The sequence below is a fragment of the Thunnus thynnus genome, chromosome 11, assembly GCF_963924715.1.
Source record: "Thunnus thynnus chromosome 11, fThuThy2.1, whole genome shotgun sequence".
Taxonomy (NCBI): domain Eukaryota; kingdom Metazoa; phylum Chordata; class Actinopteri; order Scombriformes; family Scombridae; genus Thunnus; species Thunnus thynnus.
The window spans coordinates 5298274-5442452 of NC_089527.1; the positions used below are offsets into that span (position 1 = coordinate 5298274).

General features: G+C 40.2%; 4 protein-coding genes and 2 long non-coding RNA genes across 8 annotated transcripts; all 6 read right to left on the reverse strand.

The window, feature by feature from the left end:
* Window positions 1-23114: 23114 nt before the first annotated feature.
* Window positions 23115-32911, reverse strand: inhbb (inhibin subunit beta B). The gene is made up of 2 exons (XM_067602928.1): window positions 31509-32911; window positions 23115-25641 (listed from the first exon to the last, which is right to left on the reverse strand). The coding sequence occupies exons 1-2, from the start codon at window positions 31894-31896 to the stop codon at window positions 24818-24820; spliced, it is 1212 nt and encodes a 403-aa protein (XP_067459029.1). The 5' UTR covers window positions 31897-32911; the 3' UTR covers window positions 23115-24817.
* A 3540-nt stretch (window positions 32912-36451) lies between these two features.
* Window positions 36452-44450, reverse strand: klhdc3l (kelch domain containing 3-like). 3 transcript variants are annotated; one of them, XM_067602925.1, is made up of 8 exons: window positions 44298-44450; window positions 39909-40101; window positions 39734-39816; window positions 39497-39575; window positions 39033-39079; window positions 38295-38415; window positions 37924-38113; window positions 36452-37204 (listed from the first exon to the last, which is right to left on the reverse strand). In XM_067602925.1, exons 2-8 carry the CDS (start codon window positions 40075-40077, stop codon window positions 36565-36567), a joined length of 1329 nt encoding a protein of 442 aa, XP_067459026.1. In that variant the 5' UTR covers window positions 40078-40101; window positions 44298-44450; the 3' UTR covers window positions 36452-36564. The 3 variants fall into 3 exon arrangements, with proteins under 3 accessions (XP_067459026.1, XP_067459027.1, XP_067459028.1); XM_067602926.1 differs by lacking the exon at window positions 44298-44450 and adding an exon at window positions 43745-43924; XM_067602927.1 differs by lacking the exon at window positions 44298-44450 and adding an exon at window positions 41151-43710.
* Window positions 44451-48156: 3706 nt separating this feature from the next.
* slc10a2 (solute carrier family 10 member 2) lies at window positions 48157-52766 on the reverse strand. The gene is made up of 6 exons (XM_067602929.1): window positions 52293-52766; window positions 51506-51624; window positions 51187-51275; window positions 50881-51056; window positions 50605-50762; window positions 48157-49444 (listed from the first exon to the last, which is right to left on the reverse strand). Exons 1-6 carry the CDS (start codon window positions 52703-52705, stop codon window positions 49251-49253), a joined length of 1149 nt encoding a protein of 382 aa, XP_067459030.1. The 5' UTR covers window positions 52706-52766; the 3' UTR covers window positions 48157-49250.
* An 8306-nt stretch (window positions 52767-61072) lies between these two features.
* Window positions 61073-69024, reverse strand: gtpbp8 (GTP binding protein 8). Its single transcript, XM_067602930.1, has 8 exons — window positions 68853-69024; window positions 67769-67963; window positions 67470-67623; window positions 65491-65589; window positions 64806-64936; window positions 63684-63783; window positions 62300-62418; window positions 61073-61357 (listed from the first exon to the last, which is right to left on the reverse strand). The coding sequence occupies exons 2-8, from the start codon at window positions 67936-67938 to the stop codon at window positions 61267-61269; spliced, it is 864 nt and encodes a 287-aa protein (XP_067459031.1). The 5' UTR covers window positions 67939-67963; window positions 68853-69024; the 3' UTR covers window positions 61073-61266.
* Window positions 69025-84347: 15323 nt separating this feature from the next.
* LOC137192077 (uncharacterized) lies at window positions 84348-89997 on the reverse strand. Its single transcript, XR_010930501.1, has 2 exons — window positions 88535-89997; window positions 84348-87291 (listed from the first exon to the last, which is right to left on the reverse strand). It is a non-coding gene; the product is annotated as an uncharacterized lncRNA (long non-coding RNA).
* An 8891-nt stretch (window positions 89998-98888) lies between these two features.
* On the reverse strand, window positions 98889-103957 carry LOC137192078 (uncharacterized). The gene is made up of 3 exons (XR_010930502.1): window positions 102504-103957; window positions 101413-101476; window positions 98889-100180 (listed from the first exon to the last, which is right to left on the reverse strand). It is a non-coding gene; the product is annotated as an uncharacterized lncRNA (long non-coding RNA).
* Between the last annotated feature and the right edge of the window lie 40222 nt (window positions 103958-144179).

Consider the following 144179-nt stretch of genomic DNA (forward strand, 5'->3'; position numbering starts at 1 on the left):
TTGATTGAAAGCTGTGATTGACAGTTGGTTCACCTGCTGATCTCCCCGCCTCCAGGACTCACACTGAGACAGACTATTGACTCATTTTTCAGTATTGTTTGTATTGTTTCAGTATTATTTCAGTAATTTGACTTGATTACAACACCTGCCCTGTTAGCACAATTTAGCTAAAGTAGCTAACATTAGCCCAAGTGTGCAGCGCTTGGTGTTCCCAGGAAGCTAGTGTTAGCTTCAATCCAAGGTAGCGGGGTATGTTTCCAGACCGTGAAAGACAACACCCGTACTATGTTTTATTAGCTGCTAGCTAGCTACTGATAAGCTTACATTCATGATTCAGCAAGGTTTTATTAAGGGTTGGAGGCTGTGTGAACCTGCTGCATCACCGTGAGGAAACTCTCAGCTTTTTAAATGTCTTATTATTTTCATTTCTATCTGTGCTAAATACAGAAGATGCAGCATGTGGTTTGGAAGGCACAGTGACATAAGTGGGGTAACAAAAAGTAATGCAATGAATCCTTTTAAAGTTACTTTTGCTTTTGAGTAATGTGTTTTTTTAGATACTTTCCCAGATCTGCAGACAAACAACTTACCTTGTCATTTAGGTATCAGGACTTGTTAGATTAGACACCTTGCGGCACTAAAACAGGCTGTTTGGGAGTACCACTGTAACATTATTCTTCCTTAATTACAGCTTCACTGGACAGTTTTGGACATTCCTCAGTCAAGAGATGAAGAAAAGAGTCAGAGGGGATGACTTGCAAAATAGCTCATGATGGATTGAACTGAACAAACTCAGGCAGGCATCTTGGTCCAATGAACCATGGATAGCCTTTCCTCGTGGAACACTCAGATATCACTTAACAGCCCTCACATGCCATTCATGTGCACGCAGAACTTACAACCATCGATTAGTGGATTCAGGTGCACTAATTCAAGCGTAGAACAATGAGGGTACTTGTAGAATAATAGCCGCTGATCTTCAAAGTAGCTAAACAGTTTGATTCCTCAGTCTGTACTTTGCCTGTGTCACAACACAGGGAGGCGTCCTGGGCAAAGTGAAGACTCCCAGCTGGATCTGACGACCCGTAGAATCAACACAAAACCCATAAGAAGGGGATGAAAGAGGGTTATAATCCCTTCTATTGAATGTTCATTGACAACACATACAAGGGTCTAAAGTGTGTGTTAGATGTGGGTAATGAGGGTAGGTTATTATTTTGCCCCCGACCTGGGTAGTTCTACGCAAACATTGTCCACACACATCAGAGTCAGAGCTCTCAGTTTGGATCAGGATAGCAAAGGATGCAGCTGATACGGGTCTGAAAGAGATTTTCATGAAAGACTATGAAAGGGAAGATAGCACAGTTTCTTAATTAACAAATGCATGTTAAGAGGATTTTTTTTTTTTTTTGAGGTGGGGAGCGGTTTTACACTAATTGTTGAGCTCAATAGTTTTGATAAATGTCTGTCTTTTCTCTCCCGGGTTCACTTCCTCTGCCATGCCCAGCTGTCTCCTGTTTGCATTCCCTTTGAGTACGGGATTCCATATATCTTGTCATGTCTGTCAACTTAGACTTCAGCAGATGTGAAAAGAGAGCTTGCATAGAAAATACAAGTGCACCTAATTACATCTTCAGCATGGCAGATTTCTCCTTGACACTTAAGAAATGGGTCCAAAAATATGCCTAAATATTAGTCGTATTGTTTGAAGTAGCTTCTCATAGTTGGCTGCTCATCCACCCCTTTCAGGCTCTGATGTTTTTCATCAGAACTATCGCTGGCTCGACAGGCGGGGATCCCGCCTTTTATTTGAAGGCGGGGAAAACCTCAGCAAACACGATGCTGAGCCCTCAAGCTTGATTGATGACCTGCTCTTATTGATACAATCCCTCACATGTGGTTTGGCCATTGTAGCACATGTGGTTAACCAATAAAGAACAGATCTAGGTTAGATGCAAAGAGGACATGTAGATTACAGGCTTTGGTTCCTGTTCTAATTCAACTCACTACATTGTCATTGGCTGGTAAAATGACTTTCAAAGGATAGTTTTATTTTTCAACCTGTCATTATTGTATTTTAAATAGGTTTTCTATGTCATGGTCCCCGTTTAGATGCTTAGTGTACACAGGCAGTTGGAAGGACAGTTGGGGCAGATGGAAAACTTGATTTAAACACAAATGGGCTAGTACCTGAAATGAAACCAGTATTCTGCTGTAATGTGATGTCTTTCTCTTCAGTTGTAGTGAAAGCTGTTCTGGGTTGACCTTCTTACAGATACATAAACCAGTGAAATTCCATTAATTAGTTGAGTCTAGTCTTGGTTTTTCCTATTTGATGGCTAAAAACTTGCACCTAACTGATATCTTGACCTCGAAAGAGAAACTTTTGTATTGTTAAAGGCCACTTATATGTGTGCACTGCATTCCTCTGTTCACTATTAGGATCTAAATGAGACACAACTTTTCTTTTCTAAAGTCAAAAGGAGATATTTACCAAACCAGGGGTGCAAACATCAATATTAGTATTGCATCAGAGCATTAACTAAGACTACAAATGTAAATGAGCCCAGCCGCAGTTCATCTGCATAAAGTGCCGCATAAGAGCTGATGTCAGACTGTTTTGACATGTCTTATGCACGTCTGGAAACGAATGGAGCACAAGCCAAAGTGTTTTCTGCTGCTGAATTTGGAATACTTGAAAAGAGACACTTTTGGAACTATAAACATCTTCATATGTGAGGAAATGTGAGTTATATATCCTGATGTTATCCGCACAACAAAAAGATCAGTGATGGAATGAGTTATTTTTTGGTAAAACAGATAATATAATAGTCTTTTTAATAATATTGATAATGGCTGCCTCAATCATATCACACCGGACTGGACCTGCTGGGAGCCATTAAAAGAAACAGAAAGGTAAAGTCGAGTGAAAAATAACTCTTTTTGTCTTGTGTTGTGTTGCTGAGCAGAGAGCTCCGCTAAAGTCATTTGGTAATGGGTCTTTTAAACTGTGTCTCTCTCTCTCTCTCTCTCTCTCTCTCTCTCTCTCTCTCTCTCTCTCTCTCTCTCTCTCTCTCTCTCTCTCTCTCTCTCTCTCTCTCTCTCTCTCTCTGCTATAGTCTCTCTCCCATTGTGTGTCCACTAAACTAGTGCCGCAGATTTTATTCAGACGCACTTTCCTGCTGCAGTGGTCAGCCTGCGGTAATAATTCAAGTGCAGTGGATATTTGTATGACTTCTCATTCACTCCTTCTGTATTTTGCACCTCTAAACAGGAATGCCTTAATATATATATATATATATAAATATATATATATATATATATATATATATATATATAAAATACAGATTAAACACTCAATTTTTGCTTTTCCTCCATCAGACCTTGGTGTGGCTCTTTGGTAAAAAAGGAGTAATTTGGTTTAGCATCTGAAAAGGGGACACAAATTGTTGCCTCAGTTGTTTTACCAAGGAGCTAAATTAGATATTATACTTGGTTTCTCAGGAATAATATGAATGACCCGAAACTATTCCTGGAGTTTGACAGTTGCAAAAGATATCAGAGAATCAAATATGGTTGTCTGATTTTAGTGATTTTCTGTTAAATGCCACATCGACCTTGACTTGACTTGACTCAAGCATACTGCTATTAATTGTTTAAAGGTGATTAATTTACTGTGTCTGACCAATTAAAAACCTTCCATACACCCCTGTGTCCATTATGATGACAACACTAGACCTATATGGATTGCTGAATAAAATCTTAGACAATTCAGAGCAGGGCTTGATCCAAGAAATGCTGAATAATGAAAATGGGAAAATAAAGCTGCTGTTACTGAAACAGATTTTTTCCCGATGGGCAGCCTTGCATGGCAGCTCCACCGCCACTTGTATGTGACTGTGTGTGAACAGGTTATTTGTAAAGGGCTTTGTTTGCTAAAGTAGAGGAATGCTATATAAGAGCAGTCCATTTGCCATTTACCATAAATAAATAAAAGCTGAAAGGAAGCTTGATCTGCTGCTGCTTCTTGCTGCCAATTCATTCCAGTGCAAAAAGGCATAAATTGATCTCCCAGGACACGGATTTGGATGAAGACAAACTCAACACTCATGACTCAGCTTCTGTAGCGTGCGGTTGCTTCGCTTTGGTCTGTTCCCAACTCTTCATTATTATTTTCTCTCTTCTGTAAATTTGTAATAGTTGTCTGGATGATTGATGGAAGATTGAAAACAAGATTGTTGTTAGAGGCCTGAAGGTGAAACGGTTGGTGAATAATTCTTCCCATTAAAAATGCATCATACATTTCTTTAATTTCCCCTTGGGATTAACAAGAACACAAAGTAATATAAGCTACACTATGTATTGCCAAACACTCTGGGAAAAAAATGATTTGGACAGATATATGTTTAGACCCTAATTCAGAGTAAGTAGCAGCAACTATGGATGTTGAGTTTTTGCACAGTGAATTGGGTGTTTTTTTTTGCTACCTAGCATTTGCTAGGTAGCAAGTGGGATAATTAATTTACTCTGACAGGGGAAACCCCCTCTGTTTGTTCACAGAAGGAGGTAGTTAGGATAAATCTACTGTCTGTAATATACTGTTTATATATGTGTTGCTTTTTTGTTGATGATGTCTTGATTATCTGCCAAACACTCAGGTTCTGAGCCAGGTGCTTGCTTCTTGTGGTTGTCAGGACAAGGAGAGGATCAGCTGTGTGTGTGTGTGTGTGTGTGTGTGTGTGCATATGCGCATGTGTGCATGTGTTTGAACTTGATGCATTACTGACAGGAGCGGGCCTTGGTGCAGCAGTGAGCCATTGTTTTCCTTGGCAGAGATTAGCGGCCCCCAGGGGCCCGTGCCACAAAGGGAGCTCTGTTACCCACTAGAGTGCTTTATTGTGCCCCAAATTACCCCTGTGGAGAGGGGAAAAAACAGCATGGCAAATATCGAGGATGCATAATGTCAATGAGCAAAATGACAGCTGTTTAGTCCAGAAATTCCGCGCTGCAGGCTTCACTAACGCTGCTTGTCTTCTCATGACGATCAGTGCTGAAGGAGACGTGTCGACTCTCCTCATTAAAAACATTTACAAGTTGTGCACAATTTGTTAACTTGTAAATCCAGCTAATGTAGTTGGAATGTTTTAAGAATGTGTTTGTTGTTTTAGATCTCCATCGGCGCGTATGAAAAGCATGACGTTTCTTCCTAGTTTTCCGCTTCAGTTCTCGTTTGAGCCTCTCGTTTTATCTCATCGGAATGAAGAAACCGCGTCGCTGTGTGTGTTTTTACCCCCTCTTAAAAGCTTGTTCTTTTTCATCTGTAACATGGTTACAACTTTACATCACCAAACTCCTCTAAGATGGCTCAAACCTCTCCAAAAGACGAATGGGGTCATGTCTACAAAGAGCAATAATCTTCTTTTCTCCACGGCCTACAAAAAGGCCTGTCAATTGGCTTCATTGTCGACATCCTAGGGGACTGGTTTTTAAAAGTGTCAAGATCAAAAGGCTTGACTGACAAAGCACGCTTTTTATTATTGCAGCGGCAACCCATAAGCTTTTAATGTTGGAAATTACAGTAATTAAGTACAAGCTCTACAAGCCTTGGATCTTGACAGAGGATTTGAGGAGTTAACCGCAAATCAAAAAAAAAAAAACAAGCCCATAAATGAGATAAAGAGGGTTATATGTAAATATGAGCCCTTTGTACGCAGTGCAGAGAGCTCGCCTGCAGTGTCTCTTATCGTTCCAAGCAGCGTGGGACTGATCACATTTAAAGAGATGCTGCCTTCGGTTTAGAATGAAAGTAAAGGAGGAAAGGGATGTTAGAAAAGAGAAAGGAAATGATAATGAACAAGCAAGAAGGAGAGACTTGATAAACAGAGTGACATTGAGAGAATTAAGAGTCATGCCTCTCAGCTAAATGGGAGAGAACTGAACTCTCTGAATGGTGATCTGCAATCACATCAAGGCTACATGTACAACATGCAACTTTTCACAGTGTTTGTTACCCCCAACTCTCTCCTTTTCACTCATCTTGAGGAGTTGTTGACCTTCAAGCAGCATCTTGTTAGGACTAAACAAACCGCCATCTACAAAGACACCAGTGGTGCTAAAGAAGCAGATTACACGTCGGATAATCCCAATTTTAGTGTTCACTGTATGTTTGCATACATACAAAACTTGAAAAGAAGGAATTTGGCATCTCATACAAGATCACACAGAGACACACACTGGGATTATGTGTGATTTAAAGTTGAGGTCATTGATTTTTGGCCAAAAGCAAAATATAAAAACAAGCTGAGAATACACAACCAACACATACAGTGTTCAAACTCAGCGATGTTCTCCAAACAGTCACCATTGGTTTCCTGCTGAAACTTAACACAATTTAACATGACAAATTGATTTGTTTGTCTGTCAAACATGTTAATTGCCTAAATTCTGTAGACACATACAGTAGTTTGTTTGTATAGCCGAATTTAAAGCCTGCAACACAGATTGCTATGCAAATATTTTTTGCAATGGCATCATATACAGTTTATGCAAATGAGTGTGTGATGCTATCTAGCAGCTTTATGAGCAGGATTTGGCTATTTTTCCTTGAAAAAAGTTGACACTTAGTTAAGTTACACACAAAGTCACATCTTTAACGTGTTTGCAAACAGCTGTATTTACACATTTAGTCATATGGGTCTTTTAGAAGTCGAGGACAAAAGACAGTTTTGTTGTTTAGTTTGGAGGACTTGTTAACCTGTGTGCAGACATTTTCTTCAAATTTAAAAGTAACAATTTCTGAAGAATGATTCTCTGTGACATCAGAATCAAAAATTGATTAATGCAGAATTTACTTTTATCTTTTATGTGACAAAAGTTGTGTCTTGCAGCTGTCAAGGAGAATATTAATTGTTAGTGACGCAGAGTGAGAAAGGCAGAGCGACAGCTCTGTCTCGGGTAGCTTGCAGAGCAGTGTTGGTAGTTGCCCTTTGAGTGGCCAGTGCAGTGAAAGGCTGGTGGGCAGGGGTGACTCTGCCCTCTCCTCATTGTTCCCAGAGCTTGGTATTCCTCTCATAGCATGCCCCGGGCTCTAGAGGATGTGCTTTTAAAGATCCCAGGCCCTCCCAATGGCCCCACTCACCTCCCCAACACACACTTTTTAACAAACACACCCCTTCAACCGAATTTGTTTAAATTTCACCTCAAAACTGAAGGTGATTTTATTCACAGTAATAATGTAGCAAGGAAAATAAGATCTTCAGAGATCTTCTCAGATTATTTGTATTTTAGTTGTAATCAAATCACACCCCACTTCGACCTTCTCTATATATCCCACTCTTCCCCTCTCTCTTTACCCTTCCTCTCTCAGGCCTCTCTCTCTGTCTCTCCTTTTTTTCTGAGTGTCCCGCTCAGCTGGCCAGCACCTTTTCAATCTTTGCCTAGGGAATTGTCCCCTGCATGTCAAGTGTAGCCATGGGTTTGGATGAGAGGTGCTTTTCAGGTCCCCGTCCCCCTCACCTTTGAATGGAGACAATAGAGCTGTTCTTTATGTCCAGATGACCACACACATGCACAAACTGCCAGGGAACTTTCCAGTGTCCTGCAGCAGCAAAGAGGCCGTACGCTAAACTCACATTTCAAGAAACGGGTATATTAACAAAGCCATGATTGCTGACTGTATTAACTACTGTTGTAGTCAAGACAACATCACTTGAGTACAAGTTAATTCCATGACAAGGTCTAAAGCAGGTACAAAGAGAGATGTAGCCAAGTCACAACCAAGCCAAAGCAGAATGGGTGCTATCTGTGGAGACTGTCCTCAGACAAGAAAAAACAAATATCTAAAATTACTTGTGTTTACCTCTCATCCTTTCCTGGGCGTGTAATTCATAACTTTTGTGTCTCAGAAGCAAAGGCATGGAAAGCTGCTCTTCATTTCTCATTTACTGTCAAGACTTATTGGTTTCTTTCTGGGGTGACAACAATCTTTTCCCAACCTCACACAAGTAGTTCTTTTAGCCATGACCATAAAGGTTTGCTTGCCTTTTGTTTGTTTGTTTTTAACCCAAACCGTAGTCTTTCCTGAACCTTAAGCAACTAGTTTTTGTGCTGAAACTTTACCAAATCTTAACCATAGTAGAGCCACATCAGAAGATGATCATATAGGCCTTTTGGAAGGAAAAGGACAAAAGACAATTTGTTGTTTAGTTAATCAGTGGCTATAGATATTTCTTTAAATTTGAAGAATGAGTAAAGATGTTCAATCCTAATCAGTTTTGTACTGTACGCTTCAACAATCAATACAAACAAATGGACTAATCAATGCGTAGGAGGATGAGGGTCATTGCATACACGTGTAGGAAACCCTTCCAAAACCTATTGACTAATGCCAAAATGTGTCATCATGTGGTACATGTCCACCAACAGATACAGAAGTTCCATTTGTGTGGGACATTGATGGGAGATTATGTCCCAGTTGCTGCTTCTACTGTTTGGATGGTTGGTTAGCAACACTTTATTATCTTATATTTTAAGCCATTAAACCATTTTTCCTTTTGTGTTGTTAGGGAGTTAAGTTTAGACCTGTAACCTTTTAACATCATGACATAAGGCTGGAGCCCTTCGTCACTTTCTCTGGTTGGCTTCTTCTTCTGATGACATCAGCCGTGCCACAGATTACAGGAGACTCCTTAAATGCTTTCACTTCCTCTGCGGCGGCCAGTCTTGCTCTGGTCTTGCTCTCCACATGACTTTGGCGCTGTGTGTCTGAGCTTATTCTGAGATTCAACCTTTGAGCTTGAGGTGTTTCTCAGCTGCACCATAACCACACGAATCAATTCAGCTGATTTAGATGAAGTAAGAGTGCAAAGGCTTCACTTCAGAGAGGCAGAGATGAGATCAATTAGCCTGCTGAAAGTGATAAACTGATGGTAGGAATCATTTTGAGTTAGCTTGATGGATCAAACATCAAACCAGAAGTGTTCTGATCATGTTGTAAATAAGCAGAGAATCTGTGCATGTTGTCTTGGGTTTTCCATTGAAAAAAATGGAGATGTGGACACTGATTCAGTTTTGGCATCAAGCAAACTTTGTGTTGTCTTTGTTCGCTTTAATAAGTTTTGAAAAAAAAGTACATTCCCAGTGACATGCACATATTTTTACATCGTAAAACAGGTTTCAAGGAACCAGAAATTATATAAATAACTTCACAAATTGCCATGAAAATGTTAAATTTATGTTTTGAAGTTATATGTTTTATATTATTTTAGTATTACAGTATAGCTCTAAACTATATATCACATCCAGTGTGACGTGCCGATGTAAAAGGACAACAGAATCCAGGCCCAGACATCGTCTTTGGCAGAAACTATGAGGAAGCTTCTGGCCAGCGAACTTAAAGCACACTCTTTAAGGACACAACACAAACTTGGCATTCACCACATTCTCCTTTAAAGCCACGGGTGTCAGGACATGTTACTCTCTGCTAACTTTTTACAAGATGTGGCAGTGTGCTTTTCTGAGGAGTGGACCTTGACAACCTTATCTAAAAAGGTCTCTTAAGTGCCTGGCTTTAGAGAGTGACTTACAGGAAGATTTAAAAACACACATTAAAACAAGCTGGAAGGGGATCAGAGAATGGAAAGGGGTCATTGTTGGCCTTACGACGACATTCCCATTCCCACCACCACGGGTTTGCATAAGCCCCTTAATGGTAATACGCCATACAGTCTGGCCCCCATGCTTGCCTCCTTGACTGACAAAGTCACTCATACCAGCGGATTAGCAGGCTGCACAGGGGCCCTCCACCTCTAAATGGCAGAGGTTGTAGGTGCCCGTGATAGACATGCTGCAGCATGTAGCGGTTAGCTCCAGCGCTCCGCCGCCCTCTCTGTCCCTTTCATGCCTCCTACCGTCCCCTCCTTCCATCCATTCTTTCCGTCCTGCCTCCTCCCCTACCCAGTTGCTACATCTGTGTTGAGTAGTATGAATCAGGTGGGAGGCCGATCCTCCCCCTGCAGCAACAAGAATGTCAAGATAATCTTCAGGTGGCTGGTACACACACCGGCTCGTTCCCAGGGCTGATTGCTGACCTCTCGGGCTAATACATGCAAGGCTAGAAAAACACAGCTCCCAAGGAAACATAATGCTACCCTTCAAAAACTCACAGGCTGTTTAGCGTACCCCACTGGGAAGGCACAAACAAGCCCTGCTGCTTACACGCATTCCACCTGCATATAAACACAGAACTCCCAGTGCTCCTCTGAATAAAAGCTAAGAGGGGAACTGGCATAATTATTCCTATAAAATATGGAGTACCACTTGTGCAGTGCATGCATACAGTATCATCAGAAACCATGTGTAGAGACTGAGTGTGGAGGGCCACACAGCAGATCACTTCCATTTTTATGCTGGATTACAGTAATTAACAACATATCAATTAAATGTGGGTTTAATTACATTGAAAGTAAGTCTTTGGCAGATTTGTTTGGTATATTTCAGGCATTTCTGTATCATTAAGTGCTCAGTCAGATATATCGGAGCTTTCAGAGAGTTGTAATTGCGACCTGGATGTTGACGTGAATGCTATTTACAAGTTTGAAACTCTGATATGACATAAACGCAGCAGCAGCAGCCTCCAGCGTACTGTCAATCTCATCCTACTCAGATGAGAGGAGGAGTCGATTCAAATGGTACAAAAAGTAGCCCAAATTATCACAACTCGCCCAAAACTATTTTTTTTACCAGCTAGATTAAATCAATAATAGCCCTGCAGCCACTGGAGGTGTTATATGTAGCTGTTATTGCAAGTTCTGGCTGAAAAGTTTCCATTCGGAGGGCGGGGATACGAGGTTAAACAGTCATATCATGGAACATGAGAGATTACGCTGACTGACAGAGTTTTTATTCTAAACTCTTGTAAACATAGTGTAGGTGTAATGACTCAGCTATTCTGTAATGATGTCATGATGTAAAAGACAGGCACCAAGAATTGCGTCATTCATTATTTCTGGTTTAAATCCTGTATTTTTATGTTAATACACACCATCTCATAGGGATGGTGCATAAAAATGTACCTCATATTAACAATTTATATTAGTATTAACTGTCTCGTCAGTGTGAAGAGTTTCATTCCCACTAAAAGAAACTGAAAGTGTGGATTGACCCTAATGATACAATGAGACTCTGTTTGTTACAGAAAAGTCATAAATACAGGATTTAGTAAATTAGAGAGCAAATAAAATTTTCTATTACAATTCACCATCATTAAAGTGGGTGTTTATCCCTTCTCCTTTTAGTATCCTTATTTTTAGCAGATGGGTTGCTAAACAAGAGTGCATTGTATGAATGAAAAGCTGCCTCATGCAACTCTTAATAATAATGTGAGTCTGAATTAATCCAATGTGAATGTTTTTCTTTATCCACAGGTTGAAGCATTTGGTCAACCACCCAACAGACCCCCAGGAGATGGTAGGCATCGCTGCCTTAATCAAAGATACTTCGTCAAGTTGCATTTCTGGCTGACAGGGTGACTTTAATCCTGGTCCTCCCTCCAACCTCAAGACCTGCTTTTCAAGGCTAATCAATTATCTGTAAGGTAAGAAAAGTTACTTTTTAAGGAGAAGAATTTAAATGTATTTTTTACTTTAGCCACACTGGCAATGGCATGTGCCCTCTCTGACCATCCAAAGTTTCCACCAGTCACGGAAAATTACCTCAGTGGGTTGTTATGGTGAGTGAAATCAGCTCACATGCAGAGACAATACACAGTCACTGCAATGAAAAACCATTGATGAACCCATTACAAGTATGCCCTACAGGTGTGATTAAGCCACAGCTGTCTGGATGAAGAACATCCAGTTAATGCTAAGTGGGGCACACCTGTGTCTTGTGTCAGGCGTGTGTCAGTCTTGTGTGTGTTTCATAGGATAACCTTATAAGGGCTGCTTACTGTGTGGCCTTGCCATTATGAGACACTAGAACCAGCCAACCTCCCGTATGTATGAGTTATGAAATGACTGTCTGTGAGTTGTCAGCATGGGTTTAATTGTTTCAAACCCCTCCCTTTCCCCTCTGGTTACTTTTTGCTCAAGTAAATAAGTAGTTTCCACATTGCAACCTCATCTGCTCTGTGTCTGTGTGGGTGTGTGTGTGTATAGCCAGACTAATGTCTGAGGCCTTGCCTCAGCCAGCTGCTCCCAGAGATGAGGTGGAGCACCTGTACACTGACTCACTCATTCACACACACAAGGACTTACACATATATACACAGATTCTAGATTGTCTGGCCTGGGGATTAAAACTGGCTGTCTTCTACGAATCATCTGAAACATTAGCGTCACACCATGGGTTTGTGGTATTCGTCAGAATAATGAAATCACTTCTACATTCAGAGAGACAATCTCAAGAACAGATCCCTTTTTCTTCTTTGGTATACCCGCCTTCTTTCAACCTGCCTCGTTGACCTTTTGCATCTATTGTGAAACGGTTTATGGGGTCGATCTTTACCCTAAAATGACAGGATGGTCTTTGATTATGGACTTGACTGCTCTGAGACTTGTCTTACTTGAGACTTGACTCACTGAACACTTGACTTGGGACTTGAAGTCTAAAGTTACAACCTGGTGGAGTCTTTAACAATAAAAAACCAATAAGACAGTGACAGACATATCTTGAATATAGGCCTATACATTTAAAGGACTTGGCCAACAGGTGCACAGTGCAAAAATCAGTACTGAAACATCTTTGAAAGGGAGATGTTCAAAAGTCAGGTCATCTTCATGGTCAGTATTCAGAGACTCAAAAGACTTTCATATTAACTTCATTTGCTTATGAAGGCTTGACTTGGCTTTGCCATCAAGGACTTAAGACTTGACCTGACCTGGATGATTTGAAACTCTAATGCCTTGAGACTTGACTTCAGTGAGTTGCAACTCAATTAACTTGAGACTTGGTTGACTTAAAGCTCTAATGACTTGGAACTTGTCTTGGTGACTTGTAACTCAGAAGATGTTAGACGTAACTTGGGTGGCTTGACACTAATTTCTTGACGCTAGACTTCACTGACTTGCAGTTGCGTAAGTTGCAGTAACTTAGATGACTCAAATTACTGGGGGCTTAAATTGACTTGGACTTGTCCTCAAGGACTTCAGATTTGACTTGGGACCTGTTCTGACAGACTTGAAACATAATTCCTCTAACTCATATGTGCCACACACACTGTGTGTATATCATGTTGATGATTAAATTACTTCAGACATGACTCAGATAACTTTCAGCTGAGATGACTTGAGACCCGCCTCGGATGACTTGTAGCTTTAATGATTCGTCACTTGATTTGGATGACTTGTCACTCAACTGACTTGAGACCTGGACTTTCCCTCAAGGACTTCAGCTTTAACTTTAACTTGAAAAGTCTCAAATGACTTCAGGTATGACCTGGATTACTTGTGACTTGATATGACATGCAACTTAAATGATTTGAGACTTGATGGAGGACTAAAAGCTCAAACTTGACATTTGACTTGGACAACTTGAAATTCACATTCATGACTTGAACCGGGCCTCAATGACTTAGGATTTTATTTGAGACTTGGTCTGACAGGCTTGAGACACTACTTGGACTTGTCTCAAATTACTTAAAACTTGTACTGGCCCCAAAAAACTTAAAAACTTCTCTGTGCTATACTGAAACCCTGTGATGGAAGATGGTGTCCATCCCTTTGGAAGATGTGGCCCAAAGTGTGTTTGTGCTTGGCTGGACATGTTTCTGCCTGACAGAGGTGAAATGTTAAAAGTAAACCCTTGTTACCAAGACTCCACATACCAAACAGGTGCACTATGTTATCTGCAGAGGAGAGGGTGTTAACTTACTGCTGCTGCTTAATATGTTGATGATACCCCTTTTGGGGATTTTGTGCTAAATCCCCACGGCTTTACTACCGCTTGGTTAGACTTAAACACAACCCTTCCCTGTTATTGCAAGGGATTCTCTACGAAGCCAACCCAGATAGAGCTACAGTTACCACTGATCCCGCTGGTGTTGGGAAAGCATGCAAAGCATCTAGGTCTGTCCCTGCGAGAGCCCTATTACTCATGGTCGATAATCCTGCTGGTCCTATACGGAACATTCAGATGAAACACACCCAGAAAACAGAAGGGAGGCATCAAGAGGGGACAAGACAGGAAAAGGAATGGAAAGGAAAGGACACTGGAGGACGTAAGGAAGGAGGGGAAAAGGGGGAGGCCAGACAGTGTGGATGGAACGGGTAAAGAAAGTAAGGACTGAGGAGATGAACTCTAATAAGTCGAAGCATATTGCCTTCTTTGTGTTTTGGTTCTGTGGTTTGTGAGTCAACACTCAAGAGAAAAATCTACTTGGCTTTGTTTTAACTTTGTGTTGAACAAATTGTGAAGAGGTGAGTGGGAGATGTGTGTTGTTACACTGAAAGATTAGAGACAGGCATGCAATATTGGTCAATCTGTGTTTCTCATCCATAGAAACACAGAAGGAGATAGGAACATAGACTGTATATAAAGATGGACGTAGCGAGGTGTGACATCACACATTCGTTTGCATTGGAGCCAGCTGCTTATGGTTGGCGCTATTCTTTTCCGTTGGAGCCAGAACCTTTCCAACAAGGAGTGCAGGGTGTTGCCTTTCATGCTCTGGAAACACTCCCTGCTACCTCGGACTGAAGCAAACGCTAGCTTACGGGGAACACCGAATGGTGCGCACTTGGGCTAACGTTAGCTACTTTAGCTAAATTGTGGGAAGTATCGTAATCAAATTAAATTAAACTTACCAAAATCTTGCGACAATAGTCTGACAGTAGCGAGTTAGCAAACTGTCAGTCAATGCCCAGACAACAAATATCAAAGCCTACTTCAAATCTTATTAACGGCGCAATAATTTCTGAAATGACGACCAGCACACTTATTACAGGGTCTGATCTAGTGATTGAGATGGTAATGACTCGTTGAAAAAAAATATTTAACACTTGGTATTTCTAAAGAGATGTTGATGCTTTTTGAATGGGAGTCAGTTGGAGACAGGAATTTTTTGCACTTTTAAGGTACTTCCTCATTGGCTTGAGCCTCAAGTCATGGTAGTCGCTGCTTGGACTTTTAAAAAAAAACATTTACGTGATTGCACTGCCTGTATAAACCTCTCCAAACTTATATAAGGTCTTCAAGATAAGGCCCAAAGGAGCATATTCCTATTAAAATAGAATGTTGACTCTGATCCACTTTACCCCTCGTACCACCTGACTCTAGACACCCAATCTAATCAGGTCACTACAGCCGGCTTGGTGCTGCAGGACCAGGCCACTCCATCCTTACCTCAGCTGATATGCATGTGGTCAAGAGAAGGAAGTGGCTGAGATAACTGAGGCGTTTCTCAGTCAGACAGGCATGAGGTAAGGCAGCAGGAATCTCTCACAGGGCATTACCTCAGTGTGCAGGCCTACAAATGGCTATTGCGGTGACTGTCTAAAAAAAAAAAAAAAGAAAAACAAAACACACACCCCGGAGGTGGTACCTATTTTAGGCACCGGGCCTGGATTCATCATCATGATGATTGTCTACTGTAGTGGGAGAAAACACTATGACTCATAATTCCACATTATTATCTTTGCATATATTTAAAGGCTGTGCCTGCTCTTGTTTAAACACAGCAGGTGCCAATTTGTTATGTGATTTTACACATAGTTTTCCTAGAAGCTGAAATAAGTAGCAGATTTGTTTGAGGAGATGTGTTGCAGACTGAGATTTTACATTTTAAGTTCCTTTTTTTCAGTCCCTGTCTTGTCCTCTTATATCCTCAAAAGCAATAATCTTTTTTTCTTCATAGGCAGTAACCTGTGTGGCTTCCTGGCACGGCAACAAGGAATGTTCAGAATGCACCTGAAAAAGTCAACAATAAAAGTATTTAGTAGACGTTAAATTGCACACAATGACTAGCTAGTACAACAGATGCCTTTGTTGTGTGTACTCTCAGCTCACTGCAGAGGTACAGCACGGATATTCCACCGTTGTAATCTGAGATAAAAGAGGGAGAGGAAAAAAAAAAAGAAGAAGTGTAGGGAGGGAGGAAAAAAAAGTTTTTAGAGGGTGGGTAACTTCTGATGCTATCTTCTCTTCTGCACCATCTGAGCCATCAAAGACAATCAAAGACTGTGTGTGGCACACTCACTCACCCTGATCCTGAGCCAAGGCGCCGCAAAATTAATTTCGATCCGAGTGATATCCATAAACCCCCGGCCATGTGTCCATGCCCAGAGAGAAACCCCCCCACCCCCCCCACTCCAAACCATTGACTTCGCTTTGCCTCTTATGCTTTTTGACTCTGTGCCCTCTTGCAGTGGCTCACTCACAAGGCGACTAAATGAATAGGAATGTTGATAAATCTATCTCTCTAATGCGCTCTGCCTGCAAAGCTATTTGAACTTATCCCATCTGATAGCAGGAAAAAGTAAACGTTTCTCTGTCACTGTTCATCGCCCAGAGATATCAGGCATTTGTTGTTTTCGTTTTTGTTTCTTCCTCACCTCTCGTTTTTATCTCCCTTGGCAGCTGGCGCCAGGCATGTGTTTGGAAGAGTGGAGCATTGTTTTCCCTTCGCACTGTCAGGGAAGCTGTTTAAACCTGAAGTCTTTCAGCGTTACGTATGTCGGTGGTGCGTTAACAAACACAAGCACTCACGTGCACACGCGTGAGAGAGCACATACTCACACACACACATGTTGAGAAAAGTGTTTTTTCTTTTTTATCTTCATGTTCTTCTTTGGAATTATGACTTTATACTCATAACATTTTTCTCAGACAATACAACTTTCCTCCCAAAATATGACCACTTGTTTCACAAAATTATATCTTAATTCTCAAAGTATTATTATTATTAGTAATAGTAGTTTTATTTCTCAAAATTAGGACTTTATATAACTTTTTTCTCAAAATATTACACCTTTTTATTCTCAAAATGACGACTTAATTCTCATGCAAAACAAACTCTTCCTGATAAATTGCCAGTTTATTCTCATGCAATATAACCTTCCTCTCAAAATATTACTGCTCTTTTCTCAAAATGAACTTTTTTCTCAAAACTTAAAGAATTTATTCTCAAAATTCTACTGCTTTACTCATGAAATCTCAGATTTTCTTTTCTTACCAGTGTCCCTAAGAGTCTATTGTGCTACTTTGATGAAACCAAAGTAGGAACACCTATTCTGTTCCAGATTGGACACGGTATCACCAATCAACAAGTGCATATCTCAACATTTGTTCCCATATGTGCCACACACACACACACACACTATGTGCATATATCTTTAAGATGCTGGCTAGACATAAGTAAGACTCACAAACACTCATACATTGCCAGATTAAAACAGAGTATCAGTTATTTTTCTATTATTGAAACATCTGTCAACAGCTCCTTTGTTGTATTTATTCCAGACCAAAAGGACTTTCCCATGAGGTCATACAAAGACATGCACAGTCTCTCACACAGCAGGGGATTTGGTACCCTGACAACATAGTAATTTCTGTGACCACTGCTCACTGACAATACAAGGTGAAATACACCAGAGATGACAAGAAAATAATTCAAATAAAGGCCAATTCGGGGGCTACACGCGGCAACGCAGTTTGTCCCATCATGTTTTCATTCACAAAAAAAAAAACCCTTTTATAGTGGTCACTACCACCACATCCCAGCTCTCTAACCGCCAAACATCTAAACAGCTCCCATTCTTCTTCTTCAGATATGCTGTCTCTCGAAACAAAGGTTCTTCTCTTCTTTTGATGCCAGAGTTTTTCTGAGTCTTCTTCACTTTGACTCAGGCCACCATCACTCCCCCCCCTCCTCCTCCTTCTCCTCCACTACCTCCTCCTCCTCCCTGCATATTTTGGTGTTGTGTTTTTGGTATGCTCATGAAAAGGCCCGCAAAGACGGGACAATAGGGCACCTGCCAGAATAATGAGCCCTCAGAGAGAAATGCAGCTGGGGCCGAGAGTCATACAGGAACGCTGATGATGGCCCCGCTTTAAAGTGGTCAGAGATGATCCTCAGCCACACCTTATATCCCCCTGGCTGGAATTTCCCCTCTGACACACACACACACACACAAAGCATGCTCACATATAAGCACACACACACACATTCAGAAAGTGCACACACCGGCCTTGCATGAGGAAGCTTAAGGCAACTATTTAGGGTTTTATAATTATTTCCCTTGTGTCATGTTTGCTTCAAAGGAGTATCGGTATTTGACTTTCTGTCTAAGTATGTGAGTCGGTTCATTCACACCCGCTGCCAATATTACTGTCAGGCTATCAGTTAGCTGACTATCACATGCACTAAGTCACTTGTATGTAGACAGAAACTATGCTCGTAGGAAACAAAAGCCAGACTGTTTACATACTGGTTCTACATTTAACTGCCATGAGCACACAGGGCATTAGTCACCAGGATTCCTTTCCCTTTTAAAGGTTGTAAAAAAAAAAATTCCCTCATCAGTCCTCCAAAATACCAACAGTGAGCTAAATTTAGCTGGTCATTAGGTCCAGGGGGGGGCAAAACAACAGCAAGATGTTCAAAGGCATGAATAATGTGGAGAAGGGGGTGGAGGACACGGGTGCACGGAGACTGAGGAGGGCGCTGATTATAGAACCACATGGCGAGTTCACGCCACGCATGTTAGGTGGTGCAGTTTCTTGGAGTGTTCGGCTAAGTTCACTCGGATTCATACACGCCAAATAACTACCGGGGAACTGATGTGATTTTGATAAACAATCACTAAAGTAATTTATCAAGAAAAAAACATTTTCTGGTTGTCAAATGTCAAGATTTGCTGCTTTTTTTCTCTGTTTATATCATTTTTATTTTCATATGTCTGTGTTTGAATTGGCGTCATTCAGACCAAACAAACTCTCTGAAAATGTCACCTTGACCTCTTGGAAATTATAATTTAATTTTTCACTATTTTCTGACATCTTGTAGACTAAATTATTCATCAACAAATAACTCAACAGATTATCAGACGATAAGATTTATAAATACTATGCTTGTTGTAGTTGTTGTAGCTAAACTTCATCTAAGCTAACTATCTAGACCCTGCAGTACAAGGTGTTCTAGAGATGAATTGACTCAAAGCCCACTTACTAGCTTTTTCCAGAGCTTTCAACCACATCTTGCAGTGACCCTCAGCCGAGGGCGTTACAAGATGCAGTTGAAAACCATGGAAGAAGCTAGTAAGTGAATCTTGAGTCAATTGTTTCTAATTTCTAATGAGTCAAGCTCAAAATCAAAGTCAAGGTGCTTTTTGTCAACCAGAGGTCCACATGGGTCCAAACAGTTCCCAGTAACAGAGACTCAGGACCTGAATCATATTCACTCTAAAAGGGTCAGGTAGGGTCAGAGTAAAATAAAAAAAATCAAATGAAGATGATTCTTCCAATTATTCCAGTTAGTGTTGCCAAGTTGTTTTTTAACAAGGTACAATTGAATTGCCGTGATCTCAGGTCAGTGTGTCAATATGTTTCACCGAGTGGATCCGAGCTGTGATCACATGGTGAACCGTGATTATCTCAAAAGTAAAATGTTTCTGAGACAACAGGGAGAGTCTGAACTGTGAAGTGCAGTGGCAGCTCTTGAACTGGTGGCCAGCGTTACTGTTCCCTTTTTATTTGGGTCAAACTAGGTCGACTGCATTTTTGGACAAATTATTCTCAGGTTTATTCAAACCAGTTCTTGGGTCCCTTTTAGATCTGGTCTTCTTTTTTTTCTTGCTAAATAATTAATACACATTGGGTGCTGGCAGGTTTTCTATTAATCTGTTAAAAATAATGGACCTGTGAATTCCTTTAGTGTGTAGACATTTCAATTAAACTAAAAAAAGTAAAGTACAATTTTGTTTTGACTGACCTGGTGGGATGACACAGTTGTCACAAGAAGTAACACCATGTGACTTTTGTGTGCAAGCTCCGATTTAATCCAAGTACAAACAAGCCAAAATGCACTTTTTAGATTATGGGTTAGAGCAGATAGAAAAAAAACTGTTGGAGACATTGCACCCTTACTCTCCAACACCCCCACCTCCCCCTCCCCCCACCTCTACCCCTCGGCTCTCTCACAGCTTGCGTTGCATTGCTCCACTCATGAACTGGAGGTGAACGGAGGTGATAGCCACTGTAGACAACACAAATGAGGGCTTTGTGGCCCCCTGTGTGTGCCTTCAGTACTCTGGTGGGAGTCAGGAGGTCAGGATGCTGGAAGGTGGGGTGAGGAGGTGAGGTTTAGGGGCTGACAGCGAGACGTAGTTTGAGGTGGGGGGGGGGGAGTTGGGTGACAAGGCTTCAGTTGTTTTGCTAAACTGGGGAGGAACAACCCTGACATTATGACATTGTGGACTCACAAAAATACACACACACATCATGCGCTGTGCCATGTTGACCCCCGCCACCTCCTTCGCTACAGCATTCAGAGGGGGAGAGAAAGTCAGAAAGAAAATAGAATTACTGATCTGGTAACAACATTTAGAGGCAGTGTTAGAGTTATTTTCTCAGTGCTGGCCATTTGTAAAACCAAAAGTCAGTGTTGGTGCTGATGTCAATCAACTTGAATGTGCCCCCAGTAATAATAAGTCAAACATGCACACGGCTTCCCAGTTCCTTTGAGTGAATTTGTACATACTGACAAGGATTCTTATGTTGAGAAGTCAGTAACAAAGCCACTGGTACAGCTCGGTAAACTGATTAGAGAAGTTGAAGTGCTGCAGGAAGTGAAATCCAACTAAAATTGATTGGTTTTTTTCTTTACAACCACACAGAAAAAAAAGAGAGAGAGAGAAAAAAAAATCATCCATACAAAATGCAGCCATTAAGAATGATTGGATTAATGAAGTTTTTTGCTCGTTAGTACTCACAAATATGCTTTCAAGTTGCAAAGCCTTTTTACTCCTCCAGTAATCCGCCTGTGAGAGAGAGCTTGCAGGGAACACAGTCCACGTTGCTCCAAAGGTCAAAATGTCACTTTGGGTTGTAGGGAGAAGTAAACAGGGGTGGAATAAGCCTCCTGTCTTAAGGGGCCCACACCATAAATCCTTAGAATAAGAGGGCCTCTACATGATCTCCAGAGGCTGAAACAAAGGGTCAGGCTTTAATCGCGGGTAATAGAAATCCTGTTGTGTTAGCTCAGTGAACTCAGTTGTTAGCAAAGCGCTGGGATCATAGGTTGAGGAAAAAAGGTCTTTGATGTGGTCAGATACTATTAAGAAAATGAAAAATAAATCTCCGTGGGTGGAGGTTGAAAGACGGAGAGAGCTGATGATCGGAAAACACATCATCAATAAGTGCAGCGCATTCCTCCAGGCCACAGATCTGAACGCAAGCGATGTGAAGCAGAGGAATGCTTGGCCCCGGGCGATGAATAGTCATAAATTCATTAGTTGAACACGGACCGGGCTGATTTGAAAGAATGAATGCTATTGCGGTGATAAACCAGTTGACCCTGTCAACTTGGCAGCTGTCATGACCTCAACCTGTGGCGGTATTAGATGAGGGAGGGCAGAGGGACAATATTTGTTTAAGCTGATAACTAGGGGTTGCAGAGGTTGTGTGTGTGCGCGCGTGCGTGTGTGTGTGTGCGTGCATGCATATTTGTGTTTAGCGTCTTGTTTATAGTGCATATGTGTGTGAGCATGACTTTGTGGAAAGAGCACATGTGAAAGAGCGTGATTATGTACACAAGTCTGCACAGGGGCACGCTAAGTGACGGATTCGTACGTACGCTCGAGTGATTATTGATACAGCGGTGAAGAGTATGGATGCACATGCGAATACACACATCTGTAATGGAATTTAGTGCGAGCGAGTGTGTGGCCCCCGAGTGCAGCCGTGAACAGCAGCCTGCTTAATGGCCTACAGCTCTCGCTCAGTGTCATTAACATTCCAGCTGTGGAGATTTTGGCATGCGTTGGGAAGCATGACAGCTACACATCTCTCCCCGCTCCCAGCACAGACTATCATTTGTCTAAAAAAAAAAAAAAAAAAGAAAAAGTGGAGGCTCCACCAAGGACATTAAGGAAAACCACAGTCGCTTCAGATGATCTCTGACGGATAATTTCTCTCCTTGTCTGCCTGCTTGTCAGTCACATGTTCGGTAATATTGATTTGTTTTCTCACTTTTTCTCCTCAGAGAGAGAGAGAGAGAGAGAGACGCTCTGCTGCTTCTGCTGCTGCTGCTTCTGCTGACTCATCCATCCAGCTACAGGTAAAGAGTTATTCACACCGATCCCTCCCTTACATGCTATTTGCCCAGCAGGCAAACAAATCTCATTGCGCTTTCGTCGGCAGAACCTAATAGATACATTTACAGCAATTATCCGGCTGATATTTTACAGGGACACGTGATATGTTTTGATGGAGCCTTGCACAAACATTAAATCTAGCCGTTGGTAGGTGTTGGCACAGGCAGACACTCAGGCGGGCAAGCCTTGTGCTGTTGCACAAAGTGTTGACGCACTGCTCTTCATATTATGGCAACTGTAAACCTACCTTGAGAAACAGAAACATTATGAGAGGTGTTGCAGGGGGAGGGGGGGGGCGGCTCTGATGTAACAGACTGCGTGGCTTCACAGACACACACGCGCCACAGGAACGCTACCTTGCCTAATACACAAACACGCACATGCTAATACGCAGTTATCTGTACTCACATACAAACAGCATTTAACAGACAGCGCTGCCAAAAAGGAATCAAGTAGGTATGTGAGGATCTGCATGCTGGCAGCCACTATGGATGCCATTGAGGCTGTTAATCATAGTTGTAATTACTGTTCTACAGCTCCAGCTTATGAGAGACGCTGAGTCCCGACAGACAACCGGAGAGAGAGAGAGATGTTTTATGTTTCAACCAGTATGGACGCAGACTGAAATGTGCGTGTTTTTCTTGTAGTACCCAGCTATTTCAGCCCTACCTTTATGTTTATGGAGGTATCAGCCCAAAGCACCTCGTGTCCAAAAAAGAAACTTCATATATAATCCCATTTTCATCAAGAAAAAAAAGGGAGCTGCAACAACATGACGCAGAAAAGAATTTTTACAGTTACAAAATATTTAAGAAAACATTTTATTTTACATAAACTGTACAGATGACATTTATTTGACTAAATGATTCTTAGACAGGAACTAAAAATAACTCTTATTAAATAGAAAACTGGAACAAAAATAGAATTAAAAGATGAAAAATGAAGTGTTGCGTATTGTACAAAACAGAGAATGAAAATAGAGCTAAGAAATGAAATCATACAGTATATCGTACCCTGATACAGTGGTAGGCCTTTTGCAAATGATCAAAAAACAGTATTGTACACAATAACTCAATGGCCTTGCCATCTTAGTACAATAGCTAAAAATCTTGGCCTCTTTGGTTCCATTAATTAGGTAAAATACATTTGAAACAAAATTCAATTTACTTCTATAAAAATAACTTTTCAATGGCAGTTTTTTGTTTCACTAATCCCGCAACTTTTCAGTGCAAACATCACAACAATCATTCGCTTTGGAAAGGAAGCGAAAGATTACATTTCAAGTATTGATAAAGAGTCGAGGACTGAAGAGAGAAAGAGGGAGAGAGAGAGAGAGAGAGAGAGAGGAAAAAAAAGAGAGAGAGAGAGAAAGAGAAAGATCGAAAGAGAATTCAGTCTAATAGAGCATGTCGAGTATGGGTATAGGTTACTATACATTGCATAGCTCATGTGGCACTTAATTAGCGATAGGACAGGACACTCAGTACCCCTTGGAAGGCATTTCTTTATACAAGTGCTATTCAGGGTGTGCATTTCAGTTTCTGCAAGTGCTGCACCGCACTGTGGCGACCCGCCGGGCCGAAACTAGAGTCTCCCGAGTCCGCAGGCCCACTTCTGCTGAGCCTTAGGGGGGGGAAGAGGGAGGGGGGGGTGGGGGGGCAGGAGGAAGCAGTTCTCTCTCTCTGTCACTCCCAGCGCACGAGTGAAGTGCACTTATGAGATCTATCTTCACCTGGTTGTCGTGGTAACGGGGCCTGCAGCACTCTTGACAGGCAGGGAGTTGAGGTCGAGGCCCGTAGTCAACAGCGAGAATGACGACAACGATAACAGCAGCTCTGTCGGAGGACTTTCTTTTGCCACTGCAGTGCCGAGTGTATAATCCTGCAAGGCATTAAGCGCTGCCGGTCTAATTCCACCAGAGAGGAGAGTCAGACTGTGTCTGTCGGCGTACTAGGGAAGTGCTGGTGTTCTGAATTGTATAAGCTGATGAATTGTCAGTGCTTTATAAAAACAAAAGTCTGTCATGTGCTTAAAGTACTTAAGAGGGTTGGAGGAGCGGGGTTGGGAGTGTGGGGGTGAAGCCAATAATATCATCGGCTGATCCTGTCACTTTCCTTAAGCGCTTTTTATCTTCATTCAAGAGGAGATTCGGGGCCATTATTTTTGACTAGAAATGGCAAACTAGAGCAAAGTATCATTTGGTGATAATCATTCCCTTCTCGTCCCAATCGCTGACCGGTTGTCCAGAATGGACAAAACTCGGACAGCGAGCATGTCACTCAGTCTGATAAATAAACACGCTCGCACAAACAAATGTGCAAACACACACATGCACACATGGACACAGCACTGATACTTGCGTTTGCTAGATTGTACCAGTGTGTGTGTTGCTTGCACATACAGTAGGTATAGATATATCGTATATGTGTACCGTACAATAACGTCCTGTTTGTACAAAAGGCCTTTCTGACTGTTTCAAGTTCATAGATAAAGTAAAGGTCAGTGTGGACTCAAGCACAGCCGCACTCCTCCACGATCATGTTGGGCACATCCCTCTTGACGATGTTGTACTCATCATCAAAGTAGAGCATGGACATAGTACTGAGCTTGGTGGGGATGCAGCAGGAGTTGACCGACCCCGGGCTCATCCCTCTCATGCGGTACTGGTTAACTACTGCTGTGTGGAAGGATGAAGCCGAGCCTGGCACACCTGCCATGTAGGCTGGGCAGCTGCCTTCACAGTAGTTGCCGTAATAGCCAGCCGGCGCAATGATCCAGTCGTTCCAGCCGATAAGGCGGAAGTCAATGTAAAACTGCTGCCGGCAGCACAGGCCCCCGCTGGTACCGTCGCACTCCAGCCCTCGCTTGCGAATGCGGTGCTTTCCGTCCACCTGCCGCGCACGCACCACCAGGAAGGGCCGGTGGGACGGGTCGCCCGGGTCCACCAGCACCGGCGCCACACCTGCTGTCTCACAGCCCTCACAATGGACCTCCAGGTCCTGTCGCCGGCTCCCTTTCCCGAACACGGCCCGGATCGCCTCAGAGAGGGGGAAAGTATGCCAGCCACTGCGTTTCAGATCCACCCGCTTCTCCACCAGGGCCCAGCGGCCTGTGCCCCCTCCACCACCACCTCCCGGGCCTCCTTCTGCACCGCCGGCAGCCCCGGCCTCCTGGTAGTGGATCTTGACCGTCACCTTCCTGCGGAGGCCTTTCTCAGGACCAGCTGGCAGCACACGGAAGTAGAGCCACAGGTTCGCCTGGGACACGAACAGGTTCTGGTTTCCCTCGTTGGAGATGAGGAAGTACAGACCGGACTTGGAGGATGTGTGCTCATCTGTTGGGGACACAGAAAAGACAGACGAATGGCATTACCCAATCAATGTATATATAGAAAAACATGTCATATAGCTCATTTGAATATGTAGCATGTTTCAAATATTAAAAAAAGGTTCATTATTGATCTTGGAAATGGTAGTTTGACAAAAAGCTCTTTGCACAAGGAAAGTTTCTTGCAACTTTCAGTCACATCTTATTGTCTTCTTCAGCAGGACTTCGTTCAGTTGTCATGGAGATGGTTCAGTTATTACATGCCTGAAGTACGATATATAACATCTGATGCCAGAGATCATCCTCGAGCAGCGACGGGGGGGTTACCACCTGACTACCTGTTATCATGTGACCAAATCCCATACTCACATTCACACGATAACAGAACCATCACCATGACAACTGAGCAAACTGCATCGGCTGTTGAAGGCAACGAGATGTAGCTAAAAGCTCGTGCTAAGGTCTGATTTTTTTTTTACATACAAGGTCAAAGGGAAACAAACACATACATGTAGAGAAAAATAATAACAGCAGCACCAACAACAACACATTAGATGAGAAATAAAAGAAATAAGAAGTGCCTCCCGTTGTAACAGTGCAGTATGTTAATGTTATTTTATTTATCTATTTTTTCTCCTTTCTTAACTCCAGCAAGAACCCACTCATACTTCAAAAATATTTTGAAACATTCAGTGTTTCATTGCTGTCTTTTTGTAGCTCTAAATATATATATGCTTCCCCCATCAAAATGATGATGTTGAATCTGATTATTATCTCAAGAGAACGGGCTAAAGACTGCTTTCCTCACACACACACACACACAGCATGTGCCCACAAACGGAAGCCTCCCAATAAGGGTGCAGCTCTCTGTCTTTAAAGAACTGTTTTCCCTTGTTTTCTCTGTGTACCCTCAATCACTGTGTCAGGTGACCTCTGTGGCTGCTCCTGATAGGCCAGCTGTGACAGGCCAGTTCTTGGATCAGGCCCCATTTGGCCTCATGTCCAGTTTTGCAGGTGACAGGGCCAAAAGAGAAAGAGAGAAAGAGGGAGGAGAACAGAGAGGAAGATGAAGGAAAAGGAGGAAGGATGCAAGTGGAAAAGGTGGGAGGGTGGTGTGGTGGACATGGCCAAGGCTCCCAGGGGGTTCATTGAGTTCGCTGTTAGTACCCCCCCACCCCCCACCCCACTGAACCCCACCCCTTCCCTCCTCCTTCCAGTACGAGCACCCTGAGAGTGACAGCACAAAGCCCCCTGTGAGGCACTGGGAGACAGCCGCGCTGCAGCCCGGCATTGAAACGCGTGGCTTTCCAGCAAAAAGCATGATGAGGCAAAAATAAAAGCCATTTACATGACACTGGCCACTTTCTAAAACAGCACAATGAAGAGATCCCGGGTGTCTGAAGGTGGCGATGGGCTCTCCCTGGCAGTATTTTTTTTTTTTTTTCCTTTTTTTTCCTCTAAGCCTAATGATGTCTTCCAAATTACCCTGAGGTAACTTGAAAGGTTTCTATTTCAGGAGATTTGGTACAATGTGCTCAAGCAGAGCAGCGGCCTTTGAAAGCGGCTAAATTACTTTGTTTGCCGACTGATTAGTGTGTGTCAGTGTCAACAGGTGGCCACCAAAGACGGGGTGGCCCCCCCCCCACCCCCCACCCCCTCTTTAAGGCGCCTCACGCCTCTTCCTCCTGTAAAACCGCGGCTTTACATTCACACACGGACCTGTTCAGACCAGCTCTCCCCTCCGTGGCACTTCACACACACACACATTTACATCCATCAATGCTCACACAGCAATACATCAAATATCAGCCTTCTCAATACTGAGGCCTGTGGGTAAAGCATCAAGTACACAATGAGTACATATGGGAATCTTAAGTGAACAACATAAAGTAATCTGCTGAACAGCGGTTTTTGCCTGCGACTGCTGTAAAAGGGCCCTCGGGGCTACAAGTAACTAACCTCACCTCATTCAGCGCCGAGCGTTCTTACTTGCCTCGACAGCTCCGAGCTTTAAAAAAAAAAAAAAAAAGGGGGGGCATCGCAGAGAGGACTGATACACAGATAGGAAGTAGAGCTGATTGTGAATATGAGTGTTCCGCCGTGTTCGCACGGCTTGTTTACGACTCGGTTGACCGGTTACTATTCCAGATTTCTGTATTCTCCTTCAGGGTAGCCCGATCATGTGCAATGTTAAAGCCTTTTCCTGCAGAGAGCTCGGGGGGTATGACTGAGGCCGGGCAGTGTAAGACATCGGTTAAATGTCACAGTAACACCAGTAAATCTATGATGGAATTGCAGGAATCATTTTCACAAGAGAAATACAGTGAAAGGCCTCACAAGTAGAGCTGCAACTAATGGTTAATTTCATCAAATCGCTTGGTTTTATCCAACCGACATTCCAGAAGATATTTAGTCTACTATCATGTAAGATAAAGAAAATTCTCACAATGGAGAAGCTGGAACTATAAGGAATATCTGGCATTTCTGATTAATCGGTCACTTCCGATTGATAGCTTTGTATGAACTTCACAGTAATGAACAGTAATCAGCACAAGAAGAAGTGATAAGAGTTTGATAACTGATGTGTAAAACTATGACTAAATGTATGAAAGATCTGCAGCCGCTGCACTAATCAGTGCAAACAGATTGCAAAAGTATTTGTCTTTGTTTCAAAACCAGGTTTGCAAAGACCTTCAGAGTTACAAACAGAAGAATGTCAGTCGATACAATGATAAAAAGAATATGAATACATATTTCAGTAAAAAGTATGAGATCGTGTCATATGAGTTTGTTCAAATTCACATTTTTCTGACTTCTCGTCCATGTCGGCATAAATTTTTTAAGTCCTAGATGATGACGATCATGTGATGTGACCTAAAGCTGTCTATTGACCTCATCTGTAAACTACAGTTTTAATAAGTAAAAAAACTTATTTTGAAGGGTGAAATAAATCTTCAACACTCTGCCCGGCTGCTACCTGGACACATTAATCATTCAGAGAGCAGAGCACTAAGCCTCGCTCCATATAGTTTATACAGTATGTGCTTTTCATGGTGCATACAAGTTTGATGCTATAGCTTCTTTAGTATTCAGAGCATATACCAACATGCCGAATGACATATTTCCACTGAGGTCCTTTTGAGTAACAAATTGTTCTTTTCATCCAGTGTTACAATTTGAAGCTGGCCCCGACACGCCTCGCCTGACCCTGGAGAGTAAAAAAAGTTGCTCGAAAGTATCAGCAGCTAGGGACACCTGGGTGGGCTTGTGTGGATAAAGAGCTGCTTCAGCGTGTCCTCACCTGCGCCACCAAGTCAGGGAAGAGGCCATGGAAGCAAAAGCAGGCAGGCAGGGCAGGCAGGCAGGCAGGCAGGCAGGCAGGCAGGCAAGCAGGCTGGCAGGAAGGCAGCTCCAGAGCTCATTACTCAAAGCCACTGTCGACAAGACCACACGCTGTGGGAAGGATAAGGGTGCGGCACGGAGCGCTTCGTGGCTCTGAGATGAGCAGAGGCATGTGCGCGAGTATAGCAGCCGTAACCCTGAGGCCTGCAGTCTCAGCACTCCAGGAATTCCACATAGGGTGAAGGAGGAGGTGAGGGAGGGAGGGAGATGGAGAGGATGGAGGGGTTGAGGTGCTGGACTTTTTGGCCAGAGGTTAAAGCCGCTGCAGCTCTACATTCTCTGTTGTTGTTAAAGCTTTACTACAGGCGCATTTTTAATAACGTCGCATGAATCATTTATCGGATCACAAGCTATACAGAGACAGCCAGGCCCATTGAGGACTGAAACACACACTTGTGAGTGAATGTGGAAAATGTCTGGATGGGATCCAGGAGCGCCATGACTGACAGCTCCTCATGAAAGACTTGTGTCCTGAAGTAAACCTGCCAACCTGATCCTCCGGAGGAACGGGACCGGAGTTAATGACCTCCCATAATGAAGTCTTAATTCTGTGTCTTGGACCACTCGCCGCGGGTTCACTGGGTCCGAACAGCTATAGCGAGCAATCAAGAAGCGCCAATCTAAACTTCTCCATCAACCCCCTCTCTCTCTCTCCTCCTCCTCACCCCCTCCTCCCCTCTTTCGATGCCTGTGTTCCTCGCTCCGCTCCCGTGGATACGGGACACCGAATCCCTCAGCGGAGGACCCACGGGACCATGTCAGGGGAGATTGGCATCATCTCCCTCACCTGCCCGGGGCCGCTTGGCAGACCTCTTACCTCTGCACCGCAACCGGAGATAAGAAGCCAGCTCACAAGCACACAGTTAACCCTGTGTGGAGGGGAAGGCAAACTGACCCCAAAAACTCCACACACACACACACACACACACACACCAGGGACATAAACACCTATCCACATCCTTTTTCTGGCTCACTGTTGGCTAAACATATGCCAACCTCAGCCCCCCAACCCGCCTTGTCCTAAACTGTGACAACAACAATTCAGGCTCCCTCATGCTTGGGGGACAAGCTCCCCTGGCTTCAGAGCTTTCTGGAGACCTTGCCTCTGAGCCATGCCCCGGCTGGCAGCATCCGATCTGGGGGTCGTGAGCCAGCTGGCCAGGAGGCAGACAGGGTCTAGGGAGCAGGGACCCAAGCCAGCTCCATGGTACAATGCCACACAAAGGCTCAAAGGTGTGAGGAAGAATAGAAGCAAAAAAAAAAAAAAAAACAGAAGTAGAAGAAGAAGAAGAAGCAAAGGAGCCCAGCGAACCTTTAGAATGACAAAAGCATTCTTTACAACACTGCAATATGGGCACACACACACACACACACACACACACACACACAATATCACCCCCCCACCACCACCACCCCTCCAGCACCATACCCCTCCACCCACACTCCCCCCAATCCAAGCCTGCACGGACTCAAATGTCTCATGCATTATTCTGAGCAATTTCTTTTGTTTTCTCCGCTTTTTTTTTTCTTCTCTCTTGGTAATGTTGACATGTCGGGTTCAGCAGGAACACATAGTGCTCTTATAATAATTGCCTGGCTTTTGTTGCCTTGTCATGAGGGCGCTCAGATCATTCCCATTGGAAGGCAGAAGCTAGCAGCCCATTCGGGGCTAATTGTACCATCAGGGCCAATAGGAAAAGGCAGAATCATGTGTGCGTGTGTTTAAAACACCCTATTTCGGTGTCTTTAATTGTATGTTTTCTTTTTGTTAAACTAACAGTTTGTGTCAAAGACGTGGTTCTCACAGTGCTAACTGACAATTATTGGATTCTGTCAAGCGCAGATGATTTTAGGTGTGTGTATGTGTGTAGGGGAGGGGGTGTGTGTGTGTGTGTGAGAGAGAGAAGGAGAGAGAGAGGAAATGGTGTTCTCTTTGGACTTCTGAGAATTAGTTAGATACACATTCTTAGAGGAAGGGATAAATGGCCAATTGAGGGACTTTGTTCGTATTTAAAAGAGGGCTTTATACATTGGAGTATTGAGTGTGAGCACAGCTTTAGTGATAAATTGGATTCAGAGGTTCTTTTTGTCCCCTAGACAACACACGGGGGTAATTTAAGGACTCTTTCTTTAGTTTCATTTCTTTTTGATTTTCACTGGGAGTAAAACAGGGGGGATTTAACACCAACCCTCTGGCTTCAGGCTGGAGTGAAATGTGATGTAATAAGATGATGAAAATGATGACACTGAATCCAATGAATTTATCTTTTTTTTTTTAAATAAATAAAACAACTGTTGTGTCTGACTCTTCTATTTTATCCCTGCTTGTTAGTCACATCAACAGCATAAGCTTAAAAAAAAAAAAAAATTTCATACATGAATGAGATTATCGACCGGTTACACGAAGTCAAAAGGTGGATGAGTTCATTCAGGGGTCGATTTAGATGCGTGCAATGAATTATTGATTATTACCTGATTCGGCGAAGCTGATAATCTCTGAGGTCTCTGCTTGAACCTCGTTGTTGAAGGCAGCCTGTCCGTCAAAGTTGGGGATCTCCACCCGGCCGTCCTCTCGCACTTTCCCGGCGTGCAGCCTCCTCAGCGCTGTCACCATCGCAGCCTTCGGGATGGGATGAGTGATGTTGGGTCTGTCTCTCATCTGCAGCCGGTTCAGTATGTGCCTCTTCACCGCCTCTAAGAAGTCTATGTTCACCCTCTCCGACTGATCCGGCGCCCTGAGGCCGCAGGACGCGCACGACTCCTGGGGCGAACTCTGAGTCTCTGTGCCGGTCACTGAGCTGCAGCGCACGGAGAGAACGCACGCAACTAAACAGGACAACGCCAGGCTGTATAAGCTCATTTTTTCTAAATTTAAGATTACAGTCCGAACACTACGGAAGAGAAGACTGAATATATTAAACACACACACTGAGGTTAATGCTACTTTTCATTTACAAATTTGCGAGTTCCGGGAGAACATCCAATTTGGCTCCAAAAGTGAGACGCCTCAAGATATCCAAAGAAATCTTTGTATTCCCCAAACATACAATAGTGCTGCTGCAATTGTGAGGCTAATTAACTCCAGTCATTATGCATTCAGCTTGTTATCCAGCAACGCGTCTCTTCTCTGCACAAAATAAAAGTTCATCTCTCTTCTTGATTGCGAGACGCGCTCGAGGGGGTTTGATGGTTGACGCGCTTCTTCTGTCATACCACGTTCACTTCAGACGTGTAATCTACCCAAAACAAACGAGGACAAAAACACACACTGCCTCGCCCATTAGTCTAAGAAAAAAGCCCAATCGGTGTCCAAATGCGTTCAGTCCACTCTTTTCCATTCAAAACATGCAGAAAAAACTCCACTTCTTCTACACAGCTGCAGTCCCAAAGGAAGAGTAAACAGCGCTCGGTTATCTCCGGGGGTCTTTTGTGTATGCGCCTGGGTACCGTGTCCGGTGCGCGCGGCTGTAGATGGCCAGCTCCGGTGCGTCCTGCAAGATGCTGCTCACTGAGACCCTTTTCTCCCTTTGCATTCACGACAACAGGGGCTCCCGCACACCCAAAGTTTTTATACAGGAGTCGAAACCACGTGGGGATTTCCACCAACTGGCGCAAGGGATTAGTGGAGTACTACATCTTCAGAACCACGACTCCACTATAGCTGATGGAACAGGGTTTTTTTTATTATGATAACACCCCGGGTACCCGCAGGTTGCATCATTTTTTTCCTCCCCTAAAGCTTGCGTTATTCGGTTTATACTGTGATACGTCACTCGTTCAATATTGAATTTCTCACGACTTGGAAGTTTAGTGTGGATACTGAGTGCAGGTCAGGCTGTTAAAGGTGGTTTATGTCGCTGTGATTCATGTTTAAAGTTAATAACTTCCAGTCAGATATTAAAGATCACATTTATATTCCCATATAAGTTATTATCTAGATTATTAAAACCCATACTGGATCCTTTCAGTGTCGTTCATTCAAAGTGTGATTTAAATTATAAAGAGAATATTTCGAATGAAGTCTATAAACATATAATATGAATTTAAAAAATATATATAAATGGTGCGTTTAAAAAAATCTGCATGAGCTCATAAAGAAAAGCTGGAACTTCAGTCAAGTTAATTCATAGTCGGTTATGATGCAGATTACAAGACGAACAGCGCCATCTACCAGCAGGAACAAGTCATTACACTCTGCAGCTGCTCCCAGAGATAGATAGATAGATAGATAGATAGATAGATAGATAGATAGATAGATAGATAGATAGATAGATAGATATCCTATTATCCTAATATGTAATAAGTAAAATAGCCACATATAGAATAATTAAAAGTAGGACTATAATCCTTAATTTCATTAGCATTCAATATACACTGTATAATGATAGCGCCCAGTAATATACTGTAAATTATTAATAGTGCAAGTCGATAATGTTACAGTATGCTGTAGGACAAGGTGTATTACTGTATTTAGATATTATTATTAACTATATGTACAGTATATGGGTTGAGGTATGTTATGTAATAATCTAGAATTACTAGGTAGCATAAAGGATATAAAGGTCAAGTAGTGTTGGCCTCAGGGAGCTTCTGCTGACACTAGAAGACTACAAAAACTACTAGATTACTGTGATTAAGAGAAGGGGGAAAAAATTGCATTTATAAGTGGTATACAAACATTTAATAAATGGTGTATAACACACTATAATGTAGTTCTAAGCAGATATTAATAGATTTATAGTATAGTTTATTAATAGACAGTATTTTCAGGCAGTTATGTAACTTATAACTTCTCCTTTAAAGACATAATTCATATTATTACAATTGTATTTGACTGTATTGTCATTCATTATGTGTCTATACAGCAACCTCCACTTCCTGGTTCCCTGAGGAGGAGTTCTAGTTGTTTATACTTTCATAAACACTTATATCTGCTAACAACTATCGTGTTATGAAGCATTTATTAAGTGTGCTTATAAATGCTAACCAGGAGGATTTAAAGTGATACCAAAATGTTTTATTACAATAAATTATGTTTATCTTTCCTAACTTTTCTTACGTCTTACAACAAAAACAAAGTCATACCTTATATGTTATAATATTACACCATATCACTACCTGCCGCACCTCACTAGCCTGTATTATACCTACAATACAGCAATATAAGAGTGAAAAATGAATGAATCCCAGTATAATATCAGAATAATGTGAATACTATGTACCAGTCACTTTATGTTTACTCTAAGTCCTGGCAGGAGTACTCGTGCTAGTCATCAGGACCAGGTCTGGTCAGGTCTGTCATGTGTGGGAGCAGTAATGTAGGTCAATAGGCCAGAAAATGAGGCGCAGCAGCCGCAGTGATGGATTAGAGCAGCCTGGCCTGCTGCATAATAGCTGATTAGTTTACTTTCCTACAGGTAGACACAGAGAGGAAATGAGGTTTACATTACATAATGAACACATAAAAGTAAAATCTAAACCTATAGTGAGTTAGTGTCATTCAGAAACTTTTTTAGTATTAATAACTTATTATTTTCCTTGTGAGCAGAAGTGTTCAAATTCACAGAACTTTATTTTACATTCTAGTTGAGGTCCCAAAGTTTCCAAAGATACCAAATATTCAAGACTGACTTTTAGGGGAAATGTGTATAAAATGATGTGCAGCTATAAATAATAAATAAATAAAATAAAATCTTGTTTTTTGTCTATCTGTCAACAACTACTAGATGCAAATTTGACAGCCATGCTGCCCAGAGGACGAAGACACTTTTCATCCAATCACAACAGGCCAAATTTCTATTCATCCAATCCTGTACTTTGTGTCTAGTATACAGGAAGTTAAACCAAGATGATGAACACAATGTCTTAATACCTATGCATACAGTATTTTAGCATTGTCCTTGTGAACATGTTAACATGCTCACCTTGGCATTTAGCTCGGAGCACGGCTGACTCAGTGTAATTATCGTTCTATAGTTAATAACAGATATATGATAATGTCAGACATATGTGGAATAAGATCGATTGACAGCTTTAAAGGGTAAGGGTGCTGTTGCTTGATAGTTTTTTTCTTAATGTCACCAAAACCCTTGAAAAGGTCGACACCTTAAAATGTTTTAGGTCGTCTCTCAAAGCTTTATGACTCCTCCACCCCCCCGTCTCTGGCACTCAGCCTCGAGCACATTAATTCCCACTAGAGATGGAAAGCTTTAAAAATGGGTCACATATATATAGTTTCATTAAAAAAAACTTTCTTTGACTTTTGACACTGCTTTTTTAAACATAACTCAGATGGGAATAATTTGCATTCATTGGGGACTATTTTTAGTTGTGGATTAATACTTCTGAGTATTTCCAGCAGCAGGACAGTGCATGTGGGACTGAGTCAAAATGAACTAGTGTGTGTATTCATTGTAATAAAGGAACATGTGTGTGGCTCATTGATATGTCTTATTCTTTACATAAGAGGAATCAAAAGATATGTTAAAACGGTTGAGTAAGAATCATATTTGATCTCCATAATTGTGAATTTATGATTAAATGAAATGCTACAAGCCTTACACTGTTCATTAAGCTTCCACTAGACCATGTGTGGTGTCGTGTTATTTATCCAACAACTGAGCCTCATTCCAGCAACATTCACAGGTTGAACAGAAAGACAACAAACTGTTGAGCTGTGGCGCCATCGTGTGGCATGTAGGCGACATTATCGTCCTCTATTTTCAGTTTGGATATCTGAGAGTAATAATAGTGAGTCAAAACCAGATCTAGTAGCTTGTTAAGCAAGAATTAAGAGTCAAACTGTTACAGTTTACAGGCAGTTATGATTGATCGGGTTTATATTGCTGATCTTGATTTTTTCCTTTTTTTAAGGTCGTGTGAGTGTGCGAGTGTAGTGAAATGCACTGTGCTCACACTACATATCAATGGCTGCACAGACAGAAACCCATAGATTCATTTTTCACAAATGCACTTTTAATAAATGCTAACTGTAATAACTGAATAACTGCTCTTGCTGGTTTTTTCCATTCAAGTTGTTTGAAGCTTATGGAGATGTTGTGTAGTGGTTGGAGAGAGGCTGCAAAATGGATTTCCCCCTTTTTTGATCACACCTTTTATGAGTGGTTACAACAAGTGTGAGCATACTTGTGCACATTTTTTTTATATGAGAATGAAATGCTATTTTAAACTCAACAAAATCCAACTCCAGAAATCCTGCAAGGACCCTTTCATGTCTATAAAACCTCCAAACACCAACAAAGAAGAGCTTTTTCAACAATATACTACTTTAATAACTGTACAAACTGTAAACTGGACAAAATAAATGTGTGAAAAACATATAAATACACACTAGAACTCCAAATAAAGGTAACAGTATCAAAAAAATATATATTTCTAGATATTTTCAGTCTCACAATGTCTGCAAAAATCAGTAAACGTGAGATGTATTGAAGGTGAAGTGATAATATAACACTGATGTTTTTTACATACTTCTCACATGGAGAAAAGTTTTGTTCTTAATAGACTGTTAAGAGTCAGTCAGGGTCATTTGCCACATAGAGATAGGTCGGTGTCTGGTGCACGGTTTCCCCCCCAGCACCAGCAGCAGATCAGGCAGATGTTGGGATATATCTCCATCCTCCTGGTCGAATAGTTCCTCCTCTGTGTAGCTCCACTGTTTCCTGAGAGCTTTGTTCTCAAACGTCAAACAGTTTCCGATCCGCTGTGCGTCTTTCCCCGTCGAGCTCTCTTTGCTGTTGTCCAGTTCTGAAACATCTCTTAGTGTTTTGCTACCGTAGCATTTGTCTGGGCTGAACGTCTCCAGCTCTATAGCGCCCTCTGACCCCAGGAAAGTGAGCGGCGCTGGGTAGCACTTGTTCTTGAAGGGCTTGGGCTTCCCCTCCTGCAGCCTGGGTTGGAGTCCCGGGCTGGAGCAAAGACCGCTAGTGTTGGACTTGTAGCTGGGACCCAGGCCGGCACAGCAGTGGTGAATCCTATCTGGAGGGTTGGAGCCCGGGAGCGTGGCCACCTGCCCCCAGCTCTGAGAGGTGAAGCTGTACCTCCACAGGCAGTTGTTCGGAGAGTTCTGGCTCTCGCCTCCCCCGAAAAGAAGCATGCAGTCCCTGTAGGCCACAGCTGAGTGGCCCATCAGTCTCGAGGGACCGGACCTGTGAAAAACATCCACAGGTGGAGTTAGCAGGAAGGAACCACGTCTATTGTGTGCATGGGTGTTTTATGTTTTCATGTATGTAACCTCCAGCTGTGATAGGGTGGAAATCCGCAAGCGTCACAGACAATGGCAACAAATACTGTATTGTATTGTATTGTATGATTCTGCATACATTAAAGGATTTGGTAGCAATTCTCTATGTTCTTCTCTGTACTACAAGTTCAGTACAAAGTCAAGAAGTCGTGATATGAAGTACAACAAGGAAGCAAAGCTCTGTAAATGGAACCATGGCGTCTGCTGTACAAGGAACTTCTCTCCTGAGACTTACAATCTTATCGCTGTTTTTACTCTTCGGAGCTGTTTCCAAACAACTTACGGTAACCGCTCTCCTCAGAGAGGAAAGAACATGACCCCCAGTGCTGTTGTGTTGTGTGACTGAGAGTGACATTGACATGTTTTTAATAGTTTTTGGACGACAACAGGGAGGAGTGAGATATATCAGAGTTTAACCTTTAACTACAGATGACAGTAGCTGTCCAGATAAACATCATGTCCTCATCTGGTCTGGTCAGACTGTTACTTTCTAAAAGCGACGAGACTAAACTGTCACATGATGTAAGGGGACATTATTTAAGCTTAAAACTAATAAGTGCAGTTAGGGATCCCAGATTAAGTTTGGGGCGAATGAAAGAGGATGCAGATGAAATCCTTCCTCACTTGGTTTTGAGTGAACTCCATGTGTGGCTGGTGGAGTTCCACCTCCAGAAGTCTCTCTGCTCCCGCAGGCCTTTCAAGCCCCCGAACAGGTACATGCAGCTCTGGTGGGCCATTGCGGAGTGGCTGTGTCTGGGACCTGGGCCTACTGAGCCCTCCTGACAACCACTCAGCAGGGACCAAGCCATGGTATCTGTCATGCATATAAATACACAAGAATCTACAATAAATACACATACTGTAGCTTACACTGTGTGCTCATTTTACCAACGTTTACAGGCAAAAAAAGGTGACTGAATGTGCAACAACAGTCATAATATGCTGCAACAGACCCATAGCCACATTCACACTTACCATAGCAATTTTAAACTCACCACAATCCAAACTCCAGAATTCCTGCGAGGATCCTTTCATGTCTACGAAACCTCCGTACACCAGCATAGAGGAGCCGATCACCACGGCGCTGTGTCCTTTTCTGTTGGTTGGCATTTGGGTCTACATGGATACACAAACACACATAAGAGCTGGCAAGCAACTAGAAACTACTCACTTCTGTTTTTCATATTAATTCACTGCCTTCACTTTTTAATGTCTCTTTATTTCTCTTGTTTAGGTTCTTTGGATCCTTCAGAATTCCAGATTTGACGTCTTTATTTTGGGAACTGTGTGTGTGTACAAAGGATACATCTGGACGGATCCTGCTGGGTTCAAGACAACTGGTTTCTCTTTGCATCTATCAATGTGACAATGTCTGCTTATAAAGCATCTACCAGTTTAGAGTTTAGATCTGTAAATCTCTTTTCATCCAATTTGCCCTGCAATGATTTTGTAAAATGTGTTTGTTTGTCATTTAAAGGTTTTTCTCTTACAAAAATGAGCCAGTCTGTGACATCTGTGCAGATAAACATTAAAGCAATAAAGAAATGAATGAATGTTTTGTCTTTAGAGGAAAAGTTGCTGTCAATCACTGTTGATGCTAACGAGGCTGCTGAAACAGAAGATTTCCTAAAGTCTTATAAGTCTGAATACTTGAACAGCTGAGACCTGAATGGTTCTATTATATCTCCTGTAATATCACATCAACTTATTCTGATATGAAAGGAACTCCTGACCTGAGGGGAGCTTGTCTTTCCCTTACACTGAATCCATTTCTTCTTTGCTGAAACACACACAACAAAAGACAAATTAATTTAAAGGTCAGTCTGGTTCTGCAGAAACACAAGAACCAACAAGTCGTGGTATTTTTAGAGCAGGAAGCATGTCAGTATGTCAGAGCTTCAGGATATTTTTAGCAAATAAACAGTAGAAACTCTTCCCTGACAAAGAATATTTATCAGCATCAATGAAACATGAAAATTGAACAGTTGACATGAACATATAAATTGGTACTTTTTGTTCCAACATTTAAAATGTGTTATTTCAGAAAAAAAAGTAAAGTCAACATGTGGAACTATAGTAGTGAATGTTTTCACACGGGGTTGCAGGAGAGAGAGTAGAATGGACATGCAGCAACAAGCCTGAACATCGGCTGCCAACGTTGGTTACGCCACGCACGGATCTGCACGGAGAAACTCACCGATGTCAAACACCCAGAGGGGACTTCTCCACATGGTGTACGCAGAATCCAGCATGCCTCCGAACACGTAGAGAAAGCCCTGCAAAGGTCAGAGTGCTTAAACATATTCTTAACACACTGACACAGCAGAGGTATGTGATATCAGCAGCGTAGAAGCATGCGATCATGCATGCATTTTTATTCCATTTCAAGTAATAAAGGGGGAAAAAATGACGAGTGATCTTGATGGGTTTGTACCTCATGAGCCACCATAGAATGCTCCTCTAGTTCTTCTGGTGCAGCATCACCAGCGCAGCTCAACTCTGTCCACTCGTTACACACTGAAATATCAGTTCATGAGACTTTATTCATAAAGAACAATATGCAACATATAAAATACTGTATCAATAATGCATTGCATGAGAGCTCTTACCCACGCTGTACCTCCAGAAGTCCTTCAGACAGCTGTTCTCTCTTCCTCCCAGGATGTAGACGTCTCCATCGTAGCTGCAGCAGGCGTGCTTGTAGCGGTCGCACGGGGACTGGCTGCTCTGGGGGAGCCGAGTCCACAGACAGGGACTACTCTGACTCATAACTGGCATCCTCCGCTCTCACTGGACCATTTTCTAAAAGAAGGAACACCGACGTGTTTAGAGAACATATCAAATATAGTAAGAAAAATACCCAGGGCCCTTTCACAACTGTACTTTGTCCTTTTCTGGGCATCAAAATGAGGACAAACTTCAAAACTACTTAGTTACAAAAATACTTGAGTAAATCCCCATTTAATTCGTGGTCACTCCTGTGTTGGACTGAACCCTTTTATCTAAAAGCTCAGTGTTTATAATGTAAGAAATAAAAATGTGCCAGCGTTATTTTGTAGTTATTTATTTATTCAGTCACTCAAGTAAGCAGAATTCACCGCTCTCACCGGGGAAAAGAAGAAACTTGTCACTGGCAAAAAGTCAGAACCTGCTGCTTCAAAAATGCTCACAATGCGTTTGAAACAGCTGTACTGTATTTTGAAACAGTCAAGGAAGTTCAGTAACTCTATATTCATGTAGAGTAATAAATATACAAATGTCAATTAGATGGTAAAGCTGCGCTTCCTTCAAAAAGCCTGGCTAGAATTAACGTCAACTTTCACTTGAGGCTCAAGACAAGTGATGCGTCTTTGATGGATCATTTGTTCTGTCTGTCTGTTCTGTCCCGACCGTTCCCACATTAAAGAATCTCTGCATGTCGGTCTCTGCGTTTGGGTCCGTTCCTGCTAAACCCTCTAACAAAAAGAAAGCCGAGAATGTTTCTTAGTGCCAACAAACCAAACCCGCGCTGCAGTCAGCGTTTTTCCAGAGTATCACAGTGAAGTTGTGCTGCCTCGCCTGAACTATAATGCACCTCGACTGACAAAGATATTTATTAACGTATAAAAAGGAAAAAGAGCAGCGTTACCACACCAAAAACAATAACCTGAGTGTACTTTAAAAGTTGTAAACGGCTCTATCAGTAATATTCCAGCGGGGATGTGTGAAAAAAAAACAACACACTGAACAAGCAGAACAAGTTGGTTTGATAATCAGCAGCTGGAAACACATCATACCCAATACAGTCTGCATCCTGTTGTTGATGTTAGCATAAAGTCAGAGCTGGACCACAACTCTGCCTGCTACCTCACCAAGTACACCACCTCCACTTAACACCTGTCTGCTGCATCAGCACTTTATAAACAACATACTGAGACAATGACAGTCATGAGTACAGTACAGCACAGGACAGGTGAAAAGCTAGCTGTTATCCTTCCACACCTGATGATGATGATGATACCTGATATCCTCCTCATCGCTCCATCTGCTGCAGCCATTGTCAACAATGACAAGGTTGGCATCATATGGCGTCGTGTGTGTGTGTGTTAGTTGTTACGGCTGGGTCGCTGACTCACAGAGCACCTGACTGCTGCTATAGGCCACGTTGTCAGGAGGGAAACACGCTGCCATAGAAAGACTGTAAAGTGCGTCTCTGGGGAGAAACTCTCTTGTCATGTAATGCGCTTGTTGAGTTGGCCACAGTCAGAGTTATTGGAAGTTTTTATAGTTGACTAGATTATCAGAACTATTTTAAAGCACATTTTGGCTGATCCTTAGATTCTTGGACGGTGAATAATACCACATGAACTCATGATATCTTTATCTGTAAACTGCTCTACAGACTCTAAAACACTGATAAAATGAGTTTGACCTTGAGCCATAAAAACTCATTAATGAGGATTGTCTCTGCTGTCAGAAAAAAAAAAAAAAAGAAATCGTTCATTGAGAAAACTTATGAGTCACGTTGACGACCTTTCGCAATATTCATGAAGCTACATGTTAGTGGTGTGTTTGGTTATCAACACAGTAAGTTTCCACACTGCTGTATCTATGACTGAGGAGGTACATTGAGCTTTTCCACAGTGACACCAGTCATAAGTTCTCCTCTCTCGTGGCCTCTCTCTACTACATCTTATCAAAGTGTCACATGAGCAAACAGCTCTGCGGTCGTGACATTGTAGTAACACACCTCGCTCTGCCTTGTCCAAGTACCTGTTTGTCCGCTGCATAAAGAGAGATCTCAGCTTGTTTGTTGTTGGAGATAAAAAAATGTAATATTTAACTAACAGGACAATGACTGGAGGAATGTGGCCATTTAAAAAAAACCATCAATATACTGGATTAATTCACTGGATTAAATATTAGCAAGATAAGAAATGATTAAACAGACACCAGAGGATCAAATATAAAGCACCCCAGTTTCCAAACTTTAAAAATCAATAGCTTATCTTCAGAATATCTACACATCTAAAGATGCGTATCTGTCTGGGATGCTGTCAGTGACACAGGAAGGTTGGAGGAGATAACAGCAATATAACTTTCAGGCATTCAGGTAATTTCTTAAACATACACTCACCGAGCGCTTTATTAGGAACACCTGATGAAATCCAATACAACAGCTCTGCCATATATTCTACTTTAAGAACAGTTTTTGTTGACATTGTCAGAAAGGTGATAATTCTACTTTATGTTTATAACTGAGGTCGTAGCGGGTGGTGGTGGTGTACTGGAGTGCATTAACTTGTTTCTAATATTTTGTCCACCCCATTAACATACATGAGTCGGGCTAAATATTCAATCACTGTTTCCCAAAGCTGAAGGTCATATCCTCATGTCTCAATATTCACACTTGAGAAGCTGGAATCAGAGAATTCAGACATTTTTTCTTTAACAAAGACTCAAAATGAATCAATTAATTACCAAAACAGCTGGTGAATCATTTACTGAGAGGCACTGACTCTTGTGTTATAGTATATTACATTATAATCTAATACTTTTTCTCGTCTTTAAATAAATTTTGAAGTGTCAGCAAAAACATGTTCTATTAAGTGTGTATGTCTGTGTAAAAGCTGGCGAACCATCAAATACATTTGACTGTACAACGATATTACTGTAACAGAGTCATAGAGTTCAAATCTGCAGTCACTGGATGAGGAAGAAGTTATACAGCGGCCACTTTTTATCCTGATATGTCTCCTCATTATGTAAACTAAGTTCTCAGCGGACCTCTATCTACCATCGTACTCACTCCAGCTGCAACCATTAGTCAATTAATCGATCAGTTGCCAGCTATTCAATTAATCGCCAACTATGTTGATAATCGATTTATCGTTTTGAGTCATTTTTTACAGAAAAAGAGTCCAAATTCTCTGATTCCAGCTTGTCAAATGTAAATATTTTCATTTTTTTAATCCTCTGTGACAGTAAAGTGAATATCTTTGGGTTGTGGACAAAAGAAGACATTTGAGGACGAACAGTGATGGACATTTTTAACAATTTTCTGAGCAGGTTGAGGTTGTATTATTACCTGCTTATTCAGTGTTGCCCAAGACTGAACCTGTTATTGAATGATGTGAAAATGACGAAGAAAGTTTTGAAGCGTCATCAACTTTAACAAGATGTGTTATTATGTTATTAAGAGATTCTGACTGGATTTGGTGAGTCACAGAAAACAGATGTTGCAACATCTTTCTATCAGTGATGATTCAAACATCAATTCATCAAGTAGTTTGGGAAAAGTACTACAAGTATCTATCAGTCTCACTTCTGTAATGTTACAGTCATGTTTCCTTAACGGCAAACTTTCTTACTTTAACGTTAAGTTAACTGGCTCATTTTCGTTATTTTTGCAATAGTGACTAAGTTTAGAACAGCGTGTGACTTTCTTCAAAGTCTAATAACTTACCTGCCGTTAACAGGAGCTGATTTTGAAGTCGCTAAATTACTCCATCACGTTTATAAGCATCTTTTCCGTGTGGGAAAGTCTGAGCGAAGCATCTAACAACTAACGCTAAGCTAACGTAACGTTAGCCGTTGGTACGTTGCGTTACGTTACGTTAGTTGTGACTGGCATGACAACCACTTCGGGAGGAATGCGACCCGTTAATTCAGTCCATTGGGAACATCAACGACATACACTGTAAAATTTACCCCAAAAACACTGATGTCAGTAAGACCAAACTTTAAAGTCACATCTGTTAATGTCTTATTCTGACATATCAATGCAAGCAAGTTGGATAGAAGTAAGTATTAACGGTTAAGTTAAAGTAAAAAAAAGAGGAAACGTGATGAACTTTTCCCAGGCTTCTTTGCCGTTTGTAACGTTATTTGCTGCAAATAAGACATAAAACAACTTATGTGTCAGTGCCGATTAAGACATTAAAAAGCCTGTGTTTCAGTGCCGAATTGTTATTAAGCTTTTAGAGAAAAAAACTAGCCGTAAAGTATTTGCTACTTACGAGATCCTCACGGCTCCTCTTCGTCTGAATGTTGTCTCTCTGTGAACAGACTTTTGCTGCATTCAGGGTCACCTCGTAAACTGCGACTGCTAAATTAGGGTCGTGAAAATAACTTTTTCTGTCCTGAGGTGCTTTTTTTGTTTGACATAACTGCAGGAGTGAAAAGATACAAAATATCCTTACTAAAATATAGGTTTCAAACAGAAGTACTTAACAGTGATTTTTATATATCAGAAATGTTTAGGCTACAAAATGCACTCTACTCAAAATCTGATACAGTAAGCTAACAGAATTACTTGGCTACTAGTTGTAGCTGTAGTTATAACTATATAACTATAATTATAAGTAATTTAAATGGTAATTAGAGGGAACAAACTGCTAATTTGTCCACAAGGGTGTTTAAGGGTACAAATTACTAATTAATGTGCACAAAATATATATATATTTTCAGGGCACCGTTTCTGCTGAAAGTGCACTTAGCTTACCGATAATTAGCATCAGTGTTTGCTAACACATTAACCATATAAACTTGAACAGTTTGAAATCTTGTCATTACTGTTACCACAGCTTTATCTTACCAAGTATATTTAATTATGATTTATTTATTTAACAAACACAATGCAAAGTAATTAAGCTAATATTACTGTAAAGGCTGTTTCATTTATAGTTTGCAAAGCTAACCTGTTGCTGAAGCTAAAGGAGGACAAATATAGCCGTATGTAACCATGTTATTCATGTAGAATACAATATCTTATATATTGCAATAATTAATACACAGTAGCTTTATCAAGACTTGTTGCTAGTTATGTCTTAAATGTGTTTTACATTTAAGCCAATTCGCTACCCTGCTACTTTTGATTGCCAGCTGCTGAAACTTTTATTCCGTAAGCTAATTAAAATGTTTAACATCTATTTTTCTAAGTGTTCAAAACCTGCTACGTAAAAGAAATTAAAACAAATACAGAAATTAAGAAGAACATATATGTAAATTTACTTAACTATATAAATTATTCTTTATATTTAGCAGATACTCCACTCAGAATTATATATGGTTTTGTCAACACAAAAGCAACTTATCATAGGGGAAATTAATTAATTATAGCTTGGTAGTTTCAATGCAGAGTCAACATATCAAACACCAGATATACACAGTTATTGTAAAATATTTGTGCTAAAGGAACTGCAAACCCACTGACACAGCTGTTTCTTATTCAGGTTTGAAGTTGGGTGGAAGTGTACATGTTGAATTACATGAGGTCACCAAACTTGACAAACCAATACAGATGATCAAAGTACAACTTCTACCATCCAAACAGGTGAAACAAAATAATAAGAGGGTCAGAGAGATGTCAGGTTCTTGAGGGGGAGTCTAATTAGACACAATAAGTGAAAAACACCTGTGTGGGTGGAATATGAGTGAAGGGCTGTGATCTCTGTTCATAATGAGAGACAACTAGTGGTTCAATTTCTGACTCCCTTAAACCTCTGAAATATGTCCGCACAGTGTTTCACTGTTTGAAAAGGTAAAAGAGAAGTAAATATACAGGATGTCCAAGATATTTTTATTTATTTATTTATTTTTTCCCAAGTATTAAATGTTTTTTGTTTTTTGGGTTGTTTTTTTTTTTTTTGCAATCATGGTCACGTGCTAGCTTGTGAGAATTCCCAGCATGTTCAACAGTAAGTGAAGGCAGCTGTAGTATACACATCAGGAGGAGGGGCGGCTGTGAAAGGAAGGGTGTTGGTTTAGCAGGCTGAAGTGTATCTGAGGCATCAGCACTCACTGAAGTGTGAGTTATGTCACAGACAGCTGAAGAGATTTATTATCACATGACAGCATTGACTGTGGACGTGGTTTTGCTGTCAAAGTTTGGACTTTGAACAACAAATTAAATTAAATATAATTATTTTATGATTGGGAAGCATTATGTTTCTGACCTTGTAAAAGGGACAACGTGGTCTGTAAATGTTAACATTTGACCGCATTGCGTTGGAAGACATAAATCGACGTGTGCATGGTTGTCGTAAGGGTATAAGGGTCATCATCGTTTCAATAGTTAAAATATTCTCACAGTAAATATTTGGACAGTTACACATTTTTTTTTGTTCATCAGGCTCTGTGCTTCAGAACATTCAATTTGAAATAAATTAATTGTGTTGTGGCAGAAAGAGGTGGACGACAGAGGAATCAGATGGTCGAGACACAGGTGTCAGATGGGGAATCTCTTTTATTTGTCAACAGCTCACCAACAACATAGACAGAGAAAATCCCAACATTACAGTCTCATCCTGTTTTCCCAGACTCTTAGGCACCCTCAAATTCTAAAGAAGAATAGGACATTTATCAATTTCACTTAACTTTGGACTTTTACCAAATTTGAATAGGCGTCTCTGCACTATGTGTGTGTGTGTGTGTGTGTGTGGTATTCTGCCTCTTTCCCAATATTTCCAGATGTCTCCTGTTTTTGATTAGGTGGACTGACATGTTTGGCATCGGTACAGAACACCGCGACGTGGCACTCATTCCAGTTCACAGTTACCTGACTCTCATTCCCCTACAATTGATACCACATAAAAGTACCAAGTTCCAGCTTTAATTTGAGTAGGTTTACATCAGTATAGAAAGAACAGTGTGGGAGATGTAGTCCTTTTAATCTGTGTTTCCAAATTGCAAGGTTCACAAGTAATTGGACACTTGGCTATTAAATGTTTCTTGGGCAGCTGTTTGCCATTTCAACGTTAGTTTGTGCACAAAAGAGCTCACGCATGGCTCAGCGCTGATAGAGACTTGCCATTTAGATTGAGGTGGAGTTGTCTGTCAATATGAGGAGTAAAGAGGTGATCATGCGAGGCTTAAAAAAGTTATATGGACTAATGGAACAAAAATCCACCTCAGTCAGAATGATGGAAAGAGGACATTATAGGGGAAAAAAGGAACAACTCATGACCCAAAGCATAGCACCTCATCTGTCAAACATGGTGGTGCGTCTGTGATGCCTCAGGTATGTATGGCTGGCACATGTGGCATTTAAATATATATGAGGATTATGTGCTTACAGTCAGCCAAATGCATCAAAACTCATTGGATGACATTTTATCACTCAGGTGGACAACCGCTCTAAACATACGGCCAAAGAAACCAAAGAGATTTTCAGAGTGGTGGAAAAGGTGGAATATCCTCGACTAACCGAGTCAATCACCTGGTCTCAGTCCGATTGAGGTGTATTCCACTTGCTAAAGACCAGACTAAAGGCAGAAATGACAAGCAAGAGCTGAAGATGTCTGCAGTGAAGCCCTGGGAGAGAACCACCAGGGAAGATACCAAGCGTCTGCTGATGTCTACGGGTCCAAGACTTCAGGAAGTTATTGACTGCAAATGATTTTCCACAAAATATTATAGGCTTTTGAACCCCTAAACCTTGAGCACTGTGTGTTAAAAGGCCTATATCTCCCACACAGTTCTTTCTATATTGATGTAAATCTACTCAAATTAAAGCTGAGACTTGGCACTTTGATGTAGTATCCTTTATTTTGAAGCACAGAGCCTGAAGAACAAAAACTGTCCCAATACTTACAGTATGCGCTGTACATTCTTAAATTCACTTCCACATCAAATAAACATACAAAATAATATCTTATATTTTGATACCGGTACTCATATTCTTATCAAAACATTAATTATTACAATAAAATAGACAACAAAAATGTAAAAGGTTTTTTTTTTTGACAAAAATACAATATTTCAGAAGGCACATTTCTAAAACTGAATAGGAAAGCAGAGGTTTTGTAAAATATTTGAAAAGTCAAGGAAATGCAAGCTTTCAATAGACTGAAAGTAAATGAGTAGAATTGCAATCAGTTATTATACAATATGCATTTAATTTATTAAAATACAGTAAATAAGTTGAACATTGCATTCTGTAGTTGTCACATGTGCACAGTACAGTGGACCAATAAATTAGTTAAAGTGTGAATATGTATCATAAATATTCAGGGATTTTATCCCTTTTTCTTCAGTTTGGACAGATATGTAAAACCACAAACCCACACATTTCAAAATGCTAAGAATCAGCTGTGCTGAGTAAAACTGAGCGATTCATGAGCCTCAAAGACTCTTCTATTTATTTGCTATTATATATGAGGTATACAGTGAAATGAAGAACTGCAGGAGCAGAGAACACACAGCAGAAGTTTGTATCTTCTAACTCAGGGCCCAAATGCCAAAGCTGGTCCTTAAAAAACAACAACATGAGAATAGAGAATATGGATTAAAAAAAAAAAAATGTTTTACAATAAACACATTATACTCTGTGACCAGTGGCATTGATAACTCACAGCCTGTGAAACATCACTTCAGAGGTGCAAACAGTTTCTCTTGTCTGACACAACTTTGAGTGGACAGCTGTTATATTGACCATTTTTAACTTCATGTTTCATTACCGTTTGCTGTTTTTGACTGATGGGATAGATCCATGTCAAAGAGTTAGGATAATAATATTGCATCTCTTTGAAATTGGAAAATCAGTGACAAAAACTTCTAACATTTATATTCAGTTTTCCATTCATTCGTCTGTTGAGCACGAAAAACATCTGCATTTGGAAATACACATAAATAATATTCGGCATCCAGTTTGAATTCTTGATATAACATGTAGAGGGCACTTTAAGAAAATAAATGCATGGATCAAGTTGTAGTAAATAATTATATAAAACTAGGGGAGACATTTGGGAACCCCCTGCTCTTGCGAAACCTTCAGTAAGTTGGCAGTAGATCAGGACCTGTAGTGCACACCTCCGGCCTGCAGAGTGCAGTGCTGTCTTCATTGGTGCTGTGGCCCTTGATGTTCATACCATAGACTGTATATAAAGATTTATTATATATATATATATATTTATATACAGTCTATGGTTCATACTGATAGTCAAAAGTCTTTTATTTGCAGGGCTGTCACCTCACAGCTGGGTGTTGCTGTCAAAATGCTTATTCTTCCCTTCACTGTTGCCATTCTCATCAAATTCAAAGGCACTATTTTCCACTGCATAGTCCTTCTCTTTTGCAGGTGCAGCGTCACCATCTTCTAGCGATGGAGACTCACTGTCTTCCTCAGATGAACCACCACCACAATGCTTTTTATAGACTTGGTAAGCTGTGGAGTAAAAATCAGAATCAGAAACACTCATCAGTCATCTCTACATACATCTTTACAAACAGCATTAAAATCAACTGGGGTTTAATGCATAAACCTGTTCTCTACACAGTTTTCCTGTCATCTAGGGCTTGTTTGGTCTTGTTTTGGTCTCAGCTATTAAATTTCCCTCCACAAGGTCAATTTGTGTTTATTGGACTACATTTATACACTACAAAAATAGCAGTCAGCTGAGTCATTTTTAATGTGCAGTCAGACTGAAATTTGGGACTGACAACAACATTCGACAAAGTATGATTTATATGGCTTCTTATCACATATTTTACTGTCATTAACCTTGATCACTGTCCTTGGACTCATTGCAGCCGAGCAGCATCCCTCCTTATACATGCAAACAACTAATATTTTATGAATGAGAAGTTGGTCAAACCCTCCCTCTCAAGGTTGGATCAATTTGCAACTGGAAGTGAACACTGTTAATCTCGCTTCCTTCCTCATGAAGGAAGGGCTAAATGTATTGACTTAAGAAAGAAGGAAACCTGATCATGTCGGAGAACACCAAGACCTTGTGAAACGGCAAGACAGCAGCCTTTTCATACCAAGATATAACACCATATCTGATTCTCTAATTCAGAGAACTGAGCACCGACCAAAGTAATGTCCAGAAACATCCAACAAGTACTTAAAGAAGATCAAGATCCCACCATGCAGACCTAACTTTCCCCTATCTCTTGATCAGGCAGATTTTCCTTCTTGGATTGTATCTTAAGTATAATAGTACATATTTGCACAATGTTATTATCATAAATTGTGAATATAGAGGCTTGTGTGGGTTACAATTCTGACAAAGTGTTTTTGTGGAGGAAAGATTTTGTGAAGAACTGTGGAAAATGCACTTGCCCAGATTACGTCACAATATGAGAAGTAAGGATAGATTAAATAATAATAAAGGGTATTAAAGACATTATTAACAAAATAGCTTAACTTTGTAATCATACCAATAGATGTGGTTACTTTTTTACTGACATAATCAAAGTGTTCTGTCAAGGTCATTCTTGTCAATGTTTAATCAGAGGAATTTAATTTTTGACTAAATAACTACGTATTGTGACAAAGTTTCCGTCCTTAATTGCCTCCACGTCTACATGTTAAATGCTCACCTCCCACAGCCATGATTGCCACCACTAGCTGGAAGATACTGTAGATGAGGGGGAAGGCAAACATGACCTCCAGCTCAGCAGGGCTGAAGGACAGCTGGACGATGGTGCTGCACAACTGGGAGTTCTGGAAACCCGTCTCCAGTGCAATGGTTCGACACCTGAACGAAGCATGAAATGATGAACCACCACATAAGTAAGTAAATATTTTAGTATTTCTATTTATTGATATAGTAGTGGTTTCAAAAAGATTACATCACTACAATGCTGTAACCTTACCTGTGCCAAGGTTGGCCCACAAAGCGGGCCATGAAGAACCCCAGGCCGAAACCAATGAAGGGGTAGATAGTTCCAATAATCCAAAGGGAGGGGGCAATAGTCCAGGAGGACTGGTAGAGAATTCCTCCAACTACAGCTATGATGATAATGAGACCAAAGCCTGCAATGGACCCAACCTGTGTACAGCAGACACATTATGAAAACTCAGTCTGGGATTTTTCATTGGATAGAGGGCAATTTTTATCAGATTCACAGAATTTATTTGAAGACGGTTTAGAAGTCACTGTTTGAATAAAACGTTCCTACCTTGAGGATCTTTTTAGCCACGAGGGGCCACCTGCGTTTAACATAAATTCCCACAGTAATTGGGATAAGAAGGGACACAAGAGTGATACCTGGGGATACACAAAGTTCATATCATCACAATTCTGTCATTATAGGAATATAATAAACCTTCATAGTGCTTTTGGAACAAAACTACAACTTGACAACACAAGAAAACAATAGATGTGGAAGCCACTAAAATAAACCACTCATAAAAGAGACAGAATTCTAAAATAGGTATTAGATAGATAGATATTTTCAGCTCTGTCGATTAGTAATCAACCATGATTTGTCTACTTACCAATACTGTCATATGGGATCTGGATCGTGTCAGCGGAAGTCCAGGTGGCGGTGTAAATGAGTAGACAGAGAGGCATCATCCCCAAGGCCAGGATAGAGGAACAGGCTGTCATACTGATACTGAAAGGGGGAGAACATGAACAGTGTGTTGGTCAAACGAGCCCGAGGTGATTGTGATAGTTGAAAACTGCAACTCATGCTGTGTCAGTCTCTTTATCAACAGATATCCTATTGAGGTTTTGCTCATGGGGGCCCAATTTAGCCCAGTAATTTGCCCATATACAGAGTAGTAGCTTAGGTGTCCTGAAAATGATTCCTCACATGGCCCCCACTTGTACCCAATATTAGCAATTAGTAACCCACATATAAATATCAGTAACTCATGTTGGGTGTACAAAGACGCAATGGCTGTTTTCCAGTTATCAAATATATAAATTGGCTTTTGTTGCGCATAAAGTCAACAACATTGAAATTTGTGATGACTGAACATTCAGCTGTCACATTGGTTTTCTACTTTATGCTGGGAAGCGTAAGAAATGCTAATCTACTCTCTAGAAATGTGGTTATATGCTATGTAACTGTTGTGCTGACAAATAGAAAGTTTTCCTTTTTTAAAGTGAGATGAAAAGTCTGTTCCTCCTGCCAAACAGATAGTTCATTAACAAGAAAACCACCCGGTGTGTTGGGTGAACAGGTTAATTAGTTAGCGCATGAGCATTTAATCATTCAACCAACACATCATTAGCTAACATTATCGAGTGAGCCTCTCAGCCCAGCTGGTTTCCTACCTTAGGTCCATGTCTCCATCCAGCCAGTAGCAGATAATATTAGAGCCGGAGCCTCCAGGACAGCAGCCCATAATGATGATGACAACAGCCTGCACAGGCAGCACATCGAAGGCAAGTGATAAGGCAAAGGCTGTGAACGGCATGATGCCAAACTGGCAGAGGAAGCCGATGCTGATGCCCCAGGGTTTCTTGATGTGGCCCCAGAGCTTCGTTGCATCCACGGTGCAGCCCATGGAGAACATGACCATAGCCAGCATGACGGTGAGCACTGAGCTCAACACCAGGCCGAGTATTTCATTGAAATTACTGGGAGGAACAACACAGTCTGTACCTGAACAGATTGTGGCAATAGAATCGCAGGTCATAGGTACCGCAGTTGTTGCCTTGAAAGCGGACATTGTGAACAGTGTCATGTCAGAAGACTGGAAGAGAGTTTTGAGAGTTTTCCTCAGAGGCTTGTATTTCTTACAGGTAGATTCCACGAGACGACTCCAGTTTCTCCCGCTATGATATCCAAGAAGATAATGGTGAACCAACTGTCCTGCTCACTGGTCTTTATGTCTAAGCTGCTACAGCCCAATGCAACTGGGCGGGAGAATCAGGTGAAAGAAAAATAAAAAATTAACCAGTCTTTTATGTTTTATGGGGTCAGTGTTCAGAAGCACATGCATATAAAAAGAGAATCATTTTGAAATCTGATTGCGCCATGGCTCAACCTTTTATTGTCCCATTAAAACTTTATTGGAAAGCTAATCAGCATCATCATCCTAGGAGATGCTAGCAGTTTGAACACCTTTGATGCGCAAGGTATTCTTTGAACAACGCCTATAAAAATTACTCTCCTTGGCCTCTTTTTATTGTTTTTTTATAGACATGAAAAAGACATTAAACAGTGGATGTAATGATGACTTTTGGCATAGATCGAAAGAAACTATATATAGTAAGAAGTAAAACCAAGTTTTTACAATTGATGTAAATTAAGTTAAATCTGAAACACAAAATAAATTATTAAAGTTGACACAATAGCTGATAAAAGTCCATTTCCTTGGGAAAACCAAATAAAAGGAAGATTCCAAAGTATTCGCAACATGGTTGTAGAAAAGTATCAATCATGCAAAGATACACAAACATTTCCAAGGTGCTGAATATCCCTCAGAGTACAGGATGGCCAGTCAGTACACGGCTGTAAATCTACAAAAGCTGTCTGAGTGAGAGGACACGCTGACTGAGCTACAGGTGACACTACAACAAATGCTGCCCAGGTGCCCTGTCTACTTTTTAAAATTTTATTTTATTATATCTTTGGGTGTAAATTGATTGGACAAACGAAAACATACTTAAAACAGTGTTAATGTCCTGAATTCAGACTTCAGTTCAATCAAGAATAATAATAGGGAAAAACTCCGAATGCAAGGAGCTGATAAACGTTAGACCTTTCTACATCGCCACTCTGCTGTAATTTCTGCTAAAGATACATTTGCTAAATATTGACTTAAAGGGGACACCTATGCAATAAATGATTTTGTAATTGCTGTAAGTTAGATCAATTTGTAGAAATGTATTCCTACTCTGTCTTTTTGGCTTTTAACAGTCAAAAAATCTTAATCACATAATTCACTATAGTAAAACCATAAAACATAAAGGTCCTTGGGGGTATGAATACATTTTATATGCACGTGCCAGGTGTGGAAACAATAAAAAAGGTTAAAGTGTGATCAAAATGTCTTCATTCAGGTTTATTTATTATAATGTTCTACAGCTGATGTTTATTCTCTGCAGCTGTGAGGCCGAGGAGTGCACGATTCTTACAAATAACTGCAAAAATTTTGCTTGTATTCGATTGTGTAATTATTCTAAACATACTTAAATTTTATCATGTAATAAATCCCCACTATCCAACAAAAAATTACAAAATTGGGTTGCTCTTACCTTTCCAGGGTCCTACTTACTTTAGTGTTTACCTCTGTCTGAAAGAGTGATGCTTAACTATAAAGTTAAAAGACAACCAGCCGGCACCAGCTAAAGAATGTGTTAAGCCAATATGTAGCTGCATTTATGTAAGTAAATGAAGCTCATTAAGAAAAAACTCTCCACTCATCGGTCACGTGTTGTAGATTTTCAGACTTAAACACGTGCAGTAAAGCGATGGGGACACAATGAACGCTATGATGTAATCTGTACAATTTAATGCAGTCCAACGTAATATCCTGCAATCAGCACACGCTTTATGATATATAAAACGTTTCTGTTGAGACGCTGCCAGCTCAATAATGATTTTTAAACTTGTAGTGAATTGTATTTTTAGGCTAGTAAGTAAGTAAAATGGGCAGTGGACCTGCGACCTGAGTTTGAATAAATTCTAACAGGTGCAGAGTCATTGCAGGGGGGAAAATACACAGTGAAGCAAAATTTGAATAATCCTTTTCACAGCAGACATTTGACTCGCTAAGCACAGTTTAAATAATAACCTTTTTAACAGATCCTTGTCACTGCAGACATTTTGACTTGTCAGAGCAGGAAAGTCATGCAAAGGAGTCATCATTACTGTTCCACCTGTGCTTTTCTAACCCTAACCTGCTTTATCAAGTCAAAATGTCTCCTATGAAAAAGTTCTACAAATCTGATTCATTTCAGAACGAGAAAGAAACAATTGCTTTGATTCGGGTTAGCAAGATTAATTCAGGAAGCAAAACAGAACATGTAAAGTACAAGATAGAGTTTAAGAAAGAGAAGAAAAGAGAAGCTGATGATGCTCAATAAGCCAACATATCAGTCAAATCCAAAATATGAGGAAGTCTGTGTTGCTGTCAAGTTCATTGTGAACAGAGCAGTAAAACTTTGTGTCTTTTGTGCATTAAAAAAACGTTGGCAATATGGGTGAAGTTTAACTTGCATTTTTTATTTGAGAAACATTTGTGTAAAAACAGTTTTTTTTAGCCCCCAAGAGGAGGCCCAACGTTTCACACATTTTCAGTCTCCAAAAGGGGGGTGACAGAAAAGTTTTTCCACAAAAAAAGATTTAATTACATAGTTAAAATTCTTAAGGTGTCCCTCCTCTCAAAAATGTGTCTTTGCTCATTGTTTGCTTAACTTCAGTTGGATGTTTTACTTTCACTGTGCAGAATGATGCATGTGCAGAGTTTGACACTAAAATGCTGTTTTCATATTCATCTACTGAAAGTGGAAACTGTACCTACAAGCATGACTTGTGACATCATAATTAATTTGGCCACTCGTGGTCCAATGTGCAAGTTACACAAATGTGATGAAGACATTTGAAGCAGGAATTGACTTTTCAGTGAAGTAAGAGACATATCCAGTGGTTAAACTTTTTCTTATATTCATATTTTCATATTCATAGACTCTGGATTTTTGAATGAGAGAGAAAGAGGGAGCAGAGTATTTGTTATATAGTTCAAAAAATGTCTGGAGGGAAGCTTTGAAGTTACACGTATTTCTTCCCCCTCATTGAATAATCCAGAATATTTTTTTCAGATATTTCTAAAGTTAAACTACTGAACCGTGAAGCGCTCTACTATATTAAAAAATCCATTGTCAGTTTGTGATCTGGAGGTTTCAAGTTTCCATATAAGTTCCATACTGGAGATTTAACCTTAATCCTACTGACCGGGGTCCCTGCAGACCCCAGAGGTTTACTTTTCTCATATCTCACAGGTTCTTTATTCTATCATCATTCTTATCACTTCATATCATTGTTTTCTGTTTCTGTTTTAATAAGTGCTTTTTAAAAATACCAATGTATTGGGGTGCTGGGGGACCCCAGTCAAAAGCACCCAATTCTGCCTATGCAGTTTTAATAAATGGAACTAAACATTAAGTGGAAATTTGTGTTTGGTAGATTATTTCTTCTTTCTAAATCTTAAACCATTGGAAAGCCTGTTTATTTCCCTTTTTAAATGGTGCCACATTTGTAAGGAACATGCATTTGTGGGATGAGCAGAAGAGCTGAGTATGTGGGTTGCGCCCATGAAAAATATGCCAAATCTTCTCTGCCAATGCCAAACAGCAATATGCAAATTAACTCTAACTTTCGTAAAATAATAATAATATTTTTTTTTTCAGATGACATTAATTACATAACTAATAATGTTTTTAGAAGAAATAAGTCAACATTTTGCTATGATGGTTGTTTCTTACAGTAGTTTATTCGTCGAGTCTACAGTCGAAAGTCCTCGTATGTTAAATATGTTGGCAGGATGAAGGTCAAGGTGAACTGCGAACGTGAAACAGCCTTCTAGTGTCAAACTCTGCACGTACATCATTCTGCACACTGAAGTTCAAACATCTAAACTGAGGAACAATAAGCAAACATTTATGAGTAAAAGGGGACTTTGAGTTAGCACAATGCTTCAGTTCTGAAACAAAAGTTTCAGCACGTTTTGTCACTTACCGTAATCTTTACTGAACCTGGTTACCGCGGCAACAAGTTGCTGATCTAACCTTTGCATGTGGAGATCAGGAGGAATTATAGAACAAAGTCTCACAGCTGTTACGTCATTATGTCCATGTTATGCAAATTTTGGTGACTTTTCTTAACATTTTTACAAATTTTCCAAAATGTTCTAAATTAGTTTTTTATTCTTGAAAAATACATTTTTACAATTCCAAACATTTTCAAGGATCTTTATGACAAAGAAGAGGAGGAAATCTTATTTGTTTCTTGTAATTATACCAACATCTCCAAATGAAAGTTGGATTTATTTATTGATTTTGAAATGATACATAAGCCACATTTTTAAAGGTTTCCTGTCGGATTCACTCACCGTTCACATCTCATAAACCGTAAAGGTGTGTGCAGTGTCTTAATTCTCTCTGTATGTGTAAATCAGTGCCGTGGTATGAAAGAAGGGGATAGTGAAACACTTATGGTAGCTCTTCAGAGAGATTCTTATCAGTCTTTATCTGTCGACTTTTATCTCTTCTTCTCCATCTGACTCGTCCCTCGTTCCAGCTGCAGTAAATTTTAAGTATCTTTCTGCTCCTAATGCGTGAACAAGTGTGTGAAAGGTCTGTGACATGTCATGGCTGTTATCATAGGTGATCTGATTCCAGATAACGATCAATTCTTATAGGTCCATATTTCACAGTGTTCTTGCAACACTGTGAAATAAGGAAACAAAGATAAGACGCTTTTGGTAAATTGTCCCACTGGCTAGCTCGTCTTTTACATAACAAGAGGACTTGCGGGGAAAAGAGGAAAAAAAAAAAAAGAGGATACAAAGATATTTCCAGCATGTGACCTTGACCCCTTCCTAACAAGCTTCTATAAAAAAAGTTTATGACTGCATGTCTGCTGATCTGTCATGTGTCGCTCTGTGGACTGGATGGTTCTCCTCTACCTACAACTGACTGAATTACTTACTTACTAAAAAAAAAAAAAGCTTGTGTGACTTGTTCCTTTCTGGGTTTTTATTGTACAAACACTAATTTGAATTTTAAAAATCTGGACGATACCATGAATAAAGCAGAATGTAAAAGATAAATATCAATTACAACCGAATATCAGCCTATTACTAGTAAGTAGTAGTTGACAACTAGTGATAATTTCAGTGAGTAATAGTGAAAGGACATATGATTAAACAAACAGAATAAAATTCTTCTCGAGGCAAGTCAATAAAACATGGAAGGGTTCAATGATGAGGAATATTTTTATAGGCAGTTTACTCTAAATACCAACAGAGGAAAATAGAATATAAAGAAGCTTTTACAGAATTAGATTACATTAAATGGATTTTGCTAAAAAAAAAAATGCCAATAAGAAAAAGGTTTTAAGTTGAAAACCTTAAGGATAAAACTTAAATGGTGGTTACATGGTTACAATATACAAAAAATATTTATTAAAAAGTCATTACAACGAAATGTGAAATGCCAATATTCACCCAAAATACATAGTTTCAAGAACCAACCGATAAACAGACAAAGTTGGTGACTAGCAAGTGACCACAGTGGAACATTTAGCAGCTAAAGAGCCAGATATTTCCAGCAGGAGATGGTGGAGATCAAAACAGAGCTAAACAGAGTGAATGTTGGACTTAGAAACACAGCTCCAAATGAATGCAAGCTGTGTGTGTAAATATGTAACAGATTGCCAACAGGTTTGCCATATTAGCTTAGAATGTTATAACATGTCAATAGTCTTGTGGGCAAAATATCATTTATTGCAGGTTTAAAGGACCAATGTGTAAGATTTAGAGGGAACTATTGGCAGAAATTGTGTATAATATTCATAAGTATGTTTTCATTAGTCTATAATCAACTGAAAATAAAAAATTGTTGAGAATGAGCCCTTTATATCTACATAGGGAGCTGGTCCTCTCCCACAGAGCCCGCCATGTTTCTACAGTAGCCCAGAACGGACAAACCGAACACTGGCTCTAGACAGGACCTTTCACAAGTTTTGCGGCCACCATAAGTTCTCCTGCACGCTTGGAAGGGGAGGGGAGATGGGAACGGTATTCAACTGATTGCAATCTACAACCTCACCACTAGATGCCACTAAATCCTTCACACTGGTCCTTTGAAGTAAATCAAATAAATGCAAGAAGATGCTCACAGAGCAGTCGGTAAGTTGATCAGTAGACAACTCTATTAATCTCTAGTCAAGTCTGTAGTCTTGGCCCAAATATAAAACTATGTTTTTTTCTGTAAATTATGTTTGGAAAAGCATATTATATTAAGGCTTAAACAATTATGTATGATTCACAACAACAGATCTTATTTTTAATGCAGAGAGTGTTGCATTATGGGTTGTTTGTAGCCTTATTATTTCTAAGCTAACAGATTTCTTCAAGTCAGAGTGTCTATTAGAGTCAATCAGCCCTAAAACAAGTGTTTAGGAAGCCCAGTTCAACCTGGAGAGACAGCAGTCTCACATTTTGGCAGCAGCATGTTGTCGTGGCAACTCCGGTTGCCAGATATCCTCCACCACAGCTGCCGGCGAGATGACACAGTAGCAACCACTGCTCCGACAGATGCCAGACGTTTTGGAGGATGTCTTTCTAAAAAAAAAAGTCCGACCTGAGAGAGTGACTGTGACATGTAGTTGACACTTCTAGTGGTACCAGCAGCTGCCGGCGAGATGCAACCATCTGCCAAAGACCTGCAACGTGCTGATAGCTCCCGCTGTTTGTCACAGATGTCAGCCAACTGATTTGGAGGATGCTGCTCTCAAAAGATGACCCAAGTGAAGGGAAAGCCGCAGTTATCACAATTAAAAGCATACTGAGCTTTTAAAGGTGCAGTGTGTAGAATTTAATGGCATCCAGCGGAACGGACTTGTCAGAAATGGAATATAATATTTATATAATCACCTGAAAATAAGCATTGTTGTGTTTTTGTTACCTTAGCATGAGCCCTTTATGTCTACATAGGAAGCAGGTCCTCTTCCACCATGTTGCACCGCCATCGAGTTTTTCGTGGCCACCATAGGTTCTCCTACACGCTTGGAAGGGGAAGGTGAGGGGAGGGGTATTCAGTTGGTTGCAATCTACATTCTCGCTGCCACTAAATCCTACACACTGTGCCTTTAAGGGCATATTATAGTAGTCACAGGTCCAGCGTAAGCTACTGTACACCATAATATGTAAACTATCTGTGACAATAAGCTCCTGAGAAGCTTAATTATGACACAAAAAACTCTATATCACCTGTTGTCCATTAACACTCAGTGAGTCATTTGGGCAGGTTTATCAGTTACCCAGCCATCCTTAATTAGTCATCAGTAACTCTTGAACCGCCAGCAAGAGCAGAAGCAAGGCCTGAATATTTACTCACACCATAACACTGAATTCAGCCTTCTGCAAACTTTCCAATTAACTTTGTGATTATCCTTACGTTTAAAAAACACATCCTGTCACGGCTAGCAAGCATGAAAAACCACGGAGCCTCCAGGAGAGCTTGCATGGTCGGTACACTGAAGGCCAGTGACGAGGTAAAGGGTCTAAAGTCGACTAAAAATGGACACTGAAGAAAATGTAATGGAAGCATAAGACTGAAAATAAGACTAAGTGAGCTCTCTTGAATTTGAATAAACTACTGTAGCTTCTCCTTCTTAGGTAGAGATAATAAAAACGGTCAGTCTCAGGTTAAAAAAACTTTATTTTTTTATTAAATATTACTCCAGGTCCATCTTTTATTTATTATTCATTGGCCTCTTAAAACTGGACAACAACATCATCAACATGACGACTCATCTCAGGTCGAACAGCACTTTGAGCACAAAATTGTAGCTTCATTTCAAAATTGTTAGTTGTAATATGGTTTTCCCCATATATATATATATATATACATATAAATAAATAAATGAATACAGGCTATAAACACACCATTAGAAGGAAGCAGAGAATAACAGGGTTTAAGTCAGCTCTTAAATACAGTCAGAGTTGGGGCACATCTTAGATCCTCTGGTTCCATAAGTGTGACCCACTGTGGGTAAATGAAGAACTGCACCGATCCAACACCTTCGGGTGAGCTGAAAGGTAGATCATGACCCAGGCCTGATCACCTAGATTCAGCTCTAGTTCAACATTTCATGACATTTTCCATCAGTTGTCTTATTTTATTACCGGACCTCATCGATGCTCTTGTTGCTGAACAGACTTAAATCCCTGCAGTCAGCTTCTAAAACCTTGTGGAAAGATAAAAGTTAAACAATCAGTGTCCACAAACTTTTGGCCATGTAGTATAAATGTGTGCATCTGTCTGGAGTAATGCAATGCTTCACTGTAATTTTAAAGGACAACCAACCAAACTAACAACAGTATGTTTTACATTTTATTAAAAACAAGTCTCTGAAGTTCTTATGCAGCTGTATATGAGTTGAATGCTGAGAGTTCCTTCAAATCTTGAGAGCCGTCCTTTTCTCTGCTTTTCTAAAAAAAAAAAAACAGATTCCTTCTCAACAGACGGCGATATGAGTCTCAGTCCCGCTCAGTGAGGTTCAGCTGGTCTCTGATCAGCTCTGAGAGGTGTCTGTTAACATGATGCTTCCTGTTACGTGAGCAATGAAGCATCTCAGGAGGTAGATCCCCAAAAACTGGATGGAGCTGTTGCAGAAAAAAAAGAGAAAGAGTTGAGACAATTTTTCAAGACTGTATTTTATTAAAAAACAAACAAACAAACAAATTAAAAAAACAGAAAATGAGGAAATTAAAGCATCGTGGTAAGCTAGCTTCATGCTAGCCTGGCTGCAGGTCTGCAGTCGGACTCTTTCTCTTACACGAGGTAAAAGGTGAAGACATTTCCTGTGATTTCCTTTTTGGGAAAAATGAAACCTTAAATGTGCAACCAGGCACACGAGTCTCTGTGATGTCTGCAGTCTGGAGGTGGTGCAAACTACAGCATGAATTTGTTGAGACTGTATTCAGAATGTTGGTTATTTTTTGGAGATTTACGTTAGTTTATAGAGTAGCTGTATTGGATAGCTTCATATTGGAAAACAGTCATTATAATTTACTGTATGAGGAGGAAACTTTCATTGCTAGAAAGTGTGGACTATCAGAAAAACTTTTTAAATCTCGCAGAAAGCATTAAATACAAAGCTAAAGACAGATGGGATTGTGATCCCTGACACACCATGAAAGAAAAATAAACATTCATTTTGACAGTCATACAGTATAATTAGCTAAAACAGCTGGGTGTTGTAGTTTTTAACACACTATTCAGCTGCAGATTTATGCACATTTGGTGCTGCAGTGGGTTTATTTATAGCAGCCGGACAGTGTGTGTGGGATTAACTCACAAAAAACCATAGCGTGTGTGTTCATGCTAATGAAGGAACATGTCAGTGCAACAGTGTTTCTCACATGTTTTTATCAGTTTTAGGACAATGGAGCTCAACTGCACAGAGGAATAAGATATATCAGGCTTTGGATACACACACAATACTTAGTAGGATCAATTTATTGTTGATCTTTTCATGACAGTTATTAAAAAGAAATATAAAACATCACCAGACGTAACAAGCGACGAGGACGTGTGACTCTCACCTGACCAGAAACGGCTGGGGGAAGCAGCTTGTGGTCTGAGTTTTAACCACATCCTGAAGATTCAACAAGTTTGTCAGCAGTGCTCCGCGTCCACATTTATCGATCTTTGTCACCACCATCTGCACATCGAAATGATATAAAATACAACATTACAATTCTACCTTCATATTCAAACTTACACACATTCTTCTAAGGTACAGATCACAGAACTATCAGCAAATAACAACAGATTTGTCAGTAAAACATGCAAAATTAGAGCAGATTGTATTGTGAACCTCATTTTGCTCTCGTTTGTAAATCAACTAAGACTTATTCTGACATCTGCTGGCCAGTTAAGAGTACTGCAGCCTCTTCAACGGAGAATAATTAGGATATATTTGAACATTTGCTTTTAATTAAGTGTTTGAAACTTTACAACATCTGTCACAACAACATGTTTAATGTCTGTCTGAGGTTTGAAACTGACCGTTTCATTTCATTTCATTCAGCGGGAAGAGTTCATCTCTGTTAAAAGCTGTACTGTCACAGCCTTAATAGTGGTCAAAGTGTTTAATAACCTGAGAGCATGAATAATTGACTGCAGAGAGCGCTCAGAGAGAGTGGAGGTGCTTCATTATAACGTCCCTGCGGTGACATTTCAGAGGGGACAGCAGTTTTTAAATAGCTGAGTGGGAGCATTCAGCATTAATTCAGTGTGGATGTAATGATGAAGGTTTTATAAGAAGAATGAGTAAAATGTTTTTAAAAAAAGGAGGGAAAAGCTGTTAAGTGTTAAAGCTTTACACCTCCGACTAATACTAAAAATACTGACGTCTCCATCACGGATTCATTCTGCTGTTTCACTTCAAGTACGTTTGTTTCCTTGTTTATAACCTCGACATTCTGTTATATATTCTCTTGTTTTTAACCTGTTTTCTTTGCAGGTACTGTATGTTCTAACAGACTGTCACAATATGGGATGGTGTAGCCTATAATTTGCATGCTGCAACCTGCAAAACACACAACAATTTGCTATTCAGCAGTTTGTAAACCACAGCTGATGTGCGGCTCAAACTGAAGCACCGTTTATTTGGCCAAAATGGAAATTACAGGTTGGTGGTGCACTTTAAATTTAAATCTATGGTCCTGCTATGTGATCATAACCTGCTTGACCATAATTTGAAGTATGATAATAATCATAACTGTGACGACATGGACATAAGAAATATCAGCTGTATCTTTCTCCTCTAGAAGTATCCTCAGTGGTCTTTCTTTGGGACATGGACAACAGTTTTATTTGCTTTTACTCACATATTCTGCTGACTTAATTCTTCATTTGGAAATCTTTTTCCCACTTAAAAGACATGATGTTACTATTCGTGAAGAAAGCGTGCGAGTGTCTCACCACATATGGACGTCTGGTCTCCTCACACATCTCCAGAGCGATCATGTCAGTCGTCTGGAGACCAACACTGCCGTCCACCAACAGGAACGTCCTCACAAGACTGGGAGAAACAAAGATAAGAAGAACTTTAATCTCTGAAACAAACATTTTCCCTTTTCCAGCCACCTTCGGTAAAAGGGATTTATATTTATATTTTTCTACAGGCATATAACATTAATATTACAGGCCTGTACAGTAATTATACACCACTCTCTTGTATCTCTTGTGCACCATCTTGTGGCCACAATCCACAAGTACCAGAGGAAACTGGACCACATGGCACAAACAGACAGATGACTGATCTCACAAGTATATTTAGCTCTTCAGATAATTAAGGAATTGTTATTAACACATCATCTTGTAACAAGAACAAACTTAAGTATCATCTTATCATATCACATGTGGCCAGCCAACACAAAAAGACTCCAAAATTAGCTTAAAGATCCTCTCCAGACATGTTTTAAGATGTATATTAAGTACTTTGAATAATAAGTTGTCTGATATGGTTTTTCCACAAACACACACAGAGAAATAGAGAACAACCTCCTCGCAAACGTGATAATCTGATTACCTGTGCACTACTCTAACTTCTAAGATCTGAATTTTTAAAAAAGAGGAACAAAATGTCTTTGGTGTAAGAGGCTACTCCAGAACATGTCTGTGTCTTACAATAACGAGGCTGTTGAGATGTTCTTCTCAGGAAAGTCCACCTGAATAAAACATCATCGCCTGGCTGGTTTGAAATAATTGATGATTTGTAATGCTGCACCTTTCCTCTGAGAATTTTACTTGATCAGAAGAATGTGAAAGTGTCAAAGTTGATGTGTTACAGCCAGATATTATCAACAATATATCTTTTGACAGGATGATCTATGAATGAATCATCTTCTTGGCTCTATGACTAAAGGCCAATAATCAGGAACAGCATGTTTTTCGTGATATCTGTTCAAGAAGAATCCTCCTCCCAACCTCTAGAGAGTAGTTGAATTCTTACTCATATGAAAGGGAGGAAACGTCTTACGTGACACCGATCACATGTTTATGAGGAATATTGATCTACAGCAGATGGTGTGAATATCTCACTTTTTCCTGGTGTAAAGGTACGGCTCCACCATGTCCACAAAGTCTTTGGGTGCTCTGTGTCCATAACCGGGCATGTCCACGATGGTGAACGCTTTGCCCACTCTGAAGAAGTTCATCTTCTTTGTGTGACCCTGAAGAAGAGAGACGGAGAGATGTGATGCTTTTTATTGGTAATTCTGTTAACATATTGATTACTTAGCTGATCACTGCTACACTGGTGGTTTACAGGAAGCCCCTTCACCTAAATTATGATTACTGTATATTCCATACCGTGTCTGAATGTTCTGTCATTTGTATGATCAATGTTTGCAAAGAATAAAATTCTTGGGGAAACACTAAAGTAAAGTTTTGTCAAATTAAAATATGCATACATGCAGAAGGCAGTTTGTAAACAGGAGGTGCTGCTAACAGCATGATGACAGTCAATAATGAAAATGTGATGTTTAAATGTTATGATCTTGTCATAATTACCCACAACCTGAGCTAACATATCCAAATGTCTTGTTTTGTCCAACCAGCAAACCAAAACCCAAAGATTTCTTGCATTTGAGAAGCTGAAACCTGCACTTTTTTAGCATTTTTGCACAAAAAAAAGACTTAAATGATTATTCGATCATCAAAATAATTTCCAGCTGATCGACTGACTGTCGCAGCTCTAATATCGACGCATACATACGACACTCACTGGAGTTTTGGAGACTCTGACTTCGACCTCAGGCGTCAGGGAGAACAGAGCTTTGATGAGAGACGACTTCCCAACGTTGCTTCTGCCGATGAAACACACCTGTGAATACAAACCAGTACATACAGACACTATGAATACCTTTATTCTGCTGTATTGTATTGTGTCGGATTATAATTCATGATTAATTAAATATCTTGATATTAACTCACTGTGTTGTGAATATTTTCCTCGGAGGGGGCGGGGGGGTCTTTTAAGGTTTTCAACACATTCATTGAAAGAGCATTTTTTAAAGACACCTGCTCTGACTGTTACTGGCTGCCGTTACGCTTTTGCAGCTATGGAGTGGGCGACCGCCAAGTCCCACAGGACACAGCTCGGGCTCATCCATCTCTCAGACACGAGACAGATGGATGGGAGAGCTCTTGCTTGCCAGTAAGCTACGAATACATCATCCTCTGACGGAGCGGAGAGGGAGAGCGGTAACTAACTCGGCATGACAAAGAGACCCCGTTGTCCTATCAACACAATGTTCCATTCTGAGCCCTCTGGTGAACGCCGCTGTCTATACGCTTATAAATCTGCTCGTTTATTATCGAGTGTCATCTCGTATTTAATTATGGATGAGGCTGCGGGAGGGTAAAGAGACATTACGCTACGTTTTTCAGACTTGAGTGTCCCGTGTTTTGGGTCGAGGAAGGGCGATGTGAACAATATCTTGATCTTCAACATCCTCACTCACTCAAACAAACACCTTCTCTTTCTTTTACAGCACATATGAGCAGGCTAGAGCTGCAGATAACGGTTTTCATTATCGATTAATCTGCAGATTATCTTATCGATTGATCGTTTTGTCTGTAAAATGTCCAAAAACAGTGAAAGTGCCTGTTTCTTAGATTTCTTAGACCTCAAGGTGACATCTTTAAATGTCTGGTTTTGTCTCATCAACAGTCTAAAATCTAAAGATATTCAGTTTAACTATCACGTCAGAGGAAAAGTCAGTATAATCTGTCAGGTCAGCTGAACATGAGGCTCATTAAAAATCAGGTTCGCCAACGTTTGTTTGTAGTTTGTCGACGGCCGTCTTCGCTGCCGTCTGCTAAACATTTTAATGTCATACATGTAATTCTCTTTTATCATAAGTCTTTGGTTCTGACCTTATTCTGTTTATGCTGTTGTGTACTTACTTAACAGATCAATTGTTTTCTATAAATTAATCTTTTTCCATTCTGACGGCTCTCTGTCTCTCTTTCTTTCTTGCTTTCATATGTTGTGCTTATGTAAATGTTTTATCTGGTTGTTTGTAACAGATGTGATATTAATATCTGGCGGGAGACAACAGATGAAAATCAGCCTCTTAGTCTAACTATTGCTAATTAACACATATATATGTTCATCAATGAGCAAAATCCCCGACAAATAACCTAATAAATATAATTAAATGAAATTTATGACACAGAAAAGCTTCAAATCATCACTTTTGAGAAGCTGCAACCAGCAAATTTTTAGCATTTTTGCTTAAAAAAATGACTAAAACGATTATTTTATTATCAGAATAGTTGCTGTTTCACTTTCTGTCAGTTGACTGATCGTTACAAACACATCAAAGCAAACATTTCTGTTTGTTCATCTTTTAAAGTTCAAATTTAATAACAATCATACAAATCATCTGCCAGCGTATTACGCCACACATTAGATCAGTAATATGAAGACAGACCAATAGAAATCTTTTCTGTAGCTCACATTACAACAGTTAGTTTGTCATTATATAAACAGGCTTCCAATTAGAACTGTTTATTGGTTTCCTGTCCATCAAGTTAGCCAAAAAACGTTGACAGTGTGTTTCTAGGTGTGCAGAGTGGATGAAATTCAACAACAGAAACGTGACACATCCTCAAAGTTCTACCTTGAACTACAACATGTACTGTACGTTCATGAGGCATCAATTAATTAACAACAAGTGACCGAGGTCGTCCACTGACCTCTGGCTGTTTCATCGGAGGTATTTGCTCCATCCTCTCCGCAGAGACGTAGTAATCAATCTTATGAGACGATGAAGAGTAGAAGAGCTTTTCTGCTTTAATTATATCCTCCACGCTGGGATGAAAGAGCTGGAACTGTGTCCTGTCCACAGACCTGAACATTGGTTTCATTCAATTAAAAAATCAAAAAATCAAATAGAGGATATTAACAAACACATATTTTATGAACCTAATCTTAGAAACCCAGTGCAGGCAAGTTTCTAACTAAACACTAGAGCTCTGGAGACAAACTACAGTACCTGTCCAGGTAAGCATCCAGCTCACTGAAGGGGTAAATTAAGCTCTGGACTTTCTTCTGAGGAAGAGTTGTGGCTTTCTGGAGCGAGGCCAGTTTAGGGACGCTCTGCCGGGAAACAGAGCGAACCTGAGACCCAGGCCGAAGCCTCAGACGCAGCCGCAGACAAAACATCTTCCTCTGCAGATTTCACACCTGCCTGCAGAGCAGAAAAGGACACACAGTGTGATTATTACTTACTAGTTTCATATCTAACCAACACTGCAGCTTTCATTTGAGTTGATGCTCTGCAGTCACAGTCAGCACAGCTAAATGTTTATATTATTATCTGAATTTAATGTTTGTTCATGTTAGTTACTTTTCAGATGAAGATTTGACACAATGGATAATATAACAAGCTTTTAAAATACAACACATTGTTAAAGATGAAACCAGTGGTTTCCAACCTTTTTGTCTTTTGACGTCTTACAAAAAGCAGTGTGTAGTCGGGGTCACATTTCACATGTCTATGAGTTGTTAACAGCTCCACCAAATAGTGATTTTTCCCTCTAAACTTCTCACATGCTTTCATTTCAATAAATGTTCAAATGATCCAAAATTTCACCAAAAATCAAAGATTAGAGAAAAAGTCCAAAAACTGAAAACAGATTTGTGTATCAGAACTTTGTTTTTTCTTCTTTCCTCTCCCATTAATCATCTCACAACCCCTCAGATTTATCTGCTGACCCTTTGGAGGGGCCCGACCCCTAGGTTGGGAACCACTGGACTAAACTAGTTAACTGTATATAAAGTAGTGTAAACTAGCTCCACCTCCAGCAGCTACAACAGTAACATGCTGCTCTAACACTGATGCTTCACTATTAATAATCTAATGACGTCATATATAATAATATATCAGTCAGAGGGACCAAACCACTACTTTTACTGCAATACTTTAACTACATCAAGCTCATAATACTTATGTACTTTTACTGCAATACTGAATCTGAATACTTCTTCCACCACAAACATGATGTCAGGGTCATGTTGATGCGAGCTAGCAAAACATTAGCATTACATCTAAAATACGCTTAAAATTGACGACCTACCTTTCGAAACAGGAGTTCATTTTATAGCTTGCATAAACTCCAGTAATTTCGCTTATTAATATTAAAAGACTGAAACATGCTTTGGCGACAAATGAGCGTTTTCAACTGCTGTCAAGAAAACTATTTTCCACTTTCCTCCATGTTGCGTGCAGCGCTCAAATGAGTCCGACTGAAACAACAGTTTGCTTCAACAGTCCGCTTAAAAGAGTTATGTTTACAGTTACGCTATAAAGTATTCGGTTACTTATTTGACTTACTTTATTTGATAAAACAACTAAAACAAAGTAACCGTAATGACGTCTACACACTATATGTAAAAGGTTTAGGATCTTCGTCAATTTGGAATGAAAAATGATTTTAACACGTCTTCATAACGGTCGAGAAATGTTTTAAAAAGCTTATTAGTAGCAGTAGTAATAGGAGTGGTCGTTGTAGTAATATTTTTGTTTGTTTGTTTTTAAGAAAAATATAAATATGAAATAGTATTTTCACTTCCTGCTTTCACTTTTTGGAAATATTAGTGTGATGTTCGTCAGCCTTCTTGTGCTGTGTTATTACTTTGTTTTTAAACCAGGGCAGAGGGAGGACAGTGAATCTGAGATAGCAATATTAGAGGATATGGCAATTTTCTATATTTTACTTATTGTCAATAAATCTCATGTGTTGTGTGTGTATCTAAAGCCTGATATATCTTATTCCTGTGTGCCGTAGACCTCGGTTGTTGTACAACAACTGGGTGACATGTTCCCTTGTAAACAGAACAGCGTTCCTGCACATGTGCAGCGGTGTCTGCCTTACACAGAACTACTGTCCAGAGTCTGAAAACATGATCACTGTTAAATTAGTCTTAGGAGCCGTTTCTAAACAAACTAACGTGACCAAGCTCTTTGTCATAAAGAAACATATCACCCAGTGCAGCAGTGTGGCTCCCAGAGGAATAAGATATATCAGACTTTGCACATGACATTTGTTGACAATGAGAAAAATATAGAAATTTGTCAGCTAATCCTTTAATAACGCTACCACAGATTCATTAAATCCTGCCTCTGCCCAGATTTAAATTTAAAACATACAGACAGTAAAGGGAAACAAAGTTATAAAATAGGGAAATAGAGCACTTTTTGGAACTTTTGAACACTTTTGGCTAACTTTGTTCCAAACCCAAAATCCAGTCTGATCTGAAGCTGTCATATTATGAAAGTGTTTCTTTGTGACTTCAAACTGCAGTCAAAGACAATGAAACGAGTCTCTGCGGAGGCTAAAACGAGGGTGATTCTGTTACATCTCTAGCCCTGTGCTGCTCTAATATTGCATGGGTCATATGGAACGCAGCCTAATTTATGAGAAATGAATTCGCTTTTAGATACGGATGCATTCTTCTCACTGATGCATGGCTCGCGAAACGCACAGAAACATTCTTGTGTTCCTGCTCTTCGGTGGAAAACACCTCTTATTCACAGAGAAAGGTATAGTTCTAACTGTCACATACATCCTCCATCACCGTCTTGCTGGGGATTATTGAGGATTACAATACAGACGTTTATGCGGAGCACGCCAAAGAAATGTCTTCATAAATTTGGTTATAGGAGGTGGCAGTGATAAGAGCGACTCCAGGCCCCCGAACCTCCCCCCACCACCCCCACCACCACCACCTCCCTCTGCATTCTTTCACTCTGAGTCTCCCAGGAAATGGAGTCTCATCAATAGTCATGTTCAAATGGTGGTCAGGTTTCACAGGTTCATGAACGCAAAGTGGTTAGCCTCCTTCTCACAGTTTCCTCCAAGGACTTTCCTCCACATTCCTCCTTATATGGGAAGAAATCCGCTCTAATATTAATGCGGCTGTGATTAATAGTTTGAAAAGCACTTTCTGTTTGAAAGGTAGAATATTTGGCACACTTTTGGGGTCTCATTTTAAGCAATGCACATCAAAATGAATCACTGTTATCTGCTCCCTTATAGTGTGTCGACCCTTTTCTCTCCACATGGTGGCGATGCAGACCGCTGAAAGCATCACTCTCCACTTAGGGCTGACATGTTAAATATCTGCTTTCACCACCTTGTGCCAATCCTCCCCTCTGCTCAATTTGGATTTTATGACTTGATGTGATTCATAGTATGTTCACTGAACAAATTAATTCAGAGAAATCCAGTAACAGCCTTCATATTCTCCCTGTCCTTCTTCTAGAGGAGTCCTTTATTCTCATGTGCTGCACTGCAACACCTCTGCCTTTTTCATTCATCTCCTATTTAAGAGAATATCAATTTCATATGTGTCGAGAGCCTTATAAAAATAGGAAATTAAGTGATTGATTTATTCTCTCTGCCTCTGTCTGTTTTTCCTCGTTCTTTTATTACATGTGTGTCTTGCGCATCATGAAATGTTTGGAAGTTAATTGAATGAGCTTCAACTGATCTGGAGTTGTTCCTCACTCCTTTGGATTACTTAGCGAATTAAAGACTGTTAGCTGCATTAATTCACCATTTCATTATTTCACAGGGAGATGAGAGCAGAAGAAATCACCACCAGGGACAGCTGATGGGGTGTTTAATAGATGGACGTTCTTAACCGTCGGCCATTTATACGGCTTTTAGCACAATAGAACCTTTAAACCTCACAAAACCACACACCGCCTGGGTTTTTAAGAGGCACTTGCGTGGGAAACAAGACAGTGAGGGATATATAGCGGCAGAAAGGGGGCTGGATGGATGATGGAAGGAGCAGAGTGGAGGGGATAAGAGAGACCAATAGGGGAGGGGAATGAAGGGGAGGGAGGCCACGGGTGCTCTCATGACTCCATCACCCCATCTTTCACTGTGAGCCAGAGGATCAAATGCCAGACCAATCAATTGTCCACCAAGCTGACATCTATAGCGCAAGCCATGATGGCATTTACCTCCCCAGGGTGCATATCAATAAAATAAAAAAAAATAAAAAAGATATGAAAAATTAATTGTCCCCAAACATCCAGCCCACCCACACCATCAAGCCAGCCTCTAACCATCATCATATCATCATTTGTTCTTTAGCTCTTCATTCACTCTCTGTCCCTGTTTTCTCTCCAATTCCAGGTTTTTTTTTGCCTTTATCTGTTGCAGTTCTTTCATTGTGTATGATTGATGTCCAACAGGCAGGGTTTGCAGGGGTTGGAGGCACCATGAAGCAGCCACTTAGAAGCCTTGTGGTCTTTTTTTTTTTTTCTCGACATTATAGCAACGAGGAGGAAAAAAAGTCCAGCTGCAACTCTGAGTAGCCACCCACATATACACACCTTAATCTGACACTGAATTATCACAGAGCTTGACCTCCGTGACCTTTTTCAGACCCATTAAACCCCTTCATTTGCATGTTAACCACCGAGGCACAGCCCCAGACACCCCCACCTCGGTCTCCGATACCTCCTGCCGTGATGTGACAGTGGCTCAATGGGGCGTGCGCCGCCAGAATACCAAAGCCTCCCTCGTCCTTCGCTATTGTTTGTCCAGGAGGATGAGGTACAGAGGAGTTTATCAAGTCAAGAGGTCAAAGCATCAATAGCCTCATACAAACACAGACGGCTGTCAGAGACACTTGCTGCAAGGGCAAAAAGACGGCTAGAGATTAACGCGGGCTGTATTTGTGCTGTTTGTCCATCTGGCGAGGCTGAGAACTGTCGGGCCTAACACCTGTGGCAAACATCCTCAATCTAACAGCGGTCAGTGTGTGTCGAGGAAGCTGAGAAGTCAGCCTCTGGAAGCAAATATATCATTTAATCATGCCCCAGCTTGTTCCCTCCAGTGTTTGCACTCTCATTACTCTTTCTGTCTGTGTTAAGTAAACACAACAATCAGAGGAATGGCTCCCCTCGCTCTTTTGGAAAAAGAAGAAAGGCCCCGTTCCAAATTAGGTGTTTCACCCTGCTGTAACCCGAACATCAATAATATTCACACTCCCCAACCAGACTCGAGCTGAAACTGAAAAACTGAGCTTAGCCGTTCTCATCCTGCAACAGGAACTTAATAGGAACTGCAAAAAAAAAAAAAAGTATAAATCATGAGCTTCTGTGATATGAGCTGCTCAGTGTTCTATTTAAGATCCTACCAAGCCGCCGGCTGTGTCTTCCCTTGTTCTTTTGTGTCTCTGTCTAAGCATCTCCCATGAATACAGCATAAATATTTTGGCAGGTGGTGTTTGGAGGATATTAGAGCACAAGCACCGAGCGCTCAGGGATATCGATTTTGCTTTAGCGGCCAAGAGCCATGGCTCTGCTGGCATCGATACGTCGAGGAGAGGAGGTTGAATGAGGAGGGATGACCTTGAGCCGGGAAGCAATCTTGACAAATAAGCTCCAGGACGGAAATGCAAGGGGGGAGGGAGGGAGGGAGAGGGAGGGGGGGAAACAAAACACTGAGGATGTCAGGGTGCACCAACTCAGGGGTGACACTGTGAGATCTTCAGAAAGACAATAAGGGGAACAACACAGTCACAGCAACGTCTGTGAGGAGTTTTTCCCTCCTATTTTGCTAATACAGCAATACAGCACATGTGCAGAGCCAAACCAATATTGATGGCTCATTGACGTGTTTTTACACATGATACTTTGGCTCTGAACATGACAATGACAAGAAAAATATAGAAATTTTACAGCCTTATTCTTCTAAGATCTGCTCCAGACATATTTTAGAACATATAAAAATACTCTGCTTGTAATAAATTGTGTCTGACGTGTTTTTTTCATGGTAAAAATGTTCAGATACCTTGTTAAAAATCCATGAAATGATACCTACTGCTTCTCCCTGGCTGCAAAATTCAAAATCTATGAATATGCAAATATGTTTCACAGTTACAAAAGTTTAACTGCTGTACATTCGTGAAGTACATTTTCGGTGTTTGTGCACCGGAGGCTTCAAGCTTCCACATCACACTTGGATAAGTTACATAGTGGCCCTCGTTTGGCTCCAAACTACACGCCTACGTGCTTTAAACTCAGGATTCACGGTGAGTACAGATAAACTTTCCTCTTTCAGCAGATAAATATGAAAACAAAACTCTGCGCATACATCATTCTGCACAAACATCCACCTGAAGAATATAACAGGTTTTTGACTGGAGGGGGATTTTAATAGTTCATTGTGCAGCCTGGCATGTCGAATAAACCAATCGGTTGATCTAATATGCTTGTCTTTGTTGGGTTAGAGTATCAAAGAGACAGCTGCACATTAGTCTCCCAATGACTCCTGTGCATGTGTGCTTCCATGTTGCAGCCGTCCATGGAAACTTAAAAGGTAGATTATAGGATTTTTTCAAGCATAAATAAACTTTGAAAGAGTAAAGTCACTGTAATCACTCCTCGTATCCATATTGTGAAGAAATTGCCACATTCAGTTCACATTCCTGTTGGATTCATGCACATTCCTGCTATTTTTCTTTTTAAAGTTAGTGCCATATTTCTACTGTTTACCTGGAGATGAAAGATAAAATGATTGCTACCATGATAACTTTCCAGACTTGTAAAATCCTTCTCCATAATACCATAAACCGCTGTGCAGTGTTTTGGCATCTGATAAGTAGTCTTTGATGAGCCTATTAATCAACCTGGACTTCCTGTATTTATCTCACAGGTTTAACTCAGGACTGTTTTTGGCCTGAGCGCTCACTAAAAGATAGAGGGAATAAAATCAGAATCCTGAGGGTATTATGAGGCATCTGCAGTGTGAATTAGCCAATTCCAAACTTTATGGTCTTTTTTTAGTACAAAATTCCTTTCCGTCAACAGTGTTTCCTTACTGGATATGGTACATGCTGGTTGTCGCATGTCGGTTTGTTGCAGGAGGAAAACACCAACGATAACCCTGCACGCAACTGTCAAGACGGAGATACTCACTTGCTTTGTCAAACTCATACAGTATTAGATTCAGCTGAACGGCAGAATGCTGAATGTTTACACAGAGAAAGCTCTTTGGATGTTGTCCCCCACCTCATAGTCACGCTAGGAAAGGATGTCCTCATTCCCAGTATAGACAAGAGCAATGAACATACTCTATAGGTGGCTGTGGTTCATGAGCTAGAGCGGGTCATCCATTGATTGCATCCCCGTCTCCACCTGTATGGATGTCAAAGTGTCCTTGGGCGAGACAATTAACCCCACATTGCTCCTTCTCTTTAGCTCATGGCCTTGCATGTGTGTGAATGGGTGAATGAGAGTCACATTGCTATAGAAATGCAGTCCATTTATATGTAGCTATTGTATTTATATACACTGGAAAAGTCTGAACAAATCCTTTATCCTTTTCTTTTTTTCTGATAACTGCTGTCTTATAGTTGACCCCATGTTTAGATTCCTGGCGCATTTTTGCTAATCTCCTTATTTCACTGTTTGTTGATGCTACACTCTTTTACAGGTCCAGGGGAAATGGAGTCTAACTGATGTTTACATGCTCCAACAATAAATAACACCTGACACAACAAGCACAAACTCGATCTTTCTCTTACTGGGGTCATATGAAAATACATCAGAGTCCAATTAAAAACCACAGGATACCATTCCTTCAGAAGCAACGTAGCCGTAGCCTCTCTGCTGCTGTAAAGGAGATAGAGAACTGCTTGCTGAGAAATATGGCGTTGCCTCTAAGATGATAGGCCTAAATCCACAAAACCATCCGTCCATGTGGAAATGAAGTGTGAAAGCGCAGTGGTACTCCTACACGCCAACCCTCTGCTGGTTATCAGCGCAGTGCTGTATTGTGCAACTATGTGAGGTAGCCTTCAGATTTATTAGGTCATGTTTCAGGATTTAGACTGCTCCCCACCTCAACAAGACGATTAGCTCTGCCAGCACCTCACTTTCTCTGCTCTCTATCGCTTCTTCTCTATCTACTTTGTCCGTAACAGACACACACACACACACACACACACGTACACACACACACTCACAATCCTCAATCCTCTACCCGCCTCTTTGTGTCTCTGTCTGTCTCTCTTTCATTCCACAGAGATGATTTATTTTGTTTCTCCCCTCTCCTCCTCCAGTCCTCGGCCGCCCTCGGGGTCAGCGCCAAGCTCCATCACTCTGTCTGGATTCTTAATCCCCACACTGGAGACGCCCGTGCCAATACAGGAGAATAACAGATTAAAAAACACAGCCGAAGCCCCGAGTATCTCCCCTTTTCTTTCTCTGCTTCTCCCTCTGTCTCTGCCTTTCCCCCCCCCCCCCCCGTCTTCACAACAGATAAGTGGAAAAATAAACTTGGAAAGCTAAGCCAGAGTTGAGAGGCGAGTCATCGACCCAAGGATGACAGAGAAGCTTCCAGCACGGTGGTTAATGAAGGTGATGCAGCAAAGCAAGGAACTCTGCGGAGGCACTGAGTTATAACACTGGAGCCTTGGGAGGTGACACGACTGCAGGCGGGAAGGTTTCCACTTCGCCGCAATTGTCTAAGGAAGATACATGTTTGACCCCCAGACAAAAATATAAGTAGGAGAACTTAAAAATAATGAAACCTGAGACTCCATTTTCACATAACCAAAAATAATGGCTGTTTCACCTATAAAAGGTCACCGTTCGCTTTACTGTACCTCCAAAGTGAATGGAGGGAGGATGAGGTATTACGGTTAAAATCCCGGGGACGTTATTAATAAAGAATCTAAAAATAAGAACAATGATGGAGAAAAATCTGTAGACTCAAGGTCATATTCACAAAGAAATCCCAGAACAGGATGCCTGACCGCTGATCCAAGACCAGTTTTTACTGTGAACTCATGCTGGTATTTGCATGGCTACACAACCCAATCAATGACCTTAAACAAGAATCTTTAACAAAGCGGCCGCGGCCCCTTTCATTCAAGATGCAAGACTCCTGTCCCTGTTGTGTGAGAGATGGGAAGAAGGAGGGGAGGGGTGGGGCAGCTACAAGGAGATAATGGCTGTGTCAGTTTCACACTGCTTCCCTCATAAAAGCTGAGCCAGGAGGAAGCTGCCTGAGAGGGATGTGGAATGCACGTGCATGTGTTTGTGCATGTGAGTCAGCCAATGGGAGCGAGTGCATGTGTCTCCATTTGGTTTAGCCCCATGTAGTTTCTTAAACATTTGTTAGTCGCACCTGACACTGAGAATTGAGGCTTGACGTCCTATTTTTTTGTTCAACCACTAAAAAATATATGTATAATATATGATCATCATCATTGTAACATTACACAAACAAAATCAAATCAAATGTTGTAAGAAAACCACAAGTCTTTCATCTAAAACAGGCCTAAAAACCTTTTTATTTAGGATTTATGTTATGTTTCTAACACTGTAACACTTTGAGATTCACTGCAAATGAAAAGTGCAGTTCAAATTCAATGCATTTATTTATTTTATGTTAGCATTTTAACATTAGTGAGTTGTGGGAAAAAAGAGAGAGAATAGGATCGAACTTTATGCTAATATTAAACGTTAGCCGGCTAATGTGCCGTTAGATTCGCTTGTTGTTGTCATTGAAGTTTCAGGCTGTTTCATACTAAACTGGAAAAAATATATATATATTTTTTTAATTTTTAAGTTATTAAAGAGTTTAAGCTATTTTTTCGGCCACTTGGGGGCAGCAGAAACAAGTTGTGCACATAACACTGTCATATCATTAGCTTTCAAGTTGATATGTTGAATTTAGCAAACAGTTTCACATCCAGCAGTTACAAAGCAACATTATCATTCATTTGGAGTCGTGTTTCTGTCCACCTTGTGAATGTAAGTCCAATATTTACTCCTTTGTTCTCTACCAACTCTACCAAATATCTGGCTCTTCAGCTGCTCAATGCTCCACTATGTTCACCAGCTAGTCGCTAACTGTCTGTTTGCTGCTGCTAAAAAAATTAGATTATAGCCGCTTGAATGTATTTGTTTTGATGGCAGTGTAGGGAAAATTAACTAAAGTCAAACACTGACACTGAGAACACAAGAGAGGTTTATATTTTCAGTTTCAAAGGTTATATTACAATTACAATCTGTGACATACAGTATATAGTCTTGGACTAACATAAACATTAGCAACCAGCTAACATCACCTGCACTTCAGGTCAACTCCGTTAGCCATGTATTTAGCTAATTTAGCATAGTGTGTCTTTAAGACCTAACGTTATGCTAAAACAACAACATTACATCAACACTAGCTACTTAAAAACTACATTTTAAAACTAGCAACCAGCTAACATCACCTGCACTTAACCTCAACTTCGTAGCTAAATACTCCTAGATTTAGCTAATTTAGCATAGTGTGTCTTAACACACAACAACAACAACATCACATCAACACTAGCTACTGAAAAACTACATTTTAAAACCATTTAAAATGACTTTATCACATCTGTTTAAGCTATGCTTGTATCTTAAGTGCCTTCCTAAAAGATACAGACAAGTCATACTATGGCAAGTATATTGTTACAGTTGAACATCCTTTACAGGCCAGAGTTAACATTTAGCTAGTAGTTGTATTTGGTCACCCAGCTTCAAAAAACAACTGCTAACTTGTGAAAAATATGATTTGCCTCGGCTTCAATGTTTTCAGTATTGTCCCAGTCGGCTTTTCCACCTTAATGATAGCACCTGTCTGACCCAAATTCACTTATCTGTGAATTTCCAGTTTGAAAAGTATGAAAAAGTATGTAGCTTTAAAAAAGCTGTGTGTGTCTGTCTGTCTGTGTGCGTGCTCGTGCTTACAGGCTCATTGTTCACTCCTCCACACCTCTGTGACTCTTTGAGAGGACAGTAGGGTGCAGGGTGGGGTGGTGGTGGTGGTGGTAGAGGGGATGCAGTGTCATCCAAATCACCATCACCCTTCCTCCTCCTCCTCTTCCTTCTTTTACCACTCCCTCTGTCCCCGCTGGCCCTAAAGAAAGTCCTAAGGCCCTGACAACGGGACATCCCTCTCCCATGGCTTTTACCGCGGCCAGTATACACGCTGTTGGCTCATTGTGACTCACTGGACTCTGACAGCACAGCCTGCACTCACAATGTGTTTATTGGACACGGCTGCATGTGGCGCTTCACCCACCCACCCCCACACACACACCAAACACCACACACACACACACACACATGAATCCCCCGGGCCCCTAAGATCCGTCTGTGTGGTGCCATCGGCAGGTGGGGCCCCGGCTGGAGGGTGAGGTCATTTATATGTGGACGATGGGGAGATAGGAAGCACAGGGGGGAGGATACAGGCCAAACAGAGAGGCTAAAGATATTGTCTGTGTGGACACCGAGTAAAAGAAAGCAAGGAGAGTCTATGTTAGGACGAGAGGTGTGTTAATAGAAAGTGTGAGGACGTAAACAGAGGTCCGACGGGGGGCCGGGTAGTAAAATATTTTCCCAACTTTTCAGTAACTAAACTCATCATTCCAGACTGTATTTAAACTTTAAATTACAAGAGGTGGTTCTTTAATAGACATAAATCATCCACATGAAAGCAAATCATCAAAGTAACACTATTATTCATAGTATCATTAAATTAGCAAAATCTCCAATGCTTCTGAATTTCCTATTATGCCTTAATGGTAAGAAGGGGAGAGATATCTGTGAGGTTAAATACATAAAAGTCCACTACACATAAAATCACAGTTATATGAAGGCAGACGAGCCAAGACAGAATAATTACCTGTAGCTCTAAAAGTCTATTTGATGAGCTTGCAAGGTCTTGTTAATGGATTTTTAATATTTCTTTTGTCATCCTGGTTGTTGTTGGCATCCATCCACCATCCAACAAAACTGCACGCTGACCTGATGAAATCTCAAAGGTGTGTTCAGATGTTATTTATTTGAATTTGACTGCTGGAGTGTTTTGTGATGGTGTGTATTCACCCCAAACAGCCAAGGTACTGCGTGTTCATACTTGAGCTTTAGACTAGCTACCTAGACTTGTATTGTGTGTATGTTTGTGACTAATCAGCCTCTGTCATAAGTCATAAAGCCTCTGAATAAGCAAGCATATTCCCCTCAGTTTAAGACATTTTTAACTCATACAGACACTTTGTCTTAATTTGCACCACCAAGGGCAAGTTCGACTCCACTGACGTCTTTCCATGGACTTTGGTCTGAACACACTTTAACAATTAACACAATTTATTGTGATCAAGTTTTTATTTTTCAATTCCGGAGGGTAGATCAAATATAGCAAATAATAAGCCCCTGCATACATCTGTAGTACTGAACATAGATCATTAATAACATAAGCATGCTCCTCCAGTCCTTAAAGAGATATGCACACCGTACAGAATTTAAATGACTGACCAGCACATGCAACACTATAATCACCTCAATTACATCAGTATTTATATATTTTACTGCTATGCAAAGTACAGCTGAGGGTGAAGAGTGTCATCACTTTTGGTATTTCGTCATTTTTTTTTTACCTAATGATGGCTCTAGATGAAAAGTTATTTTGCAATTATTATCTTTAAAATCAGTGCAGTTCATCCTGAGGAGAATATTTGTACCAAATTTCACAGCACTCCATCTGTCGAAACATAAAAATGTCACCTACTGGTGGATGAAAAGTCAGAAAATACAAACTTCCGAGGCAATAGTTGCTGAGATCTTTGAATTTGGACCAAACTGACAGACTGTCATCTGTAGAATGGTGTGGCAAAAAAAAAAAAAAAAAAGAAAGAGGACAATAGAGACAGACAGACTGACAGGAGGGTAAATATAAACCTCGGTGAAGGACGTAACCTCACAAACCCACACAACAAACAACCCACAAAGACTTTCTTTTACAAGTGGTCTCACTCGTATATATCTCTTTTTGTATGGACGTGTATTTTGTGTGCGCCACCGTCCTCGGAGTGTGGAGTTTGCCGCCTACGAGTCTTTCTCTTTGAAATGACAACATGCTGGCCGCTGTCTTGTTAGGGGCGGCGATTGATTGAGCGCGTCTGGCAGGCCTGAGCCCCCTGCTCGGTTCATTTGTTATACATTTATAGTTCATAATCCATCTGCTCTCACCTCTTCACGTTCCATGTAATTTTTCATTCTCCTTTTGTATCAGGGGGGTCATTTTTCTATACGGCTGTGATAGATAGTTTAGTGTCGGCTGTCTATAATTGGCCCAGATAGTGGGAAGACTCACATGTGTTTATCATTAGAGCCTCTGTCTATGTGTAGATCTCCTCATCATCGCTCATAATGGCTGTCTGAACTTTAATTATGGCACTAAACTGATTCATTAAGCCATTCTTGAACCTGTTTGAAGGTTGCGCAATAGTATTTTCATTATGCATTTAATAAGGTCCGCTCAGGCCACAGTTTTTCCTTATTTTTATGTCAGAGTAAGATGCATCCTTCCCGCGTTTCGCCAGCAGGTGACAGTAGAGGACCGTGCATGAACGAGCCGTGGCTGAGTCATTCAGAGTTTACCATCTGTTGCTCTGCAAGGGTTCCCGGGAGATGCCAGACACGGGAGGTAGACCTAATGCTTGTTACTCAGGCTCATCCCAGTTTTTTTTTTTTTTTTTATTATTTCTTTATTATTTATCTCCACAGTTCTCAGCCCTATTTTTCCTGGTCACTTTTTAAATTACAGTTTTGTATGACAGAGCCAGAGGCAGGCTGAGGTTTACTTTCCAACCTTTGGGTTAAGTGAAAATGGGCTGGAAAAAAAAAAAAAAAACCCTCTTCACTGCATGTAATTGATTTTAATGATAGCTTAGCATGATTTAGACATAAAAAACTCATATCAACAGCTTTTGAGCTGCACATAAGCCAATGCTAAACCATCCCGCCTGTCACCTAGTTACTTTTAAGAAGCTACTGTAGCTAAAGCAGCAAAGATGAAACATACTTCTTGCAGGAGCACAAACTACAGGATGAGGTTAAACAATGCTGTTAATGGATTTCAAATGCAGCAGCTACGGGACTTTTCTGACCTTGTGGTTTTTTTCTGCCAAAAAATGGTTGTAAGTATCTGGGATTAATGTTGACCTATTTCCTGAAGAGGGATTTCTTCAGATTTACCAGCACAGCTACTTCACCTATATGTAATCAAATCCAAAGGAGAGTAAGTATTTAAAAAAAAAATCCCTACAAAAAACAACAATCCTTGGATATTGCAAATAATTTAAAAGCTGTGTTTTGGTACAAGGTTGTATGGATGAATTCACAATGCAGTAGTCAGCTTTTGTTAGTTTAATCCACATTTTTTACTATTAAAAAAGCACAAATGTCTGTGTATCCACTGCTATTATGCTATAAAACTAACCTGAAGGAAGCAGGAAACGTTAAAGCAAGGAAATTAATTAATTAAGATTGTTCTGTTATAAGAAAACTGTGTAATGAATTCTAACTTTTGAAATGTTATTATGCTTCTACGTATACACATCAACTGTTAAAAATACTAAAAATGTTGTATTTTTATACCTCACTTCTATACAACACAAATTCAGAATCTATGAAAAGATTCTCCAGGCTTTGTTGATTATGAAGATCAGGGTTGTATCTCTCCCGGGAGATAACATACTGTACATTTCTCCCAGGTGTATTACAGAAAGGTTGGTCTTGAACAAATTTTTCTTGTCATGTCACATGTTAGATGTAGTAGTTTTGTATACAGGCAAACCTCCAGCTCATCTGTATGCTACAGTGGAGAGTATTACAAGCAGATACTTTGATGATGATCAGACAAAGATGCTCCAAAAATAACAGCGTAATAGTGAGAGCTCTTTTCAGTGTCAAGCAAGAACTCATCCACAACCCCTCAGTGGGTGTTGTAATCTGTATGGATGAATGACCTCTCTCTATCTCTCTCTTTCTTTCTCTCTCTCTCTCACTCTCTCTGTGTGTGTGAGTGTGTGTGACAGAAAGCGACAGAGGAAAAAGAATCCTCAGAAGCAAAGCGAGGGAGGTGTATAATGAGAAAGAAGGAGCTGGTGGAAAAGGTCTGATCTCTCTTGCCGTGCCAGTGAGTGCACACTTTGGTGCTGCTGAGGCCCCGGTGGCTCGTTCCCCTTTCTTTGTCCTCATTGCTCCGGGGGACAGCGGTGCTCCGGGAGGTGATGAGGATCTTTTTTTTTGGTCATGTACACGACCAGCCATGTTGCAATAAATCTGCCCTGTGTAGCTGTAAGCATTATCTCCTGAGCACTGTACTGGCATACTGAGCTACAGCTCAGACCCGGGGGAGACTGTGCTGTGCAGACAGGAAGAAGGGACTGAGAGGTAGAGAAAGGGTAAACTGATGGATGACAGAAAAGTGTGTGCTCATAATTTTTCAAGTCTATCATAAAACAACAGTCAGGAGCCCAAATGAACACTGAGATAGCTTTTCTTCTTGCTGAATCATGCTCATATTTATACTGGTCATTAGTAGATCCCTTCATAATGCATTTACAAGGTAAGTGATGCACTCTGTCTGTGCAAAAATGTAGTTAAAAGTTTATCTGAAGCTAATATGAAGCTTCAGCGTCCAAGTAGATATCTGTCAACGTCACAGTCCCTCTTTTTGTTATTATACTTCCACTGCAGCTCAACAGGAAAACACTGTCAGAGGAAACACAAAGAGTGTTTTGTGGTGTAGTTACATGTTGCAATCATGTAATGAGATCCCCCAAATCTGCAAGATTTGATACTGTCGTGAGACCAAAACCTATACTCCCTGACCATATCTGGCAACCCAACCTATAGTTGGAGGCGCTGCACATTAGTTCTGAGTAGAGGGATAAACTGTTGTTAGTCAAGAAATAGTTCCAACACCTAACTGCCTAAAAAACCAGACATTTTCCAGTATACATTTCTTTATGGGTTAATAAAACGGATAAATAGAGTGGATGGGACAGCTTTAAAGGTGTTGGTAAATCTTTGCCGTGCTAGCAGTATGGCTCTAGGGATGGCAACGTCAGTCTGTGTACCACCACTTTGGTTCAGACCGAAATATCTCATAACTATTAGATGAACTGCAATGATGACATTCATGTTGCCCGAGGGATGAATCCTACTGACTTCGGCGATATCCTTACTTTTACACATTATAAGAGTTGACAGTTTTGGTTTTTAAGTAAGATGTCTCAGATGAGATTAAATTAGATTCAACTTTATTGTCTTTGCATGCAGTAGGTACCAGTAAAAACAAAATGCAGTTCAGCATCTAAACCAGACAGTGAAAATAGTAGCGAGGGCCTATAAGTGGATTTAATGAGGATAGAATAAACAGTATGTAAACGAGAAGTGTCCATTAAAATTATATATCTGGATAGAACATAAAAGTTATTCTCGTCCTTGGAAATAGTAGTTCGACAAGCAAATCTCCAATTACTAGCTCTTTTTTGGAGCTTTCCATCACATCTCATGGTCTCCCTCAGTGAATGGACTATGCCCACTTGACACGGAGATGGCTTAGTCATCATGACATGACCTAAGTATGGAATTTCGGTGGAAACAGATGGTCATATATAGGAGCGGATCATGATGCCCGTCTCTGGTAGAGGATGCTTCTTTTGCATCAGATGTGAACGGCCTCATTGACCTTTTTTTTTTTTTTTCCACGCCATCCACTGACTCAAGGTCAATGACAATGACCCTCAATATATCAGGTCACTACAAACACATGCGCTGCTCTGAATCAGTGTTTACAGGTAACCATAGCAACTATACTTGTGCTTCATGCTACATTACATGTTATTCTTATTATACCTTTCAACAACCTACCAAGAACATCTCTGGCTGGAAGAGCATTTCTTCTGGCTGCGCTGCATTCTCGTCTTCTGAGGGCGGACTGATGATGGAGAAATTACTATCTCTGCCTCTGCAATGAATATCTAAAAAAGAAGTCCTAGCTATTTCATTCCAACACTAAACTTGATATTTTTCTGTTAGTGTAGCTCCATAACATTACGTCAGCTATCATGCTTGAAAAAGAAAGAAATACACCATCAAAATATGCCTGGAAATGAAAAAAGTACTTTACATTGCTGTTTTTCTTTACTAGTGATTACTGTATTGGGGATGGATAAGCTGTAATGGATGATTTTTGCACTTAGCAGCTCTCACATGTTAATGTGTATAACTGTCTAAATTTTAGAGCTGAGTGTGGATGAATACAACATCAGTGCATCAGTAGGCAAGCTAACACCAACCATAATGTTCTTTGTCCATAAAGACCTCAGTTATGGGATTGAAATGGATTTTCCCTCTAGCTTTATTGAATAGAAAAGTGCTGCTTTCTTGTGCCCTGTCACTACTCTGTGGCGGACATATCCCAGGCGCACCCACAAAGCTAGTTTATTTGTTCTGCACTCATAAATAGACCAGCTTCATCTTCACCCACGACAGGGTGTAATTCCCTATGTTATTTCATTATGGCACATTTTTGCCCTCTTAGTAATACTTAATAGGTTTAGCAGATTGACAAGTGGGGAGGCCAAAAAAAAAAAAAAAAAAAAAGCGTGAAGGAAAAAGACAGATAGAAAAGGAGCCAAAGGTGGAGGGACCAACTGACAGAGACAGATGTGTAGAGAGTGAAAGAGAGAGGCTGGGGTTGGAGAAATGAAAGAGTGATTGGTTAAATGAAAGGGACTGTGCAGCGGTTCGCTCCAAGTTCTGCGGTTGCGGGTGTCTGTCCAGGCTTAGCAGCCTGCGGATGAGAATGGGCCACAACCACTAAGATGTGCTGCTAGCTTTGGCTGGCTCACTCTGCCCCTTTTGGCTCGGTGTTACCCTTCTCCTCTATAAAAGGAGAGTGCTGGCTAGCTTCAGTTTGGCCACACTCCTTATAGCCCAGAACAACCTCTGGCTCTTGGGACGGCTTACTCATCCCCATTTGGCACCATACATCTCACAAAAAGCCTCCATCCCCCAACCCTCACAATCCCAACAAGCTCCGGTGGAAAAATTGACACCGGCAACACTTTCTCATGCTTAAAAATCTCACTGCTCTAAAGCGTTGAACCTATATAAATCCGTTTGTAATTTTTTCTTTTTCCTCCTCAGTTCTCCATTGAAAAGCTACAGCCTGAGGCTCATTATGACATTTGTGTGGAAATTATGGTCACAAGAGATAAAACTGAATTAGAACAGTAATAAAGAGTGAAGGTTTTTTTTTTTTTCCAAGGACATGCACAGACATGCAATGCAGGCTGTTAAGAATTTAGATGTCATGATACAGGAGGCACTAGATAGCCTGCCGCTTGTGCTCATTCAGCTGGTACTCCTGCATGACCCACACTTCCAGAGGTCTTCTTGGGTTCACTCAGTTATAAGGAATTGAGACACAACCTGAGACCCTGAGCTGAACAGGCTTTGCAGGGTTCAACTACAATTTTGAATTGGTTCTTACTGGATCAGATCTGGTTTTCTGGGTCTCTTTCTCTTCAGGTCTCTTTTTTGGTTTTATGCCAGTTGGGTTCAGATAGGTTTTCCACAGGTCCAAAACTTTGGACGTCTTACTCAGACCACACTCCGGTCATTTAAAAAGATTGAAACTCTGCTGGAAAACCACTATAATCCTGTTTGCTCAGTGACATCATGACATTGCAGTGCATGGATTCAGGATTAGCACCTATTTTTCTTGGAGTGACAGCAGTGTGGTTGTTGAAAGAACATCAATAAGCAAATTTATGGTTAGTAAACTGATATCCCATAATCCACCCCTGCTCACTAGCCCCAGATTGTCTTTGGTGAATTACCCTTAGACAGACGGAGAGACCCCTTCGCCTGTAAACAATGGACGTTGGCAGTCAATAAACAGGAGGGCGTGGATACACAAAGCGCCACAAAGCCTCTGGTTCCATTGTAGCCATGTGTGACACCATGTGAACAAGAATCAAAATCCCTTCTGTCATTCATCTACTTACCAGCGGTCTGCTGTTGCCATGACTCCTCCGCCGCCAACAGTAGGACTTTCTCTTTTGTTCTTCACGACTGCCATTCCACTCTGGTCCAAGATTTTATGGCATGTTGTGATTAGTCATTAATTATTCTGCTAATGTGCCTGGTGAGTTTATTCTCCAAAGAACGAGCACAAGCAAAGGCCTGCAATCTTTAATCTAACCAGTTTGTATCATCACAGGTAAAAAAATTGCTCACAAGTGAATGATGTCTGATGTGTTGAAAATCGTTTACACAGCAGTTCTGGAACTTTTTGCCACAGCTCAAGGCTTTGCTGAGTCCCTGTTGGCTAACTGTTAGCCGTCGTGCTGTGAGGCACAGCCACTCATGAGTGAATGACAGTTTCTTGACAGCTTCATTAAGACCACAGATGGTAGGGGAAGTGGTGAGGAACTAGAACAAATGTAACGCTAGTGAAATGTGAGGGAGGCCGCAGGACCTTTTCACAGCTTGCACGGCTGGCTCATGTCCAAGCAGCCTGTCCGGGCAACCCGTCCCCTCTATCTGAAATCTGGCTTCAGCAGAGATCATGGAGCCCCTGCAGGTGAGATCCGATGTCATGTTGGTAACTTCTCTGAGGCTGGTGGGTGAATTCCAGCTGCTGCCCCCTACAGAATAGGAGGAGGTGTCAAGAATGAATGTGTGGTAATATAATTACTTACATCTGCACTTACATTGAGGAAAAATCCCATCAGCTTTATGCAGTAAAATAATCAGTCTTGTACAAGCTTTAAGACAGTTTGGCAAATTAATGGGAACATGGATCTGACCACAAGTGTTTATTAAGCTTACATGCTCCATCTGGTGTTTTTTTGACAGATGCTTTTAAAGAAACGGCTCCTTCGTTCAGTCATTATCTATTGATTCCCATGTTAGTCAAAGCTCCATCGAGGTTTTTATGAAAACTAACCACAGAAAAGTAACCGAATCGATAAATATAGAACAAAATGTCATGTGGGAACCCACAGGACGGGGCTGTCATTTGGCAACAAAATGACATGCTGCGTAAACCGTTGGAAAAATCCCGTTGTCATTAGATGAACCAGCTGCAGAATGATTTCTCAGTTAAATTTAAAGAGTTATTAAGGGGGGGGGGGGGGGGGGGGGGGTTACAATGGAACTGTGAGCAAACTGACATTAGGATAAGTGTGACAGAACTTTCCCTTAACTTATTCCTTTAAAACAGTGGAGGAAATGGTCGCTGAGGTATTTGGATGTCTCATTTTCTGTCTGGCCAAACCAGTCGATGCAAAGTATGAGGACATATCTGACCAACCGCTAACTGACCACTCCCCAAGTCCAGGAGGACGGGGGCTATCAAAGTGAGCAAATTATTGTGGTTTCAGTAATGCTCCTTCAGTCCTGTTTTCCTTTACTTGTCCTCTTTTTTTAAGTCAAATTTCAGTGATCAGACCTGCCTGTATGTATGAACCAACTGATGTCATTAGATCATCAGAGGAAATAAAGGTAAGAGGCATTTTTACATACATTCACCTCAAGTTTTGGAACTTGGACTATGTTTAATATAGACATCCGACATTATGATAGTGTATAAATCACAAAAAGTATGTTTGTCCCTTTTAAGAATGCTCAACTTTCATGCTAGCATCAATGGTATTTTTTCTTAGCATGATTTATAAATACTTAAAAGCATGCTTACTTCAGTCCATTTCATTAAATTGCAGTGATCAGACCTGCCTGTATGTACGCAAATACCCACAAATTATCATCATGAGAGGAAATAGAGGTAACTTTGCAAACAGAGCATTCAGAGCAGACATTTTTACATTAATTCACTATGTTTAATACAGACATCTGACATTATAATAGTTTTTTTAAAAGCATGCTTACATCAGTCCTGGGGTCAGCTTCATCTGTAGTGACATCCTCAGTTACAGCACCTGCTGCACTGATTTCTTCGCTGGTACATTCTTCCTCTGAAGTTTGTCCTGTTGATGTTATCCTGTTGTTGTTACTGATTTTCAAACCAGAAACCCCCCCTCCACCCCCCCATCCCTCAGCTACACCTTTGTGTGAGACGGCAGAGAAATGGTGATATGCATCTGGCTGCAGTGTACTGTGGACGAAGAAAAGAATAAAGAAGTTGAGCCAGATGAAAATAGAAAGTCCGACAAATAGAGTTTATTTTAGAAAAAAAAAAAAATCCTTGAGAAATATTAACTCAACAAAGACAGAGCTGTGCAGGTGGAGAGGCAGACAAGAGATTAACACATTCATTTAGCCTTACAAGAGGCAAGATAAAAGAAACCCTGAACACAAGTGAATGTAGTTCAGACATCACACATACTTTCGCAAGAGGAATGATTAATGTCTGCGGAGGAGAATGTGCCTGATTGGCCTTTTCAGACCCGTGCTTTTTCATACACACACACACACAAACAGACACGCACACGCACAAGGCCCAGGAGTAGGGGGTTATCAAACATAGGGAGGGGATGAATAAACTCATGTCTTGAAGCGGTCAAACTAAGAGAAAAGTCTCAGGGGGCCAGAAGATAGAGTTGCCAAAGGATCTGTCTAGACTGTTTCCCATCACCTACACAGCATATGGTAAAGGCTGATAACTGAGGCAGAAATGAATAAGACTGATGCATGTTAACAAGGGAAAATGACCAGATATGCTAATGAATGTGTCCAATAGCAGCAGGGTGAAGGAAGAGGACTGCAGAAAGGTGGGTGGGTTGCTATCAATAAGTTCTCAAAATCCTTGAGGGTGGAGTGTGAACGAGATTGTCCTGACATTTGATTTATCCCTCATTTCCTCAGCTACCGTTATCTCTTGAAAATAATTATCTTCCCCCGAGTCATGTGAGAAAAAAAACCAAAACAAACTGTGTAGATTAGTCCCCGGTGTTTCATTTGAATCACTCATTTCCATAACTATGTTTACTAGTCAATATATTTTTGTCCCTTATGTGTGGCAACGCTAGGGAAATGTGGTGAGCCTGTCATGAGCCGGGCCAAAGGCTTGTCCACTGAGCGTCTCATAAAACAAAGTTGACTGCAGTGAGTCTTACAGCTGGACAGACCCTGAATCAACACTACGTCCGCGCCATTAGCGGTTAAAATGGGCCGTGGTGCACATATCCAACTGTGCAGCTATCCACTCTCCGTTATATTTTAGCTCCACTCCCACATTTGGTTTTAGTTTTGCACAATTTAAAAAAAAAATACACCGTAACGACAAAGATAACAAATAATATACAGTGCAGAGAGAAGCCTCCACCTAAATAATGATAAAATTTCAGTTATAGAGAACACAACATTAACATACAGAAAATAATATGACTACATATAAGTGATGACAAACTAATAGTTATAATATATATATATAATAATAACAATAACAGTAGAAATAACAATAATAAAATCAAAATAAAAGCAGAAAATGTGAGTGTGTGTGTGTGATATTGGTTTATGGGGGAAAGCAGTTACAAAACAGCAGTTAAACGGTCTTTTAAACAGCTTTTGTGACATTTTATAGAGGAACAGTTCTTTGCCAGGTGGGAAAAAACCACTAAATCTTATCAGGAACTGACCTCTGATGATTGACGAGTTGAGTAAGAATGGACCAGTGAGGTCTTGAACTGCTCAGGAATATTCCCCCTTTACTTGAATGTGTCTTATAAATAAAAAAAACCACATACTTGTGTTGAGAAATATGGATGTCATAAATAGTAAGAATCTGGAGTTTTTGAAATAGAGGAGCAGATGAGATGTGTGACTCTGATCAGGTTGCAATCATAATAAAATGTTTCTTGAGAACTAAAGTTTTGTGGAAAGTAGGAAAAATGCTCATCCAAACTATATTAAAATATGAAAGATAAAGATAAATTAGACTGTAATAAAGAATAAGGAGACAGTTTGTGGTCACAAGACGACTAACCCTCCTTAAACCAATAGATTTATTTATTTTTCTGCTAAAACAGTCAGTTTGATTTCTCTAACTCAAACTCTCGTCAACAATAATTCCCAAGAATTTTGTAGTTGACACTTGAGGCATCAAGGAGTTTTTTGCCACTGAAAATGATAAAGTTAGATTTTTTTTATATTCAAAGATCTATTAAATCTGAACCATGTTAGCGAAGGCAGATAAACTAACATTAGCATCCTTAATCAGTGAGGATTGTGTCATCATTAGACATTAGACAAATCATTAATATAAATAAGGGATATTAATGGTCCAAGAGTGGATCCCTGTGGAACTCCACAGAGTAGTGTTGGGGTAGCAACCCTTCATACTAACAAACTGTCTTCTGTTGGAGACATTATTTTTAATTGTTTGCATGCAGTATCATGAGAAATATATTTATTTCCTATAAAATATGATGATTAACTGTATTAAAAGCTATTGAAACATCTATGAACATACTACAAGTAAATTCATTACTATCAAGTGCTGAGGTGGTCAATCAGGTGAAGCGAAACCATAAAAGTGGGTCGGAGCCTCCCATTATAAACAGGGTGAAGTAAAAGCGCTCTAAAAGCACTCAAGAGAACAAAGCGTTACTAATGCATGTTTCCTCGATTTCCGTGGGTTTCCACTCAATTTAATCTCACTTTCTTTTAGAACATATTTATTCGTACCTGCAGAGGCGGCTTAGTTTCTGCATTTTTGTTTTTATGCTATTAAAACTAGGCAGCCATTAATATTGAACAGATGCATTCCTTTGCCTAATGATAGGCTTATAAATGAATGAGTGAATGAAAATGAATAGTGGCAGATTCATGCCAAGGGATCAGAACTTAGTGTTATCCTACTAAAACACGAGACCTTTCACTTGTAACAGATGTTGAATTTCAACCACTTCCATGTTCATCACACACTTGCTGTGCTGTGACTTTGTATGCATTACAAAAAAATCTGCTGCATACACAGAAACGTGCAGCATCCTGGACGTCCTTGTGCATTTCCTGATGCATTTCCTCATTTCACAGTCGACCCACCACGCCATCCTTCGTACTCCTCGGACGCCGACTATCATCCGTCCTTCTCTTCCTCCTTCTCCTCCTCCTCCTCCTCCTCCTCCTCCCTTCCCTACCTTTAGGACCTGAGCTCATTGTTTTCGCCCTGCTGATTAACCTCTCCCCGCCCCAAGGAATGTCTCACATTGGGTTCTGGATGAATCCGGGCTGTGCCAGCACCAAAACATGCCCAGCTTTTTCTAATGAGTTCCAGCCGCTCAGGGCTCTGGGAGAGTCAGCCTGCTGTGATTGGCACCTGGTTAGGAGGACAGTGTGACTGTGAAATAGGATGAAAGCAGAGTTTAGTATAGGGCACACTGAGTCCATCCCATAGCAATCAAATGAGAGAGCCAGGTTGTGTTTGACTGACTGCAATTATGGCAAAAGGCAAAGTTTGATGTTAGAAATGTTTCGGTACTTAAAGCTCCTTGAGTGTTTGAAATGTTTACCAACCTGGCCAGTCTTTGGTATCATTGGTTAAAAGAATAAAAGGGGTGCAAGATAAAATTATCTGATAGAAACCAGCTTTCTTTACCTGACAGCAGAGTATAATTTAGGCAAATGGCTCAAATAAACAGGGAACACAAAAGGAGAAGCAATCCATGGATGTAGTTTTAGCCATGCTAGCTGCACAGCTCTAGGGTTGGGGTTATGGTCTGTCGGGCAGGCCACCACTCCAGACTGAAATATCTGTTTGGTTGTGTGGGCCTTTCCTGACTGTGGTCAAGTGACTGTTCCAGGAAAAAGAGGTGTAACAACAGCATGTCTGCTTTGTTTTGGGAAATGAAGCACAGGATCACCATCGATAGCCCTGTGCAGCAGCAGCACACACATGCATTCCCGGACTCTCGGGTTAGACATGTCTGCTCTGTGCCTGGTCACCCTGACAGGACCTCCCCAGCAGGAGCGATGCTTCACATAATGGGAAATCAATTCTATTTTTGTTGCCTGGGTAGGTGGGCTTAAGGAATAATTACTCAGTCAAGAAGCGGGAGACATGGGAGAGAGAGAGAGAGAGAGGCTATCCTCACAGCATACACCACTGTGGTCTTCCTGCTCCTGTGCTGATGTGAAACCAATACCATTATCCAGTTAAATCCGCCATGGAGTGCTCTTGCTCTGTAAGAAAAAAACAGCAGTGTGAGGCCGCGCCATCGATGTGTGGAGCTCCTTAATGAGATTCCTTGGGGTGCATTCTTGAATTGCTCGGATTTCATGATTCTTCTAGCATTGGCTTCTTTCCGTCTGGGTAGTGGGTCTACAGGGAGACAACAAATGATTACACACTTAAACACCCCGATGCTCTTGCCAGGACACTTCATTTGTATCAGTCAACCCCCCCCCCCCCCCCCCCCCCCCCCCCCAATCCCCCCTACACTGCATCCGCACCTAGACTAAGTTCCTAATAGGCGGATGAAAAAAACAAGAGGGAAAGTACAGCATTCATTGCAAAACTCCTGAAGGTAATCTCCTTTTTTTCGTTACTCCACCAGCAGGGCCAGATTTACCAATATTTTCAATTGAATCACCTGTCAGATGATGAGCCACCCCCCCCCCCCAACCCTCAGGAAAACAGGAAGACAAGGATCATGATAATAATCCAAGAAAAGACACCTTCATTCGATACAGAGGAAGAGGCAACTAACCTATAGATAAAGAAAATTACTTTCAGGAGAGGAAGACAATGCTGCACCCAGTGGTGGAAGAGGTCATCAGGTCCTTAAAGTTACTGGATTATAAGTCAAAGTCCTGAAAGTTTTACCTGTCTGATATGATTATATACTTGTATTCTTCCTCTTCTTCTTCTTCTTCTTCTTCATAGATTTTAACTATACTGCTTGGTAGTTTCAAATGTAAGGATGTGGTCTGTCTGTTCTGATCACATTGTAATTAAAATCAGTTCTTTGTACATTCACACCTTGCATTAACATGCATTTTACTTACAGTATCCAGATATCCAGATACAGATGCCATGTTAACCCCGGGCAGTAATGGGGTCAAGTAGATAGATACATAGATAATTACTCGTGACCCTGTTGACTTATGAGCTCACCCGATCACAGTAATGCCAAAAGCGAGACAGTTTTCCAACCGCCCTTCATCTCCTCCTCCAACGTTCGGTTCAAACCCTGAATCAAAACTCCACCTTTTCTTCAAACATCCTCCCTCCATCATTCTCCCACTCCTCCCCTTCCCTCACGCTGCTTGCATCGCAGCGGGCTGCGCATCTTTTGTGACTGTGTGAAAAACACAATGAAGGTTTTAAAATGACTGAACTTGGGGTTGAAATCTGGATGCATCTCTCCCCAACCCAATTAACACAGAGTCAATAGAGAGCAAATTAAAAAGCCCCCGGGTGGCGGACCTTGCCAGAAAATGCCAACAGAATCAAGACGGTCAAGGCCAGCACAAAGGCACGAACCCCTTTAGTTCTGTACAATCCTCCTGAGCCTCTCTGATTAGAGCAAGGGGAGATTATTTAGACCCTTTTCTTTCATGGTGAGGGTAAATGAGGGGAGAGGGTATCCATTCAAACAGGGCAAAGGGCTGGGAAAAATGGCCGACTTCGAGTTGGAAACCATTGAGGCTGCTCACTGAGGTGTGAACAGCCCACCTCCCAAAGACAACATCCACAGTGGGAAAAAAAAAAAAAATCTCAATGAAAATGGAAAACAACTCTGGTAGGCCGGGTTAAGACAAACATTGGGAAATACCAGCCTGTCCAATAAAACCGGGGCAGGATTTTACATATTTCACGTGATATGCACTGTTTTTACAAGCCATGAATACTTTTCCATGTTCGCCCTTGTCCATTCTCTACGGACTGTAGTCAGCATTGTATATTGTAACAGTAATTACAAATATGTTTATGGTTTGTTTTAGCCTATTTAAGCTCCAAGATGAGTGGGATTTCCCTCATGGAATGATTCAATGTGTGTCACACGGTTCAGAAAATCACATTGAAGTACTTAAAGGCGACTTTGTGTCCCGTTCTTGATTGAAAACGTGCATGACAGTGAATTGTCCTGATGTGGGTAATCCCATTCATCAGTTTCTCTCTGCTCATTATTGCTAAGAATTATTTTCAAATACAACATACCAGAGTCCTGACTACACTCAGGTTTCCAGACTTCCGTTTTAATGGATTTGTGACCTTTTATTTCAAAAGTTGCTGGTGTCAGTGGGATGAGTGAGTACCTCCCTATCCTCTTTTACTACCTTCTTAATTAGGTCCTTTCACTCATCTGACCACATATAATGCATGACTCCCCCCTCGTCCAATTTAGTCACAGCATGCCAGATCGTAGGTTAGAGATCCCCTACCCCTTCCGTAGGACCTTTAGTAGTCAATGTGCCCTCATTTTAGCCAGAGAGCCCTTTGGAGACACCTTTCACTGGGTAAAGCCCCCTCCTGGCAAGATGTGAAGCAGCGAGGGAGCTAAACTAATTACAGCTGGTCCTGTCTCCCTCTCTGTCTAAGCCAGGGGCTTATCCAGCACAATGGGGCCTTTAGCAGAGAGCCTATCCTCTTTTAGCTCCACGGTATGGAAGCACTGAGGCCTACAAAGGGACTTCCATTAGTGTAATTAGAGGCAAAATGAAGTGCAGTTTCGCTGTGTATCTGTACTAAGTTGTTTGGCATGTTTTTGCCTGCCTCTTTTTGTCTGATAGAGGGACCTCTGGATTCTTTTAGCTTTTGTCGAGCACTTTGGGTGATAATGAAACATACCCAAGGCTGTGGAGCCATATCTGATGAAGGCTCTTTTACTTGTTTGTTTATTTTCCTTTTGTATTGAGTCTGAAAGAAAATAAGGTAATCTTATTCCCATGGCAACCAGCCTCAGGGATAATTTGTGAGGGAAGATTATATCTTAAAAACGTCCTGTATCTTAACACCAGATTTTTTTTATTCTACAATCATAAAATTTAAACTGCTGGCTATTTCACATGAAGCCTCTTAGCACACAGGGCTTAGCTTGGATATAATTGTGTGTATTTTACTAGAACCGTCTGAGCTCAGACAAAACACTTGTATCAGAGTCAATATTTGCTGACTGATTGAGCCATAAATCCATCTTTTTTTTTTCCTAAAACAAAGAATTAATCAGCACATGAACTGGTTTTCCCTTTCGGAGCTGTGCAAAGTGGTATGAAAACCACCAAGCATTTAAAATATAAAATATTTTTTTTAATTTCTAGATTCAAGAATGGTAAATCCCATATTCAGATACAGTACAAGAAAGAGTCTACTTTCACTTTTCTTTTGTTTCAGAAAAATAAAAAGCTTCTTTTTTAAAAAAATAAATAAATAAATAAAAAGAGATGTCATAGCATATCATTGTAAATTTGCAGAGGGTCAAACAGTATTTGCAAATAAGGATCCCTAATGGTTATAGTGTGTGGCACATGTAGCACAGTAGACCTGTATCATCACGATCAACACTATGACAATAATTACAAGTGCCTCCAAGTGACTCAGACGTTAATTTTTCCCAGAAGTGTGAACAAACCAAATCTGTTTTTTTTTTCATATCAGATCTGGGCCACTTGCATATGTGGTCCTAGATCAGATTCTGTCGTCATCATTTGGTGTTGGCACCTCACAGCCCACTAAAAATAAACATGGAGGAGAGCAACAACAGCGACGAGGGTCAATGGAGAGACGAGGAAGTTTCAGATTTGTTGGACATTTATGGAGAAGCTTCTATTTAAGCCAAACTGGAAGGAACTTATCTTAACTGAATGCGAGCACAGACATGTCGTCCATGTTTATGACTTGACTGTCGCACAAATTACGTCATTGTTGTTATGCTTGTACTCATGCGGCTCGCATTTCAGTTAAACCTGCTCATGCGTGACAGTTTAGGACCTCATCGGTGTTCACACTGGAGCCGGGTACATGAAAACAAAAAGATCTGATCTGACTAAAAAATTGGAATTGGACATTAAAGCCTGTAATGTGAATGTAGCTGCTGATTGTGTGTGTGTGTGTGTGTGTGTGTGTGTGTGTGTGTGTGTGTGTGTGGTGGAAGGATTTCACATTTGCTGTGATCCAATGGCTGTGATTCAGTGTGCTGATTGAGAGCAGGTGTGTCTGGGTGTGTCTCCACTCTGTAGTCTACTTATGCCACATGTTAGTGGCATAAGAATTTGTTTCTTTGTATGCAGGTCAGGGTCCACACCAGGTGCCGTTTCTAAAGGCAAGTTGGGCTCATTTAAGGCTGAAGACTGCTGTGAACTCAGTCGGTGGTGGTGGGTCAGAGAGCACTGCTGACTGATATACAAAGTTGTCAACTGACTGTGAGGAAGCAAGCGACCTGCAACTGTTTCCCCTCCCTTTCTGCTATAGTTACATTGACTATTCCTCTCCTTTTTAAATACTTAATAAATAAAGCGTATTTTATATGAAATAATAAACTAAGCTTTTAAACCTCTTGTCAATACTGGTTGGTCAATTGAGAACTTGCAGACCTACAGTACTGCAAAGTATTGCAGTGGTTGATACACCCAAGCAGCAACCTCCAGGGCTGAAAAATGAAGCCAACGTGGAAGTGCCAAAAACCGCAGTTCCTCAAACGGCCACTTGAGGCTCCAAAAGTGAGTCAATCCCCATAGACCTCCATGTTAAAATGCCCAACTTTACAGCAGAAATAAACATATTTACAGCCTGGTACTATAGCTAATTTCCTCGTTCATGACAACTGAATGGGGGGTGAATTTTTATATAACTCACCTATTTAAATTTTATTAAAGCTTAAAGTTATGCTGTTACAGGCAAGTCGCTACCAGAGCAACAACGTTATTTCAGTATGTTTTCAGTTCATGAAAGTTAGGCCTAACTGTAGCGTTTTGGTCACCTAAAAAAAGTTCAGTGTTTGGTTTTTCTAAAAGACCCCCTAAGGAGTCGGATGTTCAGTTTTTCAGGAAAGTACATTTCGTTTTAATGGTTTTAAGCCTGTTTTTCGCTAGCTAGCATTAGCATTATCACAGTTAACTATAGATTGTAAATGCACCGTGTTAACCAGGCTAGCAGCTAGCGTTAGGGTCGACTCCACCCTCTTATCCAAATATGGTCACTTCTGGCTCCAAAAAACCAAGATGGCGACGGTCAAAATGCCAAACTCGAGGTTTCAAAACAGGAGACCACAAACCAGTGGGTGATGTCATGGTGGTTATGTCCATTATTTTTTACAATCTATGGGTACACCACATATTATTACAGCAAGAATACCACAGTTGCTGTAAAATTATTATTATTTGGCATTTTTCTCCATTATTTTACAATGAAGAAGGACTGGAAATGAGAAAGGGCAGCAGGAGGACATGTAACAAATAATGGGTCCATGGCTATGATTAAACCACAGACATTGTGTTTACATCATGAGCATCTCAGGCCAAGGACACTGTCTCAATGTTTTTTTTTTTTTGTTTTTAAATGACAACCTTTTGTCACTGTGTGAATCATCCTTTGCCAGTAAATCCGCACCAAGCTGGTTGTAGCACACACTAAGAGTTATTAGCAAATACTGCCCGGCACAGGTTTGTATCATAGCAACTGTCTAAAACTTCTACAATGAGCTCATCTCTCCCAACAGTAGGAAGGCAGGTGTTCAAAGCATTAGCCAAACTGGAGGAGTCTAACGTCCTTGGGGGGGGGGTTGGTGAAACCAAGTATCCTAAGATATCCCATCCCAGGAGGCCTGACCTGGGCTGAGTGATGGCTTCCCCTGCCCCCTCAGATCGTTGGCCTTGGCCTGGCAGAAGAAGAGTGGATGGATTGCGGCCATGGTGTTGGTGTTCATGGCCTGCAGGTGTGAAAAGGCAGTCTCCATAGAGGGATTTAGTGGCTTTGGGGGACGCTCCTTGTTGCTGGTATCATTTTACTGATGGGACGTGCTGCCGTCAAACATGTTTACATTCAGTCAAGACTCTGTGACTTGTTATTGCACTAAACAGCACTTAGCAGTCAGTTTAAAGGGGAGAAATGCAGTTCTCCAGCTGTGAGCGCTGTAGGTCTGTTTGAATAATTATTTAAAGGATTTCTCAGTGAAATAATATATGAAGGAAAAAGAATCAAAGCTTCAGACACTATATGCAAAAGTTATGCAGAGCACATTGACTTTACTTAAATTGAGTGCTGACTCTATTTGCTCTTCTGAAGTTGATTTATGCTGATTTACTTCTTGCCTTTCTCTGTGTTTTGACATCGCAGAACATTTCTGCCTGTACGACACATGAATTCTGGAAGAAGATTAATCGGCTACGGGGCCTCAGGCAAGCTTTTACCAGATGGGCCCCTGTTCAGCTCCTGTCCCTTCTGCTTTCTGTACAATGTGTACTGTTTTTCCATGCTGGAATAATACCTGAAACCAGGTTTACAAAACACATTAATGAACTTAGGTATAAACAACACTGAGCACACAAGTGAAATGATGAAGGTCTTAAAACTAGATTTTTCCACTAGGACCCTCTTTGACACAAGGCCTAAATATTATGTAATGAAGCAGGACCTACCTTTAGGCCCTTATTAAGTCAATAGTCAGGTCCCTATATGAGCAATGAAACAGGTTTTGTTTGCCATAATCATTCCTCCTGGTCATACTAACCATTAGAAGATCAAATATGCTCACAATATAAGTGACGGGAGACAAAATCCACATCGTTTTATACAAAAATGTATTTAAAAGTTCTTCTGATGCTACTTTGATGCTTCAACAGTCCAAATTAGACAAATCAAGTAGATATCTTCCACAGTTAGAGTTTTTAGTGTAAAATTCCCTCGTTGGGTTTCCCCAGACAGTGTTTCTCTATTGATGATATAAAGACGTAATTTGGCATTTAAAATACAGTAACTTTGAAAGATATCCACTTGATTTGACTATTTTAAGCCTCCGACATCGGGAAGGTGTGAATGGAAAGGGTTTCTGAAGCTATTCGACCATCCGAAAAACATGCCTGAGGGAGCGTACCAGTCCCTTCATCCCGCCTTGACTGTTCCCTAACATGTATTACAAGACAAAGGTATTAAGAAAGCCAGTCTCTTCGATAAGAATGTGTGTGTGTCCTTTTTATTACTGTAAATAAACTTTACATGGCGAAAAGCAACTGGACACAGACAAATGGCCAATACAGAACGAAACAACAGTGTCATCAACATCTTTTCATTGTAATTCTGTCTATGGTTTCATAGTAATTAGCATGGGGATCGGGGTCCATTTTGGGCTGTCACGGTGATGATGACAGCCCCTGTTGCCCCCTTCAGCTGTGCTGCGTCTCACGCTAACCCTGTCGGCTTCAGGGTCCATCGTCCATCTGCTAACGGGCCCTTCCTCCCTCACGGTCAACCACCTGGATATCCGTCAGCGCCAGGGTCTGGGGCTTCAAGAGGTGCAGGGTCTCCATGAAGTTAGTTCCCAGAGGGGTCTGATTCAGAATGTGGCTCGGGGACCTTTGTCGTCATCTCCTCCCTCCTAGTTATCTCACTCATCGCTTGTTTCCCCAGCACCAAACCTAGTTTCATCGTAATGGTAACGATGAGAGGAGAGTCCAGGCATCGACAAATGGGACCAGTAACAGGCGTCAAAGAATGTCTGGCGGACTGCATTCTTTTAACGAGGCTTGTATGACTGAAAGACTGAGAGAGATCGACTGGTATGTGTTGTTTGAGTGCCAGAGAGAGTAAGATGTATCACACAAGACCTTACAAGTTAAATATTTAGTGAGAAAGCCAATGAAAATATATGTATGATCAAACTAGGGTCACAAATTATAGGGGTTAAATGCAAAAAAATTGTTTTCCACTGAGAAAATGTTTCAGTTTAAAATGAGGAGGGAAATGTCCTCAACATTCAGGGAAAAGTTTGTTCTTTATGTAAATGACCAGGAAACATTTAGTTTATTCTGAATTGGAAAAATTGAGCAGCTTTTGACCAGATATATGCAGCTTAAAGCGGCAGAAAGTAGCACAAAGCATTTACAACCTGTAAAACTCACAGATCACTTAAAAATATAAAACCCTTTTTCTAAATTTTAGCAAAGATAGTTATGGTTCTCCTGTGGTCTCTGAGAAACAAAACAAAGGTTATTCGTGCATCAAACATACTATTAAAGGATAAGGCTGGTGTTGCATAGTGTTACCCAGAGCAACAGGGTGGCTAATTTACAGTATGTGTGTTTTGCTTTGGATACAAAAAGGGGGGGGGGGGTTCCAATAAGAAAATACAGAATATCACCAACCTTATCCTTTAACATTTTTACAAAACAAAAAAAGTGTCAGAGAGATAAAAGATAAACTATCTGTTTGGCGTCTTGTTTTGTTGCATAAAGCACCCAAAACCCCACCACTGCACCTAACAAGCTATCAGTTTTTCCTCCTGGTGTAAAAGAAACATAAATCAAAAGAGGAAGAAAGTAAAAGATGTGAAGACATGTCACAGTCATGCATGTAACTTTAGGAGTAGGGACAATATTTCTATGTCAGATTGGAAGTTCATAGTTTTTTACCGTAGCATTGTTGGTAGGTTTAGATAGATACATTTATTTGACAACAATAAAAGTACATACCAGACTGCAGTCACCCAGTCCTGACATACAATTAAATTAATTGAGGATAAAAAAATAGATCTAAAAGCTTATTTCCGCTGTGGTCTGCTTAGAGGAAAAGGGGTCACATCGCTGAAAGTGAGTTATACAAACAAGCAAAAACACATTCATGATTGACTTTTCATCAACCATTTTCTTACCAAAAGTTTAAAACCCTCTCAGTCTGCTGTTGCTACGGAGAACCTGGAGAACTCTTCCAGAGAACTGTAGCAGTGTATAAAAATGTATTTTAGCCTATAGAATAATATTGGTTGAACTACCAGGGGCTGTAATCTTTACAATTTTGTAAGTGAGACCAAATTTAGTTTTCTTCTTCTACTGTAAGAAAATTGAGATTTTGGAGATGTGCCAGCTCTGGATGTGTGCAGGGAGAAAGGTTGGATATGATATATATATATAAGATGAAGGTTTATCTTAGCTCACTCCCCCCTAATGCTCTTGTTTTTCTTTTTTTCATTTTAAATATCATCTCTGGCCATAATGCAGGTTACCAGAACAGTCACTGAGAAAAGGTTTTGGTTTCTGCACAAAAAGCATATTTCAATTTCAAAAGGCTGCCGCTACGTACATCACATTACACTGTGAAGCTGTAGACAGCTGCACTGATTAAAGTGCATCTACTGGTACTGATACTAAAGTGTATTTGTTTTATCAGATGTGTGTGAGATAGACAACCGGAAAAACATGGCTGATAACTGTATGTGGAACATTATAGCTGTCAACAAGCATCGGTCACAATGAAAATGTATCTGTACACTGCACCTCTAGAGAAGAAAAATACAAATAATATTCAGTATTCAAGGGTAATATATAAGCCATGATAAAGTAAGTAAAGCATCATTATAAAAAAATGATGAGTAACATGTTGTAGTATATGTAGTTGGCTTGCATCACGGCTGTATTTCCTGTTGGAAGAGAAGAAACTGTTGCAGCAGGAATGCAGAGAAGTGAAACTATGTTACATTTGTAATTCACACAACCTGGAAAAAAGGCAGAATATTGGCTCTGTTCGCTGTATGTTTATAATGTTAAACATGCAAAGATAGTTGAAAAACATGCTTCCCTTAAGGGAGGAAAGCTAGCTTACACATGCTCCTCGTGAATGCAGATACAGAAACGATAGGAAGGTGTAATTTACCGAGGGAGAAGATTGCAGCGCCGGGGCATCTGTTGATAATGTGCCCCAGTAAAACAACACAGCTTTATCTGGCAAACACTCAGTGAAAATTACCTGCCGTGATGTGGCCTGAAGGTGACTAGTCAAATTGTTCCTTTGTTGTGGCCTGCTCTCGCTGCGCTCTTTCTCACATCAGTTATTGAAATCTGTGTAGGGCCTCCAGACAATCACAGAGGATAAAAATGTAAGGCTACGTCTACAAATACAGCCACAAGTTCATTCAGAATTTCATTGTGACAGAGGATGACGCTCACAGAATTTTAATGAAGCAAGTCGTTCAAATTTATGTGCCTGTATCCTTCTTTCAAGACTTGTAGATGGCTTAGTAAACCTCCTTTTTCTGAATATTAGCAAAGGTAGTTATAGTTTTTCTTGATACTGTTAAGATTTGTGGCCCCTGCCGGCTTCGGAGCGATGCTGTAGCCATTACTACTCAGTGAGAAATGAATAATGAAGAGTGTTCAGTGGCTTTGAGGGCAGAGTCGAGTGGTAGAATTAATGTCAGGGTTGAATTAATAGACGACTGTGCTCTTTCAACCTTAATGTATGAGGATGAAGGTCTGCTAATTAATGGCAAAAAAAAAAAAGAAAAGAAAAGATGATAAAAAACCTCATATTGAGGCTGTGTTCATGAGATGAAAGTCATAAATGCTGCTTGTAAAAAAAAGAAAGGCAATCATAAGAAAGGAGTAAAGCTGTTATATTCCAATTTTCTTCTTCCTTCTACCTTTTTCAGCTTTTCTTAAAGAGAAACAAAGACCAAAGTTTTCTTAACTCCCTCCTCCTCCTCCTCCTCCTCTTCCTCTGCTTGTAAGGGTTACAGAGACAGTTTGAAAATGGTCTTTGATGCTCTAACAGCCACTGTAATTTTCGCTCTGCCCAGGAAGTGTGCTCCAACAGCCGCTTGACTGACATTAGTTTGCTATCCATCGCCATGGAAACAGCATTGCACTCTAGTCCTCTGGTTTATTTACAGACAGACAATCCTAAACACGAAGCCTGCTGGATCCAAGTCTGGTTTCACAGACGAGGACCGACACCTGTTAACGGTAATCTATGGCGATCAGTCAAAGACATAGACTGATGAAGCCTCTTTAAAGGGAAAGTCCGTCCTTTAACACTTTCATTTCTTATTTCTGCAGATTGTTTGCAAGTACAGATATGAAGGCAGATCAAGAAAGACCTTTAAACCGGCGACCGATGTGAGCGAGGACATGCTGCAAACCTCCACGACCCTTTACAGAACAGAAGATAATGGATGCTGTCGGTGTCCTCCTCTGGCAAAATCAGTTTTATTAATATAGCGCCAAATCACAACAGAAGATATCTCAGGGCAACATTTCCCCATGAGCGGCGCTTGGCGACAGCGGCGAGGAAAAAAACTCCCCTTTAAATGGGAAGAGACCTTGAGCTGAACCGGGCTCTAGGTGGGCGGCCATCTGCCTTGACCGGTTGGCTTGAGAGAGAAAGATGGAGGGAGGGAAGGAAGGAGGTGGAGAGGGGGGAGAGACACATACAGAGAAGCACAGCAACAACAATATAACAATAAAAATAATAGAAATATGACTAATAATAATAATAATAATAGCAGGCGTAGGTATCAGGGTTCCGCAGCATCAGTCCATGGAAACCTGTGACCATGGCAACCAGGTGGTGCGAGACCATGATCCATAGAAACCTATGAGATGAAAAAGCAAAAAAAAACCTTAAATTAATATAGGCAACCTTACATTTTGCATTGTTTAACAAATATTTGGTGAGAAATACATTGTAGAGGAAGCAAATAGAGCTGCAACGATTAGTTTATAGACAGAAAATTAATCGTCAACTATTTTGATAATCAAATAATCATCATTTTTAAATATTTGCTGGTTCCAACTTCTCAAATGTGATGATTTTATTGTTTACTTTGTCCTCTGTGATGACAAACTGATGGCAACTTGAGCTGTGGGTAATTAAAAGGGGATTATTTGCTATTTTCTAACATTTTATAGATAAAACAACTTTTCAATCAATTAATAATCATCAAGTTGCAGCCGTAGAACCGAAGATACAGACGTCAGCGCTAACAAAAGGCCCCAAATAAATCATATTGCAATGTGACTACAAGATTGCTTTGATTTTGAGTAATGGACATGACTCACTTCCTCTCAGCTTTCTCAACGGTTCTCAACAGGGGAGCCTGGTCACACAGCTGCTGGGCCAAAGTGATTCACCAGCCCGTGTTATTATGCTGAGTACATGAACTCCACTTTGTTCCTGAGGAGTTACAGCGTTGGTTTTATGACAAGCAATAGCTCATATTGTTATTTCAATGTCCTGTACTTTAATATGACATCAAGCCTTTCCAAATATTAAAAATAAATATGGTTAGGTTCCAGATAGGAGGATAATCATAATCAGCTTGCTTTAAATTATACTGTATGTGAATTGAAAAGCTAACTGGTAGTTTGTTAGCTTTGACGATTGATGTAATAAACCTCAATAAATTGTATGAATCAATCCAATCAATGGTTATGGATATTTCCCAACACTTATTTCAGACCTCTTTCAACCCCTATAATCTTTAAACATAATAAATGTCCATTAGCCGCAGTTCAAATTACAGCAACTTCAGATTAAAGTTCAGGATGTAGAGTGTGTGTGTGGAAATGAGTGTAATAAATAATAAAATGGGTTCTGATGTCCGAGTTCAAAGGGAATTCGAAGAGAGAAAAAAAAAAGTTTAATATAATATCTGAGCAGGATCTCTGCTTGTGTTAGTTTTACTCCTCCTCCTGCTCCTCAGGTGTCGCAAAACATAATTTTATTCATTTTATGACAATCAGTGGCTCATACTTTCACATCAACAGTCTTGTTGTTGCCTGTTCACAACACAGTATCCAGTGTACATCAAAGATTTAATTGAAAAATAACATTTAATATTTAATTGATGTTATTTAACAATTTGACAGCACCTGTGGGTGGTTACACTGAAAAGTCTTCTTAACAGAAATGAGGTGTTAAGTATAATGAGCGTCCTTGGAAGAAAAATGTCCAAAATTGCTTGAAATGAGCGGTACTCTGTTCTCTGTAGAACATGTCTCCTGTATTTATAAATGAATTTCTTTGATGGAAAAGGGCACCTTGATTATTTTTTTTTTCTCGTGTGCATGATGAGAGTGTGATTTAGATATGAGTAATGTAATTACTGATAAAACTAGTCAAGAAGTACGGGGCCTCGTGTCTATGTTAAAGTGCCTCAGCTTTTCCTTTGAACCTCCGCCAGAAGGACCTTTATAGTAAATGAAGTACATGCGTTTCTCTCTTTCTATTTAGGTGGGCACAGGCAGAAAATCTCTGTTTAGCTTTTCTCTCCATTCTGTTACCTCTCAAGTCAATGATTAAAATCTGGAATGCTCCAGATTTAATTAACTTACCGTTGTACTTTCTCTTCTTGTGCTTCCCGGCAAGGATATTAAAAATGACATTATTCTGAAGTATAAATGGATGCTAAGCATCACTAGAAATAATGTCTAATGGGCTTTGACAATAATGAAATTTCTACGCCACAGATGAAATAAATAAGTCTCGTTGCTTCACCAGGCTCCAGAAGTTCAGGAAAGATGGAAAGACAGCAGTTTAGCTCTATGTAATTTATCTCATAAAAAAATAAATATGAACTATAGTTTAATGTAGACAAAAAAATCACCAACACACAAGTGCAGGGAATAAACGATTTATTTAAGGGAAAACACTTTTCAGATCATTTTAAAAGATAACATTACAGACAGAAACTAATTTTGGTTGTGATCAATGACTCACATGTGTGGTTTATCAATACCAGCTGCTATTTTATACAAATGTGGAACCACTTCAGTATATTTGACTTTAAACGGAGGTTGCACATCGTCACTTTCAACCCCGTCAGTCGGGACGAAAGTATCACACAGGTGGGTCAAAAATAACAGTGTTATAAACTTCAGTTGTTTATATTATTCTTGTTTCTATTAAAAATGTCTGACAACGTCTTGTTAATATGTAATTGCAAACATATTATGTACTTTATCTTAATTTAAAATATTAAATTTCATTTTCAATTTCAATTTCATCATAGTTTTACAGCAGTATGAACAGAATAACTTTATGTTTAACAGAAAAATTGTAAAAATAACACATTTAATTTGCTATATAACTAACATAAATCTGCTCTGTGCCCTCAGTAGCCTTCATGCCTCGGACTAGTGCAGACAATAGAGACACTGCACTCACACTTTCCCAGGCGAAGATGAGCCGAATGTCTCCCCACATACAAGAAATTCCTCATCCTTGTCCTGGGAAACTGTAGAGCTCGCTGTAACACGCACAGTTTGACCGCATTAGCGGTGGGGCGAAAGAAGCAGCTGTTACAATCATCCCGGCAATGACTCCCGACAGTTAAACCTGACTTACTTCTATACTGAAAAACTCTGACATGCCAAACTTCAGGATGTGTTAAAGTACAAAATAATCTGTCAAATGATCATAACTATGACACATGAAACAATAAACACAACTACCTCTTGAGTGAATTTACTTACCCTGGTCGAAAACAGCTTTTCAGCTAAAACTCTACAATAGAGTGATGTATCCACGTGATTTTTCAAGGTTCTGTTAGGTGTTTTGTGCTGTTTGTGCTGATGCAGTTAGACATATCTAACTTGTATGGGCTCAGAGAAAATCACCTTGTTATTTTTATCCTGTGTTACTTTCATAATGGCTTTCCCTTACATTGGAAAAAGGGGGTAAAAGGGGGGGGTAAAACAGCAACACGTGAAGTATGAGTAATAAACAACTCATTTCCTATGCACATATACCTGCAACTTTGGCATTTGTGTCGGTCTGAATCTGAAACTGAGTGTTGTGGCAGATGCTACCAGATAAAACAGACAAAAATGAGTCAAATCCAAGGCTAGTACCTGCACAATCATCATAAAAGCATTTTTTACATATATTGATCCAATCACATCCAGTCTTCTGTTTTATAAGTATAATTAGGCAACAAAAAATGTATGATAGATCTAGACGTTGTATTTACAAGTTGGAAACTCCTAATGTCAGATAACGTTAGATTAATACCGGATTGGGTGGAAAACCTGCTTGTGGCACATCCTCTTAATGGCTTCTCCTTGATCTATAGTGGCTTGGACCATATTTCACTTGCACATTGCTTTGAGCTAAACCCCTGTCGGATCAATACATGTAATGTAAATGTAAGAGTGCAGCTAGGAGCTAAAACAACTGGCTCGCTCCTAGCCAGTGAAAAGATTGCCTAATATAATATGAAGTGTCAACTATTGACCGACAATCCTGTCACTTTTTATTCAAAATTCAAGTGAGAAAAAATATAATATTTAAACTGTAATAATCAGTCGGAATACAAAACTCACAGAAAGTGCCTTTTACACCAGCAGGGAGCATTGACTGTGTTGCTAGCTCCAACTGACACCAAATGTGTTAACTTCTCTCCAGAAATACTAAGTTAATGTTTTTTTTTTTTTTAATTATGGTCATTATGATCTCAATTGCTGAATTCAGGCCCTCTAATAAGTGTGCTGGTGATTATTTTAGAAATAAGATTTGAAGACTTATAGTAGCTTTGATGTTGGCGTTGATTGACAGCTGTGATTGACAGTTGGCTCACTTGCCGCTCTCCCCGGCTCCAGGTCTCACACTGAGTTGGACTTTCAGAGCTTCTGTTTAAAGAATTAACAGTGATTTTTCTCCAGACATGCAGTTACACTAACAAGACACTCACAGGATGCTGTCACGCAATATTTTGGTAAGTTTAACGTTACTTGATTACAATTCCTGCCCTTTTAGCACAACTTAGCTAAAGTAGCTAATGTTAGCCTAAGTGTGCAGCGCTCGGTGTTCCCAGTAACTTTGGTCCGAGGTAGTGGGGTATCTTTCCAGAGCGTGAAAGGCAACATCCCGCACACCTTATTTGGAAGCTCCTGGCTCCGAATGGAAAAGATGGCGCCACATGTAAGCTGCAACTCTTGGCGTCAAATGGGCTCCAATGCAAACCACCTCACACTGTGGAGGCACTGTGACTGAACAGAACATCAATTGTGTAACGTAATCTGTGAATGGAATACATAGGTTGTGCTCAGATTAATTGAAACAAAATACATATTAGTTGTAATTAATTTAAACCTTTTCTGGTAACAATCCTAGCCAACAGCACTCAATTATCAGCTATTGAAGCAGTGCCATTAAATACATTTTCACAAGCACTTGCACTAATTTGTTGCACTAAACACATGAATATAGTGTTCTTTCATAAAATAATTTTAACAACAGCCAATTCACCGGGATAGATAAAGTGGCTTTAGCTTGAGATGACTCAGAAAGTCACTATTTCAAGGAGTTCACCACATTAAAAGTGCATCTGAGTCCAGTGAAAACTTCATTTTTAGGTTTCTATGCTCCAGTTAGCATCATTCTGGCATTTTGAAAGAGGCTGCAGCTTAGACAGAGTTATTCCCGGTCACAACTCTGCATTAAAGAAACTCTTTAACACACACACACACACACACATGTGCAGAAACATAGATCATTGTGACTTCCTGACTATGGACTGTGAAAAGACATGAGGACAGGGTCTCAAGACGGGGTCAAGGGGAGGAGAGGTCGGCAACAGGACACAGATGAGCCATGGAGAGAGAGCGAGAGAGAGAGAGATTGCAGAGGGAGGAAGATGGATGAGAGGTTGGGTCTCGTCCGTTAATCATTCCAACACCATGTAGGCTTATGTGTGTTTGTGTGTCTTTGACTGTGCTTAGACAAAAAGTGAAGTCTGATTTTTTTTTTTTTGTATATTTTCTCAAACATCTGAGCCAAAAAGGGGCTGGTATTCAATCATCTTAGAATAACCAGTTTGTAGATGGTTTGGAATATGATTCAACTCACTATCCAACACAGCTATTATGCAAATAAAACTCTCATTCATAACCAAAGATTTAAACCTACAGTGGTAAAAACATGAGATCTGTGTCTTCATTTGTTTTTTGGATAACGACTAATGAGCACAGGCCTTTGCATTTACACCTGATATCAACAAGTATCATCATTAACTTGTTTCTGCGAGCATAGTCCCAGGTCAAGAAAAGTAATGCGTCCATATGGGCAAACGAAGGGGCCATGTAGTTCAATTTTCCTAATAATGTGGCCACACTGTACAGATTGGTGTATACCTGCTGAGATCTGATCACAGATTCAGATGTGGTCTGGCCAGTTCAATCACATTTTGATTGCCTTTTTTCAATGGGTTTTTTCCCCCTCGTGTCTGAATGCAACCCATTTTACATTTTATTTCACTGTTTTTATTCTATTTTGTGTATAAAGTTTTTATGTTTTTGTAACCTTAAAAAGTGCTATATACATAGATATAGAAGGATATTATTATTATGAAGAGCAGACGCCAACAAACATGGAGGACAACCAACAAACCAGAGCCTGGTCATAAATAAGCTTTGGGATTTTAGGTTGGGTTTGGGTTTTGGGTTTAGCCATATTGGGTCTTAAAGATGCAGATATGGGCCCTGGTTTTGGGGTTTCAGTTTAAGGCCTGTGCCAAAAATCAAGGCCTCACCTGGCTACATGTAAAACAAGATCTGGAGAAAGTAAATAAAATGTGTCTGGTGGACATGTAATAGTGACGTCCTGCACCCTCTTCATGTGAACAGCAGTTTGTTTACTACAGATCAATTGTCTCAAAGTGGCTTTGGTGAAATGTCAAGTGTGGAGAAGAGTGGACTTCATGTAAACTCAACATCAGCACCATTGCCGGGGATGTGTCTGTTTAAAGGAAGCATTAATATACTATATACTCTCTCTTATGTCTTTAAATGGATTTATATTTAGGTGAGATTTACTGTAGTAACCTGACACTGTGAAGAAAGCCAGATAATTAGGCTGTGCAGAAATATTCACTAATCCCGTCAAAGAGTTTACAGCAACAGGTCTCCTCTTGTTTTTTAAGATGAATCAGTACTTTGAAAGGAACCAACAGGTTGATAGCAGATTTGTTAGATAAAGAATAATTAACTCAGTTTACTGTAACCCAGACTTCTTTGCCTAAACCAACATTTTCTGCCTGACTATACAGTACAACAGTTGTTCCCAACCGTAGATATTTTCTATAGGGCACTGAAAAATTATATAATTCTACAGAAAAAGATCAATAATATAACTGTGCAGTAATGTCCTTGAAATCTTTGCATCTTTCTATCTTTCTGCATTGGTCTAATGTGTGTTATAATATCTAAACCCTTAACCTACATAGAGCCTAACCTTTACCTGCCATAACCCTCCTGTTGGCTGGATGGCAATACAACTGTCAATCAAAAGTAGCCACTTTTTCAGCCTGCGGGTGGCAGTAGAGCAGATTTTTTTTTAAAAGCTAAATCTGCAAACTTTCTAGTCCTACATGCGAGACTTATACATTTATTAGACATACTATACATTTAACATTAGTACAGTTTCAGGTAGATGGCACTGCAAGTCAATAAAACTTTCCTATAAGAACTGAGCCATTGATTATACACATAGTATGTAACAGTGCATGTATGTTGAACTTCTCCCCACCATATGTCCTCTGTAGAAACAGACACTGAATTGATGGACCCAGAGCATGCAGAGGTGGCTGCACAGCGTTGTGTTTGTCTCCCTGTGAACCAGTGCGTGACTCCACCTGGACATTGTCAGGACGGAGCCACTGGAACTTAACCTAGCTTCATTACACCCTCGTACTGTCCCTCAACTAGGGCTGCCAAGGCCCTCTGATCCCGCATCCAACGAGTCCCAGAGACCAAAGCACCATGTGTGGGGGGTGAACGAGCGGAGACCCTTGCCTCTACTTGCACCTGTGGCCTTCGGAGATTCCTAGGAGAGGCTATTACATGATCACGGCTGACAGAGCAGAACCCAGCCCTGCCTCTGGGTCCATTCATGATGTGAGGGTGAGTGAGTTTCAGTGTTCGTGCTGTCAGAAGGCCAGTTGTACCACATGTCTTTGGATGGGAGGCATGTACAGTGCAACCTTGTCTCCTTTATGTTCATATACTATTAAATAGTTTTCCCAATTACATTGTGTTGGCAAACAGAATTGTTGCTTGGATTGTGTTCAACATTTTACACTTATATATTAAAAGACATGTTACTGTATGTGTCAAGTCACTGCTGGATTTTTTCTGTATTAAACCAAGACTGTGATCTTTCCCTAAACTTAAACAAGTGCTGCTGGTTCCTGAACATAACCATAAAAAGTTTAATAATGCTGTGGTTACTACTAGAGGATATTGTACTACAAGATTGGATATTTTGGTGTTGTGTGTTTAACAGTTAGTTTATTCTGTTGTACTTTTATCTGATCCAGTGATAAGATAAACTATAGTTATGTAGATGTTTATGTGTTAATCTGATAAGCTTTTAGAGGATAGTGTGATTTGTCCTTAATTTAATATGATACTAATGTTATTTAGTGATGCTACTTGGTGCATGCTTATGTACTGTCATATATGGTCATGAAGAAAGACTGTTCCTGGGTTAGTTAAACTTTCACTTTTGTTTCTATCTGAGGGTTGCTGACCTGTAAGGTTAGTAAACAGATGTTTTAGATTCTGTACAAGTAGTATTTAAGGGACTAGTTAACTTTTCACACAAAGAAAAGATAGCTAGGTGGTATGTATCTTTGTCTCCAGAACTATGATGCATTATACTTCTGATTGTATTATTTGATTACATTATTTCATAACCTAACAATGCTCTCTTTGTGTGTTTATTGAGTGATCAGCAATTTCCCATTACAGTTGTCACTCAACTCAACATTTCACTCATATATTCAGTAATAGGGCTGCAACTAATGATTATTTTCAGTATCGACTGATCTGTTGATTATTTTCTCGATTAAGTAATTACTTGTTTGTTCTTTAAAATGTCATAAAATGGGGCAAAATGTTGATCACTGTTTCCCAAAGCCCGAGATGCAACCTAAAATGTCTTGTTTTGTCTTGACCAACAGTCCACAACCCAAAGATTTTCAGTTTACTGTCATAGAGGATAAAAGAAACCAGAAAATATTGATATTTGAGAAACTTGATCAAGAGAAATTGGGCACTTTTTCTAAAAATAATGACTAAAATCAATTATATTAACTAATCGTTGCAGCTCTATTCAGTATCAAGACTTTTACAACTTTCCAAACACATTAACAACAGTTTTTCAGTATGTTGATAATTCAGCCAACATTACGTTCCCTTCAAAACGTATCTGCAGTTGCAATGTAGTCATCATCGCTAGGAGACAGGATTGTACAACGAGACTTAAGTCTGACAGACTGTGATGCTTGTAAGTCACGATGTGGATATATGATATGTTAGAGCACCACACAGCAAAGCAAGAGCGTAAGAGATTCCATAGATATTAACTCAGTCGGACGTCTATCTCGATGAGCTGCTCTTATAAAAATTACTTCAACCATTTGATGATGTTGTGCCAACTGGTCTGGAACAAAATGAAGGTTTGAGAGAATAAAACATGAACGCAACTCATCTGTGACATCCACACGTGCATATTCCAGTAAATACAGAGTACTGATGTGTTGTTTTTGGCTTCATACATATTTTTTGTACCTTTAAATTGACTCTAACATACACAATATAATGTTGAGTTAACTTTTACTGAGTCACAGATTCCAAATGATTCTTTTCTGCACACCCATTTGCAATTTGAACACTGATTTGCAATGATGCTTTTAATTTCCATAACGAGCGCTGGAGTTCCACTCGCCAGTTTTTAAAGGCTTTACAGTACACAGACTTGAAGTGAGCTGTCAGAGAGGATTCATTGTCTGCTTTATGGTGAATCACCATGGCCTGGAAATAATTCATCACAGCAGTGAAACAGCTGTGAAGTGAGAAGTCTGCTGTGGTTGTTATCCCTAAGTGCTTCTCTTCTTTTGTGCGCACAGCTCGGCTCTCTTCGGATCACAAGGGCCTCTGCAGATAGAAGTCCAGGTATATAAAGGTCAACCTTTTCTCTTAATTGTTCATAGCTGGATGTGGGCATGTTGAAGGTTGCTTCAAAAGAGCGCCAAGAATTTAAGATGAATATATAGGTGGAGAGAGGAAGGACATGACGTTGGGAGTTGCATGTGAAGTGTCCATATGCATATACTCTATACTCTGTGTGTGTGTGTGTGTGTGTGTGTGTTGTTTGAGTTCATGTGGTTGTTAAGACTCTCCTCTGTGCAAGCCCTGAAGGTTGGCCCAGACTTCACTGTCATTTCTCATCCTAATGGTTCCTGCCACACCTCCTGCCAACACACGGCTGGAGAACAACCAAGAGCCAGGAGGAGAAAAGAAAACTCAACAGACATTCAATCTGTCTCTTATTCTCTCTCAGAACAAAAGTCACTCAATGGTTTAGAAAAAAAAAAAAAAAGACACAATAAAATTAGTCCTCTTTCCTCTCTAGAGATTAGTGTGAATATTGGACTTACTGTCTCGAGAGGCCAGAAACACAAATGAATGCTAATGTGGTTTTGCTTCTGCTGGATGTGTAAATCTGCAGCTGTTTCTAGCTGACAAATAAACCATATCAACTCTATAAGGTAATAATATGCCAGTGTTGTTCTTACAGCTTGTCTTATTGCAGTCCTGGTTAATTTGGTGACACATGTGATTCCTGGTCATAATGGCACAGTTCTGTTCAAAATGAATCAACTATTGCAAGCGTGTTTGTGTGAACTGGCTTATTTGTTCACAACATACCCAACAAACTGAGAGACTGAATGTTGTCTGACATGTTAATAATGCATATATGAGCAAATGTTGTCCTATGTGTAATGTACGCTTGCATCAGCTTTTGTCCTTCCGTCCATAAATAGTATCAAAAATAAGGTCTGATGTAAAGATAATCTTACTATAGTTTACCTTAAAGAATCAGAGAAGTTGGTTTTGTTTCATTAAATTGATTAAAGAGTTTACAGCCATGCTAGCAGCTCTGAGACTGGTCATAGACACAGTGGTGCTTTGAACCAAATGCTAACCTTTAGCACACTGACACACAATGACAACGCTAACATGCTGATAGCACCTCACACAAAGTATAACTAAGGCAGATATTTGGTTTGAACAATTAAAAGATTTAACCTGATGTAATTACTAAAAGTATTACATTTCATCCTCTGGTTACCATGAATGTCTGTGCCAAATTCCACAGTTAATTTGGCTTGAGAAACAGTCAGAAGATGACCAGTCATTAGGATTCATCCTCTGGGGAGCATGAATGTCTGTAGAGAATTGAACGGCGATCCATCCAGTAGTTGTTTAGATATTTCAGTCTGGACCATGTGGTGGACCGACAGACCAGCAGACGGACTGATACTGCCGTTCCCAGAGCCATGCTGCTAGTGTGGCCAAAAACAATTAGGGCAGAGACAGTCTGTCTGAATTTTATTCATTTGCAAAAATTCAGCTCAGATTGTTGATGTTGAACAGTACAGAGGTCGATCCAGAAGGAAAATAACTGATGGAACTTTCCTAATTATCATTACAGCCTGTACATGAATTGTTTAAGTTATCTGATACTTTGATTAGTTTGACTTTTAATGATGTGATTTTCGTCTAGACTGACGGAGTACCAGTCGATGTTTGTATCTCTGTTTGCATATCTGTATGCTGTCAGTGTTTGTGTGATTTTATGTGGATCCCAGGAGGATTAGCAACTGCGGTAGCGGAAGCTAATGGGCATCCGAATAAAGAATAAAAGAATAATAAATCCTTTTCAGCTGTTCCATCATGTACATTAAGCAGATTAAATTAACTCAGCAGATCTGCAACATCCTCCTCACTCTTGCTTGTGTTGTGCCAGTTAGGAATTCAGGGCTGCACTCTGCAAATTTAGTGGCACCAACTGTCAGCAAGAGATAACTTAATTTTTGAAAGTTTAAAGGATTTAATTAGCTGCACTCATGTACTGTAGCATAAACTGCACACTTCCTGTACTTAAATCTTTCCCTGTTAATGGCTACAGAGTAAAAAAAAAAAGAAAGAAGAAAGCTTCCCCAGCATGTAGTGTCATCTGCATCCATCTTTCTCTGGATGGATGGAGCATTCTCTTACTGCTGTTAGGGAGACTATTTTATATTTTGCTCCCAAGCTTTCATGCATCACTTTCTGCATGCAGAGAAATTTCCCTTCAACAATGATTCCTGGTTTCTGAAATTAGTTTTGGCAAAGACGATGAATCTGTTACATCTCAGTCGGGATTTATGAGATTCTTTTCTGCAGCGGCACTTATTTATTTGTGGTTTAGATTGTTAATGTGCAGCTTTTTTTCTACTGCTGCAATCATTTTTAGTTCCACTGAGGATCAGTTGAAGGCCTAAAATGTCAAATGCAAATTCAGCTGCTAAGGTATCCGGACTCTATCTGCTGTCTGTTTTTTATCCTCCTTTTATTCTGTCTATCAGTCGGACTCTGCGCCCCCCCCCCCAACCCTCCACATCTCTCTCCATACCTGTTTCTCCCAGGGGACATAATACTCTGGTGTCACTGTCTTCCATCACCTCTGCTGGGTTCTGTGTGTCACTGCTCACTCTTCCTCTCAAAAGCACCTGCAGCACAAAGACCACATTGTGTGTCTCACAATAAGGTGTTTAAATTTTGAATGGCTGCTTGAGACTCTGACTCACTCTGCCATGTCACAATGCGAAAAAAAAAACTTCACCTGGAATAACTTGCAACACATATACAAGCTACTATATATTAAATATTTGGATTTATCAAATCAAAGCACATTATTTTACTTTCATCCTTTTCATAACTTGATTATTTCTTCCAAAACCTCATTTCAGCTACAGCTCTTTTCCATTTTTCATGATAATCTTCTTAAGTGGTGCCAGAAATGTCTTGTTTTACACTAAAATATGTCAGGCAATTGCTTTTCAAGTGTGATCAATCAAGACTGTGGCCAAGAAGTAGATGCTGTGGTTCCATGAGGTTAAGTGCACTACTCTAAAAAAATGGGTTATAATAGCAGTTAGAATGCACTACAATGAAAATCAACATAAAATGTCACTGTTGGAAAAAAAAACCTGCTTTCAGCCTTAGGAGAGCAATTTGATAGTTTTGGCATTAGTGGTATTCTTAATGATGTAGTGTTGTGGCAAAACAATACCAGCTCTAGGTTTGATTATTAGTTTTTTCTTTTAGAGCTTTCAGCCATATCACACAGTCTTCCTCAGTAGATGTAGTTTGCTCAGTTGTGATGAATTTTTTAGGACTTCTCATCTACATTGGCTTAAATGGTAAGCATCAAAGTTCATTATTTCATTCTTGACTTTGGAAATAGTTTGACAAAAAATAGGTACATAAAAATCCCAACTCAAGGCCCACTTACTAGGTTTTTCTTGGACATTCATCTATATCATACGGTCTTCGTCAGTGGATGAACTTAAAGCATGACTCATAACAAATTGGACCTTATTTTCATAGGTTTTGTCATTGTTTTATCATTAATGAAGATGTGTTTATAGGCCAACAGGGCGAAAAACACAAGCAGTCAAACAGTCATTCAGGTTTTAAACAAACTCTCAGGTTAGCAAAATTTATTTAGGAGGGAAAACAAAAGCAAACAGGAAAATTACAACCAAAACTGTCTGGTGTAAACATCCTGGTTCAACTTTCACCTGCTGTACAAAAAGGGATTATTACAGACATTTCACATGCACTCACTTCCAGTTTTACCTTCAAAAATGGATTTAGATAAAAGTGGCCTCACGTTAGACGACACACGACAGGTTTGTTTCAGTCAAACTCAACTTCTTTGGGCAAAAAAAATCCCTTCAGACTTGTGTTGTAATGTGCAGTACAAGTCCTTTGAATTCAGAGAACTGAAAGACCAGCTCATAAAAGACAAAATAGTCACAGGAATTCCAGATAATGGACTTAGAGAATGGCTACTGCATGAAAAAGACCTAACCTTGGACTGTGCACATGTGTAGGGAGGCAGAAACCACGCAGGCACGAGTTAAGGAGCTGCACAGGGAAGACACACGCTATAAAAATGGAAGGACAGCATACAAAAGCAAAAATGCACAGAGAAAAAACCAAGCAGCGAATGCAGAAAACGTGGAAGTGTGCCAAATTCATGTCCAGCATATGGAAAGATTTGTAATAACTGCAGCAAAAAGAACCACTGTGCAAAAGTGCTGTAGAGCTGCTGAAGCCAAAAGGAGAAAGGTACACACAGTTGAGGAAGAGCTGGAATCATTTTTCTGTTGACAGTGTACAGAGAGGCACTATTGAGAAAGCTGAGTGGATAGTACAGTGACTGTGAATGATACAATTATACCATTCAAGCTAGATACTGGAGCCGAAGGTAAACCTGTTGGCTGTAGATGATTACAACACACTCACAGTGAAAAGCAAAATTCATCCCGTGAAAATCAAAGTGACTGGCTGCACCGGGGAGAATGTTTCAGTTAAAAGGGGGTGCTGTGTAGTGACTGTCAAAACTTGAGGGCCATTGCCTGAAACCTCAGCTACTGATTGTGGAACAGGATGTACAACTTATACTAGGTCTCACTGCATGTAAGAAGAGTCTCATTGAGAGTATGCTTAGACCCAAGAGATTTGAATAAGGCAATTAAAAGAGAGCATTTCAAGTTGCCCACCAGAGTAGAGATCACGTCACAGTTCGCAGGCGCCAGGTGGTTCAGCAACTTGCTGCGTCATTGGCTTTTTGGCAAACGAAGCTTGACGAGGCCAGTTCAAGACTGTGCACTTTTAATACTCCAGAGGGGCGATACTGCTTTCTTCTACCGCCGTAAGCTATCCGGTCTGCTCCAGAGGTCTAACATAAGACAATCCACATGATATTCGAAGCACATACCAGGAGTTGAAACCATGATGGATGACATCATTGTCTGGGGGTCCACTAAAGAGGAACATGACGCCCGGCTGAGACAAGTACTGGATATTTTGGAGTGAACAGATTGACCTTTGTCAGTGATGTCGTTTCCTCTGAGGGAGGGAGGCCAGACCCCAGAAAGACTTCTGCAATAGTGACCTTACCTAGCTAAGTTTATCCCAATGTTGTCCACCCAGTCAGCACCACTCAGATGGCTTCTGGAGCAGAAAAATGAGTGGATGTGGTCCCATGAGCAGGAGGAAAGTTTCCACGCCCTGAAAAGACCCAGCCCAGGGACGACAGCTAGGATTTCAGCTGATGTATCTCAGTATGGACTTGGAACAGCCAGCGGCATACACACCAAAAGTTTTATCTGGTGCAGAACGCAGGAGTTCCTTCTTAAATTGAGGAGCAACTCCTGGCCAGCACATAAGCCTGTGAACGGTTCCATCAGTGCATCTATGGACAAGCCTTTGAAGTGGAGACAGACCACAAGCTGTTTGGTCTCCATCATGTCCAAGTCAGTGAATGAATTGCCCATAGTGGATACAGAGAATGTTGTTAACGTTGCAGAAATACGATGTGACAATGACATACATGCTGGGAAAGTATATGTTTGCGGCTGAAACCCTGTCATGTGTGAATGAAAATGCTGACAAAGAGAACAGTGCAGACATACAGGCCTACATTGACATGATCGTAACCACGCTTCCTGAGTCTGATGACAGGAAAGAGCAGATCAGACAAGAAACAGAATCAGATTAAAGGATAAGAGAGCTCAAAAACACAATATTGAGGGACGGCCTGCACAGAAGAATGACTGTCCGAGACAAACTCAGGACTACTGGACGTGCAGAACGGGACTGTCAGTTGTGAATAACGTTGTGTTCAAGGGAAACAAGTTTGTAATTCCAGTGTAGCTGTGCAAAGAGAGGTGAGGAAAAATGTAAACGCAGAGCTTGTCAAGTCATCTGCTGGCTGAGACTCAACCAAGACATCAGCCAGACTACAGCATCATGTGAAATGTGCCTTATCTACAAACCCAAGCAGTATGCAGAGCCACTGATGCCACATACCGCGCCTGACAAGCCATACTACAAGGTGGGTGTGGATTTGTTTGACTGTAACGGAAAGAGTAAGATTGTAGTGACAGATTACTTTTCAAACCACCCAGAGGTTGCTACACTGCAATCGACATCCAGCAAAGCAGTCATTGCTTTCCTGAAAGCTATCTGGTGTTCTGTGTGAAGTGATGTCAGACAACGGTTCCCAGTTTTCAGAGAATCTGAGGAGAAACCGTGTGGATCTTCGACCACAGGGGCCAAATCAAGGCAGAAGATACCCCTGAAGACACAGCAGGACATGCCAGTAATGAACAGGTTTGTTCTGGTTTACTGAAGCAAATGGATGCTGCAGGTCCTGAGGTGCAGCAGACCAAGAAGGTCTATTAAGAAACCTGACAGGCTAATTGAAAGCGTCTGAGTCGTGACTAGAAAAAAAAGTGAAATAACCCGACAGAACAGAATGTTTATTGGTAAAAAATATTAGTTGATTGAAGTGTGTATATGTATAAACACATACAAAAAAAGAAAGATGGTAATTTGAGTTAGGATAGGTGATGATCTTGCAAGTTGTTTTTCCTGAAGAAGAAAAATTTCCTAAAGAAAGGAGGATGTGTTGTTATGTGCATTTATTAGGAACTGCATTACCCAGAATCCTGTGTGTCTGGTTGCAGGTGTATGATGTCATTGTACAGTGTGAGTCGGTCAGTAAACAGTTGAACCTTCGCCTGGTTGTGATTCTTTCACCAAACCAAACATATCAAGACATAACACAACATACTTAATAACTGCAAGATGTTTTTTTTATCCAGTTTCTGTTAAGTTTTGCTTTTCTGCTCACTTCTCTCACTCTTTTGTGCTCTCACTCTTTCCCTTCATTTATTTTCTGATGAGTTTGGAAGCCTTTTATTTGTGTTTTGGAAGGATAAAAAGAGGTCTATGGTCAGTAGTTTCTATCAAAACAATCTTATAATATGTGTCCAGCATAATTTGATTGAACTGTTGGCTTGTTTACAACCTGTTAGATGATCTGGTTACTTGTGTTTCTTGCCCTGTCGCATTATATTTAAGAGGTGTCTCCATGTTCCCAGATCTAAACAATCACTTTGAGTACAATGTCTTCATAATTTATAGAAAAAGTGGCCAAAACTATGAAAATAGTAGCCGTTTAGTAATAAAGCTGAATTAATGGGTCGAATCATCCAATATATCAAACTACAGTTCATAGAAAATTTATTATTATTATTATTATTATCTTTTATGTACTTCAGAAGATATATATTTAATCAGATGATATTTACAGTGTTTCTCAGACAGACAGTAATCTTTCAAGTCAAGTCAAGTCAAGTTTTATTTATATAACACCAAATCACAACAGCAGTTATCTCAGAGCACTTTTCACACAGAGCAGGTCTAGACTGTTCTCTTTATTTTACCCAACATTCCCCCCATGAGAAAGCACTTGGCGACAGCAGCATGGGAAAACTCTCTTTTATCTTGTACGATATAATATAGGCCAACTGTCAAAAGGACACATGCTCCATTTATAAGTGTGACATAAAGTCAATGATTATGTGATCATCTTTACAACATGTACATTTCATATCCCTGATCCGCCGTCGGCCAGGTTTTATCCCGTCCGTCCTTCTCTTGAAGTATGATTTCTCATAGAAATCGACAGACCCAACCAGTAATGTCTACCTATACTTTAAAGGCATGAATGTATCCTTCCTAATGCACCATAAAAAAAAGGAGTCTGCAGCAGAGCATACAGGGTGTAACCTAATGATCAAGTTACTCTGGTTGCCTGCTGGCTTGGTAACGGTCTGGAACGTTTTATTCCTTCACATAAGTCACACAGACTTGTGCTGTATATCGAATGTATGCCAAGCAAATGAATAGCTACATCATGAATGTTGTACAATGGTAATGTTCCTCTGTAGAGAAAAAAAAAAAGATATGGATAAAAGATTATGATGCAAGTGTGGCGCAAAAAACAGGCATTTTTCTGCTTTTTTCTAAAGATCCTTAAAAATCTATAAGACTAAACATGGACATCTGAAGTCTGCATAAGTCATAAACTCTAAACATCCATCTAAGGACACTCACTTGCATCTATGACAGCTTGAGTGTGTGTGTGTGTGTATGTTTGTGTGTACCCATCACCGCATGCATGTACCGTCAGTGTGTATGTGTAACATATATGCATGTGCTCACCCATTTGTATGCAGCCGTGTACCGTATACGCAAGTCGACATTTTCCAGGCAGGCACATCTGTCGTCACTCTCCTTAAAGATGACATCGCCCTTTCACACAGGCCGTCTACTCTCCTATGATAGTTAATGCCTCATTGAAAGCCATTTGCTACCCTGTCCTTAATTGTGGCTAATAATCCAATCACACTATCAGTATCAGTGTGCCAAGCACCATTAAGATAAAATGGGGACATCAAGGAAGGAAGAAAGGCAGACTAATGACATTCACAGAAAGTGAACGTTTGGTTCTAGCTGGAGGTCCAGAGTATGACTTTTGAGCTGATATCATTGAGATTTAACGACTATCCAATAGACACTAACACTTATTACTGATATAATGTGGACAACTTTCATTCTATGTCCTGAAAATAATTTTATTACCTCCTATATATCATCCTGTTTCAGACAGTTGACGCTCGGATATTAAACTGAAGGGTCTACATCTAGACGTCTACCACACATCGTCATTTAATTTCTTGGTGGTGAGGCGTTTTCCAATGTTTCTTTTGCATATTTTACATGAGAACACAACCCTTGCAGTGCCATGTTGGTAGACGTCTCTTTGAGTAATCTGATGTCATTATGCAGCTGCAGAAGCCTGAATAAAAGCTAAAAAGATGTAAAGAGAAAAGAGTTGGCCTTGGAGAGTTTGTTTTGGCTGGGCTTATTCAAATGGCGAACAAATATGAGACCATTACAAGGCTGCTCAGTATTTTTGTTGCTCCTAATGATTTCAGTTGATGTATGCACCCCTCTTTCCAAAGCAAACATAGCATTTTAATTAGGCCGGTGACAGTCGAGCGTGTTGCTATAGAGGAGACTTTGATGTTCGCCTTAAAACATGTACGGCCACTGTGTCAAAACAGTCTCAGACACCCCATAATATGCTTGACAACAGGGGTACAAATGTGCCTGGGAGAAATTGAAGGCTCATTCACCACATTTGTTTTTGAACATTTTTCTGAGGCACACTTAGGAAACTTGAATGCTCTCCAGTTGAATTAGTTTGTGTGCAATGCTTCACCCTCACAATAAGTGTAGTCAAAATGGAGACGGCCCGAATACCAATTTGTGCCATCCACTGGTGAAGGCAACCAAGTAATGATAATTCTGAAGGTAGCAGTGTTTGAATACATGTTTTTTTGTTGTTGTTGTGACATGCAAGTCTTCCTCGGAGGGGAGTATGTTTCCTGTTTGCTTGTCGGTCCTCGGTGTGGAGTACAGCTCATCTGAATAACTCATGAGGTGGATGAGCAGGAAGAAGGTGACCTGTTTCACCGTTCCAATTCTGTAGCCTCCAGTAGAGTCAGAGCCACTGTCACTCAATAAAAAGAGAGATAAGGCACAGTAAGATAATTATTTTGGTGGGGATTGGGGCTGAATTTTAAAAAAAACCAAGGCTCTCCACAGCGTTATTAGCATTTTCTGTTTACATGACTTAGCAAATAACTGCAACACACCTTCTCCCCAAATGTCTCAAAATAATAATACAGTGTTGGTTGTTTCAGCATGAATAACTAAAAGAGGGCAAAGCTTAATGCTTCAATCTTAATGGAACAATAATTTTCATAACAGGCACCAATATGCATATTAGAACAAATATGGTGTTGATAGATTTATGACAAGTATAATAAACTGGTAATAATTCAAGTCACTCACTTTTTTTTAAGTAAAGAGCAGCTAATGCTAATGGATAATAGCTATTAATGGACACAGACATTTTGGTAAATATGTGTATTAATTTTCTTGCCAAGAGTTAGATGAGAAGATTGATGCCGCACTCAGACAGACAACTTGCAAAATGTTGAACTAATCCTTTCAGTGTGAGTATTTTTTATAATAATAAATCTCAAAAGAGAAGAAAACCTCAATCTGACAAAATTACAATACCCTCCACCTTTTCTGACGCCCGCTGCTCCTAATCATTTTATCATTTTCATACAATCCCTGTTCCTGTTGTCTTCCCGTTGACCGTGCAACTTTTGTCCTCCCGGGTCAATTTTGACTCTGGAGGACAAAAGTCCACAGATGCTGTAAATTTTAATAAAACACCCAAAATTCAGTGATCATTACTTGTACTTGCAAAGTGTGTGGTATGGAACCATCCATGTGATTTTCAGGCAATTAGATGAAAGAAATCAATATTTGTGAAACATTTGAAAACGGGTCAAATTTGACCCGAGGACAACAGGAGTGCTGGAGACAGTGAGCGATGGTGCAGAGGAATGTAGTGAAGGAGCATCATTCTACATGGTGAGTTTTCCTTTCATTTACAGTGTAGTTTTGCACAGGCCAGCAGAAACGCACCGGGCTAACACACTTGAACGTGACACAAATTAAATATAGATGAGCAGCCGATCATACAACACATGTATGTGCTCGCCGGTACCTTCCAGCCGTGCTCGGAAGTCATTCTGACATCAGGCATTTCACCACGTAAGGCAGGCAACACACTTTCAAAAAAAGCCCCCCCAAAACCAGGACACATTATTAAATTATTCATCCCATTACATTATTCATCAACGGTAGGTTTTCTTGAATGGATACTGTTGTCTTGTTCTGTAACCGCTGCTGTTCTCAGGTGATTTTATGCTGCACATTAAGCTTTTAAGAAAGAAGCTAATGTCTCAGGTGGAACTTTTTTCTGAACTCTTTATCCGGGCAACAGTCCCAGCTGGATCCCCATCGTCATGTCATCAGCATCTTTTTATGGTTACTTTCTTTAAAAGACATTGTCTTACATTACAGTCATCCATCATCCAGTTTTTATTCCTTCTCCATTAGGTTAAATGTTTAATTCGTCCTTGCCAATGTGAGTATCTAAGTGACTGTCATTGCGGGCACTCTCAACTCACAATATCTGTTTAAAGGGAAAGAGCCAATATGCTAACTTGTACTGTCAGTCACAATCATGAGAGAGTCTTCTGAAGAGCAGAAGCTGACTTTTTGGGAGTTTTGGCCCATTGTTTTTATCTTATTCATCACCTCTCCATGTCTCTGTGATGCTGCTCTGCCTTTGTGCAAGCTAACATTTTAATTTAGATCACTGTATGTTAAGCAAGTACCCTAAATGTTGGGTACTTGCACTATATAAAGTTCAAAGTAATGCAGAGTTGATATATGTCTTAATTCAACAGCATGTAGATTGCTTAAAACAAGATCCCATTCTTCATCATAAGCATCTCTTCATCATAAGCAATGATGAATGAGTAGTTATGAGTGTTATGGAATTTTCCATCTTTAGGGGTTACAAATTGGGTTACACTGGGTCAAGTCTGGGCCTTGAAGTCACTGTAATTCTTAAGCAGGAAGTAGACATATTCTCCTCTCCTTGAGACTAGCTGTCTGTGATGTTTTGGGGAAAGCAGAAGCCTCTCTGATAGAGGGTAAATCAGCATTGCCATGGTCACCAAGGTCCTAGGAGGCTTTCCTAGACAACACAGATAGGTGGAATGTGAAACTTACATGTGCTGACAATGACCTGAAGTTCCATGCAACATGACACAGTTCCTTGTTTAGAAACTAGTGAACCAATTAGACTAATTTTTCATATTATAGGCTGATCTGCTTGGGTTAAAGACTCAGACCTTCAGAGGCAGAACGGAAAGAGACAGCATCCGAGTTGCAGATGACTTCAATGTTCACTATTTCAGTTCTCCTTTTTCAGCTTTAAGACATCAAAGGCTCATGTCCACTTTTCTCCACTAAGGTGCCGACCATCGCTCAAAATATCCACAACAATGAGGTTCTTGTTCTTTACTTGAATATTTCCATATCATGTAACTGTATACTTCTACTCAACTTCTACAAGGAGTCCTTTCTATTTCAGAGGGAAACATTGTGCTTGTTATTTTACGACATTTATCCGGCAGCTTGTTACTGGTTACTTTGTAGATTCAGATTTTACACACAAAATATATGATCAGCAAATAAAATGTGATACATTATTATAGATTAAACTATTCAGTTGTTTATAAAGTAGTTAAATTTGGCTCCACCTTAAAGAGACCTTAAAGGACGGGTTCACAGTTTTTCAAGTTTGATTTTAAATCAACAGTCAGGAGCCCAAATGAACATTGAGACATGTTTTTCTTGCTGTAATCATTCCTCCTGTTCATACTGACCATTAGAAGATACCTTCATAATGCACTTACAATGGAAGTGATGGAGACAAAATCCACAACCTTTTTCTGTGCAAAAGTGTATTTAAAGGTTTATTTGAAACTGATATGAGGCTTCAGCTGTTCAAGTCAATGTCTTTTAAAATTACAGTCTTTTTAGTGCCAAATTCTCTCTTTTTGTTATGATCCTTTCACCGCAGCTGAACAAGAAAACACTGCCTGTTTTACTAAAAAGAATATAACTCTGTGATAAAACTTTAAATACATTTTTTGCAGGAGGAATGATTACAGCAAGAAAAACCTGTTTCAATGTCCATTTGTGAAGAAATTGTGATCATTTAAATAGATTTAGGTACATTTTATTGATGTAACATTTACTTAAGTGAAATATTAAATGCAAGAGTTCTACTTTTAACAGAGTATTTTTTTACAGTGTGCTATTAACAGTGTTATTTAAATGAAATGATATAGTACTTCCTTTAACACTGCAACTACTAATACTCTCAGTTAGAGAAAGCGTGAAAATAAGGCACAACCGAGGCCGACGCCTGAGCCTCCAAATCACTAAATCCACCTCTATTTCCTCCTCAAATATGATGAGTCAAATCTTCAAAAAGGAACATTAATTTTATGGGTGAGCGTTACAAAAAAAAAAAAAAGAGGACATTAAAGTTAAACTTCACCGTATATTATAATCACTGTCTCCAGCAGCGAGGGATATACATGAACTTCAATTTTAACTACAGAAAAGAAGATGATGAGTTTTGGAGTCCTGCTGTTTATGTTGAGCAAACCATCTCCGATATTGAAACTATCTAGAAAAGTGTGGTGCTACAACTACTACTTTAAATGCATCAGTTTACTGACAAAAAATAGTTTTTTTATGAAATTCTTCACCAAACAGATGTAATATCTATATGTTACATGTATTACATATTTTTATTTCTCAAGATATTGTGCAATTACCATCATTAAGTATTAAAATACTTGTATTTTTACTCTTTGAATGCAAAGCTTGGTGCTAAATGTAAGCATATTTACAGGTGAACAACAAATACAGTGTTTTTAGTGGTCTTTCTCTGACATGACAGATAAGAGTATAATTATTTGGACAACGTGGCAGATAATAACAGCGTGTTTGTTCCTGGGTACAGACGGAGAATCTCTATCGATGCTTTTACATCTTGCTCTTCACGGCTATTCCCACAACCTCTGTTTATGTCCAGATTCCAACCTGTTTCTCTGTGAGTTTTAAATTACGGGTTGCCACTTGTAATGTATGGCAATTTCCTCCCACGTTATTGTAGACCGCCACCAGGTCGGTCAGTGGCACCTTCTGTGTTACCGCTCACTATCTGTTCTTCTCTGGTCGGATCGCATTGTGAATGACTAGTGCACATGGTTTAAAGAAAATATGTAATCTGTTTGAACAATTTAACAGTAACAGACGCTGATGAATTAATCGAGATGCTGTATATTCCTCAGGGACTGGATGGCATGTATTGTTAACTGAATAAGACGTACAGTATTTGAGATAGTGATGATGATGCTGCTTATGTGGTTAAATTAGTCAGGACGTGTTGGCGGAGATGACTGAGGGTTTGGAGGGATGAGAGAGGGCGAGGCCTGGGATGAAATGAGGGTAAATGAGAGGTTGAAGAGGAGGATCTAATAGAGATTGATGATGGGTGTAGACCACACTGGTGCCAGTCTGCTTCTTCAAATATGATGAGTCAAATCTTTGTCAAAAAGGAAGGTTTAATTTTATGTGTATCAAAGGGGATATTGAAGCTAAAATCTCTCTTTTTGTCATTGATTTACTTCATATTGAGATCAATGATGGGTGTAGACTGAAAGCTGTTGATGGCAGGGAGTGAGATTTAAGGGCAATATACACAGGTGGTGTATGACATCAAAGCACCCACACCTGATGTTTTCCATGTGAGCCCACTGTCCTGTTTCCCAGCCTCGACACTCATCAACACCCCAGCAAATCATCAATTTTATTACATTTGCTCCCATATCTTCCATAGCCTGAGTACTATATTGGGAATTATAATTCTGTGAAAAACACTTTCTTCTCTCCGTACGGCCCACTCGATGTGTGCTACAGACATCAAATGATGCTGTAATTGAGAAAGAGAGAGAGAAGCAGGAACAGAAAACTGAGACAAATGGAAGAGGAAGAGGTTAGTATACCCGTATACTCTGGACTAATCCGAGGTAGGTGGAAGTAAACAAGCTGCCATTAGTGCTGAAGTTTTTTGAGACACCACCTGCGCTGCTTAAATCACACCGAACATTATCACACAGTACTCAAGTGAGCTTTTAATACAGTTTCAAGAGGACAGAACATGCACATTTCCAGGTGTATATTTTTATTCTGTGGCTTTACTGGAATATCTTTGCATGATTTACAGTTAAAAAAAACAACCTCCTTATTTATCTTATACTGGCTCTTTATGCAGCCCACTCTCTACTGATTGATAGTAGTCGGATTTTGCTTCTTTTTCCTGTTCTTTACTTGGAGTATAAAGTTCTCAAATACGTCCGTACATGTTCGAGCCTGTGAAACAACCTTAGCAACAGAGGCTACAGAATGGACAGCTGTTTGTGGGCATGTACGGACGATCTGACGTTAGTTCGACGGGGAGATAGAGGTAACTTTACAAATGGAGCTTTTGACTGGAAAGCAACATTTTACATTGGTTCACCTCAAGTTTTAGAACTTCGACCATGTTTAACATAGAAATCTGACATTATAACAGAATATAAATAACAGAGGCGCCCTGCTGGCCTAATGGTTAAGGCACATAACCATGTAACATCCACAGTTCAGTTGCCAGCCAGGGGACCCTTGTTGCATTTCACACCCCTCTCTCTCTCCCTGCTTCCCGTCTCGCTACAGTGACTCTCAAATAAAGGCTAAAAAAAAAGCCAAAATAAATAAATAAATGACAGAAAAATCACAAAAAGCACGTAATGTCCTCCTTAAAGCTGGAGGGCAGGACTTTTGTCTCCCTCTTCTGGCAGTGAGAGTAAAGAGAACTCAGCTGTGATTGCCTGAGTACAAAGACGTTACTAGAATGAGGGGAGGACATTTCTCTCCGCCTGATAACGGTAAAAGTAAAGTTAAGTTAGACTTTTCTGTCGGCTTCCCAACTCATTTTAAAATAAGTTAGAGAAAAAAATAGAGAGAGAGAGCAGGTGATTGAGATGAAAATGAATGAAGAGAGGGAGTGGTGGTAGCGAGATAACCGGTGAATCAGATTTTTTCACAGTGGTTACGTTCCAGAGCACAAACACGCCCACAAACCTTTGCTGCAGCTGTGCACTGCAACACCTGATTTGGTCTGAATACGGCCTGACGCAGACAAGCAGCACGCTTTCTTGTGCACACCCCGAATAACAGACACAGAGAGGGTCAGTAAAAACGGATATGTTTTGACGGTCCACCAGCCCAAAAATGTATTTTTTGACGGCCCATTGGGATTTGTCCCAGTATGCCCGATGGTGAGTACCTAAGGTAACCCACTGTTCTGAGAAATGACTTGTTTCATTATCAGAATTTGATCCATTGAATCTGATAACATTTACAAAGTCTAGAAGAGCCACACAGTTAACAGCCAAACATCCAGCGCAGGAATGACGCACCCAACATGAGATTTAAAAACTAGTATACTGTGAAATACAGAGAGATTTATCTGGTGTTGATAGGCTTAATCAGCATCGTATGAACTTATATGGCAAAGGCTTGAATGTAGCAGACATTCATTTATAAGTAAAAGGTCCAAACTGCAGGTTTAAAGTTTTATCACTGAGAACTAGTCTGGTAACATTTAAAAGACAGAGTGGGCAGGAGAAGGCAAGAGTTTTTGTTAATGTCAGACTTAAGAGTGCAAGTACACGGCTACTTCCTAGATACAGTACATACCAGTGCAGACCTGGTTCATATTGAACCTGGAAAAGAATCATCACTTGTGAATCGGTGGCTAAACTAGTGCAATAACTGTGTAATGTAAATAAAGGATTTTACTTCCTAACCACTTATGCATAGCTTTTGCCAATAAATATCCTGCAGTAGCTGTTACATTTTAAAAATATAGTCATATATTATAAAATCACTCCACTTTTAATAAACAGTAAACAGGCATCTTTCCACAGCAGTCTGCCTACACAGGGCCTGCAGTGTGCCGCAGATCTATTGTTGTCTTTGTGCTCTCAGTAAATGAAAATTCCACCTTTACAATTTCACGTTTCAGACTTTTATTAAATTAAATGTAATATTTAATTTCATCAGAATGCAGACATTCTGCATTCTGGACTATTTACAGTATTTTACAATTTTACACTAGTGTTTCTGGACTGAGTAACTTTCACATAGGCTTCTTTCATCTGTCATCTCCATCCATACGTGTCCATACGTGCTTTCACTGTTGATGAAAGTGTGTTCACTTTGACTTGTAGTAAAGGTGATGTTGCTAGACAACACATAAATCAACCATGAGTGGATTAAAGGTAGACACAGGTTTTTTTTTCCTGAACCTATAAGTTAGAATAACTTTCTGTAATATTGTATCCTTGATACTTATTCAGTGTGAGTGCCTTTTAACACCTACCAGTCAAAGAGCCAGGGCTTACTGGTATTTCCCAGGCCACTCATAACTACTATCAACAGATTATCAAGAATAAGGGTAGCATGTTAGTATTAACACAGCTTTATCCTGTGAGTTTGAGCCTTTATGTGGGGACACAAACCAGTCCCTCTTCAGTTAATTTGTTGACAGGCTGGAATGGGGCTGCGTTTGATGAACTGGAATAAGCCTCTCCCATGACCTGTCAGGAATGGGGTCCAGTCCAACTGGGGCAAGACATAAGGGAGATCCTGTTTGAAGTGTCCGCCATAAGGGCAAGACGTCTGACGGCTCGGGCCAAAACTGGAACTCTTGTTGTTTGTGTTTGTCAGTTTTTGATTCCCCACCCAGGGAGAAATGACCCTGTGGGCGAGCTCAGGTTTCACAGCCAGAATTTAAACACTTCTGCCTTAGAGACTAGACACTCTCGCTGCAGTAGTGGCCAATTAGGATCAAGTGTCGGCCCGTTGACATGTGAAGGATGGAATGTGCGAGCGGTTGGTCAAACAAGGGTAGGGAGGTAGTGTTGGTGGTGACAGGCTTTGTCACAGACATGGAGGAAGGATTTAAAACACATGGTCACTTTGCCACCAGACGGAAACCTTCACTTCTGTGCAGGCTGATAGGATAATGTAGAAATGTCAGGCTTTCTCTATCTTCTTTTCTTTCTGTCTTTTTCTTTTTTCCTTCCTTCCATCCTTGATTGATTTATTCACCAAGGTCACAGAGTTATGGGTTCTGCTTGTTGTTCTGTTTTGGTGTTGTTTTGTCTCACATGATCTTTGACGCAAGTAATTAACTTCGCATTGACCCTACACAAATACAGAATGAATGTTATACAGACTGTACTACAAAAGGCAGCTTTGATGTATAGTCATACACTGTGGGGACAAAAAAAAGCAACCAAGGCCAGTTGATACACCGCAATAAGATCATAGATCACACATTTTTGGAGAAGAAAATATTCAGCTTGGTGAGAGAGGACAAATTAGAGTTTATTTCCCTTATTGTACACAAACAGTAGTGCTTGAAGGTTTGTGAACGCTTTAGAATTTTTTCTACTTCTGCATAAATATGACTTAAAACATGATCAGAGGTCCTAAAACTAGATAAAGGGAACCCTGTTAAACAAATAAGACAAAAACATTAAACTTATTAATTTATTTATTGAGGAAAAATATTCAATCTTATAAATCTGTGTGAATCAAAAGTATGTGAACCCTTGTTTTCAGATGTGACCCCCTTTTGCAGCAATAACTTTAACTAAATGTTTCCGGTAACTGTTTATCAGTCTTGCACATTTTCTTGGAGGAGTTTTAGTCCGTTCCTTTTTACAGAACAGTCTCAATTCTGGGATGTTGGTGGGTTTCCTTGCATGAACTGCCCGTTTTGGGTCCTTCCATGGCATTTCTATAGGATTAAGGTCAGGACTTTGACTCAGCTATTCCAGAACATTAACTTTCTTCTGCTTTGATAGAACAACTTGTGTGTTTAGGGTTGTTGTCCTGCTGCATGACCCACTTTCTGTTGAGCTTCAGTTCACAGACAGATACCTTGACATTTTCCTGTAGAATTTGCTGCTTCGACTCAGAATTCATCATTCCATCAATGATTTCAAGCCATCCTGGTCCAGAGGCAACAAAGCAGGCCCAAACCATGATACTGCCACCATGTTTCACAGATGGGATAAGGTTCCTATGCTGGAATGAAGTGTTTGCTCGTCGCCAAACAAAACACTTCTCATTCAAGCCAAAAAGTTCTATTTCGGTCTCATCTGTCCACATAACATCTTTCCAACAGCCTTCTGGCTTATCAACATGGTCTTGAGCAAACCATAGATGGGCAGCAATGTTCTTTTTGGGGATTAGTGGCTTTTTTCCTTGCAACTCTGCCATGCACACCATTGATGTCCAATGTTCTCCTGATAGTGAACTCATGAACATCAACTGTAGCCACTGCAAGAGAGGCCTTTAATTTCCTAGACGTTACCCTGTGGTCCCTTGTGACCTCCTGGATTATTACATGCCTTGCTCTTTGTTGGTCGACCAATCCTTGGGAGGTTCACAATAATGTTGTGACTCCACTGGTGGAGTCCAAACTCTTTAGAAATTGTTTTGTAACTCTTTCCAGCCTGGTGAGCATCAACAACTCTTCTTCTAAGGTTCGTGACACATTTCCACCAACCTCTGTTGTGAAGTTCAGACTTTGATAGTGAAGACCCAGATTTCTCTTCTTTAAATAAGGCAGGGCCTCCCAGACTCATTCCTGATTGTCATCCCATTGATGGAAAAACCTAACTTCATTTTCCCCTTCAAATGAATTGATAATCCTAGAGGTTCACATACTTTTGCCTCACACAAATATGTAACATTGGATCATTTTCCTCAATAAATAAATGATCAAGTTTCAGATTTTTTTCTCAGCGTGCTCGCTCTCTTACCAGTATTAATGGAGGGTTGAGTTTTCATCCCGGTTTTTCTGGGATTGTCCCAGTTTCAAGCTGGGTATCCCAAGTACTGACAAATATCTGTAAAACACTAAAATGTCCTGGTTTTCAACATTCACTACCAAATTGTCCCAGTTTTCACCACAGTTAAAATAATAGTTATAATAGTATCAGCACTTACATACACATTTATCATGTTCTGTCCCCCTCATTATTACCTAACACAATAACATATACAATGCACCATGCGTCTGAATTCAACACTGATATGTCTGTATGTGTGTCAATCAATCAATGTGTCGTTGTCAAGGCTGTTGCTAGCCTGTGACGCTTGCAGCTAGCTATCATGCCGATGAGAGAATCATTCTTCTAAAGAGCTCCAGGAGGATTACTCCTTCCTTCGTAAAGTACCATACCTTCCCATCGTAAACGAGGACTTATTTTTGTTTATGAAGCAAGTTTTGTTTAGAAAGGCTTACTTTGTGCTGTGATACCTTCAGCGGAACTCAGCTGCACACAATATCAATACAAAATAGAGGATATTGTCTGACTCATTCCAATTGTCTTTCATTCTCATTACAAGGTATGAGAATTTATGAAAACATTTATGATGATATATTGATGTCAAAATCTCCCTAGTAGCACCTTTAATGCAGAGAAATCACAGGAATCTGCAAAATTGCAAGCATCTGCAAATTATGTGGAGATTGATTGAATTTACATCAGATTTCCTGAAGGGATTGACATGATACGCAGTTCTGCCAACAGTTTCACACTATTTCACTGATCTACACTGCCTTATAAAGACAGACAGCAGTAACTGCAGTAACTGCAGAAACAGTTGAGAAAGTTGAGAAAAAAAGGTTGTGAAGTTTGACTATGTAGCAGCTTAACAAGTTGTAAAACCTAAACCTCAAAAACGTCATAAAATCAGATACTGCACTCTATGTTTGGACAATCTAAGCTAGGCTAGCAAGCTTTTAGCCAGTTTATCCAATGTTTCTTTTTTATTCATTATGATTTGATGTAGCTACTGCCTTATTTATGCGGTATAACAAACTCAAAGATGTTGGAGCATCAAAGTGGATTTTTCAATTACAGAAAAAAGTTCAGAAAAAAATAAGAATGATAAAGGTATGAGTTGTCCAGCACTAACAGGTGCAACAAAGCAAACAGGAGAGACAAGGAGCTGTCAGTCATGTCAAGTGCAGTAAGAGCTGTATTTGTTTCCCAAACAGCTAGTTTGGCTGTCAAAATGACTTTTTTTTACCTTTTGAGAGAGCCAGGCTAGCTGTCTTTTCCTATTTCCAGTGTTCATATTTCACATCCACACAGAAACACATGGCAAGAATGTGAAGTTTTGTTTCAAAAGTTGGGTAAGAAATAAAGTCAGCCAACTTCATTTGAAGACCCCTGGGGGTGTTTAATGGAAATAAACAAACTGCTATTTCATGCATATCAATCTAGTTCACAGTCTTTTCACAATTATTCTCTAACATGTATAATGTGTTTAAAAAAGAAGCATTTAGACCCTTTTTCAAGGCAGGTTCCATTTACTTGGACAATAAATTGAATGAAGCCATTGTTAATGTTATTATTTACACCTGCGCTTCTCCTGCTTGAGCAAGTCAAAATATCTGCTGTGAAAAGGGTCTATTGCTTTCGAGTGCACGGTAAGCGACCCATATCAGGACATCAGTACTTTTACCAACATTTTGAAAATTGATCTCCAGTGGAAATTACACCCTTGACAACAAAACATTCCCTGTGGATGCCCGCCGTACACATCAGGCTCAGTCTGTTTACATCAAAACTTCAACATCCCGCCATCTTGAGCAAAAACAACCCCTCAAGAATGAGCATGCCCGTTCCGCGTATATTAATCTTGTGGTCGGTGCATTGTTAACACTGGTGTTTCATTATTTGGAGAACAACCTGCTGATGCTCTCTCTGGCCTCTCCTCTTTTGTCCCAACGTGTGCTTCCTCTCCGCTCACATTGGCTGTATCTTTTAATGAGATCAGACTTCATTAAAGAGGGCCCCCTCAGAACCTTCCCCAGGTCTTTTAACGCAAATGCTTCAATTAGCTACAGCGCATGGCAGCAGATAGGAGTTGTTAGAAAGAGAAGGAGAAAAAGAAGGGAGGAGGTGATCCTAATGAATCCGGAGGGATATGAAATGTATGTGTTGAATAAATCCTGTATTTGCACGTGTGAAACTATCAGCTCTGTAAGTACAGTAGGTGTGCATGATAGTGTTAGTGTGCATATGCATGTGTGTGTGTAATGCTATATTTACCATACAGATATTTTATTTACAGTACAGCAAAACTCTGTCATAGAGTCTGTGGTCCATGGGAGGGTTTTTGTCTCTTTTGGAAATAAATGTTCTGTGTCTGAAAGGTTGTCATGGCAACAACATGAGGAAACCGTCTGCCATGTCACTATGGTGATGGATTCCATGAAGCCTCTGCCATGTTAAGTACAGACACATCTGTGCAGAATGAATACTGTATGAAGCTCATGTACACAAATGTGTTTATCATTTTTGTTACATTTTTATCTTCCTGTTAATCACCTCCAGATCATTAAGCGGTGCATTCACTAAACGCTCCAAATTAATGTTTTTTTTTTTCTCTCTGATGCTCTGATGATTGAATCTTTACCTTGATTTTTAGCTCAGTCCCTGCATCAGACATCAGAGCAGCTCAGTTGAAGTTTGATTGTGTCTGGCTGTGGTTTCAAGTACAGTATGACAAACACAGCCTCAAGGTGCTGCATTTTGAGTCAGATCAACAACAAAGCGCAGTAGCTTGGAGATGAGTCTGAGAAAATCTAAAGCCTGTGTTGCTCGTTTGAAAGAGGAGAGACAGCAGTGCTGATTTTGGCCCAGGGGACACTGTCCAAACACTGTCAGAACAGGGTTGTCCATTTGAAGCTTTGCTGTTTGGACAAAACTGTGTTCTGCTTTTAATCCTCTTAATCTTTTCAAAGCTGTGGCTCTCTAAAACGACTTGGCAGGTTTTCCCTATTACAGTAAGGCCGACTACAACATTACATCACCAGTGTAACTTAAAGGTAAACACTGCTGAAGTTCAGCATTCACAACATCTAATGCACTGCATTTGTCTCATCCATCACAGATAACCACAACACTTTATAAAGTATGTGTGTATTATAACCAGAGATACAGAGTGTGAGACAGAATGTACGCTGCCAACACTGCCACGTTGCTATTACAGTAATATGTTTATATGTTTATATCCTTTTAAGGTCTTAATGAGGATAATCTATTTTAATGCATAATCAGATTGTGATAAATATCAGTTTTTACATGATTTACCTGAATTTTTCCAAGATTATCCTGACAGATATTAAGCATTCTGCTATTGGCATGACCTGGAGAACTGTGGTCTAATCTGTCAACGTCTGTGTCATATTCTATCTAGGTATTATTATTTAATGTACATTTTTTGTTCACTAGAATATTTTATTGTTTTTACTGAAACAAAGCACTTCTGTACATGTTTGACAGCACTTTTCATCCAGTACTTATTGTACTTTATTTTTCATTTATCAGTTTTCATTGTATCTGTTCTTATCTTGCACATTCTACACATCCCTGTATATCGAACATTGACGATAAATTCTACCTTGAACCTTAAACATTTGGGATGGTTGTGCATAAAAAGCAAATATCAACCAAAGTCATCTTTCCTTAATCTTAACCGAGAGCTAAACATAATCATGAAAACATTTTTCAATCCCACTTTGGTTTCCGGGAGCAGATTGTGTTGCCAAATTAAACATGTTGTCAGATCATGTTTTGCAAGTGTATTCATAATTAACATTTTGACTAAAGTTGAGGAAGTTACCTGAAAAAATATGATCACTTACACATTGGATTTTAATCATTTAAAAGGTAATCACATTACTTATTATTACTAATTCCTCATCAGCAAAATTAACTAATTAGTAATTACTTTTACTACTTTTCATCACTCAGCCGTCAGATCCATTGAAAGATCCTTGAAAGCTTCACATGTTCTATCTTCTGTGTTTAACATGTAGAGAGAGAATGAGATGTTGTGCTTCAACAAGCAGCCAGCTGACAGTTTGGAGGTATTTACTGACTATCAACAGCTAGCTTCATTATTCTCACATCAAGAATGTATTGAAGAACAACTGGATTCCACATTCAAATATGGCAACACATTAATTTCTATGAAAGTTGCTCAGTGGCGCATTAAGCCAAAATATGTCTGCCATAGAACATCTTCCTTCTCCAGCGGTGTTCCAGTTGGCTCCCTGCTCACATGAATGATGTAAAATAATTTAATTTCATTGCACTTCTAGACTTTCCAAATGTTATTGGATCAAATGGATCAAATTCTGATAATAGAGAGAGTCATTCCGCTTGGTTTGTAATGCTCAGACAAAAGTATTGACCGTTTTACAGCCGTTCCTTTTCCAGTAAGTTATAATTACCTGGTTTGGCCACTACGCCAAAGAGCTTCACAGCCCAGTGCTGTTCCTGGAGGCTCCCACTCTGAGCTAAACCAGCTAATTCCTGAATGGTGCATTAACAGTGGCTAACATTAGCAAAACAGTGAAGATAAGAAGCCAAATCATGCAAAAAAAAAAAAAAAAAAAGTTGCCTGAAGTCGCATTTTTCTTTTTTTTGGTGGCGGTTAACCGTGTCCCCACACCTCCAGGCCTTGCATCAAGTAGCGGACCAGTCTGTCCACTGAACAAACTGATATCAAACCTCCATCAAACTACTGGTGAGACAGAAAACAAGTCGACCCACAAACTGTGGAAGTAACAGAGCACCAGTGTGATTTGTAACTGTGATGTTACTGAATTTCAAATTGTAATGCCTTACTCTACAGACACACTACATAGCCATGATACCAATACTCACACTACTGGGTCACACTACTCTGTTGCATTTTTTTTTAAATTATAAATTCTCTTTGTCTCTCTCTCCTCTCCCTCCCTCCTTCTCTCTCAAACCCAACCAGTCAAGGCAGATGGCCGCCCACCTAGAGTCCAGTTTAGCTTGAGGCTTCTTCCCATTAAAGGGGAGTTTTTCCTTGCTGTTGTCGCCAAGTGCTGCTCGCTCGAGGGGGAATGTTGTATCTCTGGATATTAAAGAGTAAGGTCTTTTCACTATTTTCTGACATTTTATAGACAAAATGATTACAAAACCACTGGCAGATTAATCACTTATGAAAACAATCATTAGTTGCAATTTATAGTAGTTACAGCTAGTTTTAAAGTGATTACAGCTGAAAGTGTAAGGCCATTACATGATAGCATTGAGTTTTTTCTTCCTATTATGTCTCTATTATGTATTTTAATATCTGCAAGGACCAGAAACTCCCTCAACAACACATTGATCTGTTTTTTTTTTTTTTTGGTCTCCAGAGTGTGCACAATCTTCAAAACACTCGGCTACTGTACACCTTTCCATTTCATTGACACAAACAAGCTTAATTCACACAAATTAAATCAATATTGGTTGTAGGGCCTCCACCACACGGATCAATATTAGATGTTGTTTATCTTGTGTAGCACATTATCTTGATGATGAGGTAAAACTGTTCATGCTGGGACATTAAGGCTTGTACCACCTCTATAAATGTGGATGCAAGAAACACAGACTGCAATCATTTTGCATATTTCTTCCTGCTGCCTGGGTGCTTGATTGCCTATATGCATATTTTTTTATCAATAATTTACAGCTTGTATGAGGAGAGGTAGAAATCTTTCTTCTCCAAAACTTTGCTTAGCTTGAACAGAGCTAGTAAAAGACAGAGGTCTTATCAATGATTTGTGAAAGTAGCGCTTAAGAAAAATACCTGTCCTCTCTTCTCTAACTGCCCATTTTCAGTCAGAAAGCCAAATGCCTTTCTACAATATCTCCAGCAGTGAACCACGTATGTCCACTTATGAAAAGCTTCTGGCCAAGAGCTCAGCACTCAGAGCATATTCCAAACATCACCAAGTCCAATTTATGCTCGAGTGTGATCAGGAGGAGAACATTCCTACTACTGCACGTGTGGAGTCCGTCCCTTTTTCCTACAGGTCCCTATCAAATATTAATATTTCTGTGAGTGCAGAGTAAATGTGGATTATAAAAAGAAAGGGCAGCGGGACATAGGAAATGTGCTTGAGAGGAGAGCTCAGAGAAATGCACACACTAATCGAAAGACCTCCAGGTCAGCGCAAATATCTAGGAGAAAATGAGAATTTCATTTTGGCTGTTTTTATGAAGCCCTACTCCCCCAAACTATATAAAAAAAACACACATCTTTCTCAAAGCATCACGGGAAATGTGCAGTAGGAATCTCCTGTTTTAAGGGGAGGAGGGCAGTTGTGAGTCAAAGTCAGCAGTAGAAGCAAAGATCAGCACTCAAGCTGAACTTCACTTCTTCTTGTTTGTCTTTATTGGTTTCTTGTTGTCATTACTATTTCATCTTCTTTAATGGGAAGGTTGCGAGTGGTCAGTGAACATATCTAACAATTGGAAAGAAAGCACAAAGTCACATTCATAAAACTTTTAAGTGTCCCATATTCAGTTTGCAATGGAACTAAAATGAGCAAGTGCAGGGGCCATCAGTCTCCGGTCCCCTTTGCAAAAACAAACAACTCATCTCTAAATTTTTGGGAAATGAGGGAGAGAGAGAGATGAAAACACCGGGCAGACAGACAGGGAGTGTCAACGAAGCGCACAAAAACATCCCAGAGTGATGGATGACAATGGTCAAGACAGAACAACAGACATTTATGCTGCTCGCTGGTGCTCGTATATACAGTATCGACTGAATAAACAAGTGCAGAAGCGGATGTCTTCATAATAACCATGAAAAAAATAAAAAAAATACAGTAACAACATCCAAATTACTCATACCTTTCTGTATGCTTTTGATTCACAATTACAACCAACCTTGATGCCTTCCCCGCGGGCTGCAGTGTTCATTTGCCCCACGTCCACTTTGTGCGCGAGTAGATAAGCGCAGCCCACTCTTTTAAAAACACAGCTCGAGCTGTTTACATGTTGCTATCTGTGAGGCAGGTGTGCAGGGAAGCTTTGACTTTGTAAGCCATATTCAAACACAGAGGGGATTACATCTATTCTTCCGGCGCCAGAGAAGCGTCCCGCTGAGCCTCGGGGCTTATTTAACACAGGTTCGACACCGCTAACACATCTGTACGCAGCAGAATGGACAGAGATAAGAGGTGGGAAATACTGAGCCCATCAGATATGGAAATGTGGGGGGATATGATGAAGCTATACGGTGAAGAGATGAAGCTGGACCGTGATTGACGGGACGGTGGGAAGACAGAGAGGAAGAGAACGACAGGCAGATAAAAAGGCGGGAAGGGAGAGTGAAGAGACAGCGGAGAAATAAATTGCTTTTGTTATGTAGTCAGATGTATTCGTCTTCATTAACAAAGTAGCCATTTTCATCTGGCAGTGGCCGGTTTAAATTATAGGGAGATGTTACTCACTTAACTGGCAGCTTTTTAGTTGCTACAGACATATTCCTGTCCTTACAAAAAAAGTATTAATTAACCTACTGCCAGCATAAAATGGTCATACTTCCCGAACCTTAACTAAGTATTTAAGATGCCTGAACGTAGCAACACGTGGAAGGCAGCACACAAACCCTGGTCTCCAGCATCAAAGTCCTGTGTTGTGTCAGCAAACATGATTCGGGTAGCAACTCATGTCCCTGAATCATATTAGAAAATAAAAGTATCAGCATATTAATAAAGCCAGGAAGAGTTAAAATCCCAAATTCAATCAATAATAGCTCCAAAACTTAAAGGCCAAAGTGAACATTCTTGGACTCTATGGATAAGAGACACTTATCCAAATACAATAAGTCTCTATGTCCCCATCACCAGGCCAATCAAAATTCAAAATAAGAGCGTGAATAACACCCATATAACAATGAGTCAGTAGACACTATTCCTGTTCTAAAAGTTCTGAGATGCAACTTTACCGAATTTGATGCAAAAGAAATGAAGCACAACAATTCAAAACATCCATTTATTCATAGTAGTATTAAGTGGTTTCTACATTTTATCCGTTGGGAGAGCTGCCAAATAGTTTCAACACAGACCCGAACTAACAAGGAGATGAGGTGAAGGGAGCTGATCGGCTGGGGGAAACACAGACACACTTAATCACAACCCAGCGTAAATTAAACTGTCTCAGAATTACATAAACTTAAATAAACAACACTACAAGCTAACTGATAATGCAAGACAACTCAGTTCAGCCTTCTCCAACTCAGTCCAGTCTTGACATACCAGGGCAAAAGGCTGAGGTCACTGGTGGAACAGAGGAGAATAGCAACCAAGGAACACAGAGCCAGACTGCCAGAAAACTTAATAACCATAAAGAAGAATTAACAGACACACTGAGTGAACACAGGAACCCAAAAGAGCAAAAACACAAAGAGTCCAAACACAACAGAAAGTCCTGGAAGGATGTCAGTTTATTTTCTTAACAAGAGCATTAGCACCCACAGTAGCTACTAGCATGGAGACTTTTCAATACAGAATGACAATTCTTATCCACCGAAAGCTAAAGAAATTAATTTTGTTTTCATTTATTTAACATTATTTTATCGTCTATTTGTATTATTAGCTGCTAGCATGGCTGTAGACTCCTGCTTGTTTTGATCTGTACTGAGGAATAAACTTCATGTCAAATAAGGAAGGTCGTCTTTTCAAACGATTAAAAAGCTAATAATGAAATGCAGTTTACTGTATAAACACATGCCAACCTGACGTTTTATGATCCCGTCTTGTATGTTAACTCTGAGCTCTTAATTCATTACAACTACTAAACCGACTAATGAACTCTGACCTTTTCATTCACAAGTCTCTCAGTTCACTTTCACGGTGGTGATTTACAGTGCCTTCATATTTTCAAAGTGTGTAGAGGAGCAGATATGGCAGCTTAGAGTGTGTATCTGTGTGTACATTCATGAATAAGTGTTTAACACAAACTGAGAGAGGAAAAAAAAAAACAAAAAAAAACCAACAACTCCCAGCCAACGAACGGGGGCACCCAGAGGCATGAATCATTCCAGCTGACAAGGAGACAAAGGTCTGAAACATGTAATAACTCAACTCTTACTGTGAATCTGTCACTGCGGTTTGAATGTTGAATTTCACACAAGTGTGTGTGTGTGTGTGTGTGTGTGTGTGTGTGTGTGTGTGTGTGTGTGTGTGTGTGTGTGTAGAGCAGGAGATGCTAAATTCTCCCACTTACATGAAGGGCACCTCTGTGGGAAGAGGGATGGGTAGATTTGGCCCCCGTGGGATGAAGGGCTATTTGTCAGCGATGACGTTCTGGTCAAAATAATTCTGAGCTGATACCGCTGGAGGAGACGTGAGAGAGAGAGAGAGAGAGACAGAGAGAGAGAGAGAGAGAGGGAGAGAGAGGGAGAGAGGGTGAGAAAGTGAACGAAAGACAAAGACAACAAGAGGGAGAGAGGAAAGAACAAAATCAAGCAAGGAGAGACAAAAAAAAGAAGTTACTACTCATCATGAGGCTGTAACGCTGCATAGGTGTCCTGTAGTATCAGAGAATAGCCTGTGTGTGTGTGTGTGTGTGTGTGTGTGTGTGTGTGTGTGTGTGTGTGTGTGTGTGTGTGTGTTCCTTGCCTCCAAATGTGCATCAGGTTCAACTAGAATTCCCTAGAGGGTAAATGAATGTCGCCTAATCTCTATATGGATTCATACACTAGTGCATGTGCTGGAGGGCGTCCTTGCACATGTCAGCATAAACTCTTAGTATGTTAACACACACACACACACACACACACACACACACACACACATGCACACACACATGCATGCATACAACCCTTGACTCCGCTGGAAGAAATATCCCCAAGGCCTGCAGACAGAAAAGAGAGAGAGAATTCCTGATTCTGTCACTGATACAACACACTGTGACCTTGAGAGCAGAGAGCAACACTCGCGTAGACGGCTCAGATTTTCAGACCTGATTTGAGTCTACGTGTGTGTGTGTGTGTGTGTGTGTGTGTGTGTGTGCGTGTGTGTCATAACACATCAGGTTCCTTCACTCTCACCAATCCATCAAATCAGAGGCTTTGAAAGTGTTTTTGTACTGGGCTAGGAGGGCAAGGTATTTTATTTACACCTCAGAGTTCACTGCTTTCTAAGGTCCAGGTGTACATAAAAAAAAAGAAGCAAAAGGAGGGTTTTCATTCAAGGATGAAGATGGATTCATTCATTTATTCACTTTTTTAAAAAATTGTAATAATAATAAACACACACACGTTGTTTTGGTTAAGCTGCAGGCCTCCTTTCTTTGCATATATGCCTCTTAAATGTGTCATGACTATAAAGTTAAATTGAATCCATTTTCTGATGCTTCTCCGTGTCCAGGCTACAGAGTTACCAGGGTTAAGCAAAAGCAGCCCAGACACCGTTCCCCCGAGCTACTTCCTCCAGCTCCTCCTGGGGGATTTCAAGGTTTTCCAGGGCCAGATAGGATATACTGTATAATCCCTCTGGCGTGTTCGGGGTCTGCCCCGGGGTCTCCTCCCAGTTGGATGGACCTGGAATATGAGTAAAGTAGAAAAAGGAAAAGACTGTAACAAAGGCTAAATTTTTTCTTTGAAAGAGATGCAATAAAAACATTTGACAGATGAAAGAAAAAAACAAGAATAATTTTGGGTCATTATAGTATAATAAAGTGCAACACACACCGGCTGCTCAGAGATAAATGTCCACAGCACACACCTAGCCATAATAATTAGTCGATTAACTGATTAGTAACAACTATTTTGATAATTGATTAACTGTGTATGTAATGTTCCAAGTTAAAATACCAAACATTTGATGGTTCCAGCTTCTTGAATTAATTAATTAGTCATTTTTTTAAGAAAAACTGCTGAATTTTTCAACTTTTCATCTTTTCAGCTTCTCAGATGTGTTGATTTAATACTTTTCTTTATCATACATGACAATTAACTGAATATATTTGGGTTTTGGACTGTTAATCACTCAAAACAAAACAACTGGAGATTGTAAGAGTAATTTCTTACTATTTTCTGACATTTTATAGGCCAAACAATTAATCGATATATCAGGAAAATAATCAGCAGGTTTATTGATAATGAAAATACTCGTTAGCTGCAGCCTTACAAACAGAAGTAGTTCATCCTCTTGTGCCTTCTCCAAACTACATACTATTTCTAAGCAGGTATTGATAGTGTT

Excerpts from the sequence above, each read along its gene's own strand:
- inhbb (XM_067602928.1), bottom strand. The coding sequence starts at position 31,896 with ATGAGCTTATACAGCCTGGCGTTGTCCTGTTTAGTTGCGTGCGTTCTC. Across the intron at positions 25,642-31,508 it reads TATCAGCTTCGCCGAATCAG|ATGAGCACACATCCTCCAAG; the intron begins GTAATAATCAAT and ends TGTCCCCAACAG.
- klhdc3l (XM_067602925.1), bottom strand. The coding sequence starts at position 40,077 with ATGCCAGTTATGAGTCAGAGTAGTCCCTGTCTGTGGACTCGGCTCCCC. Across the intron at positions 39,817-39,908 it reads CTTCTGGAGGTACAGCGTGG|TGTGTAACGAGTGGACAGAG; the intron begins GTAAGAGCTCTC and ends CTGATATTTCAG. Across the intron at positions 39,080-39,496 it reads CCTCTGGGTGTTTGACATCG|CAAAGAAGAAATGGATTCAG; the intron begins GTGAGTTTCTCC and ends TGTGTGTTTCAG.
- slc10a2 (XM_067602929.1), bottom strand. The coding sequence starts at position 52,705 with ATGACACTGTTCACAATGTCCGCTTTCAAGGCAACAACTGCGGTACCT. Across the intron at positions 51,625-52,292 it reads GATGGAGACATGGACCTAAG|TATCAGTATGACAGCCTGTT; the intron begins GTAGGAAACCAG and ends TCCCCCTTTCAG. Across the intron at positions 50,763-50,880 it reads GTGGGCCAACCTTGGCACAG|GTGTCGAACCATTGCACTGG; the intron begins GTAAGGTTACAG and ends TGCTTCGTTCAG.
- gtpbp8 (XM_067602930.1), bottom strand. The coding sequence starts at position 67,938 with ATGTTTTGTCTGCGGCTGCGTCTGAGGCTTCGGCCTGGGTCTCAGGTT. Across the intron at positions 65,590-67,469 it reads CTCCGATGAAACAGCCAGAG|GTGTGTTTCATCGGCAGAAG; the intron begins GTCAGTGGACGA and ends TTGTATTCACAG. Across the intron at positions 62,419-63,683 it reads AGACCAGACGTCCATATGTG|ATGGTGGTGACAAAGATCGA; the intron begins GTGAGACACTCG and ends TTCGATGTGCAG.